This window comes from Eupeodes corollae, chromosome 1, assembly GCF_945859685.1.
Source record: "Eupeodes corollae chromosome 1, idEupCoro1.1, whole genome shotgun sequence".
Classification (NCBI taxonomy): domain Eukaryota; kingdom Metazoa; phylum Arthropoda; class Insecta; order Diptera; family Syrphidae; genus Eupeodes; species Eupeodes corollae.
Window position 1 is genome coordinate 207,931,536 of NC_079147.1, and position 135,165 is coordinate 208,066,700.

At 30.8% G+C, this 135,165-nt stretch overlaps 1 protein-coding gene across 7 annotated transcripts; it reads left to right on the forward strand.

The window, feature by feature from the left end:
- Window positions 1–4,969: 4,969 nt before the first annotated feature.
- Window positions 4,970–109,412, forward strand: LOC129939379 (myb-like protein I). Of its 7 annotated transcripts, none has more exons than XM_056047370.1 (12): window positions 4,970–5,065; window positions 58,664–58,740; window positions 88,782–88,875; window positions 88,934–89,350; window positions 98,571–99,894; window positions 101,012–101,605; window positions 101,667–102,017; window positions 102,092–102,514; window positions 102,571–102,794; window positions 102,861–103,045; window positions 103,223–103,335; window positions 105,984–109,412. In XM_056047370.1, the coding sequence occupies exons 4-12, from the start codon at window positions 89,178–89,180 to the stop codon at window positions 106,044–106,046; spliced, it is 3,450 nt and encodes a 1,149-aa protein (XP_055903345.1). In that variant the 5' UTR covers window positions 4,970–5,065; window positions 58,664–58,740; window positions 88,782–88,875; window positions 88,934–89,177; the 3' UTR covers window positions 106,047–109,412. The 7 variants fall into 7 exon arrangements, with proteins under 7 accessions (XP_055903345.1, XP_055903348.1, XP_055903349.1 ...); XM_056047373.1 differs by lacking the exon at window positions 4,970–5,065 and adding an exon at window positions 5,828–6,471 and having other exon boundaries at window positions 102,583–102,794; XM_056047374.1 differs by lacking the exon at window positions 4,970–5,065 and adding an exon at window positions 5,829–6,471 and having other exon boundaries at window positions 101,682–102,017.
- The last annotated feature ends 25,753 nt before the right edge of the window (window positions 109,413–135,165 follow it).

The following is a 135,165-nucleotide window of genomic DNA, read 5'->3' on the forward strand; positions in this document are numbered from 1 at the left end:
AACGTAACAGTAATGGTTAGCGTTACCTTGAGATGATATCCAACTTTTTTTGCCCAAAATACAAGAGCTTGACTTGCATGGCATGTGGTTTAACCGAGACGGCGCCACATGCCAGACAGTAAGTGCAACAAAGGACTTATTGAGAGGAGAGTTCGGTGTTTTCTGTTCGGTTATTTCACGTTTGGGCCGGTCAATTGGCCGCTTAGATCGTGCGATTTAACGCCTTTAGACTATTTTTTGTAGGGCTATGTTAAACCTCATATCTATACAGACAAGCCCGCTTCAATTGACGCATTGGAAGAAAACAGTGAAGCATTTCTTCGTGAGATGATCTTCATGATCATGAAATAATCTTAAAACATTAAACTATCGTAATATCGATGCAAATAAAGATTTCATGAATTTTATGTGTTTTTTTAAAGTTTCCTATATCCTTTACAAAACACCCTTTATTTATTAAAATAAAAGTCTGAGCTACTAATATGAACATGTATTGAGTACCAAATATATTGATATGGTCTGAGAGACATTTGTGTGATCTTTCATTTACGAGTACTACCAATATCATTGAAATAGAGGTCTTGGAAATTAAACCAAGGTCTGAACGTATTTAAGTTGCAAGGGGGTTCATATCAGGGAGAGGTTTTGAAATTTTGAAATTTCATGGGAGGTATTAAAATGTCAAGGACGATCTTAAGGAATCAAGAAGGGTCTCGAAATTTCAAAGGAGGTTTTAAGGGAGGTCTTTTAACATCAAGGTGGCCTTTGATGTTCAAGGGAGTTCTAGCGATTTCAAGGCAGGTTTTGAAGCTTCAAGGGTGGTTGCAATTTAATAATGGGATTTTTTAAAGACGTGTGGTTTTCAATACTGGCAAAACTTTCAATTTTGAAACGAACATTTTGGTGAGTGTGTTATATCACGCCGTGGGACTGCGCGTATCCTCCAAGATGGTGCGACATATTTTTATGGTCTTATTTGAATTTGTCTGAGACGATTGACACCTTGAACGAGAATATTCGGATCGTTGTTGCTGACATACGCCTCAGTTGCTATAAAAGGGGTCAAAAATTGGGCTCTTGGCTAAAATCTATTCGAGCCAGCCGCGGAGGCCATTTAACTGAAATCGTTTAAAAAACATAATGGTAAGCTAATAGGCTTTTCACACCAAGTCTCAAACTCGGTTTTCGTGAAATTATCGGTTTTCCCCGAAAACCTACATCGAAAACTCAAGTTTTGCCATACGTTTTTGTAAGCCACAAATTTTCTTAAACCACAAGTTTTATATCAAACCTCTCGAAAACGAGTAGCAATTCAAAGGTGAACTAAACAATCAAACCTTTCGAAACATTTAACGCTCAAATTAATGTAAATAAACAGCTGATGGTTGCTGTCAAAGCTAATATTTCGTTTTGAAATAAATTTGGTCGTGGTAAGTAATATTATAGTACGCGTGGCGCACGAATCGTGCTACAAAAATAAAACGTAACAACTTTTTTTCTGTGTGAGAAATCGACTTATTTTTTTTATTTTGTAGGTTACTATTTAGATTTATAAAAATGGATGCTTGGGATACGGAGAAAAGAATTTGGATAGTGCAACGGTACCATGCTTTGCAGTCCGTCATTTCCGTCCAAAGGGAATTTAGGCGGGAGTTTGGCGGTAATCCCCCGAGTAGATGGACCATTATGAGGTTTGTAAACATGTTTGCCGAATCTGGAAGCATCGCACGAAGGCCGTACCATCGAGATGCCAATGTTCGGGTTCAGGATACAATCGCAGCAGTAGCATCTGCAATACGGGCCAATCCGAGCGTTTCGACCTGAAACTTATCGGGGCAAATTGGAGTTAGTAGACGGTCATAAAAACGGATACGATTTAAACTTGTTTCCGTACAAAGTCCAAATTACTAGCAAGTTAAACCCTCAGGATTTGCCTGTTCGCCTGGAATTTTGCCAAAAAATGATATCAATGGCCGAAGAAGACAACACATTGATCAATTGTTTGTTCATGTCTGATGAGGCCAATTTTGATCTTAACGGCAATGTAAACAAGCAAAATTGCCGTATATGGAATGAGTCTAATCCAGAAATGCTCCATGAGACTGAACTGCACCCAGAACGAGTCACTGTGTGGTGCGCAGTTTCATCAAGGTGTACTTATTTGAAGAAAACGGTGTAACGGTGCCGCATATGCGTGGGAGAGCGTGGAGGTCATTTGCGGTCTTTAATCTTTAAAAACAACTAACCATTTAAAATAAAATTTAATTTTCTAACCAATAAAAAAAAATTGAATACATCGATTAAAAAAAAAGTTATTTGAATTTCTTATTGTAGCACAATTGGTGCACCCACCCTGTATTACCCGTGGCATGATGGTTAGTGCGATGGACAGGTCTTGAGTTCGATCCCTGCCTATGCCACCTAAAGTTTTTTTCACGGATAGGTACTGCCTCTTGCTAGGAATTGACAAATTCTCCAAGAGTAATTTTTGTCATGAAAATTGCTTTCTCAAATTTGCCGTTCGGATTCGGCTTAGAACTGTAGGTCCCTTCCATTCCTGACAACAGTACTCACACACAGGAATGGATGATTTTATTTATTTACGTAACAATATCTATACAATTTCCTTACAAAATAAGAACTATTTCTTTTTGTTTTATTTATAGAATATGGAAGAGGAACAAAATAAAAAAAGGAAACTCTGCCATCGTCGACAATAAAAGCCCCGGTGGCTGTTCGCGGCACAGGCGGTTCTTTTATGATCCTCCAGAGTTTCAAACGGTCTTTGTTAAGCGAGGAACCGGAATTCACTATGGCTACGACTAAGACTTGCTCACAGTTCGTAATAACGTTTCCAAGGAATGCGTCTTTGAACTCGTCGCCACATATTTGTTTGACGCTTTCGTTTACTACCTGAAGAAAGACTTTTCGGTAACTCCGTTCAATCACAAGTATTTGGGAGATATGAGATAGGCGATAAGTTCATTTGTGGAGGAGAATAAGTATGAAAGTAAATTTCTAGTGGAGGCTAAGTCGCAGCGGGCTAGGAAAATTTGAGCGAAAACATTCCTCAATTTGGGAATCATTGTTCCAGTCAATAAAACCACAACAACTTGATGAACAGCTCTGCCAAAATCAAGAAGATCCTCAGTGCATTGAACAAACCAGGCGAGTTGTCAAAGGAAGAAGCCACAGAGATAGTCATGGGGAAATTGCAGCCCATCGTAACAGCATCAGTGATCGCTTTGGATGAGTGTGATTTTAGTACGAATCTGGAACTAGAAATTGATCTTTTCTGCTCCGGCCATAAGGACCTATACGAAATCGTTCAGAATCTTCTCAACCCCGCCTATAAGTTGCTCGGACGGCCACAATATATGGCGATTCTGAAGGCACATTTGGCCAGCAGAAGCAATAGTCATAAGCTCAGTATTTTATTTTGGATTGAATTTGTTGTGAAAGAAGAACAGTTTATTGTAACAGTTTTGGATTCTATGATATATTTTCTACACAATTAGCTTCTCCTTAGTGAATTGTTTGGTACGTGAGCTTGTAGTTCTTGTAGTTTAATGTCGTGAGCCCATTCCATCCGTCCCCAGAATTTCAGTTAAAACTCTTTTTCTAGAGAAGCTAGTGTTACGTTGAAATCAATTTTAATTGGTTAAAATTCATTTTATTTTCACAAATAATTTGAGAAGAACAAAGCTTTTTACTCACAAATGTTTTCATCAGTACAAAATTTGACAGCCGGTGTTAAACAAATTTAAATGTCAAATGAAAACGTGTAAATGTTAGGTGCGAACGATTTTCGGGTTTTCGAAAACATTTTGCCGAAACCCCGGTTTTGGGTTTGGTGTGAAAAGGCTATAAGGCAAACTTTAAAATAAATCCAAGTTCTAGGCCTTAAATTGAATTATATGCGAAACACCCTTTACATATATGTATGTACTTTCTTTTCTACAGGGACAGATTTTAGATCAAGGGCCTTAAAAAATAAATAAATGCATTTAATGATATAACTTAGTTCTAATACTAATGAATATGGGAAGTAAATATTGGAACGTTTATCGTTTTCTTTTTTAGGGATAATACACAGCTCGAGCTTAAGTTGAGTTCATGTTTTTTTTTTTAAATCTTAGTTAAAACCCGAGTTAAATTTTCAATGAAGGAAGTTTTGTGAAAAATGTAATAGATCACGTATAAACTATCCTCTTAGTTCCAAATTGAGGGATGTTGCCCCACTAGTATCACCAAACTCTTTTCACGAGGACATCAGAACTCATTTGTTTTCGTTTTTTTCGGCTCTAAAATGCTTTCAAGAAATAAATCCTCAATATCCATTTTGTATAAAGCTTATCAGAAAATACCCTGTCACAAATACTATTTCTCTAACTCAAAAGAACGAATCAGAGGGGGTTGTTTTAAAACTATTACAAAAAAAAAAAAAAAAACAATTTAAAATATATTTTTCAATTGCTTTTAGCAATACATATAGTTGTATTTCTTCACTGCGTTAAATTTTATCTATTGAAACAAGTTTTGTTAAAATATTCAACATCGCCATACCCCTTTTTTTAGTTACGATCTTCCAAAATCTGTCAAAATTTAGCTCGAAATAAATGCTTAGAGCAACTTATCAGCCCGATTAATTTTGACAGCTCAATAGTGCAAGCTATGAAACAATATTATTAAGTTTTAGCTACAGCTGCGAACTATTCGGTTAAGATTCTTTGCTAAATTTTAACTTAACTAAGTTTTTGATAGAATTTTGTGTTTAAAAAGATTCATATACTTACAATAATTTAACTATAATAATATTTATTCATTTTGTAGCCAGTTTAATGAACTGTGGAGTCACCTTAAAGCAGCCATACTTATTACAGACAAGAACCATTTCAATTCACAATGATTTTTCAATTTGACACATTCAATGACCACTGTGAACTTATCGTATTCGTAAATTTTCTTCGTTCAATAAATTGTTCAAGCAGCCAGCGAGTGTATGGAACAAAAGTCCACTCAAAACGAAAATCAGAAGTTTAGAAGGCGCAGGTGACCAAGCAAGGTAAATTTTAGCTTGTGTAACTAATTTTTTCAAAAATATTTTCTTCATTTGTTTAAATTAACTTTTCCTAAATGTGTAATCAATTTAAAAGTGAACCTAAAGATTACCTACCTCCTCCAGAAATGAAAACATTCACAATCAAAAAAGTTGTTTTCCCTATAAATGGGTGTTTTTTTTTAGTGAAACGAAAAGCCTTTATTTATGCTCCCCTTTGATAGAAAGAAAAATATAAGTGTAGCTTTGTGTGGTGTGTATTTTGTTTCGTTTTTCGTTTTCTCGCCTTTAAATTACATTTTCTCTTTTGGTGTCTTTCTATGCACAGAAATAAAAACAATCGGAAAAAAGTATTATCTCACTTTTTGAGTGAAACAAAAAATAATTATCGGCGGTGATGAGACGAGATTGTGTAATGTAGGTGTGTGTGTGTTGAGTATGAGAGCGAGTTTCTAAAGTGAGTGGATATGAATGAAAGGGAAAACATAAAAAAATAACAAGTGTATGCGGTTGAGTGTTTCTTGTATTTTGTTTTGTTATTGAGTGATTGAATTATCTTTTGTTGTGTCTTCCTGTTCACGCTCAATTTTTGTAAGGTGTAAAGTGGGAGTGTGTGTGTGAATTGAGTGGGGTATATTTCCAATAGTTTTATACATTCGCTCTCATATGATTTTGAGTGGACTGTCTCTCTTCTTATATTGCCACTCGGATCAATATTGTTTTAAGTGAATTTTTCACAGTTGGACCGAGCGACAATAATTGTTTCACTGCTCGGCTCGATTCGATTCCAATTCCACATACTTTTCTGTCTCGTTGACGGGGCGAGACCGTCGTAGTTCATTCGTCCAGAAATTCTTCTTCGTGAATAAAATTTATAATTTGCCCCCCTGAGTGCTTTTTCTCTTCTTCAATTTTTGTGAATTTAATAAGTTTTATTTTATGTTATTCGTTTATTTGAACATTTTGTCTTTCTAACTGTGTTTTTTCGTTCGCTTGTGTGTATCGTGTATGAAAAATTATAATTTCTAGACCAGAAAATCTGGTATACCTTCGTCGAAGGCGAATATAAAAAAAAACCTATTGTCTTCTTTTCTTATATTTTTCATCACAACAAAAGAATTTCCAACAAAAATAAAACAAGCTCAAAAGTGAGAGTAGAATAAAAGTTTAAAATAAAACCCCGCAGCGCAGTGTGTAATGCAATAAAAAGATAAAAGAATTGGAAAAAAGTGAAATATTAGATAGAGATTTATAGTGGTGCGGTAGAGAATCTTAAGGATTCGTTCGGGTTCAATTTGTCCCTTCCCTTCCTTTGGCTGATGGATCTTTTTTACTCAAACTCGAACATCATCTCTCCAAGCAAATGAAAAAGAGAATAGATACGAAATTGTGGAAGACCGAGTGCTAACAAGGTGGGAGGAATTATTATTTAATTTGAAAAATGTAATTATTTTTGTATGATTTTGTGTTTTTTTTAATCTTTATGTCCTGTTCGGTTTTGAGTTCTAAGTTCTGAGTGAAAGAAAGGTTTTCTTCCTTTTCCTTACACTTCCATCCATCTGAGGAAAAAGAAAAGGATAGATATAGGAAAAGGGTTGACAATTTGAGTTTTTTTTATCGTTGTGTAGGGTGTAAACTAAGCAAAAGGAGCGGCGGAAGTTGTCAATTTTGCACTCATTTTTTCCCTTTTTTAAATTTTTATTCTGTCATCTTCACATTCACAATATGGAGTGGTTTTTTTGCTGATTGTTGGGTTTGTTTGTATATTTATTTTTCTCCTGTGTTAGGTATGAGCTGAGAGGGGTATTACCAGAAATGAATACCTCTTCAATTCAACCTTTGCATCCATATTCTATAGTCATACACTATAAATTTTATATTATGTGTCCAGCTGTGACCGATGTCCAGCTCTTAAATCAATTTTTTTTATAATAGCAATAAGATTTTGGGTTGAGACATTTTTTGAAGGCATACGTACCTACATTAATGCTGACAGGGAAAATGTGTAAAAATGACAGGTTTTCATTCGGAGTTTTATTTTAACATAACCAAAGATGTACGAGGTACTTGTTTAGATGGCGTTAGAATGTACTTTACGTCATTTTGCATTCATACCAATTTTGTCCCTGGATTTTGATAGAAAGTAGCGTCAAACTGTTAAAAAAGTTCAAGTTCTCAAACAGGCCTTTTTAAATGTCAATTATAATAGACATTATGTCAAAAAGTTACTAAAAAAAGAAATGATTGCCCTCGATTTTCTTTTCACAATAATTAAAATGAGAAATTGTATTTTAAAAACACATTCTCCTCACTATGAAAGTGCAGTTACCTTTACAAAGGATTGGAAATAGATCCCAAAATGAAGTAGTTATAAGGAAACTCATACATTTTGAGTTTATTTCATAATTAAAAAGTGGTAAAAATTCATAATTTTGACAAATTTAGGTAAACCAGTTAGGTACATGCATATAAATTTTGAATATTGAGAAGAATTTATCTACTAGCCAAGTTTTTAAAGTTAATGTCATATTCTGACACTTTCTGTGATTTTAAGTGCAAATAATTAGATCTAAGAAATACAAACTGTCCAATTTGTCTCTAAATTCCTTTGGCAAAATTAAGTGAAGTGCAAATAAGTTGGTATTTCTTACCTAATCCTTAAAACTGTGTATTATTTGACATATTGTAATTTCTGTTTGTCAACTTTAAACTTAATTGGTTTATCTTTAAAATAAAACCAAGCTTTTTTCATAATGATTTGGCCATTTTATGTTTTCTAAGATTTATTTTAATAATCTCAGTCGGATTGACAGAACAGAAATATGAACACAATTCACTATTCATTCTTACTTAGCAATCAAATTAATTTTGCATGTCTGCAAACTGCACGATAGAGAATTATTGAGAAATGAAATCATAAAAATTCAGTTCTTAGAGTTCTGACACAATAGTAAGACATTTGTATCAGAAATTGTATTCAAATATCTGAGAATACGAAAATCTTTGGGATCTTAGAAGTATAAACTGGCCAATTATCTCTAGATTCTCTTACAGAGATGCATAATTAGAAAAACTTTTCATTCCCATTTACTTAAAAATCTTCGAAAGTAAATTAAATTTTCAACTGGCAACTCCTATTTCCTACGCGATTTGTAAATTTTACATACCGACAATCATCATCTGTGCTGTGCTCACAAGAATTCATCTTCATCAACAACAATAACAAAAAAGCAGCAAATAATTTAAATATTTAATCAAAGCCCCCTTATCATTAAAAATGCGCTTCATTTTCTTCATAGTCGTACACTACACAGTACAGATAAAAATAAAATACATACAATTCAAGCAAGAGTCGTTTGGAAGTGGAATTGGAAGGTAGATGAATTTCTATTCCATAAAGTCCACTGTCGCTCACAAATTGCAATTAGAGAGTTATAATATATGCAGGCAGCAGAAGCAGCCAGCCCCAGCAGTAACACTAAACCATATACCCCACCAAGCCAACGCCAACCAGAACCAGACAATGAGACAAGCGCTATAAAAGTATGTAGGTAGGTTTACCTATAAAAGTATTAAACAAAAAAACGCTTGCTGATTTTGGTTGTGAAGCTTGTATCAATTTTTTTTTTATTTTAATGACTGAGCATGTGCCCAGCTTGCCAGCTTACCAGAGATACCAGTGTACCAGTAGAGTAAAAAGACTAGAGGTAGATTTTAACTCTTTTTATTTTTTTTGATTTTGTGTTTCTATTCATTTTGTATGCAAATGGGAATCAAAGGAAAGAAAAAAGAAAAACATAAATAAACTTGCTTGTTAAGTGCCATGCAATGAATATGCATGATGAAAATGAAAACCAACTCAATTTTGCTGTCATTTTGTAATTTACTTTTGAGTGGTTTACTCTCATTCTCTTGTATTTCTTGTGTAGATATTCTTTGCTGGCGGTTCATCCTATTTGATTTTGTTTCATGTTGGAAAAAGTTAAGTATTGCGGTTTTGTTGTGCGTTTAAGTGTTACCACTAATAGGCATTCTCTGTTAATTATACTTTTAAGGAGTTACTCTTAAATTCGTATAATACAACACTTTGGTTAAAATTTGGTTAAACACAGAAAAAGCCCTTGCATAACTCCATTAGCTATAAAATTTCAAATGTAATTCAGCTCGATTTATCGACAATACACTTTTAATATTTTTGCTATTTAGGAGATTTAAACATAAAGACTTCTTTGACAATTTAATTTAATACAAAAAATTAGACGTTCATTGGACCATACATCTTTTGCTGAAAAACGGTAAAACTAGAATTGTAAAAGCTAAACCTAAGGCTTAAAAGGTTTTTACCGGCCTTAACGATATCATGTGTCATAAAGTGCGACCTATGTAAGAATTAGAAAACGGAGTGTAGTTACAAAACTCGGAACACTATTAATCAATTTATTTATTTTTATTCACAAATATAACAATCTAGGGGAAAACAGTGCTGCTACACACAGATTCTGAAATTAAGAAACAAAATTCCAATGACAATACAGTTGTTAGCTGTCAAAGCATCACGTAAAAAGAAAATAGACCTATTTGGGCCTTCCGGTTAGGCTTACTATATTAACGATCTAAAGAGGAGGCAAATCCTGATTCAAAACTTCACATTGCCTCAAAAGAGTCCATTGTTGCTATTCGATTTGTCACAGTCGGCGCGACCGAACGCGATCATTTAAATATACTTTTCAAAACCTGAAAGCAGAACACGTTAAGACGTTACTAAACTGTTATACCTTCAAACAAATTTCATCACTTTGACTTCAAAATTGTTGAAAATCGCATCATTTTCCATTTTGTTATACATACAATATTCATTATATTCATACAGCCATTAAAGATTTTTTTGCCAATATAAACTTAAAAAAATTAAGCTTGGCAATACTAAACCTCCTTAGTTGTTTTGTCTATAATTCTATATAACCGGGATGTCAATGTGTACAAGAATTGCGTTTGCTTTTGCTTCATCGTTGCGTGTAGTGAATGTACACAGAAAAAGGGGGATGAAATGAGTAATTGTTTGCGTTCATTTTCCACTCGAAATCCTCTCATAAAAGAAAATAAGGGTATGAGATAGGACAACAAAAACAAAGGCCTGGTTGACTGTAGCTGTATTATTATTATTTTCTATACCAAATAACAAGTGAACAGGAAGGAAAGGCAAAAAGCAACAAAAAGAAAAAAATTACCTCCAAGAAGAAGAAGAGCTGAACAATAATAAATAAATAATAAACAAAAATTGTAATTGCTCATTCGATTGTATGTGTTTTTTCAGTGCGAGTGTGCTTTTGTGTGTGTGTGTTTGAAAAACGTCAGGCGATAGAATGGAAATGGAAAATAGATGGGTTGATTGTGCTGGCTGCGTGTATCTGCTTCTCCATCTGCTTTTGCATAGCTCTATAATACCGACACTGAGTTAAAATAAAAAAGTAGATGGCCCCAAACATTTTATAATATTTTTATATACATATACATACATACATATGTACATGTATATACTTTTGTAGTCGTCCTCTAACTTTTTATGTTTCTTTCTTCTTCTACTATCTACATGCGTATTTATCTACCTACGTTACCTATCTAGCTAGGTAAGTTTGTTTTTGCTTTTACTCCTATTGCTGCAGCTGATTGCATTTTCAACAAAACCGATTTCAATCCAGTTTAGTTGCTTATCAATATTTTTTCTCTCCCCCGCTTTAGGGGAATTCAATTTTTGTTTTGTGTAAAGGTATTGGTGAGATTATAAATTTGATTAGAAAAATTATTATAATAATTTTATATATTCATGCTTATCTACTATGGAACGGAGGTAGCTATACGTTTCGAAATGAACATTGTTCGGCTTAGTGCGTAAAATATGTACCTAAAGTGAATTTATGTATGCTTTTAAATATCTACCTATGGGCGTATTTTCAAATTTTTTTGATTGAACATTTATTTTTCTCAGGGGTACAAGTAGGTACCTACCAAGATATGTTCATATTGGTTTACGATTGAGATAAGTTCTTATCATGAATTGAACTTATTTTGAATTAATGTCAAATATTTTTGACAGTTGGCATCCACTTACATAGTTGGTAAAGCTGTCATAATCATAGGTGTTATAGTGGTCTTCGTTTGAGCCATAAACAATTGCAAATCGAACTTACCTTCAAATCTCCATTTTGTGTAAAATACAATTTTTCAATTTGGCATATGGATGAATAATATTAAAATCCAAACACATATTTATATGGTAGTCATATGCTATTGACACTAAGCTTCCACTTACACAGCTGGTAAGAACCTATACCTAGCAACTTACCCATTTTTACCGTTATACCTTTATAACGTTTCCAATTCCTAATCGAACTTACCTACAAATCTCCATTTCGTATTGAATACAATCATTCAATTTACATATGGATGAACAATATTAAGGTCCAAACACATCTTTACATAATAGACAAGCTAATGTCAGAACTGAACGAAAATATTATGCAATTGAGTGACAAAATAAGTGAATTGTCTACTTACCGACAGTTTTGAAATAAAGCTGCTAAACATCAATAAACGCATATAACTGTCAAATTCACGTAATAAAATCTTGACTTATTAAGCATCATGAGTGAAAAAATGATGTACCTATACGAAATAAATTTTACTACAAAATTCATGAGTTATTAACAGAAATGTAATGAAAATAAATAGCGTTATTTTTAATTAAATATTCAATGTTCTAATTGAACAATTTTTATTTGATTAACGTTTGACCTTTTACAATTTTTAACTATGTAATTAAAATTATTTTATTTTTAAAAGTTTATTACTAGTTATTATGTACATACGTTTTTTTTTTATCGATGATTCAATATTTTTTCAAACTTTGAAACCCAGTTAACTTTGAATTATAAAATTAGAGTTGTTAGAGATTATTCACGATCAAAACATATTGTTCAGGAAGTTTTTAATACAACAAAAAATCATGAACAAATCTTATTTAATGATGATGTTACTCAAGATCTATTATCAACAAATAAATAAAATGTCATTAAAGTAAACTCAACAATCTCCATTAAGATATGGTAAAAAGTGATTTGTAAATAGTAAAAATTTAAAATCTAAATAATATATGCATCTACATATAAGCAACAAAACTACTTTAATAGTTGAAGCTATACTAGTAACGATTTGATCAGCAAAATGTTGAAAGCCTTAATTAAGAAAAAAATTTAAAGTGATTGTTTTTTGTACATACATATGTATGTGTATAAAATATTTAAAAGTTGACTACTTAGATGATGTGTTTTTTATGACTCATCTTTTGACATAATAGTTTTAGTTTAAATTAAATATTTGTTTTAAATTTACATTTGACGTGGTTGAGACATTTTCAATAGTTACACCCTGATTACATTTTTATGTTGATGACACTGAATTTGACTTTACAGAAGTGAATGGTGAATTTTACTAAAACATTTGACTTAAAATTAGAATGTCAAATTTTCCATATTTTTACTTACTTTTCTTTCTTCTTCTTTACTATATAAGAATATTGGCTTTTGTTTTATGAACATCAAACATGGTTCACAAAATGCTTGCTGTCACTTTTCGTTAATAGATTCATAAAATGATCTGTTAAAGTTTTAATATGAGTTCATTTGTATTAACCTTTAACCACCCACGTTCAGGTAGAAAATCAACAAAAATACAAAACAGCAAAATCCAATGAAAACTGTAGAGTAGAGTTTATTATAATATTTATTAAAAATTAAATTAATTTATACAAAATTTATATAAAATTTTAAATTATTTTGACTCCATACTAGTTTTTTTTTTAACTTCCCGATATTGTAATCGGTGTGATTTGTCGAATTAAACATGTTGACATTCATTGACGTTTCAAGGTTTTAAGAGAGATACCGACAATTCTACTAAAAGTTGGTAAAAATAGATTTTCGACTGAAATATCTTGGCTCCAAACTAATATCTTCTTGGAGAGAACTAGCGTAAAGTTGTATGCAACCTATAATAATATAATAAACCTTTTATTTTTAAGCTTTCTTTTCGTTTTGCTAACTTAAAAAAAACTAATTCCCTTTTATTACAAACCGGGCATTCGAACAGGTCCAAAACAGTGACAGTTAGTGGAAATCATAAGATTAACTGACAGATGTCATTTTGGCTTAGCAAATTGCTTCGTTAAAGTAACCATTTTATGACTTTTTTTTAATTTGGTTAAATTATTAGAAAAAATTCGATTGGCAGTTACTTTTTCAAAAACATAACAAAATACTACTAAAAATTGGTAAACATTGATTTTGAAATAAAATATCTCTTGAATAAAGAAAGATTTTGACTTAAACTCATTTTCTATATCTTACACAAAATGATATTAATATTTTGTAAGTTATCAGTTTCGGTCGCACCCCAGCGTCTTTGTCTGAATCAAATTGACTTTAACTGTTGTTTATCGGCTGTCATATTCAAATTGGTTGGGTTATATGTATTTTTAGTTCCAATCCTTTAGTTTCAAAAACAATAATTTCCAAAATAAGACATTTGTACCTCCCTACACAAAATGCATTCTCATAAATAAATGGAGGAAGAAAGGTCTTAAAAAGTCGTGCCAACTTTTAATACAAATTAATGAATGGTTAGACATTGTTGAATTAAGCCATGTATGAAGGTACTATATATGAACCTATATTCATTTGTATGAATCCTTTGTTCCTTTAACACATTTTATGCAAAGCAACTCATATTTTGTGTGTGTGAGAAGGTGGTTTTAGTTTTGGTGTAGTATCCAACTAAGTATGTATATATGAGGTTTGTATTTTCTGCTTCCATAACAATTACGAAAAACAAGAAAACCATAAGCTTGGAAGGCTTATAGAGCTTGATTAATGTGACAATAGTGTATCCAACCAACAGTGTCACAACCCAAAAGTATCCCATATGAACCCCTTAGCCTCATTCCACACAATACGTAGGTATAGCTACAGTTTCGTCTTGAGTCTTTGCGTTTGAAAAACACCCCGTTTTAACATCTTCATAAAATTAGATACCTAAACGTATGAATTGAATATGTACGAGTAGAGATACTTCCAAACATAAATATATCTATACCATTGAATACAGTGCATTTAATTTAGAAATAAATATACCAAGTGTACCTACTTCCCGATCCTATCTATCCATCCCTGGTTCGTCGGTTAGCATTTTTTTTCTATATCCTTATATTTGAAAAAGAAGCTGTTCCAACTTTCTATATTCACATCGATTTACTCGTATCCTTACTGACGAAGACGACGCGAAGCAACTCGACGTCAAGTGTGTAAAGTGAGACACTGCTAAAGGAAGCTCAAAATTAAGCCAATTTTATCGAAAAGGATAAGTAGAAGTGAGATGGCAAATCAGAAAATGGTTACAATTACATTATACTTTATATGTTCCATGGGGAGAATATCATAGGATAGTCCTTTTGGATTATCAAAGGAGTAGAATAGGTTTACTCCGTACCGTATACATCCCCACACAATCTGCCCACAGTTCCAGATACAGATGATGCCTTCCTACACTTTTGTTAAATTTAAACTCAACAACCCAACGGCCCTCAAAATGAAATTGAGAGATTGAGCAGAAATAGAAATACAAAAACTGATGAAAGAAAAAAGAAATGGAGGAATAGTAGGAGTATAGCAAAAGAGAAAACATCGAAGAAGAGAAAAGGGAAATATCTAGGTACCTATACTCATAACACGAAGAAGAATGTGTAAAGACAAAATTCCATGCATAAGCATTTGTTATTATGCCGAGTGTTTTGTTCGTTTTGTTTATATTATGCTTTCTTCATGGCACAGTATGTATCTATATTTTCGCATCTTCTATATCATTTCTTATAGGTACCGTTTCACTCTACGCCCCCAATATTTATTTATTTAGCTTTTACCGAAACTAATATTCGGGGCTATCCGGTTATCCATAGATCCATATATCCAAAGATCTCAACTTTGTCAAATATTACTATTAACCTGGTAACACTGTTGTCCAACCAATTATATTCTATGTAACTTACGTTTGACTTGAACATTTTAAGAACTGAACGCACTCATTTTCTTTAATTGCTGAACGCATCACTGACACTGTTTTTTGATAATCCTAAAGAATAAAAAGTAAAATAGAGCTTTAGATCCGAACGAACAGATATTTTCGATTCCTAAGTTGTGTAGGTTTGTATCAGTGAAATAAGATTCGATTTCGCAACTGAAAATTCAAGAGAAAGTGTCATTTTCGAAAATGTCATAAGTTAAACCAATAAAAAGTGCCAATGATTATTTACACATACAGTTATTCTGAAAATACTTTAACAATAAAATGTGTTTGCTACATTTTTTTCAACTACTTCTACTTTGAATTTTATATCATTTAAATAAAAGAAATTAACTATAAAAACAATAAAAAAAATATGTAACAATTAAAAATGTACATGTCACAAAATTAAGCGTACACTTGAAGATCAAAACAAGAAGAAATTTTAAAGTGTGGTAAAATTTGGAAGATTAATGTTTTGACCCGTCAACTTTACCGTTACCCAGCCTGCAATCGCTGCAGCATCGATTCGATTAAGTTTTTTGTGAAAGACGGTGGCATATTTTCCCAAATATCAAGGATCTTCGTTGAGCTTTCGCTTCGTCTGGAGGCTGGGATTCTGTCTTGATCTGGTTTCTGGCTCTCTAAAGCAACCATTTTTTAGTATCCTTATTTTGTTGGAAGTAAAATGTTACTGATAATCATAAAAGTAACCAGTTTTTTATATTCATATGAGTTAACACTGTACACTCAATTTTGGGGTAACTGTACATTAATAGAATTTGTTTAAAAACGTCATGTCAATTATTAAATTAATTAAATTAAATTAAATTAAGTGCAATAAATAACTTTAGTTATTTATTTAAAAATTAAATTAAGTGCAATAAATAAAACGAGTTTATTACAAATTTGAGTCTTTCCGTCAGAACCCCAAAGTATGTCAACTCGCTTTTGTTATTGACAAATTTTATATTAGTATATTTTTCTGTTTGATGCAATATCAAATTGGATAAGATGAATAGTTTTTCGTTATGTTGAAACGGAACCAAATTGATTTACAATTGAGGGGTTTTATATAGGGAAAATAAATCAATTTATTTTTTGATCAGATGTGTCAAAACAGAAATTTCCCATATACATTATGTAGTTGCATTACATGGGGCAAAATAAATTGGTCTGGATTTTTCTTTCGACTAGTATTTATACAATTATACAAATTTTGACAGCTCTACTGCACTCGTAAACACGTTGCAAGTGTTAACAAAGTTGTACTTATAGAATGACAAAAAATAAACACTTCTAAGCATGTTCCTTGCACCAAGAAAAAAATCAAGATTTGACGATAATTTGAATTTTTACCCAAGGAAAATCCTATTAATGTCAAACAAACTAGTTGACAGCTCATTTTATGTCATTTTTAGTTGAAACTCATTGGTTCTAAACTTTTCGGCTCGTTTCATTTTGACAGATACCTATTTGGACAACAATAAGAACTGTTACAATATGTTTTCATTTAAATTCTATTCTACGCGTACCTACCGTAAGATTTCAAATCCGCTCTTGACATAATCCTTCCCTTTAAACCAATGCAACTTCAATGAAATGTCAGTGTAAACATTAAGGGCTTTTAGAGCCAACGCAACGCAATGGCATCCATAAGTACCTATCTAGTTCACGTACCATATGCCGTATGGAACGTACGAACATCAAACAAACACCTAAGAATTGTACATATAGACAGGTATGAAAAGTCTTCATTTACTCCTTTTTTTTCTTGTTCTCTTTCCTTGGGGGGGATTGCCATGCCAATCATCATCCCTCTTGTGTGTACGATGTACCATAAGCATAGCGATAGTAAAGCAATGCCCCCTGTTGTTATTGTTTGTTCGTTGTTTTTTTTTTGTTTTTTTTCTTCTGTTGGTTTTTCATTTCCCACTCGTTCATCGGGTTTTGTTTTTATATCGACTTTGGTTTTTCCTTTTCGTCACGACTTATTTTCTTATTCAAGGTATTTTTAAAACTCCAATGGAGTCTTCTTCGTTTCTCCTTTTTCTTGGATGGTTGTTTTGTTACATATCGGCCATATGTTTTTGTTTTAGTCAACATAAGAGGCAATGAACGAAGGAAGGATGGCGACTACGAACTGTGTATGTTCCAATCTTTTTGATTTTCAACTCAAACTCAACTCGAAATACACACACATTTAAATACGTACATGCAATACACAGACTCAAAATACGATACACATTATTTTTGTAGTGTGACGAGATGTGTTGACGTTGATTGGGTTTTCTGTATACTCTGCAATTTTTGTTTGTTTTTACTTTTTAGCTCTGGGATAGGTATGGCAGAAGAAAACATTGAATTTGTCAAAAAGTGAAGGGTAGTTGGGTAAGGTTCCTACCTTATATTGATGAAGTAGAAGTAAATTAACATGAAAAACCTTCTACGTACATTTACTCCCCAGGGCATACACCGCATCTATACATCTCTCTGGCACCATTTTGAGTAATTCGAGCAGAAAGTTAAATCAGCAATTCAGCTCAATTTGAATGGAAATTGAGGTTCGTCAGCGTATAGCATATTGATGGGTCTTGTGAATGAGCCAAGCAACAAACAAACGCAAGCAATACCTTTTTCTCTGCAGAATATCGCCTAACATGAAAGTTCATTGAGCTATACAGCATAGGTATTTTTTGAAGAAATAGTAAATTTCAATTGGGTATACTTACTTTCACACCAATTCAGCTATTCAGCTTATGCACTCATTTGTAAAGGTTCCTACAAAATACAGAAAAATATAGTAAACTAGAATAGTGATGAGTTGTTTCAAATTGGATTATAGTCGAAATTTTGAGATATCTCGTCCCTATTCGACAAAGATGAAACTTTACAGCAATAACTTCATTCAGCTATTCAGCATTGTTCAATTCAATTATAGCGAAAGTTAATTCAGCCGAATTACTTCCACTAGAAGGAAGTTTGTGAATAAAATAAGATTTTCATATATTTATAGTTCAAAATTAGCGCAGTCTTAAAATGTAAATCATTTACAAGGACGATTCGTTCTCTTAATCAAATCTAAAAATTCCATCTTGTTTTCGTAAAGCAGAATCAATAAAGTTTGTTCAATATTCAATCAATCAAAAGCTGATTGCAGGATTGACGGAGCTTATCGATTATAGCTTATGAATAGTTTCCCATTTCAAAGTTTAAAAGTAAAAAACAAAGAAAAAATAAACTTCAACCAATTGCAACTTTGTCACGAATCTTGTTCGCTGCTGTTGAGACTTTCCTGTCATAACACTTATGGAGCTCCTTCTGCTTCTGCTTCTGCTTCATCATCATCATACCATCATCACAAACCATATTGAAAACGATTACATAAAGTGTGTATAGGTTTGTGTGTGCTTGTGTGTTAAAAAGGAACTAACTTCGCGATGTGCGCAGTTGGAAAATATTAAGAAATAAAAAAAAATCTAGAACTTCTGGGAAAAAGAACCATAAACGCTCATTCCATGTCCCTTAAGAATCTTTACCCAGCGATTTGGTTAACTACTCTTATCGTTGAACTGAACTGAACTCGTTGGTAATTTTCCTTCTCCTGTGCTCTGGTTCTTGTATCGTCGGTGCTCGTCGATAGGAACAAGTACCTTCCTACCACCACCTCAAGTTTGTTACTTAAGATATGAATGTTGCCTTGAGCTCTCGGAAGGAGTACATATATCTCCCTATAGGTAGGTAGGTATTCCCGTTCTAAGGAAGAAGCAGTGAAGAAATGCATTATATTGTTGTCGTCATCATCATCATTATGATCATCGTCTTCGTCGTTCGTCGTCGTCGGAGATGAGCAAAGCAATATGGCTTTTGGATTGTTGTGCGTCTTGTGTTTCCTTATGATAAACTCGTATGGCAAAAGCAATGATGATGATAATGAAGGCGACAACTACAACGACTGAGTTGCTGATTAAGAGACCTTTATGTCCGTTGCCATCAGCACCAGTCTCCGGAGGGTTTGCTTCTTCAAAAATGTCTTTCTTTCAGCAAAAACAAAACAAAACAAAAAACAAAGATAAAAACTACATGAACTCGTAAAATTAATGAAAACTTCATAAAATGTGTATACCATACATTAAATATGTTGCAAGCTTCATCTTCTGGCCCTCTATGCCACACTGCCAATTCCTCCCTCATCATTTTATCAAAACTCCCAGATGATAATGTTACATACACAAACGAGGTCGAACTGCATTTTAAGATAATGGCTCTTTAAAAAAAAAAGGAAACGCAAAATAAATTAAAAAAGAAAAATCCTTAAAAAGATTGCTTAAGGGTGCTTCTTAAAATATTATGTGTATACCTAGTTCGCTGCGCGTTGTTAATAATTCATAAAGCAACAAACACAAAATTGTGTATACTGAAAGTTTTAAAGGATTTAGGTTTCATAATAAGTGAAAGAATAAACAAAAATTAACGTTGTTGTTGAAAAAGTATCGAAATATCAGGGCTGTCGTTTCTCTGATAAAGCAAACATAAAAAAAACAGGGTTTCGTTAAATTTCATATGACAAAAATTGGTGGAATTGTGGTTGCAATGGCTGAAGTCAAGAATCAAAATTAAATGTCATTCAATGTTTTAAAAACAAAGGATACATCAAAAACAATTGTCATTTGTTCAGTTTTTAACTTATAAAAGTACTTTGTCAATTTTGTATTAATTATAATACATAATAAACTTTTAATGTTCATTAAAATATTTGTTAAGCTTATGACAGACGTCATTGGATCAGAAAAAAACTTGCGATGGCATTTTGGCATTTTAAATGCATGAATTTTTCTGGCACTAATGTATGTTTGTAAAATCGATCCCTTTTAAAATATAATATAAAGTTACTAAAATAAAACAGTCGACGCCACTGGTCCTTAAATGAAAAAAAGGTATTACAGGAAATTTTGTGTATTTTTATCAACAGTGCAGTCGTTAATTAAGTTTTTTCTTCTCTTATTATAATGGTCAACCGGATGTGATGTATTTTTCTCTTATACAGTGTTGCAAATTTATTGTATACTTTTAAAAATCATCTTTTTTAAACTTCGTTGTGTGAAAAATTAAATTTAAATAAGGGTTTTTTTGGGGACTTTTATGCACTTCCGTTATATAATAATAGTTTTAGTTTTTTTGTATACATGGGATTTTTCGTAAAAGTAAACCAAAAACTCGTTTGTAACGGGCGATTTTTCTAGACGCGTGGTTTTTAATCGGGAGTACTTTTTTGGAGTTGGTCTTTTTGACAGCTGTCACTTTTATAATCTAAACAAATATTGTAAATTGTGCAATTTTGTGGAGTTGGAGAGAATATATTCGGTGTTTCATGCTGACATTAAGTGTTTGAAAATTGAAAAAGTGTTTAAAGCATAAAGTCAAACCCTTCAATTTAAAATAAGGCTTAATTCTTACCTATAAAATCAAATTAAATGCGGTATATTTCTTCTTGCAAATCACACGTCTGAAAGAACACCCTTTATATATATATATAAATCTAAGTTACTAAAGTCAAGTTAATAATTGTCCTCAGTTGATTTAAATATAATTATGCATGTAACTTTACTGCTATGATCTACTCGTAAATCCACACATATTCTTCCTTATTCTTCGGATGAATTTCGAATGAAAAAGCTTGCTTATAAAGAAGTCGTAATTTCGAGTTCTACACACTTTGAGTACCTCACTCACTCGATCTAATACAGTATTTCAATACGTTATCACGTGTATGTTACGTATCATTTTTCTTCACAAACAAAAATATATAAAAACCAAGCATTTATTGTATAAACGTCTTCTGATGACGACAGCAACAAGACATTATAAATGTATTAGCTACAGCAACTAAAAGGTTATTAAACTGTTCAAAGGAAAAGAATTCTGAATTATTTGCGATGAAGTATAAGCACCTACCTAGTTCTTATTAAAAAATGATGATTCAACATGTTTTTCTTAAGAAAATTACTTCTAAATGTCAAAAGTAGGGGACTTTTAATAAAAAGACAACTTCCATGTAAAAGCTTTGCGTCATGGAGAAAAATCAGTATGTTACCTAAATAAAAATATTACTTTATATTTTTCCTAACTGAATGACGTCAAATGTATTTAAGGCCACCCTTGAAATATCTGTTAATCGTGTGTTATATTGAATTTTAATACGTTGCTTACCTTAACATCTAACGTTAAATTATATAAGACGGTATTGACATTGATGGGATCTTAATGCTATTTATTTTGACGTTTCTTAATAGTTATCTCACTTCACATTTCATAGTTAAAAAGAGACTGTAAAATTAGGCACACATTTTTAAATTGTTAAAGAGCTTTAATGTTAAAAACTGTAAAAACTCAGATAAGTTAGAAAAGGTGATAAACCTTTCAATTTTAATAAAAGACCTTAATGTTTTAAAGTGTATCCGTATTTTAGCTATAGACATCATATCGTTTAAAGAAACATTTCAAAGCGTAAAATGCTTCCCCAAAGAAAAATATTCATTCAAAATGGCAGCCATATGCAACACATATTTACGAAACGGTTTAAAGTATTATTAAATTTTCTACAATACCCTCTTCCGGTAAAATGTGTCGTCTTCGATTTTCTTTCTATGCCAGGGTTGAATATCATAAGTTCTTGAAGCCAACGGAAACCAACTAATTACGTACTGTAATTTGATGAGCATAAAATTATAATTAGTTGAAATACTCTTTGGAAATATTTATGTAAAATGTGCGTAAGACCTTAGGATGTTTTCTTTTGTAAAAATCTATGAATAGAAGAACGGCAAACTTATAATTAAAATGTTTCTTTATCATATTATATACATATTTACTTATTAATGTACCCACTTAAGCCATAAACAAAGAGAATTTAATAATATGGTACTCGAATTATTGTTTTGAGGGTTTAAACACATGCCTTCGTTTTTTCGTTCATTTCAGCAAAATATTTTTTTTTGTACAAAGACCAACTTTCATGCCATCAGTTTTAAGTTTTCCCTTTTATTTTGTCTTCATATTTTTTCACAACTAATTGGTATATTGATTTACTTGGCTAATATACTAAGCTTTGAGAATGTCTTATTTTCTTCTCAAATTGATTTATTCTGACCTAGTTTTCTTAAATAGCAAAGCAAATAAACGAAAACCAAAACAAAAATACTTGACATAATCTACTAAAGGCATACTGTCATCTTTTGATTATTAGTTATTTCTTTTCTTGTAGGTATAGACTGCAATTTTATTTCATTGATGGAGATCTGTCAGAGTTTGTTCATTTCTTTCTTTCTCTCTCGCTCAGTCGCTTTAATTTATCTAGTGTTTCATTTGTCAAAAAACATGTGCCCAAGGAATTAAATAATGAATACATATGCATCTATTAATGTCATTTTTATTCATTATTTACCATATTCTATAAACTTTACTAAATTATTTAATTTCTTATCATAGATGAATATTTCACAAAAGATTCAATTTTTTAAAAATAAACAAAAATATGTAACTTCAACAAAGTAACGACTTCAGTGCTTTTTTTCTTTCTTAAGCTGACAGTTCACAAAGCAAATATGGCGTCAAATAATTTCATCCTTCTTTAAAACAATTGTTCTATGGAAATTATAAATTGCCCTTTGAATATTAATGTTATTTTTAGTCTGTGGTAAAATCCTATTTCGTAAAAAAGATGGATGGAAATGTAGTGCGTTAATTGAGATATGGCAACAAATGTCAACTGCAATAAATAAAACTAGAAACTAGCAACGTTCTTTTAAATTATGGAAAATATCCTAAAGAAAAGATGTGATCAAATGTACTTTTAACAAAAAATTTAAATACAATTTTCTGTATATTTTAATGTTATTAAATTGAGTTCTATCTTTTAAGTTAAAGTTGGAAATTTAGTTCGTTCGTTGAGATATTGCGACAAACGTCAATTTAAATTAATCAAAGCCGGAAAATAGCAATGTTCTTTAAGATCGTCGAAAACTTCTTTAACAAAAGTTGTGTTCACCGACGTTTTGTCTAGATCAGAACAGCACAGGACAACACAGTTTCGTCAGATCAAGTTAGAACAGTCAGTTAAACGTCAGTTGTCAACAAAAAAACACACAAAATTACAAATTGTGTAAATTTTTCGTTTCTCGCAAATTTTTTTTATTTTTTGTGTTTTTACTGTGAAAAATATTATTAAAAATTATTGAAATGGAAAGTCAAGTGATTGCTAAGATAATACTTAATGAAAATGTTAGTTGTTCAAACACCGAAAGTGATTTTTCGTCGGATTCCTCTTCAGATGATGCATTTTTTTTTCAATTTATTTTATAATTATTTCATTAAACAAATTGGCAAAATAACTTTATTTTAATTTGTTTAAATCACGAAAAAAAAACACAAAGCACAACCAAATCAAAACGTAAACAAAAAAATGACAACTTCGATTTTGACATTTCTCACGAGTCTGTTCTAACCTGATCTGACTTAAAAGTAAGAACAGAAAATTCTTATCTAAACTGATCTAGGTTTGTCAATGAACTGGAAAGTAGAACAGTTCAGCACAGAAAAAACCTCAATGAACAGCAAAGAGCTGTACTTTTCTGTCTGGAACAGTCCAGCACAGCGTCACTGAACACAGCTAAAGGATGTGTTCAAATATACTGCAAACAAAAATTAACATTAACTGTTTTGTATATTTTAATGTTGTTAAATTTAGCTCTGTTTTTGTTTTCAGATCTGCATTTCATTTCGAAAAGCTCTAATCTTTTATTAATATCGAAGTGATAAAACTGAATAAAATTTTCATTTTAAAAAAGATTATTTCGCCATAATTTATTTACTTTCGATATGAACTGTCTTTTGGGTTTTCTTATGATGAAAATATGTACATTATTGACACTCCCAGTTTTGTTACGTGATGTGTGGGACGTTTTAGTATACCTAATCACTATATTATGTACAAATATGTGCATGTGTATTGTGTACACATATACATATATCTGGTAAAAGAGAATTTATATCTGTCTATATACAAGACGTGTTTAAATAAAACGTTATGTTAAATTGGTATTTAGTTGAAATATCATGTTACACTAAGCCTAAACATCAACCAAAAACTGAAACAAAATACTTTTAATGCAATAAGTTAGGCATTTTGTGAATATCAGGTTAAAATTTTGTTAAACATGTTGTTCAACACGCTTTTATTATGAACATTAACAATATAATTTAACATTGAAAATTTTATAATTGAAAAGGTCACACCAGTTACTAAATAAGTTAATTTAATTATATGTTGCACAATGTTCATTGTTATGCTCTGTTCACAACAAGAATGTCTACTTTATTTTTTTTGTTTTCAATATTTTTTAATAAACTAAGGCTTAGTTAAAGCTTATTTCACCGGACACACAGGCAGGCGCGGATTCATTGGGAAAAATAATACAATGTAAGCCACACTCAAGCCGGTTATACTTGCGAATTATTAGATTAAAAATTCATCCTTATTTGCCTATTTCAAAACAAGATTGAAAATTTAAGTTCATAATAAACTTTTGCTTTTACTGGAATAATGTAGTAGATGTGGTTGTAATAGAACTCAACCAACTAAACGCAAACTCGAAGCGATATAGTTGTCATCTTTCACAAAATGAACCTATGAATCAAATGAATGATTCATACAAAATGACCACTTGGATGAACAATAATGTCTAATGATAGTTGTTTTTTTGTTGGCATTGTTCTTTGTTGGTGGGCAAAAACTTTAATTCATGGTGCCATTTATGTCTCTTTCACTCGTATTAATATGCATTCAGTGTTCTAAAGCATTTGTCAACTGTAAAATTAAAACTTTGATGACAAATCCAGGTGCTTAACTCATTTTAAACAATTTAGCTTCTCAGTTTTGATGAGACACGTATGCACTGGCTGGTGGTGTGGATGGCGTGGTCATGCATCAATATGTTGCTCAACACGCGACTAAATCACTTTCTTTGAAACTTATAACAATTTCGCATGAATTTCCAATTTGCCAAATTCATTGAATGGAAATGTAAGTACAGCCATTAAAACTTCTGTAGTTGCTTTCGTGCCTTAAATATTTATTATTTACATTTTGTGAAAGATGTCAACTCTGCATTAGTTGATAAATGTCATCTATGTCAATGTTGAATAATTCTGTTCGTTTGTACAGATCAAGAAAAAGCCGCTGTATTGAATAATAATGTTGTGTGGATTTTGACTTGTTTGTAAACCTGTCAACTTCTGGAATTTTCTTAAGTCACTAGGTTTTACATTTTACTGAGATTCATTAGTTCATAGAATAATTTTAAAATTATTTTACATTTTATTTAAATATAAAAACTCGTTAAATCGACACTTTTTAAAATTAAAATCAACATTTGTTATGTAATTTCTCTATTGAGGATAAATATATGGAAAAATATCAATATCCAAAAAAAAAAAACATTTACACGATGGAATTTTTCTTTTCCTTTAATTATACATTTTTATTTATTTATTTGTATATCCAACAAAAAATACAAAATCTCACTTTTCTTCACTTAGTTATGTGCATACAAATTTCTCTTCTTCTGCATGAGCTAACCTAACCGGCCCACGATTACAATACAATACCGAATGCCCATACCAATGACTATACGACGACGCACAACAACGTCGACGAAGACGATGACGATGACGACTTTACGATAACACTGAAAGAGAACTTATGAATTATTCAACAACGAAGGAAATTAAAAATTCCCTTTTTCAACTCTCGGTCTCTTTATAAATGTTTTATATACAAATTTAAAGAAAAAAGTCTGGCCGTCTATGCAAGCTATGCTATGTGCGCGTGACTTTTTGATTGACTGTCACATCTTCCGGTTGCTCCAAATGACCCGCTCTAAGCGATAATACTTTTTTTTATATAATGAAAGTTTCACAACAACAAACGAAAAATACATTTTTACATCATAGGTAGGTCTATTTTTTCCTATGAACAACATTTTAATTCACAACGCGAACGCACCACGTTTAAATGTCATCATTGAAGTGTTACAGGGTAACCAGAGTGTCAGATATTTCTTTGTCTGAAGCAATTTGTTGCCAACAAACTTTTTGACATATAGACGATTGTTGGGAAATTTCGTTGGAAAAAAGTTAGATGGGGTATCGTAGATACGACGAATTGATACACATAACAAACACCACATTTGCACACTTGACACCCACACACGATGTTTGGGGGCGTTATTTTTTGTGAGTGAATTTGTGTCGTGTGGAGTAATGTGACAAGTGACAGGTGAATAAATATCTTTAGACAATTGCACACACAGCACAGATAAGAAGCAGCAAAAATATATGAAATGTGAAAACAATGCCAAATGGGAAACGTCTCGTGTAAAAAGCAAATGAATGATGTATAAAAGTTTTTGTTGCCTGGCCATAGCCATAGAGGCGGTCTTAATGAAAAACTCTATATATGCCCTTAAAGGTGCCATTATAGTTCGTTCTTTGGCCGTTGGCTGGTCGCGCCCGCAGGAATTTACTCACGAACAACTAAAGGGTGAACTTATCCCTTTGTGGCTCATTAAACGTCACAAAAAAAGCAGCAGAATAACAAAAACATCTAAAACCCTTTTAAAATAGTCAGCGGCTCCACTACATGTATGTATGTATGTATATATAAAGTTACATCTATGCTGCCCATACATAGTATATACAGGGTGTGGTTGGTACTGCCAAAATACTTTTCAAACTCCATACACTTCAAGAGATGAGAATTGGACGAAAATGAGCAAAAACAGAACCCAGATCGAAAATATACTCCGATAGCGCTTAGGGGGATTATGGTCGGTAACCATCATCATTTAGATGGCTTCGAGCGTCTGCTGCCATCCTATTCCATATCATCCCATCCACCATCCTTACCATCATTTCATCTCCATTCAGTCATCCATTTGACACCCCCTATAATAATGGCTCTCTTTACGAACAAACGTTCCATCGTGCATTTGAACAGACGACAACGCCAACGCCAACCGACGACTAGGTCTAGGACTACCACGAACCCTTGCATTAAAGTTGAGCTAAAATCGGTATAATCACCATGAAAGACCAAAATGAATAAATTTTCATCCCCTCTCCCCCATGTATTTCCTTTTATTGCTGGAACTTCTCATCCCCATCAGCGGGCGGTTGGCGTACTCACATGCGAATGACTCGTGCCAAAAAATGTTTCCCAATAATAAAACAACATTGGGTTTGAGTTTGGGCTCGGATTGGGGTTGAGAAGGAAAGAAAAAAATAACAATTTTTTTTTCCAATGGTTTCCTGATAATGAAAGTTTATTTTATATTTTTATTTTCTTTTTCTTCTTGATTTTCACTCGGTCCTTTATGTGTGTATGGTGAGCTTGAGCCAGTTCATAGTCTTGACTGTAAAGCTGTAGGTGTGCTTTCCTGATTCGATATCAGAAACTTTGTTGTTGTCGTTTTATTTTATTTTTAATGTAAGTTGGCAACGAATCACGCAAAAGGAAATGTGTTATGTTGGAAAATGAAAGGAAAAAAGGAACTGGAAAATTTACTGTTTTTATAACCCACACCTTCTCTTAATTTGTTTGGCATTTGGGCAGTGTTCCCAATTAAATGCAAATGGCACAATTTCTTAACAACCTGCTCCATATAACACTATTCGGTCGACTTAGGTATATTTTTTTGGTGTGCTAAGTTTTAGGGCATAAATTGCTTATCTCTTTGGTGTTTTGTGCCAAATTGGAAATATACAGTTTTGGCTTTGGGAAAAATAAAAAAGATTTTCAAATTTTATCGGATCCAATTGAACGCCAAAATTTATATTGTGTTTGAGACCTTAGGATAAACATGACAGGAATTTTGGATAAGGTGATTTATTGTTTTGTTCCCTGCGACGTCACAATTACGAAATCAAATTTATATGAAAAATTACAACATTTAGTGTTTCTTAAAAAACTATGCCAAAAAGTCTTATTTTGAATTGACAGTTGACGTTAGTTTTTTTGTTTATCGATTGCGCTTACTATTTTAAGTGTTGCCATTTGTGAATATGTGTTTTGTTTGTCATTTTATTTTCATTACTTTTGAATTGAAAGTTCTTGTATTCAATATTTCCGTAACGCCATCGTCAGAGGTTAGACTTGTGTATGTGACTTGCACCTAAAAAGTCAGTTTTTGTGGGATTCGGACGAAATTTTGTTCGTGATGTACGAAATCAAATTCAGCTGTCGAATTGGTTGTTCTCTCAGAATAAATGTAATTTTTTTATTTGATTACATAATATATTTTAAGTAGTATCTTTGTATTGTTGGCTAGCTACCATAAAATGACGTTTGAGTTACTATTGCTAAGATTAATTATAATTTATTCATTAGTTGGGCAATAAATACAAAGTTATCAACAGTCGCTCACATTGTGACATGAATAAAGAAATGGGTACATTAAAAAGTAAAGTAATGGCATAATGACATTTGACAGCTGTCAAATTGTAGGCTTATACTTTTCATTGGAAATATAGTGATATGATATTGCATATTGAACTATATACTAAGCATAATAGCAGTTCATTGAATTTTCGTGAGTTATGTTTGGAAATTTAAAAATTATTATAAAAACAAATTTAAATGAATTGGATAAAGCTCTTAAGTTTTACCAGAGCTTTAAGAAAATCAAATCAAGTAAATCAGTAATTATCGAAACGTAAAATATGGTGGCTTTTGACAGCTGTCAAACTGTACAGTTTGTATTGTTCATTATAAATACATTGATCTGAAAATTATAACTTTGTATCGCAAGCATAATTTGTTGGTTTATTTGAATTTTCGAAATTTACATATACAAATTCTTTCAAATAATTCAAATTGAAATTATTTGGATAAGTTTTACCACGGCTATAAGATTATCAAATCATCGTAATCATTTCTTATCGCAACATAAAATGATACTCGAGTTTTAATTGACATAAGCTTAAAACTATTTGTCTCTAATTCTTGTTTTGACAGTAACCAAAAGAACTGTTCGATTTAATTTCAAGAACTGTTTGAAATGTCAGAAAACTTCAATATGTACAAAATTTGACATAGGAAGCATTGTTCAAATGTTTTCAAACAATTTTTGAAAGGATTAAGATTATTTTGGATGATATAGGAAGTTGGTCGAAATAAGGACTATTTTTAGAAGATTTGTTGGAATGTGTGTTTTTCTCAAAAATGAAATATATTTTAACTGGATTTAATTTTGAATTGGAAAAATATTTGTATTTATCCAGGCGATTAATTAATTAATTTTAATGTTTTTTTTTAATCTACTTCCTTTAACCTGTTCAAACAACCTCATTTAAATATCATACATAGTATTTTAAAACATCCATTAAACTTACAATAATAATTAATGTCGAAATATAAAGTTATTTCAACAAAAAAAAAAAACAATATAAACAAATTTTAATCTCATTTGTCATTATAATCAACGTGACAGCCCTTGTTAAATATTTATCAAAACCCATAAATACCATCAGTGTTATGTTTTACTCAGTTCATGTTTTTTTTTTATTTTGTATTATTAAAATATTACACCAAGCGTGGCAAGTACTTATTCAATTTTAAATATAAATTTTATTATAATTCACAACTTGTATTTAAATATGAATATTTATGTCCTGTGGGAAGGAGCGAGAAAGAGATAGAGATACGGAGTGAGAAAGATAGAGAAGTAATATAAATATGGTGTGAGATCCTTTTTCATAACATCCATCTGGTCCCTTAGCCTTAAATGACAAACTAGTCAGTGGCAATGGAAAGCTTTGGTGGCGTGTGGTGGCGATGGTGGTGGTTCTGGTTCAGATACTGGCATAGTAATATGGTGGCAGCCATAAATTATGAAAACGCTTAACATGATTTTAAAAATTCTCAACTCGTAGCACTATATTATCATGCAATTTCCCGCATCGTTACGTTGGTTTATGTTTTATATTTTTTTGTATAAAAATATATATATGTATATGTATTTACTAAGTATCTACAGAGGTTTTTGTTTATTTCATACAAAATATAGGTAGGTATGTATTAAAACACAACACACGTAGAGCCCGCAACTATACTTTCCTCTTTTTGAAAAGAGCCTTTTTCACTGTTTTCTTCCTTTCAAGGTTTTTCACATTGAAATTTCATAAGCATACCTTACCTACTACATACTTCGAAAAGAGGGACTGTTTTTTGAAGTTTTATATATTTTTTTTTGTTTTTGTATTTTTGATACCGAATTAAGAAAGTCTCATTGCGTTGCTGGTGTAGAGATGTAGTATTATGAATTTGAATGAGTTTTACATGTTTACACAACGGTTAAGTTATGCAACTCTGCATTTGATTGTTTAACGGTTTGAGTGTCTCTTGAGAATATTCATATAACTGTCAGAATTTATCCAAGGAAACCAGCTGTCAATGTGTAAGTAGGTGTATAGTATTATCTTTTGATATCTGAAACTTTGACATTTAAAATATTTTTCCTAAAGCACGTTCGTTGTATGAATGAATATCAAAACGTCAAATAATAGCAAAATGACAGTTAAAGAAAAATGGCTTTGAAATATAAATACATACTTATTTATATGTATAATCTGACCATATTTTAATGGAGGACAAACAAGAAGAAGAAGATATAAAAATTATAAGAATCTTTTCTTGTTAAAGGTAAATACAAAGGTATAAAGTAACTCCAGGAAGTGCCTACATTAAGTATACGTAAACGTAAACCTACCATGCTTACGAACAATATGGCTAACGTGATTTAAATCCCACGCACGTAATGTAACTGTGTGTCAAGTAGAATATTCAATTAAATATGATATTCGTATACTATACCTATCCTACTTAAACCGACAAAAGTCGTAAGGGTAATTGATAAAATAAGCCAGCAATTGGATTTCAAAATAAAAGTTTACAGAATATGCGTCGTCGTCGCGTTCGTCGTCGTCGGCGCTCGTCTGTTAGTGGGTCCTGGCTGATGATGGGTGCGGGTATTAGTATAAATTGAAAAATTAAGTGGATTTTTAAAGATTTATTTCAAATTGAATAAATTCTTTTAGGGAAAAAAGCGAATTTTGGGAGTTGTTTTTCAGGTCCTTTTGAATGATGTTTCGACTTAAGTAGAATACAGCCAAAATTATTTATTTAAGGCTTGAATTTTTTGTTTTCATGGTAGTAAATTAGGAACAAATTGTGAATTGAGAAGAAAATCGAAGATACTCATTAGGTTATCGTTCTATGATTTTGCAGAACTTAATATTCCATAATCATTCATCATAACGATGTATTGTTCATTTTATTGATAAAGAAATTGGATGAACAAAAAATTTGCCTTATGAACGGTTCTTCAGTATAATGAATCTCGTTTCATCAACTTTTTAACCATCAATTTCATAAAAATGTCTGAGGAAGAAATATCGTCATGTTTCCAAATATTTTTCATCATAATGATCAATGCAATAATAAAATCGATGAATGATATCTTCACATTTATGAAATTGAAGGGAAATCAACTTGTAAATCATATTTCATATGAATGATTTATTCAATATATTAACCATCGAATTCATCATATATGTACATAATTGTTTTATTAACAATAACTTCATCATATGGATGAACATATTCATCATATTTATGAAAAACTTATTTACATTTAGATCATCATATTGATTAACATATTCATCATTATTTATGCCCGATTTCATAACATTTATTCCATTAAATAATAGAATTCTCATCACTAATCATACTTATGACACGTTCTTCATATTAATGAAAGTAATCTTCATATGTATAAATTATTTAATCATTTTTGTTGACGATCACATTCATCAAATAACATATATGAATGATTTCTTAACAATTAGTTCACCATATGATGAAAACCTGCTTTACATTACATTAAGATTATCATATTGACGAATTTATCAATTGTATTAATGAATGATTTCATAAAAAGTAGTTCAACATTTTGGCGAATTCGTTCAACAAATTTATATCACATTTAATCAAATTTGTAACATCAGGTTTATAAATGATTTCTCACCTTTATCATATTGAAGAAAGTAATCAATACATTTATGATTTATTGGCGAACGCCAATCATGCATATGAATAATGTTTCTACAATTTGTTCATAATATTGATGAATACATTCATCATATTCATGAAATCTTCTTCAGGTTACGATCATCATATTGACGGTTGGTACAACAAGTCTGTAAATTAACGTTAAGTTAAGCAAGTAAAAAAAGATGGCAATTAAATTCACCCTAATGACACATGTGTCACATTGACTGTCTCTTTCTTCTCTGAAGACACTTTTTGAAAAAACGAGTTTAATAGGATTTTATAAAGAAACAAAAAATAAAATTTGTCAAGCTTAGATTCCAAGTTTTTGACTTGATTATTTAAGAGTTCTAACTGATTGACATTTTATTTTCGTTAAATTTTGGCATAACTTTCGATAAGTTTCCTCCAATTGTTTATCACGGTGTGATATGACGTGCAATAAATGATGTGTTAATTTGATTTAAATTGTTTTCTCACCATCCAAACTGTCATATCCAGATGTTATATATTCGGTTAAAAAACTGAATAACAATAAATATTTTTCTATTTTCCATTAAAATTACCTCTCATTGTTTTGTGTCTACATGCATGACTTAATTATTGTTTAAAAACCGACACAAAAATGTACCTGCATACTTATGGTTATGCCTCATTCATGTTTTCAACCAACTCAACTCAACCAACAGATTTTTCAAATTGAATAAAAATCAATCAAATCGACTGTCAATGACATAACCACTGACATTTTCAAATTAATTCCATCATCAATTCATAAATCTTATTATTCACTGTTAAATCGATGTGAAACTTGTGTTTATTTATTTTTTTTGTTAGTAAAGTAAAAAAAAATAAAGAAATTCAAAACAAAAACCTGACACGTGTTCGTGTTTTCCACATATTAAATTTATTTTTTAATATCTGAAAAATATTTGTTTGTAGGAGTAAGGTAGGTACATAATATTCAACATGCTAACCTAACCGCACATCAAATTCCAATATTGCTTTTCTTTTCCACAAAAAAACGAACGTTTTTAAGTCACAATAAATTTGTGTTTTGCATGATATAAATGTAGTTTATTCCTCTTTTTATTTTGTTGTTGTTTTTGACAGAAAAATCCAATTCATTAAAATTTATTTTAACATATTTTTTTTTCTTGGTTTTTGTTATCATTACTTAGTTTTTCATTTATAAATAAAAACACGAAAATTTAAGTAAAATATTGTTCTTAAATTAGAATTTGCTGGTGATGTTGTTTTGGAGACATGCGAATTTGTTATTTGTGGATATTTGCAAAAATGTTTTAACAATAATAGATGAGAAAAAAGAAATTATGTTTGAACTAAATATTATTATTAATACTTTTAATTAGTGAATTGTAAACAAAACATCGCGCTATATAAATCTATTAGTCGTGAAATACGAGTTTGAGTAAGTAATTTTTGTTTACTTAGTTTAATTTTGAAGAGGACGGAAAAACGAATAATCATAATATTTTGAAAAATATTTGAAGGTCATTTTAAAATATTTTTTTTTTCGCGAAATTCCTTTCTGATTAATAGAGATGCTTTTATTTTATTTGCTTTTGTCATATTATTCAGGTTAAAAAAAACTATTTATTTCGTGAGAACTTGCGTGAAATAATGTGACAATTACTACCCACTTAATTGCTGTCCACTTTGAATGACAGCAATTGCTGTCTACTTTAAATGAAAACAATTACCGTAATAATGTCAATCAGTTCAAATTGTCAGCGATGTTAGTTCATACTTTCGAAATAATTTTACAAAATATACATTCTGCTGAACTTTATTATAGATAAATGTATAGTTTCGTTAAGTTTTACACCAATAAGGTAATTTTGACAGTTTTTTTTCGTTAAGCTAGTTGTCACTTCAAAAGGATTCATTTTTCTTACTAATGTAATAGAATATTTAAATATTTTACATCAATATTCAAAAGCAACTCGGTTAATTTAAAGGCAGAGTTTTAAAAGTATGTATGTGTACACTTCAGTTTCGTTATATCATGCATAAAAGTGTCGGTTTACTGCAGTTTGATACAAAAAACTGATTAAAACATCTAGTTTCGTCAAGTTTCTGTATATTTTCGAGTTTGTATATTTTTAACTTATATCTTAAATGTCAATTAAATTAAAAGTCAATACAATTTGCATTGCTCTGGTCGAAACATACTAACTTGTATTACTAATGTTAAACGATTGAAATAGTTTATATCAATATTCACATGAAATTCAGTTTCGTTAAGTTTAAAGGAGTAGTTTTGTAAGCATATATAAACGTCAGTTTCGTTATGTTTTGCATAGTCTCGGTTTACTGCAGTTTGATGTGAGTAACTTATACAAAATTTTAATAAGATTCTGAATTACACATATGTACATTCAATTTCGTTAAGTTTCTGAGTTTTCCACTATTGCATTTCGATTGTCAATGAAATTAAAAAAAATATTACTCTCGTTTAACATTCGCTTTAGAAAAAATCAACTGCATTGCTCTGGCCTAAAAACGTCTGCATCTATATCATTTTAAATTATACAAAAATTGCTTTGAACTCACATATATAATATAGAGACGTATCATTCTAAACTTTGTCGGCTACATTTCTACTCGTATTATTGTTGCGTACGTCCTCCTAATGAAAGCAAACCCATCCTTTATTTTCTATGTACGCATGTTTTTCCTATCAATATACTTTTGTATTGGATATGACATCATAACGCATCATATATTTCTTTTTTACGCTTCGTTAAAATTTCCTTTAGCAAAATAAGACGCAAAAAAAGTAACAAAGAAATATCCGAGGAAAAGAGTTGTTATACTGTGAACATCTGGTTTTTCATATTCATAAGCGAAATATGAAAATATGAAGAAAATTGTATGCAAATTGTTTACACTCCTAAACAATAGAATAGGTACATATATATGGCTTTGAGGTACGTTCCTTGCTTTTAAGGGGGTCATCACATGTGACAGCCTGTAAACAGTACAACCTTATTAAGTTTGTTATCATTTATTAACATAGTTCGACAGTATAACAAAAATTTGAATTACAAATATTGTAAAGAACACGAGTTACACCGGTGTGAACAACTCCACCTTGAAAAAATCTGTTCGCACTTACTCCACAATTCCGGCTGATTGGCTTATTTAAAACAAAAAAAGGAAACGGCGTTTTAATCTGTAAGCCTTAATGCATGAAATGAACTATCAGCAAATGAATATACCAAAAATTAGACTTTTTGTTCTGTTTTTTGCTGGAATTTTTGCTTGTCGATAGTGCATTCTATGTAATTACATGTGCTGAATCTAAACCCACAAATTTCAAGTCATTCGGTGAAGCTGTTTGTGGGATAGGTTGAAGGAAGGTTGAAAAACACAGTTTTGAGAAAAACTCGTTTAAAGTTTCAAGTCCTCTTAACTATGAAAATATCAACTTACCTTGCAATTGGCGATGCCTGGTCCATAGAATATTCCATCCTCTTCTTCTTGAAACTCTTTCAAAGCATATTGTTCAGGCTTTGAATCAATTCTGGCTTTTTTAACGGCTCTACTTACGCGCCGCTCAGAACGTGAGATTCGCTTTTCATCACGGCTTCGCGGCCTATATTGCATCTCATAACCGACATTACTTTTAAATTAACTTCAAAACCATCACTAAAAATTTCCTGAATAACTTTATCAGTAAGTTTACCTGGTCCTTTTCCACCGATTCTTTAATTTTTTTTATAATAATAAATATACATTCACCAAGAAACAGGCCTTTTTAAATTTGAATCTAGAACTAAAAAAATGAATGCTAGTTCTAGCGCTGTGGATATCAAAGTTTTGTATGTTTCCTGTGTCATTATTATCAGTTTTCTTCTTTTCATGTAGAAGTATAAACTTACCCTGAGCTCAAAACTACACTTTTTTAAATTCATTCAGATGTGTTTGGTGTACCCATTTATCTGACAAGGACTGTACCATTGTTAACCCCCACAATTTCCAATTCATTTTCTTCTTTGTGTTTCAGTTCGGTCTCCCCTCATCAGTATTGTTTCAACTTTCCAATCAGTTTCTTTCTTATGGATTTCATTTTCTTTTTCCTCCCCACTGATGTATACCTATAATAAATTTATCTGTCATTTTGACATCTGTTGACGCTGCAATACAAAGTAGCGAAGCAGCAAAAAGAAAATAGCCGCATTCACAATAGCAAGGGCATGGTCGGTGGTCGTTGGTGGTGGTCGGAGCGGCGGTCCGCTCCCCTCACACCCCAGTCCATTAGCAGACAGTAGGTATGTATGTTGGTCTGATGATGGTTTTTGGTTAATAACCCCCCAAGTCGGAAATGTAGAAAATGCATTAATTTTTATTTTTAAACCATTGATGCATTGCAGAAATAAATTCACGATAAATTTATTGTATTTGTTTTTGTTTTTTCGACGGTATTTTCTTTTGGTATTCTTCTTCAATGTTGCAACAGAGGGAAGATGATTGTCTTTTTTTCGGCACTTTTTTTTTTGAAACATTTTCTTTTGTTTATTTTCAGAAGGGGTGTGGCGGGGTGGATGCCACGAGGTTGTGATAATGAAATTTAAATTAAATCAATATGAGATTTTTCTTTTTTATGTTGCTAAGACGAAATCAGTTGGGGGTAAATTAAATTTTCTAATTAAATATTTCAGACCAAAGGAATGGAAACCGTTGTTTGTTTTGTCATCATAGAAATGAGTTAACCCTACTTTTTCTGTCCAAAAACAGGTTTATAATGTTGAGATTAGGAAAAAAGCTTGAATTAAAAAAGATTTGGAATGTACATATATTTTTAAAGAGGAGTTTTGAAATTTAGAAGGGTGTGAGGTTTTTTATTTAACTGTCATATTGTTTGAATAATATCCTTGGGGGCATTTTTTCAATTAAATCAATATTTCAAAATTAGATACCTATCAAATATTTCAAAATTTAATGCTTTGAATTTGAATCGATACTAAAAAAATCTATGATTTGTCCTTTTGAACATTTTTGACAGCAGAAGAATATGGCCGGCAGTTAAAATGTTTCCCAAGCAAATGACAGATTTAATGTAACATGATTATCGAAAAATAGGCTTTTGACACAATTTTTCTCTTTCAGAATTTAATGTAAGAAAGAGAACACAATGAAATCTTAAATAAGGCCGTGTGCTTTTGTAATTTTTTAAAACGTATTTTATCTGTCAGAATATTTTAAAACAAAATTGTAAACAAATAAAGAGAAATTCACACTTTTTTATCTTAATAAAATAAACAATTTAAATTAAGACAATATTAAGAATAATTTTTTTTATGTTTTCCATTTTGTAAATTGAAGCCGAATAAAATAAGGAGTGAAGAAAAGGGGTTCGTTCGTAGATTATAGTCTACGTATGTGTAGATCTTCGTTTACAACAGATGGCGCTATATTTGTTGGCACTGACTGACTGACGAAATACCGAACAAAAATTACAGTTTCTGTCTATTTTCATAAAATCAAACAACTTAGTTGACTCGCAGATAGTTAATAGGTCGGTTCTATGCTTAGCAACGTTAAAAATCACATTGAGAAGTAAGATTTCTGAAAGATAATCGCACTACAGTTGATACGGAGTCCCACCAAATTTGGTCGTGAACTCATTGAAAAAAAACGCAAGTAGATAAATAAGCAAACATTAGTTGCAATCAATTGAAAAGAAATTCTGTCGAAATATCAGAATTTATCTAGAGTTTGAAAATGACATTTTAGTGTTTGTTATATTGGACACTACTCCGCGAACATATCCATTGAGCCTCAAGGAGGTAGATACATACATTTAAAAATGAAAAACTCGAAAATTGATTTCGATACTCGAATAAAAGTCAAATCAGTGATTCTACATTTAGAACTTTAAATTTGTTATTTTTAAAGTTTCTAAAAAAAACACTCCTAATGTTAAATATGCCTACTAATATGAGACTAAGTTAAAAAAAAGTCCCATCTACTTTGAGATAGAATAAAAAATCTTTTGTGTTTGCTTAAAATGATGAAAGTTCAGATGTCAAATCGAAGGTTATTTCTTGTTCAATACGTCCTTGTCAGAGCAAAAATTCCCAAGGGGTTTAAGTGTGATATTTCACGCATTATTACCTTAATATAACAACAGCAGTAGCAATAACATAGCTACAAAAAAATCGAAGAGATCACAAAAAAAAAGCTACAGACATCACCCTCGTCTTTGACAGGCACACTGTGCCATAAATAAATACAAGTATCCCTCTAAAAAGACATTTGTCACTTAAGCTCAACATTATGACCCTCGAAATCCTTGAATATAAGAAAAGGATATCCCAGCAGCGCGAAAAATGATTCTCCATTTATTTTCCACCCATTTTTCTTTTTTTTTGTGTGTTAGTGTGTTCGTGTGAGTGTATTGGTACATTTAAAAATGTATCAGTCAAGCTTAAAGAAAATCCTGCCGAAAACATATAAAAAAAAACCTTTAAAAAATTGTCTAATCCTATTTTTCTCACTTCTGCACGGTTTTTTTTTTTGTATATCCTTCAAAGAGAAAGAACGGAACATTATAAAGGACACAAAAACTCCTCTCGACTATCACATTTTAAACACCCTGATGGATGAAAACATTTAAAATACAAAAAAGGAAAAGAAAAAGAAAAGCCGACTAAAACATACAAAAATGCAAATGGCAATCAAAACTTTGTATTCTGCACCATTTTGTGTTGACTTTTTTAGTCGGATTTTCACATAAATAATATTCCCATTCGTTCATCCATCAAGTTGTGTCTTACTTTAAATTTTGTTTTTGTTTTGGTTTTGGTTCAAAAAATAAAAGTTTATCATTAGTTTTCCATCCATTTCATTTTTCAGTCACGCATAACGATTTCAACTTCAAGAAAAAAGGAAGCCCAAACATATACCTACGAGATTTTGTTTATTCAAATGGCAAGCCAAAAACATAAAAAGTATTTGTATGAAAATCCACCAGAGGCCTCTCTTTGTAGTTTTTTTTTCTTTTTTGACGTTCAGAGCCACACAAATGTTTGTCCCCTTTTCTTAAATTCTCCCTTCATCCGACTCATAGGCCACCCAAAATAACGTATCAAAACAAAATGTGTGCTATTCTTTTATATAAATACAGTTGTTGTGTTGAATTGCCGTACCGCGAATGGGTGCAAGGAAAAAAGAAAATACACACAGACAAGACACAACAAAAGCAAAAAGCGGAAACATAATACGGTACAGGCAAAGAGAGCACTGAAGAATATTTATTCTATGATTACCCACTTTACTTTGTGCCTATCTCTTGTTAAAGGCAAACCGTATGTTGAGGCTAAGTTTCCAGCATTGCCAAATATAAGTTTCTTTTTAAAACTTTTGTTTTTAGTACAAAATGTCTACACAACACTGGTATCGACTGACACAACGTTAAATTCTTTAATAGACGTGATTCTTTTTTATAGCTCAGAAAAGAGCTTTGAACACAGCCAGAGCATATCGAGCGTGGTCCGAACATCCTCTGAACAGAGAACACACCTTAACTTATCTGTTTTTAATTTACTTGTCAAATGCTTATTTTCAGCTTTTAACTCATAGAGTTCATTCAACAAGCCCAGAACAATTTCAGAGGCAATAAAGAAACACAAAGTTTTGTTTGACAGCGAGGCTCTGCTTGAACTAAAAAAGAAAAACTCCCAATTTGTTTAAAAAGTGTATCAATAACCCGCACCATAACAATAATAACCTATTTTGGTTTTTTAAAATACCGTAAAATCACACAAGACATCAGTTGTCTACTCTGATAACATAAACGATATTAAAAGTAGGAAATTGGAAGAAATGTTCATCACTTTTCATGCACTTGTCAAATCAACATAATTCTAAATATCGATTTGCTTAAAAAAATATATTGTTTTTATCATAACAACTCAACACATTGGTAAAAATAAGTTAAAAAAAAGGATACATTTTAAATGGTGAAAATTTAGAATAAGGTTGTCAGCTGTCAAAAGAACAAGTTTAGTATTAACTTTATTTGCAGAAAATGGCATCACTGTTCTTTATACAAAAAGTCATATTAATACTTTTTTCCAGTTGGCTTCAGCCCCCTCCCTCATGACCATACCCATAAGAGTTCAAAACAAATATCGTTAAACTCAACTCTTCAAATATCAGAAGAATATTTTAGATGAATTCCTTTTTTTTGTTCGAATTCGAATTCAAAGTGCTATGGAACGCATCTACACACAATTAAATGAAAATCGAAGCCGAAAGTTTTTTTTATATTGATCGAGCCTCACCAACCGTGCCGCCACAACAAACATTAATACCAATTCTCAAATAGGTTATAGGCGAATCCGAGAATGGGGTCTCTCCAAATAAAAGCTAACCGCCCAAATCCCAAACTTGAAACTCAATGGTCGTTCATCACTTTTATTTCTGTATTTGCTTCTCTTTTTATCTATCTATCTGGATTCTGGACTGGAGTTGAAAAGTGTTTGGAGAGCCACCCTCGTATCTATATCATGATGTGATTGTTTTCAATATATCTATGGCTATGACGTCCGTCGTCGTCGTGTTGTTCATAATGTTCCCTTAGTTTTGTGTACCGCAAAATTGTTGCCAGTTGTCTTTTTTTATAATGTTATTTTTAAGATTTCGTATTGACAACAAAAAAGATGGCGTCTAATATCCGTCCAGCTTTAACACTTTTAAAATGATATAATTATGATGACTTAGATGAGTAAAAGTATTCAAGCTGTCAAATTTTGTTCTTGTTTTTTGTTTTGTATGCTTAAGTCATACATTTAAATTCTCGTTTTTAAAAATTGGAGATTAAATCCTTAGATATTTAGAAACTAAATGCAGTTTTTATTTTACTTTTATGAATGTGTTTGGATCATAGGTTCTATGTCAATATGCATAGTCCATCTATTAGTTATACCTTTTTAACAAATCCTGAGTTTTGAATTCTGTCTATTTTTCGCTAAAATTCATAACATGTTTATATATTCTCAACAAGCTTAGGCTCTTAGTGCTATAATAAGAAAAACATCAAACAAACCATTTCATTACAAATGTCAAAAATTTGAAATTTCTGAAAAGTAGGTAATACCCATAAAATTTCCCACCAACTTAAGGATTCTAATGTGAAATAGTACAGAAAAGTAGCTATAAAATCAAGGATTTATAATTTGAAATGCTTAGAGAAAAGATTATAGGGGCCAGTTTTAGGTTTCATTGGTGTTCATCGTTCAAACCAATCATTGGACTCTTTTTTTTTTGACACATCGGTTAAATATATCATTGAAAAATACTGGCAATGTTAAATTTCCTGATTTAAATCCACCGGGACATTTTTTTCTGACAGAAATCTGTCAGTGGAATTGTGTTGAATTGAAACACAAATCAGTGGAATGATTTGTTTCATTTTTTTTTGACATACGAGTATAAGAATCTTTTGTTCAGGAAAATTATTTTCCATTTAAATATTTGTTCGTATTTATTTCAGTGATAGGTACATTTTTCGCCTATATTAGCTATGAAATCTTTTGGCTCCTTGCAATTGAGCCCCATAGCCGTAAAAACTTTCAGTCCGCATAAGTTGTGGTTTAATATTTAACAAAGTTGTGTAAATATTAACAGAGGTAAGGGCCACCCTTACACTTTTCAAAAGGTAAGTGGCCTGCGCTGGAACCTCTGTTCAAATAAGACACCATGAGTAAATATTTATGAAATTAATATATTTATCCTTTTAAATGATAAGCTGAAATAACTGTTATATTTTCAAAAGTCATTGGACTTTCCAACTTAAAATCACACTTTTACAATTAATTGGGGCGTTTTTAAATTGAAATACCTACATGTGAATACTGCTGTGCATTTCTTTGAGTTAATTCCTAAAAATTCTGTGTATAGGTATAATCAACTTCGAAAAATGAATCACTTATAAAATGTCATCTTAATCGTATTCTCGAAACTGCAATTTTTTCAAAGAATAATAAATCTCAACCATATTTGCATTGCAACATATTTAAGTGCATACTCAACCTTATCAATTTTGTGATTTATATACGACAGCGACACCAATCAAATGTGAGTTTATTGCCCTTTCACATGCAACATTTACATGTACTGTTTGTTGATTAACATTGTTTTGTATAAACAAACCCCATATATATATTTATGCACCTAAACTTAATCACTCATCGCAAAGGCAATAACAATAATTACAAGTATTTGTACTGAATTGGGTGTTTGATTGATAACTACAGAAAGTATACAAACCTTCATCATAAACCCAAATACGGGCGGGTATAACTAAATACATATAGATTTAATAATGTTTGCTCTCAAAAGTAAATTTAATGTTCCGAAAATTTTATGGCTATCAAAGGTCTCACATACGTCACCATATGTGTGTTTGTACTCATATTTATGAGTATTATCTATTTGTGCTTTATCCTTAAACTCATACCGACCGACTATGTATACGTAAGTCGTGCAGAGTGCGGACACAAAACAATAATCCTTGTCCAAATATAAAGATAATAATTTCAAAAGTCTTATCGAACGACTGCACCGATAAATATTATTCTCATTCCAGAATATATGTAAAGATATTAATAATAATCATTGAATAAATATTGGAATTTTCTGTGTATGCATTCTTATTAGATGTACAGTAAGATCTCTCTAAAATGGTGGTGGTGCTGAAACTAAAACTTTCATTAAAAAATAGTGTTTTAATGATTTTAAATTTAATTTCTTGTTGGATTTTGATAATTTCAATATTTTCTTAAAGACTTGATTTGATTCAAATTTTAAATAACTTTTAAGAAGAAGTTACAAACAACGGATAAACCATTAAAGAAAATGTCGCCATTTAGGGGAAAAAGTTTACAGTGAAAAGAAAATTAGAAACAGCGGTGGAATAGGCTAAGGTGATAGTTGATTATCAATTTTTTGATAGTCAAATTGATTATCATTTTCATTTCGTCTGTGTAAGATGATTCAACTCAATTCAATTCGATTGAACAATTTCAGATTCAATTTGTCAAAATTCGTTGGTGAAATTTTAAATTGATTTTTATAAAATATTTAAATAAAAGTATCAAATTGGCTGGTTTTGAATAAAATTCTTACTTTTTAAATGTCGTAAGCTTTGTCGGTCACATTAATGTGTTTTTTTCTTAAAAAAACAAAGTGAACTAAGAAAATTTTCAGGTAGTTTGTGTAAGCGTCTGGTAGCTCTATTCGGAATAAACATATTTGTTTGAAATTGACTATCACATTTTTTTTGTGACAGCTTTTTAGGTATCGATTTGACTATCTATCAACTTACGTTGATCAAATTCGATCATTTTGATTGCCATTTATCAACAAACACCTTAGCTTATTCCAACCCAAGTTTTTTTCAACCACCTATGGTTTTTAAACAAAGAAACATAGTTTTAATTTGCTTTTGTAATATGCTCTTAAACATACAGGGTTGTGATTTTGATCGGTTCTCCCATCGTTTGCGGTCCATTGCAAGCCCCTTCAGTTGGCGAGACCAAGCGCTCTTGCCTCATCAACCGCCTAGTCTTTGTTACGCAGTTTCGGGTTTTCGTTCGTTTGGTTCGCTAGTCTCGTCCGTCGAACTGAGATTTGTTCCGAGGTAGGTGAACTCCTTGACTACCTCGAAAATATTGCTACCACCAGTGACGTTTTGTCCTGTGCGGTAAACAGATGAGGCTTTTCATCCAGAGTGGTCGATGACAATTCTTGTGAATTATCTGTATTTTTCAACGTAATGCAACATCGCTGGATTAGTTTTTTCGGGCTCACGAGTTCAGGCATAGCCAATCAAAGCTCTTGTTGACTTATGCTATCATATGCGGTTTAAAGTTGAAAAAATGATAACTAAAAAAACCCATGTTATAGGAAAAAACTGTATCAATGCAATGAGAGATTCTACTGTACTGTGAACATTATTTTATCAATATAATATCTTTCCCCCTACCCATCTTACACAGAACCTGTCTACTTCACACACACATATGTAGGTTCATTTTTATTGTTTGCATTATGCGCATGATTGTGTAATTATTATTTCAATTTCATATATAGCCAGAGCCCATCTAAAATTGGAACGCTAACCCAAAGATAAGAAACTAACTTATTGCTTTTCCACGATAGAATTTATCAGAAAGTGCCTCCTCCTCCCTTGCGATAGCCCCAATCTGCCATATAACCTCACATAATATATTCATATAAAATGAGGTCAAACAAAAACAGAAAAAAAAAAAGAAAATATAAGGAAAAACCCTCCTGCAGAGAAAAAACATACCGTAAAAGCGGAAAACTGAACCCGTAATAATAATCAAAATGGGGAAAATGCATTCGCAAAGGCATCGCACCTCTTCCTGTGTGTCCTGTCCTGCTACTTTGATGGCTATACGCTACAGCTCTGCTATGGCTGGCTGGCTGGCTGGCTGGCTGCGCTCCTGCTGCTTTAGTTACAATATATGAATTGGCTGGGTTCTCTTCTTATCATATGCATATGTTATGAGGACCTTCATCGAACTTCGGCTCGAACTGAACCCTAACAGCCAAGCCAACACAACACACATCACGTCACCTCCTTTTACTTTGCTTCGTGTAAAATTGTAATTTATGGTCGGGAAAAATGGACGCAAATTACACACACAACTTGGTTCTATTAAGGCTTGGTTTAAGAAGAGGAGAGAAACTCTGTGAATATAGGTTTAGGTAACAACATACTACATAGCATGTGTGATTTTTCCCCAAAGAATTGAACAAAACACTTCAGGATGGCATTAAGGATAAAGTTTGGTCGCATAAACTTGTTGCGATATCCAACCAAAGAGATTTCGTTTAAGGACTTAACAAATTGCCCAATCGATGAACGTATGACGCTTCAAAAAATCTATCGGCTTTAATTCACTTGAACAGTGTAAACCAAGATTATACAAAATATGCCATAGTGTGATCTGATCTATGCCAAATTCTTGAGAATATACTGATTTTGCACTAAAATTGTTCTATTTGGGCGAGTATCACGACCGAAAATTGGTGGTAACGTCTTAAAGTTGCAATCTCCAAATTTCGATAAGAAATTTTTGAAGTTGTTGCTCGTTCCATGATACAAAATTTAAGTTTTCTGGATGGCTGTTCAAATATTAGAGAAAGGGCCCGTTCACAAATTAAATTCAAAGCTGTCAATTCCCTATTATTTTTATATTTGACACTTATAGTTCTGTTTACAAATGTCAAAATTTGGTTTGAGATGATCTCTATTTAAAATGTTGTTAATATCGTAAATCTGTTTATACCGTATTGTATTTTCTTAAATTTTAAATCAACAACATTTATACTTTCTATATGGATCCATAATTCGCCCTTTAAATATTTCATTTCTTCAAGTGTTTTCTATTAGAGTGATGGCATGGTCGGTCGGTCTCCATCTCTTGTCGAGAACTCGTAGGTCGATGAGAACAAAAAAGAAAAAAAAAATGTTGAAGGGATATAAATTGCCAAGCAAAGACGAAACAAAGACTAATTTTTATAGATATTTTTTTTTCCTTTCAAATAAGAAAAACGAACATTGTAGTGGAGTAGGTACCTGTAACATTACACCAAACATCTGTCTCTAAAATGAATGAACACTTTCAAACTAAAATGTGTGTAGATACCGAAAAATAATGGTTCCTCTAGATGGAGCTCATCATTTAGAAAATTTTGAAAGGACAACAAAAAGAAAAAAAAGTAAAAATAAATTTCCCAAAGGAAAAATATCGATTAGAAAAACAAAATTGGTGTGTTCCAAGGATATTAAATACAAAAAAAAACTTACTTTAGTTTTGTTTATTTAACTTTTGCTAGGTATTTTCTTTTTCGTTTAAAATACGTTTTATTTTGGTTTGGTTTGGAGATCAGAGGACAACTCAAAATGAACCATTTTTATATTGACATTCCTTTCGGGGTAGAAGAACAAAAATAGCAACGACTAAGTTTTTGAAAGTGAATCAATCAAAAATCCTTTTAAATTTTCAAAGTTCACTATCAAAATTCCTTACCCTTTGAGAGCCATGAATAAAGTTGCTTTTCATTTAAGAAAGAAAACAAGTACTTCGATTTTTTTTCTAGGGAAACTTATTTTGAAGTTAAAACTATAAAAAACACTTTGAAAAGTGGAAAGAAGTTTATCATTGTTTTTATTATGTTGTGTTGAAAACTCATACACATACATATATATGAACGTAGATGTCAGAAACATTTCTATAATTTATGCAGGAGCCGATTTGATAGAAATTTGGTACAGAATAATTGCGGGTGGTTCACTGTAATGAAACTTCAAATTTGTATGTCAGTTTCTCAAAAATAAAATACTTCTATAAAAAGGAACTTTTGAGTTTTTGCTTTGATCCACTGATTTTCAGCTTTTTAAATAAATGGTTCGATCAGTGTGTACTTTATGCACTATTAAAGAGAAGAACTGTGAATTTTGGGGCTAGACAACCCCAGCTAACAAAATACCTAAACCTTTGATCAACATTTCCGGTAGCCTATTAATGTGATTACATTTTCCCAAGCATGTATGTCTAAAATATTTGAAACAAAATTTCGATTACAAAATTCTAAGAATTTTAATCGCATTCGTTGTTAAACTTAATATTATTAAATTCACCGTTTCCTAAAGGTTAGGTTGGAGTGGCTGTCCAGATGTCATTGACGCACGTAGACCTCAAGGGTCCATTGTGATACCACAAATGAGGTTACTCATGGGAGAGTAATGAACTTAAACAAACCATTTCGTACTTTTAATAAAGTTAGAGAAACGTTTTGTGTCAATCGTTGCCAGTTCACTGGTGTTATTGAAGAAGGGATTACCCAGAAATTTATTCCTTTTATGGAGAGCACTGGACAAGTACATAGAAGGTGTTGGACTGTTTCCTTTTCCTCCTCGTCCATGCAGCTTCTACAGAAGTCATTTGTGTAGACCCCTAGCCTCAGAGCATGTCTTCCTATGAGGCAGTGTCCCGTTATTACTCCAATTGTAGAGCTTATATTTTGTCTGCTCAGTGATATCAAGCCTTTTGACCGTTTTAAGTCAATACTTGGCCATATTTGCTTGATTGCTAGGCAGGTGGTACTCTGTGACCATCTAGCATTTATTATTTCTAGAGCATATTGCTTAAGAAAATATTTGCATGTAGCAAGTGGTATTCCTATGTTATGTTTTTGTCTAACATGAGGCAGAAGTGTTCCGTTTTTGGCGAGCTCATCGGCTTTGCAATTTCCCGGAATGTCTCTGTGGCCCGGCACCCAAGGTGAATGTTAAACTGTTCCATCATCTCATTCAGATATGATCGACAATCGTGGACTGTTTGAGAGTTTGTGGAGACAGACGCGAGAGATTTAAGAGCGGCTTGGCTGTCTGAGAATCGCCATTACTTCTGCCTGGAATACACTGCATTGATTGGGAAGTCTATAGGATAGTGTTTATAGTGACCCACTGTCTCCTTCTCAACCTTTGGTACTTTCCAGTCGTGTGTAACCATCCTGCATCGGCTGTGTCTGGGAGAGGCCCCGGATTTTCCTCGATGACAGATACAAATCTGAAACCGAGGTGAGCCTTGACGTCTGCCCAATGATCATGAGAGATGTTACCATCCACATGACTCCTGTCAATGACCGCGGCAATGATCTTGCCCTTGAGCGCGTCGCTGAAAGAAAGATCTTTGTTGAAGGCTGTTGTGCTGTTGGAAAGCACCTTCTGCCTTTTTGGTTCAGGCTTTTCGCCCTCGAAAGTCCTATTGCACTTTGACGTTGAGTCGCCGCAGGTCGGTTTAGCTTTTTTGCTAAGAAAGCCACTAGCCCACTCGGGTTTACGCGTTTGCTCTGGGGTTCTTTCCACCGCCGGTATGACACCGACTGCGGCTAGAATCCTCTCAGCATTGCGTTGGTCTCGATTGGCCTGTGACTACTTGGACTTCTTTTTGGCCGGCCCAGAGCTATATCCGTGTGACACAGATGTGGGTCTACCTCCAGATTTAGTCGCTACCCTTCGAGTCAATTCCACATGTCGCAGATTTTGTCTCTCCGGATGGGGTGTCCCTCTTGAGCGGGGAAGAGGTGGGGTGTGGAATTGCCGCCCTTGGGACAGCCGAGCATCACAGCTGTTCCACTGACGGGTAATTCCTTCAAGTAAAGGTTGCGGCTAGTAGAGGGAGAAGGACTCTCGCTACTAGTGGCAACCACAGGGTTGACCCACGTTCACACACCTGAGTTGGCTCGACAGCCTTTTCAAGAGATGTGACCGCATTGGCAGCCATGGAGCGATTTTTTTGTTTGACTATTGTTTTGTTTGATTTTTTTTTATTTGAGTTTTTCATTTTATTTCCACGAGTAATGCGGAAAAACGGTCAGCCCGGCGGAGCTGCTTGCCGGGGTAAGGCAGAAATATGACGGACCTTGCCACAGCATCCGAAAGAGCTCGTTAGTGGGTGGTTTATCCCCCAGCCTTCCATTCTTCGTCACGGTTTTCGTACAAGTACGCTCACACCACCACTGAAATTAGGAACCTCTAAACTATGATTAAATTGGGTTTCCGGAGTTTGCACTATTGAGGAGTTACAACAATTCAGCGATCCAACTCAACCTTAGCTAATCACCATCCTGCCAAAAACGCACAGGACTACTGTGGTGATCATTGCCCGCCTGGCACCCACTTCGAGGGTTTGAATGAGGTTTTGCCGGGCACCATTTCCTAAAACTACCTTATCTTTTCTGAACATGCTTAATGACGCTGTCAGTTTTTGACATACCCAAAGCATCTACGACAGCCTATATTCTGTGTAGGTACATGTTTCTGTCAAGAAGTGCCAACTATAAATCGTATTCAAATGTTTTACACTTCAATGATGTTTTAAAAACTACTATCAAAGTTTGAATCGCTAACAATTTATTATCGAATTTTCATGGTGGTTCCACTGAATGTGTATTTGTATTACTTACATTTCTTAACTTTCCATTGTTTATTTTTGTTTTCTTTTCCTGAAAATTCACTTCAGATTCGTATCAAAATCATCGCAAATGACATATAATAAAAATGGAGTGCGAAAAAGTAGCTATTTCAATAATACCAGATAATTGAAGGAATGTCGGTAGTGCAGGGCATGTTACCGACATTCGTTGAATTTTCTTTTGTCGAATTTAATTGAAACTGTCGCCTTAGCTCATTCGCAGAATTCTGTAATGTGAAAATGTTCGCCATTGGTTCATTTCAAAAGATTTAACTATTTCCACACTTACTTTCTTTTTTCTTTAAATACAAAAATTGCCACGTCTGATCTTCTTGTTTACATAGCTTAGCCACAACACAAGTAGAGTAAGTGCTTTACAAATTAAAGAAACAAAAACAAAACATTTCACCCATTTTCTTTTCTTTAAATTGTGTGTGTGTGGTTATAATTATGTGGAATTTAAAGAATACAAAAAACAAAAGCAAAAAGGATACACACTTAAACTTATACATAATATTTCTCTACAACAACAAGAGAAAAAACAAACAATAAAATACAAACAATACAAAAACTCTTGTCATTGATGGAAGTGTAAATCTCAGATAAGCACTCGACACAGACGAGGTCATTTAAAAAAAATATACAAATATACATAAGAAATAAAAGAAAAGATGGATATAACAAAAAATCCAAGGAATTGTGTTTAATATCAAGGAACCCATCAGATACTGAAACAAAACAAAAAATAAGATTGAAAAAGAGAAGATATGTACAGTTGTACACTGTACTGTACAGTATATGTAACAAACACACATATTTTTTATCTGTAATGAAAAATATAAATAACATTATTTTAATGACATTTTTTTCACAACTAACTTTTGATGATATTTGGGACACTTAAAGGAGCCTTATTGAAAGGCTTTATTGAAAAAATATGTAAATCAGTTAATAAAACTTCTACGTCACTTAAATGTACATAATACCAAATTGGCTTGTATCGAGTTCTAAATATAGGGTAATTCGTTTTGTTGTGTAAAGTTGGCCTTTAATATCTGTCATTTAAAGAATCTTAGTAGGTGTGTTTTTTTGGAAAAGCCATCCGTAGTACAGTAGAAAGTTATAAGAATAATAAATACCACATCCGAAAATGTGCAGTGAAATCCTGCTGCGGATAAAGCTTTGACTTTTATTCGAATATCGGAATCAAATCAATTGGGTTTTTCAATTTAGACGTTGCGTTGATACATTCGATACTGGGTTATCCACTTTGTGGTTTCAAAAGTAAACGTGAATAAAACATTTATAAAATATTTGTTTTCATGGTGTTTCCTTTTTATTATAAAGTTTGTTTTTTTTATGCGTTTTTTTTACACTTCAGAATTTCAGAAAGTAGTAAGCTTATAGCAAGCGTCAAACTACGATCAGAGGCTCATCATAAGTGCAAGTGTTAGTTGTTTGTAAAAAATCATACAAATATAGCCTAACACACGCTGATTTTAATCCCACCTTATTTAAATTTAAATCTATCGATGAACAGTTTAAGTTATATAAAATGCTCATTCGACTGAAAGCTTCATTCTTGCCATAGTTAGTTCTATGGAAGTCAATATGTATAAAATCAAATGTACGCAGGTGATGAGTTCCGCCCCGGTAATTCAAATGTACACAAGATAGCAAATAAGGTGCATCAATTTCACCATTAATGAGTTGATGAAAAAATACTAAGTCATTATTAACACGCCTTTGATGGAGAGATTGCATTTAAAGAAGTAGAATACGATGTTCATAGGGAGGCAGATCATAGGGATCTTCCCAAGGAAGACCTTTTAGGGCAAAGCGAATGAAATTATGTTGAATAGATTCAACTATCAATAGATAGTTTTCTATGAATTTCGTAATAGGGAGTCCATACCTGCGAAGCATATTCAAGATGAGGAACATGGCAATTATACAAAGAAAGGGTAACATAGGGATCATTGAACTCCTTTGCCCAGCGTTTTATAAAACCAAGCATAGAACTTGCCTTATTAACAATAAAATTAATGTGATTTGTAAACTCTAAGTTTGAACAGAAATGTACACCTAAATCTTTAAATATGGAGACACGACAGAGTTTTTGCTGCGATATACAGTAGTCAAATACGTTACTGATTATTTTTTTAGTGAAAGTTATAGTCTGGCATTTTAAAGGGTTGAGTAAAATGCTATTTTCCCCACACCAAAATGTGAAACTATCAATGTCGGCTTGTAAAAGAATACGATCATGGTTGGACTTTATTATTTTGAAAATCTTCATATCGTCAGCAAAAATGAGAAGTTCACTTGAGCGTAGACATGACGATACATCGTTAAAAGACAGGATGAACAGAAAAGGGCCAAGATGGCTTCCCTGGGGAACACCAGATTGAGCAACAAAAGGTTCAGAATGAGAATTTCTAAATTTTACCTCGTAGGATCTGTTTTCAAGGTATGACTTCATCCAAGCTAAGAAAAATGGTGGAAAACCAAGAGCCTTAAGTTTAAATAAAATAATTCCGTGGCTAAGTTGGCCAAAAGCTTTAGAAAAGTCAGTGTATACACAGTCAACTTCATAACCTTGTTCTAAAGCGTTTGAACATATGTTTGAGAATGTGAGGAGATTAGTAGCGGTTGATCTTTTTTTCAAAAAACCATGTTGCTGTTCGCAAATGATATTTTTACTAGAATATGCTACGCTTTCACAAACGACTTGTACAAATACTTTAGGAATGCAAGAAAGCTTTGCAATGGGCCTGTAGTTGCATATATCCGACTTGTTACCTTTCTTGAAAATTGGTGTTAGAAATGACTTCTTCCATATACTGGGAAATTTGCCTGTTTTTAGAGAAATTTTGAATAAAAACGTAAGGGTATTCAACTCAAGCATTACTACACTTTTTTAGTACTATCGGGGGAATAGCATCAGGACCGTCTGAGCAGTCATCATTCAACACAGATAAAAGATCAAGGACCGTACTCTGTAGCACAGGTGTTAAGCACTACATCCTTTAAATGACCACCAAGCGAATTGTTCCAACATCAATTCTTTTGAGGTAATTTTCGACCACTTCTTGACACATATTGCGTGGTATCTCAACCATAACTTGACAACTGTTATTTTTTAAGTGTTCAAAAGTTAAAAGGTTTATCTGCATAAACACGGTCTTTCGCATAGTAGTACAAACAAAACACCAGCGGCGTCAAATCGCATGATCTTGATGGCCAGTTGCTATCACCACGACGAGGAATTAACCGGCCAGGAAATGTCTTGCAATAAAGCCATATTCTTTCGAGTTGTGTGGCAGGTGACACTGCCTTGTTGAAACCACATATTTTCCAAGTCGTGTTCTTCAATAGCAGGCGAAAAATGTGGATTATCATATAAACATAACGCTCCTAATTGACTGATGTGACAGTCGTTTTCGAAGAAGTAAGTTCCAGTCACATCTCAAACAGTGACTTTTTGTGGATGTAATGACCTCTCTTCAATTACTTTAGGGTTCTCAGAACACCAAATACGAAAATTTTGTTTATTATCATACCCATCGAGTTAAAGGTGTGCTTCGTCGCTGAAGAATTTTTTTTTCGAAAAATCGCCTTCCACCGCCTGTTATTCAAGCAACCATTCGACGCATCTGAGACCTTGTGAATGGTCAGCTGACTTCAGTTGTTGTGTGAGCAGTACTTTTAACAATTTGTATGCGCTGTTCAATAGTTAAGCGATCCAATTTCGTAAATGTCAGACTTTAAACTGAAAAAAAAAAATTGTTTAACAACACAGTTTGACAGATTACGAATTTCAACCCTATACTTTTGAAACCTCAAAATGGACAACTCGTTACCTTTTTGAGGCTCGATGGATGCGTTCGTAGAGTAGTGTCCTTTACAAAAAAAAAACACTATGACGTCTTTTAAAAACTCAAGAAAGAGTCTTATATTTCGACAAAATGTCTTTTCATTTTACTCCAACTAATGTTTGCTAATTTAATTACATATTTATGTTTTTCCAATGAGCTGACGACTCAACTTTTATCAAACCTTTTTTGTAAATGTAAGTTTTCAATTTCTTTATAGTCAAAATAACTAAAAAAATATTTAGCGACTTCGTACATACTGTAGTTCGACTATCTCTCAGAATAAAGCCAAAAACTGTATTAGCAAGTTAGTAAAAAATAAAAGGTAAACATTTTTAACGTTGCTTAGCATAAATCGATCTTGCGATAGTAACTTTTGATATAATTAATTGTAAAATTAATTGTACGAAAAGATTTGTTAGTTATTTTGCAAAAAGCAAGTTTCAACAAATAAAGCGACATCTGTTGCACGCAGAGATGTGCACATGGACCATGCTCTACGAACGATCCCCTTTCGATATTTTAACTTAATCACTAGACTTCCACTTGAATACTTAACAATCGAAAAAATTTTAAAAAAAATGTATAAACTGACGACGCAGTAGTGATGCTTTATTTGTGTTTTCATTTTAAATTCAATATTTTCATAAATATTTAACCATAAATGTTCGTTTTAAAAAAAGGTTTTTCTGTTCCAAGAATATGAAAAACCATTCTTCCAGTCGTTCAATTAAACAGAGAAAAATAATTCAAAACAGTCACACCTTCTTTGTATAGAGCGAAAGAGCTTATAACATCTGACAACAATACAAAACCACCAATTCAGCAGAAAATGTATCCATCCGCTTGTAGATATTTTTGTGTGTGTTCTTTTTGAACAAAGAATCCTTTGAAATTCTTCTTTTATTTCGTTACTTTTTGTAGATATAAAAATATAGAGGCTGATTGATTTGGCTCCAGGGAATTTCAAGGAGAAGTGTTTCTTCTTTCTTCTTCTCTACTCTGCTCTGCTCCATGCCGTGCCTAACCTATAAATTAAGTTACATTTTTTCGTTCTCCCACTATAATGTAAACGAGTACTAGTAAGTACGAGTTAGAGTGCCTTCATACCTTCTATCCATTATCCTCCTTGAGGCATATTAAATGCATGATGAAGGCTTCTAGCAATGTATGTATATAAAGACTATTATGCTTTGGCCATAGTAATGAGAGCTATACACTATACAATACATAGCTAGATCCGTCATTCATCTTTCTTATTGTTCAAAAGAAATTCAATATCTTTTCTAGTGTATGTAGGATCGTAGGGTAGGTTTGAGAGTGAGTAAAGCCGCCCTCATATCACTCATTCAATTGTCCATCGATATAATGTTAGTTTATTTTTATACTTAAATTTTGTGCTTCCTCTTTTTTTTCTCTTCTTTATCGCTATGCATACTACATTTATAGAGAAAAGATAGTTTATTTACAGTTGTGGTCATATAATTAAGGCACTTAATTTAAAGGTATCATTTTTAGTTAAAAATGAAGTATTTACACCATATTACAGAAGTCGGGGAATGAGGGACTGTTTCAAATATTATATAAACTTTTGATACTACGAAATCCGTTGAACAACCGTCGGTAACATACCTCTTACCACCGATATTTTAGACAACTTATCTAATATTAGGTCTGGGTAAATCATTAATTATTCGATCTTTTTGATTCGAACGTCAAGACTTTTCGCTAATCAAAATCATAAGATATCCTTTGAATCGATTTGGTTGAAATTATTTCGATTCAATTCTTTTTTATCGATAGACGTCGATAAGCAAGTTCAGAAATGATAATGAAGTCTTAGGAGTCGTCAATTTAGTTTATACGAAAAATTTCATAATGGCGTTTTACAACCAATGCTAAATGTTAGCTAATTCTTAGAATTCTGTAAACGACATGAATGAGTTGAAAATTATTATTGGTACCTAATTCATATATTTTCAAACATATTTTTAAATTGAAATGTAGTTTCTACACAAAATTATTCAGACTTTATAAACTAAAGTAGGCACGTTACTGAAAGTACATCAAAAAGTACTTCTTTGGAAATCTTTTTCGTGGTCTGCACATCTTCTTGAAATTGTGTGGAAAAGTGTATCAAATTAAGAAAAAGTAATTTGTATGTACTCCTGTTGAGATATTCAATAGACTTAGGGCTTTTGTTTATCGGTTTCCAAGGTGCAACTGGCCCTCTTAAGAGTTCCCTATAATTTGTGTATAGGATTGTACATCAGGACTTTGAGCAAGCCATTCCAAACTTTAATAAGATTTGAATCGAATCTAATATTTGATGACCCTAAAATAATGCATGGGATCGTTATTTTGTGAAAATATCAGAGCTAGCGGTAAATTATTTAGGGTCTAAATAGTTGGCCTGTATAATAGGACCAGCCTCAGAGCACTTGAAACATACTTAAAACCATCACTGATAACCAAATTAGCTAAACTACCCAAGTTTTTTTTACCTTCCCTTCTGTTAATGTCGAAACGGGATGAGCTTTTCTTAAACTAGTTATTTGTATGTCTACTCAGGATGACGCTAAACCATTTTTGATAAAACGGTTTTCAAAAAATAAATTCAAAAAGCTTTGAAAGTAAGTTTTGTTCTTATAACGAATCTGTAGTCTTAATAATTATATTATATTAAGTTTTTGAAATATATACTGATACGAAATCAGAACTAGAAATTAAGTCCAAAACGTATTTTTCAAAATATATAAAAGATAAAACTTAATATTTTTGCTCGTTCTGCGGCTTAGCTATATGTCCACAACTGTATATCTAGTGTTGCAGTTTATTGGCCTTTATTTGATATTATGCACCTAAGATAGTCTCCATCTTTGTTATGTTTAGGATTAAATTAAATAGGAAGAACTACAAAATCCTTATACATACATATATGTATGTATCTCTACAGTTCAATAGTTTTAAATGGGTATACCTTCTCACTTATACATATCTAATCCTTTGTCCTTTTGTTGCACGCCGAGGAACTGATATAATATAACCTTCAAAGGGGATCTTTTCTATGCTGAATCTTTCTCCTTTTTTTTTAATAAATCTGTATATCAACTTCTTGCCTTTGTTTTCAGCGAATATTTAGCGAAAAAAGATATCAAAAAAGAACCCGAATATAAATTTCCCTTTCTACTAAATGAAAAAAAAGTTTGATTTCTTTTCACAGGAAAAACGTAAAAAAGAACCAAGATTACAGGTTTCAGATCTTTTTTTTTTTAATTTGCGGTTCAAATAGGTAGCATGTTAAAATTCAGAAAAAAAAGAGAGGAAATGACTGCCCCCAAGACCGCGGATGAACGTATTTTTATTTTCATGGATAACTGAGTTTTAAAAAGTATTGTTAGAGTTGTTTTTTTTATTAATTTTTTTGTTAAAAAAAAAAAACGAGACGGAGGATTTATCTTGAGGCTTTAATTGTGATTCACGTCTTATGATTTTTTTTCTTTTCCGTTGCAAAAAAAAGAAGAAAGGAAGTCTTTTGTTTGTTTCACTAAAGTTTTTGGTCAATAACCCTTCATTTGGTGAAGAGAGGTTGGTAATTGGAGTAGGTAGGTTTTGTCAAAAAATATATACCTCAAGCATCTTCTTTGTTCTCTCCTTAGAGGTAACTTTTGCACCTTTAGATACTCATATAAATACAGTAATACACGTGTTTGAAATTATAAATTTAAAAATATATACAGGGTGTTAATATTTAAACTTAGGTTGAAAGTTTAAACACATATTTTTCTTTTATAAATAAATAAATTCATGTGTGCGAGTACTGTAGTCAGGGTATGAGGGGACCTACAGTTTTAAGCCGAATACGAACGGCTAATTTGAGAAAGCACTTTTCATGACAAGAATTACTCGTCAATTCCTCGCAAGAGGCAGTTCCCGTGAAAAAAAAAAAAAACTTTGGATAGCATAGGCAGAGATCGAAACCAAGACCTCTGACATGGCAATTCAACGCACTAACCATCATACCACGGGTACTACAGTTTTCTTTTAGTTCGCATCAAATAACCATATTTAGGTAATAATTTTACTTACCTAGCATTAACCTTAAATTGTTTACAGTATGGTATATAAGTACCCTCCAATAAGTAAAGTAACTTCAAGTGAATACTTATAGATATTTCTTCTCACCTCACGAATGTGTAACTTTTTGTCAAAATCTATTTTCACTTAAGATTCAGCTTTAAATGTGAATTAATATCTTCCTACAAGTACATGTACAATGTATTTATGTATGCCCAATCATATGTATGTATGTATTTATTCAATTTTTTGAATTTATTAAACATAAATAAAAAGTGTCCTATATTATAAAATTCATTGTCAAATTCACACAATGTTGCACCTGAAACTTTAAGAAACTTCCTAATTTTAGTTAATATAATTTTGTTCGAATTAAATGCTAAAAATTTAAGCTTGGCAACCTCTCAATTATTCAATTGTTAAAGATTTACTACTCGTTTAAAAAAAAAAATAGTGGTACCAAAACCTAACCCTGTGGTACTTCTTTAAAAATAAAATAAAAAATCATTATCAAAAACACCCTGCATCAACATACAATAAACAATAAGGAGTCAACGTTTTATAAAATATATTATACTCTCGACTCAAACATTGTTTCTCTTAATTTTCCATATTATAAAAAATAATTTGAGGTAATTTACCTCATTTGTAACACTTGATATAACACAAAAAAATTATAACAATATCTTGAGGTAAAGATTTCTGAGGTCATTAGGGTTCAGTGGTAATTTTATTCTTAAGAAAAATATACATATGTACAATGTATATCAATAAATTGTCAGATTCTTTGTATTTTATTTTTCTTAGCAGATGTTCTGTAATTAGAACTTTTGATTGAAACAAATTATTATATTAGAGAATAAACAGGTTAATTGGTGTGAAATGTGAATACCCTTGTAGGAATTATGAATATCTTAAAGTTTGCAATTTATTGATAATTTATGTTTTTCGCTTTGTTGCTTGAAATAAAATATTAGAACCTGCAGTTGAATTGATAAAATAACTTACGTGTGAGGCAATGGACAGAAGCTTGAATTTAAATTACTTGAACAAGACACTTTGACAGATAATAATAATTAGTATCTACACTTTACTTCACGGTTATTTGATTTATACAAAGGTTTTTTTTATTTTTTAGTTGAACTTGTTTTTATATTGTTAAAATACTCATCTAATAAATAATTTTTATAACATTGCCAGAGATAAAAAGATTTACTGGTATAGATAAGGTTCAAGCTGTTTTTTTTCCGAAATTGTTTCATATGTTCATTGAATTTTATTTAAAAAAAATCATATATTTTAATTTATATTTTTGTTTTTATTTTTATTTCAGTATGTCATCTATATCAAGCCTTTTAGGGATAACACAATTATCAAATTTAATCAAAATCTGATGAGCCGTTCAATGCAGTAAGTCGTATTTAAAGACATTTTTTAACGTTGAGGAGCCTTATTACTTTGAGAGGTTTTCGTATTATTTTTTAAATTTAAGGTTCAGATTAAGAATTTATATTTTGCGTGTGTTACTGATGCTTAAAATCTTTGAAAAATAGTCGAAATCTTAGCATTCTACTATAAAGATGTGTCAGGAAAGAAAAAGAAATACATTTAAGTATTATTCGTTCAAATAAATCAAAATGTAAACACAAAAATCAAACAAAAAGTTATAAAAAACAATGCAATATTTTAATTTCTTTAAATTTTAGATACACTCTCTAGGGAACATGAATTGTAACTTATCAATGAACAAACTTTAAAAACGAAACTTTTATCCTCGTGTCGTGGCTCAAAAATGGTAACAGTTTAAAAAACTTGGACATTTTTTTTTTAAACATAACTGCCAGACGTTTTATTCTTTGTCAAATGTCTTCGAAGCAATGTTTGTTCGTTTTCATTTTGTTTAATCTTGTTTTAAGATTAAAATAAGAAAATACGGAAATTAAACCAATTAATCAGATTCTTTAAGCTTGGGAACTAAAAGAAGGGTATTTTTATACCTGATTTTCGATATGACACTGCCGCAAAATTTGCCTTTTTAAAACTATGGGTCAGTGTTGAGAAATGAATTTGACAATTGATAAATGTTTGCAATAAAAAGATAGCGGGTGTTTTTTGTTTAAATTTATACAATTTTAAGTTGACAACACTTTTTTTTAACTGACGGCCATTTTGTCAGCTGTCAAGTTCAATTCAATTTGATTTGACATTTGAACATGCAATAGACTGACGCATGAACAATGCTTCTAAATTGTGAACATTTATTTAAAAAATTTTGGTGACTTCTTTTAAAATCGATGCTTGCCAGAAGGTTCAATTCAATGGTAGTCTTTTGAGAGCCATGATTGCTGACTTTTTCGTTCAGCAATTGAACAACCATGAAACGTGGGGAGTTTTACTTCACGGACCCGTGGATAAATGTCTAAAATTTTGTGATTCAACTCCTCTTGACTATTTTGTGTATTGATATGTGAAGCCGATAGGCTACGTTAATAAAACCGAAACGATTGACCACTTGTGGGACAAAATTCACCACGTTTTTGCCGATATCCGGTCATAAATTTTTTAAAAAATCATCGAAAATTGGGCCTCCAAATTAGACCACGTCCGTACCAGCCATGGTGGTTGAGATTATATTTATTTATATTATCAGGAAAATTAAATTTCACGCCAATTTAAAAGAATCATTCATTTAAAAGTTCTATACCCAACGAAAAATACACCCTTTATTCTCAAAATTGGAATTCTCTCAATAATTTAAAACACAGTAGTGAATGCTTGACATTTGATGGCTTAAAAATCCTGTCATAAATCAAACAAATGTAATTTAAAAAAATGTAAGTTCACTTTAAAAAATCAGCTTTTGTTTGTCTTATTATATTAATGGAATTCTAAAATAATGGAACCCTTAAAACAAAGCAATCCCACACCTCCTTAGAATCCATGTCCAGTCCATTAAAAAGCCTTAAAAAAACAAATCATTGCAAAAACCATGCAATTTTTCATTTCCAATCTGTCATCCTCAATCAGTGACCAAACCAGACCGAACCAAACTATCCGTATCCGAACAAAATTTACCAATTCAGCAAAAACACTCTCAAAAACCCAACAGATTAATTTCAAATGGTTTTTCTTTTTTTTCCATTTTTTTTTTTTGCATAATTTGTTTTTCAGTTGGTGGTTTGGTATGTTGCCATCACTAATGCAACTGTTGACTTTTTGGTCTCATGGCCTTATGATGTCATAATGATGGACCGAAATGTCTAACTAACAAAACCCCGAGACAAGCACTATCGCTATCATCGCATCGCATCGCAAGCAAACAAAACCGAAATGAAAACGAAAAAACAATGGTTTCGCTCCATCATTTTAATTACGAAAAAAGAGGAAATCGCTGCTATAGCGACAGACCTAGGCGAGGCAGGGCTAGCGACGACGACGAGGGACGAAAGACGAGCAACGCCCAACGGCTGCAAACTGGAATCATATTCCTTCAATATACCAACACAAAATTTTGCAATCCTTTAGTTTTCCGTTTTCCTCGTGTCGCGGAAGCATATTGAAAATGTAATTTTTTTAGTTGACATAAAAAACAGACATTATGGGGTTTTTCATTCGGTTTGGGAAAAGTCTAAAAACAAATAAATTTAAAAACTGAAAATCAACCAAACGATCGTAATGAAATGAAATAACAAAACAAAAAGAAAGCTATTACTAATTTTCGTCTTAATTGAAATTTGCAGGCAAAAGTATAATTTTGTTTGTCGCTCACTCTCTGGGCCGCCGCGTTTTGCAAAACCGAATTTATGTTAAATGTTTGTCATGTTCGGTGATGATGATTTTAAACACGCCACGCAATTCCACTTCTGAACTCGAAGATGATGTGAATTATATTTTTTTCTTGTTCTCCTAATTTCATCATGACATGAACTGAACTCCTTTTAGTCGTATGCTTATCGGATACAACAATTGGAACGGAATAAAAGGGCTCAAAGGTTTATTATCTTTCAAATCAAAAGCAAAACGAATGAGTGAAGTCGGGAAATAATAAAAATTAACTTTACCTACAAAAAATAAAAGTTTTATATTTCTAGTGATTTTACACTTCCCCTGATAAACAATATCAGTCTTATTTAATAGAATTCGCTAAACAGATGAATAGTTATACAGTGAATAAGGATTTATGTAGGCTCTATGTAACGTTGCAAAAATTCCTATTTATAAAAAAATCTGCTATAAATTTTAGTTATACAATGCTTATATCAAAAAAAGTACCAAAAGTACTATAAAATCTGCTAGTTGTCATAACAACTAAAATATAACAAAATAATTCCAATTATTTGTATGATATTCTCTTTCGAAAATCTATATTTTTTTTAGATTCTTCGTTTCTTCGGCTCACGAGCTAAACTCGAGAGGCATTATTGTTTTTATTTTAATTTCAAAAAGAGAGGAGAGAAATCAAAATGACATTTACGAAATAATAATAACAATAATTTCCTTATGTAGGCTCTATTCAACCTCAAAACGCGTTTAGCTTATTATGGGACTATGCAACCTTGTATAAGTTTTATAAATAGCATTTTTGCGTTTAGAGGCATTATAGAGATAACATAACTTTATGTAGGCTCTATACAGCGTTTTTAAATAAGACTGTATTTGTTTAAATTAAAGTGTAAGATATTAGGCAATACAGAATTAGAGGTGAATGGGAACTTTGACATTTGAACTCAATTTTGTTCTTGTTTCGTGGTGTATATATAGTGGACATTTTAAGTAACTTTATGTGACTGGAATAGTTGACATAATTAAGCGGATGACTTACATAACTTTTTTCAATTGTCAATAAAACCAAAGTGCATTGAATTCACACACAATTACTGTAAAATGTACTAAAACAAGTGACAGTCCGTTTAGAAAGGATCCAAAACGGACCGACAGTGATTGAGTCAGTGAATTACTTTTGATTTATGTACAATAAATATGGCGATTGGTATGTAAATTCAGTAAATTCTACATCTAGTTAACAGGTTTTTGGGGCTTTATTTTGAAAAACGTTGGAAGGTTTCGAAAGGCTTATAATTTTTTATTGTAAAAAAAGTTACAAATTTAATTTTCCTCTTTTAGCAATGTGCTAAACTTTCTCACCAATAATCTGAAATGAAGAAATTAAACCTATAAGTTTTTGTGTTGCATTACCTTGTCTTCAATCGAAGGATTTAAAAAATATCAATTTTGGAAAAAAAGTCAATTGAAAAATCATAGACTGACTTTTGATATGTAAAATTTCAGGTAAATCTGTTTGGTTTTATATACCGTGGTCTCCAATTTTGTAAAAAAAAGTTGTTTTGAGAAAAACATGTGTAGTTAAAGTCCGTTCGCGTGGATCACTGAGTGTAAATCGTAAAAATAAACGCAACTTGCTTAGTTTTTAAACTGATCAACATGAGTACCTACATTTCTTGAGAAGTTTTTAAAAGTCATACTTAAAAAATCCGTCGAAAACCGATTTTTGAATGGTTGTAACTTCTTAGAGATTGTTAAGCTTTAGAAGTTCTAATTCAAATATTTAATAGGTTCTGTTTTTCGATGTTGTGGCTATTTCGATCTTTAATTTGTCGGATTTCCATGATAAATATTTGTAAGAACAACCTTTCATTTTGAACGGTTCTTAAAATACTTTTGTTGAACTGTGTTTTAGGGACTCCCGCGAATGATTCAAAACCAAAGTTACTATTTTACATGATGAATATTATTTGAAAAAAAAAATACTGGAAATCATTCAAACACAAAAATCCAAAACAATTTATAAATAGTCCGCAATCAAAATCCAAATTAAATTTATACCTTTGAGTGATAAAGCTCATGTCATTGATATATGTTATGTATGCATGTACGTAAACACATCATAAATATGTATTAGAAGGTGAATCTGCCTCAAGGGCATATTTAAAATTAAATTGCTCGTAAATACCTATAACTTTGGTGATGTGTGTTTTAGTAACAAAGTTAATGAAATTAAAAGATTTAATTTTACACAGAAAAATCAAAGCCTTTATGTATATCAAAACAAACTTGCCCTCGAGTGGCATTTATAAGATGCTAATCTAAGTCCATTGATCTCAAATGGTTTTTTATTGGAAAGAAAAAATACTTCAGTTGAAATGTTTTATAATATAAACTGTCAACTTTCAAAAATATTATAATAGCGGATCTTAAGGCAATTCTGGCAACACCTACCATATAGTAAAGATATTTACACCACTCTATCAATTTAATCAAAAAATTTTATTTCAAAAACCATGAATCCATCATTTAAAAAAAAAAATAATACTTGGATTTTTAAAAGACTATGTAAAATATTAGTTTTATAGCACAACATTTTAAACGATTTAGTAAAATGTCGAGGTCATTTTTAGTAAATAACTAAGCTAAAAAAGATGATTTAGCTTATTTTGAAAGATTCTAACATCTTACTAGCTCCTAACGTTTTGCTATAGTTCAAATCACATAATGACAACTTCAACTTTTGGCAATTATCTCGATTCATATGTCATCTGTCATTACCCTTAACAAAATTACTTGCTAATTTTATGTAAAAGGGTTGATTTGTGTCTTTTTAATTACTTGTCAGCTAAAATAAATTCTTATGTTTAAAGAAAACATTTTCGAAGAACGAATATTTCGAAATATTTTAAGCCTCCGAGGTATGCATAATAATGCTATGTTTTAAATGCAAAGTAAAGCCCTTTGATGAGCAGGATGAGCTTGGTTGGAAACCTAAACACTTAAAAACGAATTACAAATCATAGGCTTAATTTCACCGAAATTACAAGAAGTTTTATCACTATCGATCATGTTCCGAATTTTAATCGATAGTAAATTGTAATCATTTTTTAATTTCACGTGAAATAAAATTGCGTGTTCTTCAATTCGATCGATTTCGAAAACTTCGAAATCTTGCTTCGAACTGTCAAAACTGATGGACCATCCATTTCTATTTTGTTTCTGAAGTAAAATGTTTGCTGTTTTGAAGATGGATGGATGGATCAAGAAGGAAGCTATCAAAGATCAATTCACATAAATAAAAAATGTGATTTGAGTGCGTTCAAAAAATGGAACAAACCGAAATACAGAACATCCATTTGCATGTTCGAAAATCGAATTCACCATAACGAATTGTGGAACACCCAAATTCATTTTCACAAAGTGTATTTACTATTTACAATAAGTGAAATGCAAAACATGGGCATATATTTTTTATTTTTGTGGTGAAATATTATATACCATATATATAACTTACTAATGGACTTACTTATAAGAGTAGTGTATGAAAAGGTGTGGTCTACAGTTGGGAATTATAATTATTAGGCCCGTTTAAGTTTGTTTGTCTTGTTTATTTTCAAAAACTTTCATTGTTTAGTCAGGAATTAGCAAAACGAAAAGAAAAGTTTAAAATTTTCAAATCCATTAAATCACTGAATATTTAGAAAATTGCTACTTAGTAAAATGTTTAACCCATAACATTGAAAAGATTAAACTTCTGCGCTAGTATTTATTTTAATACTTTAACTTCAATCATGCTTAAAGTTAATTTTTATCATATAGTAAATACAATTAATAACTTAAACAATATTTCACAGCTATTTGAGGTATTTTTGTACACATACAGATGTACATGTACTTGTACAGACACTTTTTCATTGCCATTTGGATGAAATTTAATTAAAAATTAATATAATTTTGCATCTTTATTGTTATATGGAATCTGTAGATAAAATCTTTTTAAACTGCCTTTCGTTTTATTAATTCAATTTGTCAATAATAATGTACTTACTCACATATAAATTAAATTGAAATTATTAACACATATTAAGCTTCAGTGTGATAAATTTCCAATATTAAGTTTTTTTAAAGGAGGTGTTGTGGGTACAAATTTATCTGCTGAGATTTTTTATTGCTTTTATGTTAAAATAAACTAAGTTAAAAAAAGTATGTTTTTGCTTTAAAATCATCAGGTTATATAAAATGGGTTTGGCAACTTTGGATTTTTATTTGTGAACGCATTCTTCTACTAGTCATCCAACTGATATTATCAATTTATTCAGTAAACCCATCGTTTTCAATATGGTTAATGCTATTTCTGAAATTCGGAGTCGGTGACCGCAACTTAAAGAGCGTCTACTTCAATTTTCATCATCGTAGTTGTATAATGGTGTACAGATATTCTTAAAGTTTTTTCCACGTTTTGACAATTCCATTGTTGATTAAAGTGAAATTTTGCCATTTAATGAGAAAAGAAACCATGGTTTTGATTGAGTCCTTGTTTCATCTGTCATACATTTTTATTGACAGCCGATTATATAAGTGTGTGTTGATTATTACTTCCCATAAGAAGTTATTGCAATGGGTCCGATTTGTCATATTGAAAATTCTGACATTTCTCGAAGTTTTATGGGCCGTAAAGACGAAATTAAATATTTTTAGAAAGATGTTCGCGACTTTTTGTTATGCAGATAACAATCCAGAAAGGGCTCTCAAGAAGATTTCGTGGGTGTTTTTTTTTCATAGCAGTTTAAAAAAAGGTGAACATTTTGGTTAACCCTAAATATCTTGCGAACCTAAAACGCTAAAGACTTAAACGAAATTTTATATAAATTATTGTAACGTGATACCCAACAAGTAGTTTTTTTTTTTTGAAAAAAATACAAGTAACGTTTTTTAGAAATACAAAAAACAATAATTTGTCACCTCGAAAATTTTACGATTAAGAAATGATTTTATCTCCCAAATAATTAAATGCAACAAAAAACGTTTTTAACATCTGGTAAAATTTTGAGATAAATCGAATTGACAGATTCAAACATTACTCAAAGTTGGTAAAATTTGAATTTCGTTTTAAATACCTTTTCAATAATTTGAGACTATGGCCTTAAATTTATTTTATCTTATAAGAAAACTTGTTTTCAACAATCGGTAAAATTTCGAAAAAAATAGAATTGACAGAAACTTAAAGGAAATTTAACAAAAGTTGGTAAAAATTCATGTTCACCACAAATATTTTTTCAAACATTTAAGGTTATGGCTTCCAACTATTTTTAATTTATAAGAAACAACATCCCGCCAAATTTTGAGAAAAATCGTTTTTTTTTCCTAAAAATAAAAACCAGAACAAACAAATTAATAAAACTTGGTAAAAATTTACTTTCGACTCGAATAGCTTTTCCAAAATTAAAAATATTGTCTTCAAACTTTTTTTATTGCACAAAAAATATTGTTTTCGATATTTAGTGTTTTTTTTTTATAAAAATCCAATAGTCCGTTTTTTCATAAAAAATAAAATCTACAAGAAATAGTACGCAAATTTGGTAAAACTTGATGTTTCTCAAATTAATTTCATTCATCCAATTTGTAAAAATTTAAGAAATGCTACTAAAATTGGTAAATATTTGTTTTCGTCTAAAAATCTATTTAACAAACTTGATTTACAAATAAACTATTTCTTTATATGAAAAATATTGTTGGTAGTTTTAAAATTTTAAAGAATAATTCAACTTACAAGTTTTTTGAAACCAACACGAAAACCTACAAACTTTTAAGCAACACAAAGTTATCAGTGTCCCATCTCTCTTCTTCAATATAAATTCAGCTTGAATCTTTAGGGTGTAAGTAAGTATTTTCAGTTTACCAGTTTTCAAAGAGATACCGTAATTTGGTGTATTTCTTGGCAAGCGAAAAAGTTTCTTTGAAATCCCTCCACTTCTTCTAATTAATTCGGGCAGCATAGCAAAACGATCATCTTAAGATACTTTCAAAAATTATGTATTTGATTGATAGTGTGACATTTTCATTGCTTAAATTCTTTAACACCGTCAATTCTGCTATGTATCTGTGATAAGAACTCCACCATTCATGAAGAGTATATGGTATTGCAACCTTTGCTTTTTGGCTGATATCGTTTTCCATATTTTTCAAAAATATAAATATTCCCATAAAGCACTGTTATTTTATTAAATACCAATAGAAACTTCTAATTGGAAAAGTCTTCATTTATATAGAGTTAACCACTGAATAGCCTTCAATATTCCAACAAAAATCTTTTTAATATCTGCAAACTCGTTATGATCGGAATATGTAAATATATTTCTTAATCAACTTTCTTTTGGAATTTTTCTTGTCAATAGTTGGGTATAACCCTGTTGTTCAACAAAAACTAGAAACTCAGGAAATCCAAAAGCTCTATTGACTGACTGACCTGCCAAGAAATTAAAAGTGCCTTAAGACTGAAATTTGCCAATTAACATTGTTGAATATCATAAGTATAAATTTTTTAATAAAGTCAATCAGGGTTCCCTTCAATCTTGCCGAATTAGAAAAATTGTGACATAATTTTATAAACTCGATGTTGCGAAAAAGTCATAACCATAGCTGAATCCAATCAAAACGTCAAATATCAACTTTCCAATGAATGCGTTCAGGCATAAAAATAACCACACAAGTGTTAAGAATATTATTGTTTGTTAGTTTTGAAATTTTTTTCTAAAACTCTAACTTATTCAAGAATATATGTATTATTTTTATTTGCCTACCGTGAAAATGAAAAAAAATCAAATCAAATTAATTGTTTTCTTTTTTATTTCATTCACCACACAAAAGAGTAGATAAAAAAAAACAAACTTCAAATCACAATTAAACCAGACAATGTACTCATTTCCTATGAAGCTTGAAACTTATCAGTGCGACCTTGGCACGGTCAGCGAATTCGTGCTATTTAAGCTTTTTTATTGTGTTGTATATTTTCATCAACCATATAGGTAGACTATTGTTGTTAATATTACAATCAATGCCGTCACATAACATTAACCATTATATTGTCAACGTATGCGCATAAGTTTACATTACAATTTTGTGTGTTTTGTTTAATATTTTTTATTTGTATAATAAATTGTAAAAAAATATTCTGCCCAACAGCGAACAAAGTGAGGAAAAAAATATGAAAGCAAAGAAAAAAATAAACAACAGCAACAATAAATAAACAAAAACAAAGAGAGGAATTTTCATTACGAAAAGAGGATGTCAAGATTTAAGAAAAAATATAAAAAAAAGATGAAAAATTTAGATATACGGATTAGACATAGGAGATAAATAAAGATATGCAGGGATAGGAGATAAAGATACATTCATATGAGGTACAACACAACAAACCACACAAAGGTTTAAGGAAAAGTCTGTTTAGATTTATGGGACTTTTTATGACTTAACTAGTTTACTTGATTTTTTTTTTATAAAAATATTGTTGTAATAGAGGTGGAAGTTATGATAAGGTTTTCATTTTTTTTTAAACTAGAAAATTAAATTTATCTAGCGGAACTTCATATATATATGTATGTGAAGAAAAATACAAAATGATAAAAATGCTTAGGTTAAGAGAAGTAAGGAAATATACATATATTGTAGAATTTAGTCAGATGATTTTTTTAATATTTGTATTTATTTCTTTTATGAATTTTTAATATAAAAATAGTTTTAAGTACTAAATTAGGTAAAATCGCTTAAACCCTATGAATTCAATCGAATTAAAGTCCAAAAACATTCAATCGGATAGGATTTTTCAATAGAAAACTTTGAGCGGCTATAATATTATATTAATTAATATTTCCTAAAAATATAAGTATGTATTTACATATGTATTTGAAATGATCTCTAAACTCTTTTTCAATTTTTAATAATCGTTTTTGATATAAAAAGTACGAAGTTCAATCAAATTCTTTGGTTTTTGGTACTCAAATGGATATGAATTGAATACCCTTATAATGATTCTACACAGTGCGAGTAATTAGGAAGGGAGAATAGGATTTAAAAGGAGATACAAATGCACCTTGGTTTTGATTGCCTGCATATTGTAAAAAATGCGAAATATTGAGTCTGGTAAAGCATTCCACATTCGTGTAGTGCGACTAAAAAAAGAATCTCTGTACTTTACAGTAAGGCCGAAATTGGGCTCAAGGGTAAACTGATAGGCATTCCTAAAAGAACGAGTATTCCGCTTGAATTGTTTGAGCGAAAGAATGTAACTGGCTATTTCATTAGAGCATTGCTTATGAAAGTACCGATAAAATAATGAGAGACATGAAACCTTACGACGGTGCTCGAGAAATGCAAAAGTTTCAGTTAGACAACGATCACCTATCATTTTTAGAGCTATCTTTTGAATCCTGTCCAAGAGACTCAAGTGGGTTATAAGAGCAACTGCCCAAATATGGAAATTGTACTCAAGTTTTGGACGAATAAAGACGAATAAAGGAATATAGACTGCCCAGGCTTATATATTTTTTTCTTAAATTTTGTCGGGTAATAGCAAAATTTTAATTTGAAATCATCAAACGCAAACTTAAAATAAAGACTGACTGGACTTGCGGGATGCTACTCAAACTGATGACTTCACATTCGTGTCCGTGCGTCGATATTTTTAAAAGGCTTAGATCATATTAATAACGACATTTTCTGCGACATAACAATATTTACAGTCGTCAGTATCTTTCTTTGTTTTCAAGATGCTTGAGTGTTGAACAATAATTTTTTATCATTTGTACTTATTTTTTTTAGGATTGCGTTTTTTGTAAAAAAAAATGCCAATTACATTTTTCTAAAAAATAATTAAATTTTAACAAAAATATTTGGTATATTATAAAAAAAAGTTTAATTTCAACATCTTTTCTTGTTCCGTAGATACTTGAGTTTTTATTTCTAAAAAAAGGCCAATTTTATTTTTCTAATAAAATTTCAAAAATATTGTTTATAGAATGAAATAATTTTAAAGTAAATATCATTTTTATTTATTCTCGTGTCATTCAAGTCGAAAATAAGTTTTACGAATTGTGTATAATATTTTTTCGTACATTTATCTTTTTTATAGAAAAAAATTTCAATTTTCCGAAATGTTTTTTATGACTGCCAAGATATTTGTGTCCGACTTTTATTTGTAGTTGTTCGAGGTTTTTATATTTTGTAAAAAAAACTGTAACCTCGACATTTCTAAAAAAAATTACCGAATTTAAAAATCTTATTCTTTTATCCATAAAATTATTTTAACATTTTTGTTCGAAAATATTCGAGATGACAAATTATTGTTTCCAGTTTTTTGATCGATAAAAATACTGTTAGTTTAAATTTTGATATCGAGAGATATTTGAAGTGAACCAAATTTTTTTACTTTTTTAGATTTCAAAAACACACATTAATGCTTTTGGAAGTCCTTTTTGCATCTTTTGAGGATATTATCAGTAAAACAGAATTCATTCAAATATGTTTACCGGTTCTTATGATATGGCCAACGAAAAAAAAGTGGCAAATGCTTATCATTATAATAGCGGTTAACTTTTGGTTATAACATTCAACATAATGGGCGTTTTATTAACTTCCCATAGGAAGTTATTGTAATGGGTCTGATGTATCAAATTGAAAATTTTCACATTTCTCGACGTTTCAAGGTCCCTAGAGTCGAAATAAAAGATTTTTAGAAAGATGTCTGTGCTTGCATGTGTACGTACGTTCGTACTTCCGTAAGTTCGTACGTCCGTAAGTTCGTACGTCCGTAAGTTCGTACGTCCGTACGTTCGCGAAGTTTTTTTCAAAGAAATTGCGTGTTTGTTTTTTTTTACCATAGCAGTTTAAAAAAAAGGTGAACATTTTGGTTAACCCTAAACATCTTAGGAACCAAAAACGCTAGAGACTTGAATTAAATTTTATATAATAAACTGTAACGTGATACCAAACAAATATATTTTTTGGAAAAATTCCATTTAACGGTTTTTTTATAAATCAAAAAAGCTGAAAAAAAATTGTCACCGCCAAAATTTTAAGACATTTAATTATGATTTCATCTCCAAAACAATTTTGTGCAATGAAGAATAATGTTTTTGACATCTGATAAAATTTTGAAAAAAATCGAATTGACAGTTTTTTTATAAAAAATAAAAATCCAAAAAAACATTACTCAAAATTGGTAAAAATTGAATATCGATTCAAATATCTTTTCAAAAAATTGAAATTTGGGCTTCGATCTTATTTTATCTTATAAGAAATATTGTTTTTAACATTCTGAAAAATGTTGAGAAAAATCGAATATACAGTTTTTGTACAAAAAATAAAAACCTATAAATAAATAATAAAAGTTGGTAAAAATTGATTTTCGACTCAAATATCTTTTCAAAACTTTGAGATATTTGGCTTTAATTTACTTTTATCTTTCAAAAAATATAGTAACATTTTGAAAAAATTCGAATCAACAGTTTTTTTACAAAAAATTAAAAACCGAGAAAAAATTAACAAAAGTTGGTAAAAAATGATTTTCGACTCAAATATCTTTTCAAAAATTCGAAATAATAGTTTCTTATTAATTTTCACTTATAAGAAATATTGTTTTCAACACTAGGACAAAGTTTGAGAAAAATCAAATTGACAGTTTTTTTTTACCAAAAAATAAAAACCTAAAAAAATGTATAAAAGTTGGTAAAAATTGATTTTCGACTCAAATATCTTTTCAAAAATTGTAGGTATTGGCTTCAAACTAATTTTATCTTATAAGAAATATTGTTTTTGAATATTCAGTAAAATTTTGAAAAAAAAAACGAATTGACAGTTTTTGTACAAAAAATTAAAAACCTAAAAAAAAATTAACAAAAGTTGGTAAAAATTGATTTTTGACTCAAATAGCTTTTAAAAAATTAAAAATATTGGCTTCAAACTTCTTTTATTTCACAGAAAATATTGTTTTCGATATTCAGTAATTTTTGTATAAAAATACAACAACCCGTTTTTTCATAAAAAAATAAAATCTACAAAAAATAGTACGCAAATTTGGTAAACATTGATACGGGTACACATAGACAAACTTTTAAGCAAGAAAAATCGATAGACGGGATGGGAAGTTATCAGTGTGGGTCGCATCCCAGCCTCATTTTTTCTTTAAATCAACCCTTTAGAAGGTAACTTATTCTTCATACTAAATTAAAAACATTGTTCTTACATATTAAATTGGATTAAAGTTATTCTATGAATCTTGAAATCTGAAAAGCTTGTAACTGTCATTAAAGTAAATAAACTTTAAACAAAAGCGTTACTGGTTAAGGCTATAGATCTAAATAAAGTGGAAGTACGGCCTTAAAAACTCTTTGGCAGAAGAATTTGTATTTGCACTGGCCAGACTTTTTTAAAGAACAATTATTCTTATAAACCAATTCAATATTGCGCATCTACTGCAACCGCAGCCAGCCCCATCGAGAGTGGGGGAACACCACCGGGCCCGGGATTTTATAGGGGCCGTAAAATTTAAAGCAATGATATATATTATATATATATTCATCATCAACATACCTATTTCCATTATTTTTTAGGGACCCCAAAATTTAAAATTATTCATGCTTTCGCAATAGGCACCCTGTTTGCATGTTATCTACCAATCTATCATTTACAAGCTTGCCGATCTGGGCCCCTGATTATTATTGGCGCACATTTTTGGTAATATTTAGTGAAAAATTGGGCAACTCTGAACTATTGAAAGAAAGTTATAATAAATGGTTTCGCTTTTCTCATTTAGATTAACGTAAATTTCACATTTATTTTATTTTTCTTTTGAACTTGAAAAAAAAAAAACAGAAATATTTATTTCGGTTTCTGTTTTTATAGTGTTTCTTTTCTTCAATTTCTGTTTCTGAAATTACAACGAAAAATGGTAATTTTTATCGTCTCGGGCCCGGAATTCCTCACGACGGCCCTGACTGCAGTCTATGCAATTGTCACTGATTGTCTAATGTCCTGATGTGGTTGAAATAGCGTAGTAATATGTGCAAAATCTTCAAAATATTAATTTTTGAATTCAATTCAATTCTAAAGAAACAAATAATTGAAGTTGAAGTGATATTGGTCTAAAAAATATATGAAAGCAAAACATTTTAAAAAGTTTAAATATCATTAATTTCGCATTTAACTATAAAATCTTTCAAAGTAAAAACTAAAAAATGTATATTACTCCAAAATGTATTTGTTCGTAACGAACGACTCGTCTTTCGTGTATTTTTTTTTCAAGATCATTTCCCTATACTATACCCATATCTAACTCGATACCTATTACCAGCTATCATACTTACTTAACGTATCTAGGGTTAAACCATTAACCTTCCCATTTTCAATGTTTAATATCAAGTTGCCTTTACACCACACGATTACCTTTTGCTATAAGCCTATAATATACCCGCATTCATTTCTATTACCTATAGTGTTATTTTCTTATAACTTTTGTTGTTGTTTTTTTGTATTGTTAAATTATTTTATAAACCAGTTTTGAAGTCGAGCAAAAAAAAATATAATATAGGTAATAAATAACTGTCCCTGGAGTTCAATGAATCGACATTCTACAAGCGCTAAAAATAACCATTAAAAAATACATAGACATACATTCACTTTATTTGCTGAAAATTTATAAACATTTACTTGACGCGCCCCTATTGTCATAATAACAATAGTTATGCATTTTTCGCTTGTTAAATCATTGTCGACCTTTTATGTGAATACGGATTTATTTTTTAGTTTTGTTTTATTGCTAAAAAAATTACATACAAAAATCAATGAATCAGATTCATTGCTGTCTCTACCCTGATGATTACTATAATATTGCAGTTTTCTTTTGTTTGTTTTGAAATTTATTAAAAAAACTATACCTACCGACCGAAACATTTTGTCACTCAGAAAAAATATCCTTGACTTTCAAAAACACAAAGAAACAGTCGTTTTGTAGAGTGAGTCGTGTCGGTCGTCGTCGTCGGGTTAAAGTAAACCAAAAAGTACACTCAAACTTATAGCCATGCTTCTCTCCCCTTGACTCAATCTCTAAATAAGCACAAAGAACAAAATTTTGTTTGTAAAAATTTACAATATCAAAAGCAATGAAGGTCTTTGGAGACTCAAGAGTTTAAAAAAAAAATAATCCAAAAAAGAGAACTAAGAAAAACTACTCACAGGGTGATTTGAAACAAAAAAACTGTGTTGCCATAGGCAATTTTAAAATGTCCCTTTTTTCTTTTACAAAATAAAAAAAATCGTGCTTAAAGCAGCTCCCAGAATAGTCAAGGACCTTATTCGTTCTTAAAACATTCTTTTTTATTTTTCTATTCACTTTTACGTCAGTTTACTTAAGTGGGGTTCGTTTTCGATTTCTATAGCTTTCAAAAGTCAAACTGAATGAAAGGATGCGTTCCGAAATTATGGTCAAAACTAAATGTATATTTTCTTGAATTATCATCTTGAAAATTGATAATAAATTTGGTGTAACAAGTGTTTTTTTCACTTGTGGTTTTCAATCTCGCAATCTTAGTTTAGTTTGCCATTTTATGTAGAATAGGTTTAAATATTTCCGAACGATGTTTGAAAATCGTTGCATATATGCAACAAAACGTCAGCTTATTAATTTGTGTTGTGCGCCTGTGGTGTGGCTTCCAAGATTGTGTGATTTAACACCGCTGGACTATTTTGTGGGTAATGTGAAGTTGCTTGTCTATGCAGACGATTAATGCCTTCGGAGCATCATTGCTGAACAAGGACATATTTATGAACCTAATTTCTACAACAAGTGTTCAAACATTAGGTCTCTCGGGCTTGAAAACCATAGGTCTAAAAAAACACCGTTTTCTCAGGGAATCGAGAAGAATCCCATTTTCACAGAAAAAGAGTTGAAAAGACTCTTCGAAAGAAAAAAACATCGAAACGAAACAAATTTTTTTGAAAACAAAATAATAGGTGTATGTGGATGATTTGTATACCATTTTTGTAAGACACATTTTTGTCAATAGGAACACTAGGGTTTTAATTTTCTTAAGTATATAAGTAATAGTTTTCAGCATTCAGAAATTTCGCTTCTTCAGTATTTCTATTTAAAGTTAGCACACGTAATTTATATTTGTCACAATTACTTATTGCCGTTGATATTCTTTTGATTTTAGAATCACCCTGTGTGAACTTCTCACAAACTCGTGTGTGTAAAAAACATAAAAAGCCAAAATTAACTCATATCCAATCCATAGGTACCTAGAAAAAAAACAACAATAAATCTACTCAAGAACAACGTGACTCTTTGAGTTACAAAAGTTTCAAACTTTCAGTATTTGGTTTTATAAAAACAGTGAGTCAGTTCTTTTTTTGCTTGTTGATTATTTTTGTTTATCAAATGCAATTTACCTTCTCAATTGAATTGAATTTTATGAAAATTTCAAAAAAAAAAAGAAATATTAAAAAATAAAATGACAACTTTAAAGTAAAGGAGTTTGGGAAGTTAGGTAGGTAGGTACTTTGCACATTATAATTAAGTACCTATTTTTACTTTTACATATACAAAACACAATACAAAAAAGTAGGTAAAAAAAGAACTGGAGAAGACGTAGTAGGACGTGACAGACGAGGGTCGTTCGGTGCTCCGATTTTCGTCATCTTCGAATTACAAAATAAAAGTACTACATCCATCTTATCGATGGTTGTTTTGTTTTCATTTATTTTCTGTCAACATTTAACTGTGGCAAGCGAATGAATTAAATTGTGACAAAAATCAGAATAATAACAATGGTCGAAAAAAAATTACTTGCTTACTTCCTGATTTCGATTATCTTCTTTAAATTTGGGTACCACATCAGGTTTTTAAAATATACCATTGGGTTTTTAAAGCTTAGTTAAAACACAAAATATGAATTCTATGATGATTTTGCAAAGTACAAATCGTTAACTTTTACACACGATTTAAATTGTTTAAGTATCTCATTTAGTTTTTGCAAATTCTCGTTAGTTATTAAAGTACTTATGGGGTCTTCATTTGACTCTACCTGAAGTTTTGAAAAACCTATAATGCTGTTCCTTTATGTTCTTGACTAACTCGTTTTGGAGTTAATTTTAAGTGTTGATTTTGAATCAAAACTAAAATTTTAGCTATATGTATATATGTTACACTCAAAAATACTAATATCCAATATTATTTGTACATTTCTTTTTGAAATATACCACAAATGCTTTATAATATAACCTTGAGACTACGAATTCGTTATAAAATCAAAAATTTCGTTTTCTGTTAAGAAACGTTCTAGCATAAATGCTTTACTCAATGTATGTCAAGTAAAGACTAACAGTTAATGATGCATTTTTTGAGATAAAAAAGCAAGATACTGAACATTTTAAGCAAGTGTAAGTTTTTTTGTTCAATCATAATAGGTTGCACTCAAAATCTTGACGTAATAGAATAATTTTTAAGTCAGATTCGAACTAAGAAATCAAAAAACCTTAGACCATCCCTGATAACAGTCTTCGCACACAGGAATGGTTGAGACTTTTAAGTCACTAGGCCCTAGTTCTCAACGGACTGTTGGGCTAATTTTCTAATTTTTCTTTTAAGTCAAATTGGTATTTAAATTGCAGGGACTTTTAAAAGTTCTTCATTTATAATAAAACATGGTAAAAAAAACTAAGGTTTTAAAGTCTCCTGTCACATATCAATTTTTTTGCAACTAAGGGGCCGGTTATAGCTATCAGTAAAATTTGAAACAGGAGGAATCTGAAATGTTTTACTGATGAGCGTTTATAGCCATCAGCAAATTTACGTCATTAAATTGTTGTTTTCTTTCGATCCTAACATCGAGCTTCGTGCCTCAGACAATTTTTTGGTATTGCTTTCATCAGTAAAATGTTGAATGATGTGATCGAAACAGTAAAATATTGGAACACCAACAGTAACTGCTTTTGGCAGTCAGCTGTTCAGTAAAATAAAATTTCATCATTAAAAAAACTAAAATAGATTTATAAATTCAATTAAACTATAAATGCATTGTTTCTTTTTGAAAAAAAAAATATATACTTGAATACATACCTATTATATCAATCTTTTGCTAGAAATAAATCTGTGACATGTTTAAAAACTAAAAACAAGAATTTTACTGATGGATTTTACTGATAACTAGTACCGGTCCCTAAAAATAGTGTTTCTAATATTATTATAAAGTCTTCTAAAAATACCCTACAACATTTTTTTTGTGTTGAGATTTTAAACATACACTATTTTACAAATCTAAACTTTCTTGCAAAAAAAAACATCAAGAAATTTAAATTTTACCAAATAAAAGTTCACTACATTCCACTGTTAGTTGCCGAAACATCAGATCAAAAAACAAAAACCTATCGACTTCCAGCAGCAGGCAGCAGCCTACCGAACAAGGGAAAGTTGTTTAACAAAAAAAAAATATAGTAAAATTCAGAAAATAAGAAAAACAAACCAAAAAAAAAATTAAACGTGGAGGATTGTGATGTTTTCTTGAACTCTACACCTTAGCTCAGACTCAGAGCTGGAACCAACTTCATACCGGTCGTTTCGTTTCGCCATCATAGGTTTTTATTCGTATCTCAGTTTGGTTCTGTTTTTGTTCAATTTGAATTCCCAAACCGGATGGTTTAGGCTCTGGTTTCTTCTTGATTAAAAAAAGCAAAAATCAAAAAAAACTTTCGATCAGAATAACACATACGGGCGGCGGCGGCGCGGCGGAAACTCAAGATAAATATTCACGTACACAAAAGATACAAGATATTCCCCGATGAAAGTGAAACATATAAATTCGTAGTTACGGCAACATGTTGCTGACATACTTACCATAATGCCTTAAAAGAAAGAAGACATCTCAAATTATTTTTGTCCATTAATCATTTTTGGTTTAACAACAACAAAAACGGAACTTTTTTGAACTTCAATCTTACTCTCGGTGACAAAAACTATACAAAAACAACGACAACAAAGATTGAAAGTGTTCTATAAAAATGTGGTGCTCTGTGTAGGTACAATAATAATTTATTACATCATGAAATACAAATAACAAAACAAATAAATAAACAAAACAACAACAACAACATCAAAAAACAACTAATGCTAAAAATATACAAAAACCATAACTAAAATTTGTAGTATAGAATCTTTATTGTAATTCTGGTTGTGATGTGATAAATGAAGTCATTAGCATCTTATGGCTTGGAGAATTGGTATTATGCAAAAAATTTCAAAAGACTGAAAAATAAAATATAATTAACTAGGAAAATTGGATATATTGTGTTTTGTGTATAGGAAACAAAACAGAAGAACGTAAGTTACGAGAATCGAATGTAATTAGATTTACATTTTTATCCAAAGAGATTTACATTTATCACAATCTGCATTGAAATAGTCAGCAATTATTTATTCAAATGTGTCTGGATTGGAAATCAAAAAATATACATAGATTGAGTTTGAGAATTTATAGAATTTAATTCTTTGGTATATTGTTTTATTTTATTTTCGATTCCTTTTTGTAAATTGTGACGAAATTTCTCATTTACTGTGTGCTCTGCTTTAGAAAAAATATAAACAAAGAACTTTACAAAATATACGAGTATGTATAAGAAATAAAGTCATGATGTTCAGGGTTTTCTAGACCACAAGAGTGACGAACATGTGATGCTTCAGAGTCTTCACACTTAAAGTTTCTGATGGTTTTTAAAAGTGAATGTGTGGAGAACCGTTCGAAAAAAGAAACTTCTGTTTTGCCATATCATTTCAATGTTAATAAATTATATGTATTTCAAAAAATTGTCCTCATGATGTGCAGTCTTGCACAAAAATAACATTTGGAAACAAAGTAACCTAAACAAATATTTTTTAGTTAAAAAAAAACATTAACTTATTCAAAAAACTTGCTTTGAGAAAAAGCATACAATTTATTTAAAAATGTTGCAAAGAATACTGAGAAATCTATGCAAACAAAGAACATAAACGAGAATTAAAGATGGTTTCAAAAAAAAAAGAATTTTACTCCCGGTGAGTCACCGGCCTTTCGAATTCGTTGTATAACGTTGTTATGAATTTCGCCGGATGAACTACATTGTCGGTTCCTAGGACGACTTTATCATTTATAAACTTGCCTACCGACGACGCTGTCAGTTTCAGAACGACATCCCAGATGCTCTGTTAGCCAATGTTTCTGTTCTCTGCTCTTTGCCTCTATTGTCGACATTAAGATAAATTTCAAGGAATTGTAAGTTGATACCTCTAAATAAAAAACGTATGTTCCTTACGTTGGAATTAAGATCTTTTAACGAAAAAGTGCTAAAATGCTTTATTTGAGATGATTTACAAATCCTTTTTCGATTAATTTTTTCCGTCATTGTTTATTTTGTTTTGGTTTCGTTTAACTAAAAATTCACTTTAGCTATTAATCGAAGCCGAATGACAGATTAAAGAAATTAGAATGAGTGTGAAAGGGTTGCGATTCCAGAGAAGTTAAACAAAATGTCGGTAGTGCAGAGCATGTTACCAGCATTCGATGTACTCTCCACCATTGTGTTAAGGTAATGTTGTCCTACCAATGGCAACACTATGTAAAGGGCCACTCACATGACATACACCATTTCTCTTTAGGATTTTAAAATTTTTGACAGTCCTTTTTATTTCAGATATTATTTTGTTCTTGTTCATAAAAATATTCATCAACTAATTTTCAATTTCCCCTTAAAATGTGTGAGTAGTGAATACAGTTATTAATTTCAATAAGAGTGACCATAAAACTTGTTTATCCAACATGTGTCATGTAAAGTTAATTAACAAAAATAATTTTCAAAAACACTTTAACTGAGACTTCTCGGAAAACAAAAATAAATGTATTTAAGTAATCAATATAATGTTTCATTAAATCATCAAAATAATAATAGTATGTAAATTATGAGTCATAAAAAAGTACATGTAAGATAAAAAAGTTTTGTAACCTTAAGTTATAATTTATTTTTTTTCCAATAAATTAAATAATTAAACTTTGCACCTACCCATTGTGCAAATTGAAATAGTAATGAAATGTTTTGTATCTATAGGGTTGTCTGTCAAAATTAATTAATGATTACAGGACTGATGTTTATCAGAAAGTGATGCCACTTTGTCTTTTCAGTCGGAAGCTCAGTATATTTTTTTTACTTGTGACATATGGCAAGTTTTGCATTCGAACTCGAGATTTTAATTAAACATGATGGTAGAGAAGTCAAAAAAAGTAGGTTCCGTAATTCAGTCTGCTTGTATGTCCTCACCCTTACATAACAAAGTTCAAAGTTAAAAGATAAGGTTTTAAGCACAATCGCGATTTTTCTTTTTTTTTAAATCAATTTTAACAATATAATTTGTTTTGTTCAAAAATTGAAAATTCGGATTTACTCGAATATTAACCGATAGATTTTTTAAATCTTTTTGTACTGCTCTTACAGATACCCCCCATAGAACCATTATTTTGAATTTTCTCAGGAACTCATGAACCGAATTTAATAATTTTGTTTGCTAAAGCTTGATGATTGAAACAACATTTCTGATTTTGTTATCTTAAAAACGGGTCAACATTTTCTTAAAAATATTATTATTTACAAATATTTGCATATATAATAATAAATGGATACAAAAAATGTGTGTATGCAAAAATAGAAAAATGATATAGATAAGGAACTCATTAAAAAAAAACACCAAAGGTTTTCAAAAACAATGTAAAATTAAGGTTTTTTGAGAAATCAAAAAGCATTTACATTTACATTTTTTTTGTAGGTATAATTTTGAATCTTAAATTATAGGTACTTATATGTCCTTCAGACACTTCAAAATCTTCTTTCAACCAACAATTGTTTACAGGGTTGCCACTTATTAGAATTAAAATGAATTTAAAAACAAATTTTTTTAAATTAAACCATTGCTTACCTTAACCTTAAAAGTATCTTCACAGAGCTTTTACCAATCTTAGCTTGCTTAAATTCCACAGTTTTGTATCTACTATATAAACAAAATATATTTAACCTTAGTTTTTTTCTTTATGAATGGTGAATGTTTGTTTACATCACGGTATGTTTGTTTGGTGTGTTTTGTTTGTCTTCCTTAATATTATAAAATGTAAATTTATGTGTGATTGTAAACTTTATTTTAACGCTCTATCATTTTAAATTAGTTTAAAAAAACTGCATTTTTGATTGTGTTTGTTCTTATTGAGTAATTTTAGTTTAATAATTGAAAAATTTCACATACCTTACAAAATTATATTTAAAAATATTTTTAATATACTAACCAAAATATTATTCACATACATAAATAATTTCTCTGCACATTTTTATTAAACTATTAATCAATTCGAAAAAAATAAAATAATAATTTGCCATTTCTTCATTTTTGCTACAATATAAATACATTTAAATAAAATTAATATATATTTTTCATAATTATAATGTATTTTTATTTTCTGGTTTTTTAATTTTAGATAATGTATGGTGGTTTGGTATATTATTTGTGATAAAATAAAAAAAAGCAAAATACTTTATTTATAAACCTTAAATGCTCTCTCATTGTGACCGACATTGCAATTGTATATTTTAATAATTCAACAAAAAATATGTTTTTTAAACCAAATAAAAAATATCTAGTCTCTTGTATTGCTTTTGTTTAAACAAATAAATTAATCTGTTAAAAAAAAACCTAATAATAATTCTTAATGTTGCTATTCACATTTTTCTTTTCCTGTTTTTGTTAATTTTTCACTTAAAATTTGTCAAAGAATTTTATTATTACAACAAAAAATAAACTGTAATTGAATGACTTTATATAAATGTAGTTGGGCAATAAAATTTGCAACTTTTTTTTAGAAACTAATTCAAAACCAACGAAAATAGTTGTTGATTTTCTTATTTCTAAATATAAATATTTGCATTTAAAATTACTGTATGTAACATTGTATATGTAAAAAACTAAAATTATTATTGTAATTTTTATTTAACTATCCCCCTTAAACAACAACAACAACAAAAGGATTTGTTTAAAAAAAAACACATAATCTTGTATATGTTTGGCTTATTGTGTACATTTTCATAATGCATTTTATATATTTATTTCTATAGACATTAAAATTAAATTAATATCTATATATTTAAAACAAAATATTTCAAATACATTTTTCGTAGTATTTAAAGCAACAAAAACTCAAGTGTGCTATTTTGTGGTAAGCGTTTTCTTTCAATGTAATTATTTATTTATTTATTTTTTTGTATACCTTAATAATTAAAAAAAAACACACACATTTAGACTAATTAATTGTTTAAAAAACACATTTGATTTAACCTCTCTATAAATCGCCACCAATTCAGCGACAGTAAACTATATAAATACATATACTTTAGTTCTCATTTCTATATTACAAAAATTATAACTCTATTTTGCATGGCTTTAAAATTTAAACTAGCTAAAATATAATAATTTAACAAAATTAAATATATTATAGTTTTAATTGATTTTCCTGTAAAAAAAAATAAAAATATATTTATATACATAAATTAATATAAATTACTATTTCCATTGAATTCATTTTGTAACCTGCATTTGTTTTTCTAAGTGTTTCACTTTATATTTACTTATAGTCGAATAAAATTTTAAACAAAAAAATTATTCATAAATAAAATAAAAATATTGTATGTAATTTGTTTTATGTAGAATATGTTAAAGTTAAAAACAAAATATTGAAAACAATAAAAAACCAAAACAATTTATTTGAGAGCAAACAAAAAATGCTGTTGTGCTGTGTTTCACTTATTTAAGGCTGTGTGCTGCGTATTTTTTTTTTAAAATATTGTTTAATTAATTTTTTTTTTTGGGCTAACTATTTAAACAAGAATATTTAGATGCATTACTTTTTTTTAATGGGAATTGGATATGTTTTTTGCGCTGTTTTAAATCGAAAAAAAAATCGATTTTAATGTTTTGTTCTTTTAATTTGTAGACATTTGTTAACTTTTTCTGTTATGTTTAAAGAAAAATACAAATTTTAGTGCACATAACTTTTTTTCCAGCTGAAAAGGCTTAAATGTTTGGAATTCACGAAATTTCAATAAGGGAAAGCATGAGTTAATAAAAAAAACTTAGAATTATAAAAGGTACCTACCTATTTTTGATGCATAGGTATTTAAAGTAAGGAGGTATGAACTTTTTTGAAAAACTAATTTAATTAACATGCACGTCAAATTGTACTGTGTAGTTTTATTTATAATATGTAGTTTAATACAGGTCTAGTTTAATGGCCGCTTTTTGTAGTAGATCTTACAAAAAAAATCATCGTCATCAAAATAGGTTTGAAATTATGGTATGGTGGCTTTTGCATGTAAATACACAAAATCACTCCAGGAATAAAACAAAAATGTAGAATGTAATTAGGTCCATTTTCAAAGCTTATGTATGTACTACTTTTTTGGGGCCGAGATGTCTTTTCCTCCAATGGAAAACCAGAAACCAACAGAACAATGTATGTAAAATTTAAAGGATGTTCCTTAAGTTACGCAAACATGCCAATGTGACAACTGACAGTTCGGGATTAGTTGAAAGCGCTGCACGAAAGGACAACCAATTTTTATTGTTAAGCAATATCTTTATGTGAATGTTGATAAAACTAATTTTCATCTTAATGAATTCGTTTTTCGTCTTATTTAAGGCTGAAAACCCACGAGCAATTTTAACAAGTTAACCATTTTTAGTGTCTAAATTAAAAGCCAGAGAAATGTTTTAATTTCTGCCAAAGTCATTAAATAATCGTATATTCGAGTGTTTCTGTCATAAAAATCGGTCATCCAAATCAACATAACTGAAATGGATTTTCGTTACCATGAAAGGTGAAATTGAAATATACAAATTGGAGGGATTGCTAATGCAATTTGTCCTTGACGGTCAATTTGGAATGCCTAAAACTTCAAATCCTAACATTAATATCTTCAGATGTATATACCAATTAGCTCTCATTGAGTAAGAAAGAAGTCCCTAAATAGACTTATAGTTCCCTGAACCAATTATTGCAACCAACTTAATTCATCAAATTTTGCTATTTTATGCTGGTAAAACTTTTAAATTTCAACAAAAAGCTTTACTTTCTTTGTTCATAAATTAAAAAAAATGTATTGTTAAATGTAAAAAAGATCGACGGCTGAAATATAAAATCAATTCTGAAAATAAATTACAAGGAAATTTAAAAGATGGCTTAAAATAAATGCCCATATATTTTTTCTCAACATGATTATTTTTTTGATTATTTATATATTTTAATAATAATTTTTAAAAGGTATTGATCTTTGAGTTGGCAACAGTATCAGCCCTATTCTGCTATTCACGTGAATCGTATATTCGATTCACCCGTTCGATTCCTTTCACACTGCCTTTGCAGCCTGCTATCCATCGGGTGAACTACATTATTCTAAACTAATTTGACATTCACGTAAACAGCTGTTCATTAGACAATTTAGAGAATGATGGATAAATTGTTTTGATTCATACAAAAATTAAGTTTAATCAATCCAATTGTTTTATTTGTGTAATTTTTGGAAATGGACATTATTGGACTTGGTATTCCAATTGTAAACAGAAGGATAAGAAAATCCTCAAACAGAGAGCTTCGAAGAAATATTAGAAAGTAACAAAAAAAAACTCCTCGGTGGTCCTAGGAGGTTGAGTCTGTCTCTTGGGCTATTTCAAAATTCTCGGAGTTCTCGGGTTGTCGTTTTGCATTATTTTTTGTAATATCTGTATTTTATTTCATTACAGAAATAATTGTTGCAAATTATTACTTGTGCGTAGTTCTTCCCCTAAAAACGTTATTAATCTTTTATTTATTAAAAATATTCTAAATAAAGCAATAAATTAGTTTTTACTTACATTTTGCTAACAATAATTGACAAACCAGACATCAAATGGAAACTCCGCTACATTTCTTATGCGGATCTGAAGGCTCCCGGAAATTACGCCAGAATTTTTATTTGAAAAAAAACGCCAGAAAATGTTTTCTGTTTCAAATTGGAAAAAGAAGCAGAATTTTTTGTGGAAAATAAGACAGAAAGAAATTGTGCCAGACAGAAACCAAAATGGAAATTAGGACAGAAAACCAATTGATATATTCTGGCCTAATTTCCTTACATCAAATTGGGAAAAAAGCCGGAAGAAGAAAAGAAATTTTATTTCTGGCTTTTTTTCCAAATATTTTTTTTTTGCTTTTTTTCCATTTCTGTAAATGGAAAAAACGCCAGAAAATTTTTAGGAAAAAATGCCTGTAATTCCGAAATTTTGCCAAAAAAATTTGGGATTTTTTCCTAGGAAAAAAAGCCAGAATTTTGTATAAGGAATTTTCTGGCGTTTTTTCCAAAAAAAATTCTGGCGTAATTTCTTCTGGTGTAATTTCCGGGAGCCGATCTGAATTGTATAGAATAAATGCGTTCACGTGAATAGAAGAATACAGCGCAGTATTACCGATGTTACCGACATACACAGATTCATTTCGAATGAATAGCAGAATAGTGATTTGACATTTCAACATGAAAAGACTTACGCAAGAACAATGCTTCTAAATTTGAACTGGTACACTGCCCGATAAGTGTGAAAGAAGTTGTTTTCCTGACAAGGATTTCGAGCCGTTATTGCCAATATATGTGTGCCCACAAATGCCGTTAAAATTTTTTGAAAATTGAAGCTCCAGATTAGACTACGTCAGAGCCAACATAGGCGGATATATTCTGTCAAGAAAAGTAAATTTCAAGTCAATTTTTAAAAAATAAACTTTGTCATATTCATTTCAAAGTTCTATGTCTGCGAAAAAAATAAAATTTATTTGTTAAATCAAATAATTTGGTAGTACTCTTAATATACCAAGCTACTCAATCCTTACATCGTTAAAATGCCACCTTAAAAGTGTTTAATTTAAACCAACTTTCTCAAAAAGTAAACTTTGTTCGTTTACGAGTTATAACTTCCAACCGACGATATGTTACGCATAAAGTAGTTTTATGGTTGGGTACAAATACAAGTCAAAAATGATGACACAGATAGTTCTTTATAATAATAAATTTGTTAAAAGTTAATTTCCATATCTGTTCTATATTTCTTTTCTTTTTATAAGACATTGTTTTTTAGTTACCTGTAAAATATTTGTTTCATATTTATAAAATCATACTCCGTGATGTTTTTAAGATATTATCTAAACCTATGTATGTGGTCAATTAGATTGTTAGGTCATATGGAAATAATTATACCTAAAAATAATGTTAACCTCATGTTAAGTGTATACGAAAAAGTAATCATACAAACATTTTAATAATGATGATAAATTAGGGCAATTAAAATAAAGGAACATTATTAAGTATGGGAAGTAATAAGGTATTAAGTTTCTAATCAAGAAAAAGTATTCACATTCGAGTATGTGTAAATAAACGATAGGAACATAAAAGATTTATACCAGGAGGGTTGCCATTAATAATAAAGGTTTAAGGTTAAACTTGAAAGGATTTTACTTTTTCGAAGACATTTAAAAACAGTTTTTTTCGAAAATTTTTGAGATTTGGGATGATTCTTTAAGTAGACTTCTGGACACTTTAGCTAAATTGAGCTAAAGTAATAGTTCAAAAATTATTTGTTAAACAAAAATGCAATCGGAAAATAATAAAAAAAATCCAAAATTATTGATATTTAATATCAATAATTTTGTAAATTTTTTTTATGAAGCCCGAACAAAAATAAAGGGTCCGCCAAATAAATTTTTCATTTTTTTTGAAAATGCTATAAAAACATCGTAGCGCCAACATCCTCCTCTTTAATTTTTGTGAACAAATATTCGTTCAACAGGACCGATAACGATCACTGTTACGGCCACTCCTTGCTCATTTTCGAAGAAAAATGGCCCAATTATGCCTCTGGACTATAATCCGTACCAAATAGTGACTCGTTTTGGGTGTATCGGCTTTTCAATGTATGCGTGCGGGTTTTTCTGTGACCCAAATGCGACAATTTTGCTTGTTTCTATACCCGCCAAGATGAAAATGAGCTTAATTTTTTGGCAAAATCGGCATTTTCTCTAAGCGTTGCTCCCAGCATTGTTCAAGCGTATACGAAACCATATTCGTTCAGCGAAAGGATAAAACTAATTATCTGCCAAATCAGATATAAGCTAAGTATTAAAATTCACGAAATAAGCACAAGTTGAAAAAAAAACGTTAAATGGTGGACCCTTTAGTAAGTAAATGTGTTCATATTTTTGTTCGCTTCACTGCTTGAGTGGGAATATATAAAAGAAGTGAAAAGTTCCCAACTTTCTTTGTAGGACCGTGAAAAAAAATGTAAGCTATGGGCTAAATCGAACCGTTTACGTTTCTGTTACTTCTAGATTCTTTTATTTTAAGGGTACATCGAGGACGTTCTGTAAGTCGGGTATTTGTTCTTTAATAAATATAATATACATTTATTTCAGAACTTCTAGGTCATTTCGTTTGCTCAACTATAACTTATCATAAATATAAAATACAAAAATACTACTTCGAGTGATCTCAAAATACATATCCTCAAAATGATAGTGAAAATAGCTGCGATATGTATTTCGTTCTGAAAGAAAAAAAATGCTAAATGAAAAAGTATTAATTTCTATTTCTCCGTTTCCAATATTTTATAGTATCAAAAATCAAGAACGGTACGAAAAGCACCATCGAATAGGATTAATTTTCACAACGAAATACATTGTAAAGCTCTTTAAATTATTCACACATCAAAAAGGCTCAAGAGAAGAAGAAGCTTCAACATATTTTTTAATAATATAAAATACTTTGCTTTAATTTAAAATACAAATTTTTTAATTAAAATATAGATACGGTGTTTTTTTTGACGTGTGGTTTTTAATCTGGCAATACTTTTTGTGTTTGTGTTTTTGACAGCTATCACTTGATAAATGCTCCATTTAGTTTGTCATTTTATATAAAATAGATTTACTCCTGACCAAAGTTTGTAAATCGTGAAAGTTTATTACCAAAATAGTGGTTCGGTTCGCGTTGCAGCCAATGATCCATATTAATTTAAAAACACTATAGAACTACATATGATAAATGACTATTTCGTTCCTGAATTGGAGGATTTTGATGTTCACTTTCTTACTTGAAAACCACACGGCTAAAAACAAACATCCTATTGTTCAACTATTCAACTTTTATAAACATACTACTCCCTAAAAATGTCTTTTTATCATCAGACCCCATAAAATTGCCATTTACCTGTGATAAAAAGATTACTATCAATATTTTTAAAATTAATTTTTTATATCTGTGACCTAGCAGACATATCTACGGTAGCTGCTCGAGTTTGTACATATTTACATATATTGGGTCCAAATTCTATATGAATATGGTTTAATTTTAAAAATAAAAATTCTAATCTAAGTTTGGTAAATAAAAACACATTCAAACGAAATGACCTCGAAGTTTTGCTATCAACCAACAAAACAAACCTCACAATGAGTTATTAAAATTAAAATTCTATAAAAATTCCAACCCTCAAAAATGTGATTATTTACTTATGAACCATAATATTTTGTTTTTATTATTTCCAGTTGTTTAACTCAACAATAAAAATAAATACAGAATCCACTTTGCGCTAGAGAAGCAACTTCCATTATTATTCCTCAGGATTATTGACTACATAAAGTAAGATTCGAACTTTATCTATATCTACTTTAAGCATACTTATTCTTTGAACTTTTAGATTTAACCTACGGTTATCATCAAAATTTCGTCTTCTTTGTTTGAAGTCGAAAGACCTAACCTAAAAATAATCTAATTACTTATTCAAAAATTATTATTATCAGCACCATCATAATTATTATACCAAAACGAAAAAAAAAACAACCTTTTCTTGGCCAAATACCATAAAGAATAACAACAACAACAACAACGTCACCCTCACACAACAAACCACTATTGTCGTCATCATCAAAAACAGCAGCAAAATGCTTAATCCAAATCATCCCGGCTCGTCGAGACGTCCATTCTCGAGAAACGCTCAAGCCCGAAATCATCGCGGACGTATGCTCTTCTCTCCCCATCCACATCATTCTCAAAGGAATAATAATCACAATCATGGTCAGTGGTATAAGGATATGGATCCTTGGAATTCACTTGGGTAAGAGTTTTGTTTATCGATTTAAAATTCTCATTGTTATTTTCTATATGAAAAAGAAAATATTTATTCGCATCCTTAAAAATATATATATATCTACATACACACACCAAAAAATCAAAAAATAAAAATGTTGTTATTAAATATTTAAATTTGATATATGAACCTTTCAACAACAACAAAAAAAATATGTTTCCCTTATTCCATCACTCTCTACCACCATTTTACCACCGTCCACCTCCCTTCTATAAAAATCAATACCCCACACCCCAAAACCCCCACCAACCACCGACCGACCAACTCAGAAAATAACCGACAAAAAGTTGTAGAACATCTTCCACAAACTGCTTTCCATCCTTTGAACTCCTTCTAACCGAATTAAAAAAACGATAAATATTTCAAAAAATCTTTAAAAAAAAAACATTTGCTTTAGGTTAAAGGGTGAATTTTGTAATTAATAAACAAAAAAATAATATAATAAATCGATTAATAATAATTTTATTGTACGTTGCTCCCTAATTTGTTTCGTACTTATTTTCCATTACATATTTTTGTTTCTCATTTCCTTAATTTAATTTTGTTAATGTTAATTTTGTTGGTTTATATTTTACATAATAATTATAATTTAATTGGCACCAATATCGTAATTCTATACATTTTGTATACGTTTTTTCGTAATTCTACTGCTTCAAAAGTACTCGTACTCGTATTATATAAAAACAAAAATTTAATTAATCCTTAATTCATTTAAAATTAACCCATTTTTCATATATAATTTCTTTTATATAAAAAAATCGTTAGCAAGAAGCGGGTTTTATTTCTCATTAAAATTTGGTTTAATTTTCTTCCCTACTCATAGTGCACTTAATTTTTATTTGTTTGTTTTGTTAAATAAAATTTGTATTTTTTTTTGTTCATTTAATAATAATTTATTATTCCCTGACTTTGGTTTTAGAAAATTAAAATCTTAAAGAAAAAAACATTTAGACAAAACGGTGTTTTTCTTATTATTTTCCTTTCGTGTTCGTTTTTAAATAATATAATTTCTACATTTTTATGTTTATCCATTAAATTTTTTTAAACTTAACTTAGAGGAGCCTAAATGTTGAACTCTCAAGAATGTATTTGTTTATCTGTCACAATTTGTTGAGAATTTGCAATAATTTTTAGTATTATACCTACTTTCTTTAAAAATATGTTTCATTTTTAATTTAAAAAATAAAGTACATAATTTATACATTAAAACTAACCACTAATAAAATTTAAAGAAACAAAAATGGAGATTTTAGTTGTAGTAGGTTTGCTGCTGTTTTATGTATGTGTTTCTCTCATGAATATTGTTTTTATATTTTTTTTTTAATAATTTTAGTTTTAATTTTAATGCTTTTTTGAAGAATTAATGCACTTAAAAACAAATAAATAGAAAATGTAAAAAGTTAAAAAGAAAAATACTTTTATTAAATATTGAATATGTGTGTTGCTTCAATTTTATGCTATTTTTTAAGAAGGGTGTTCCAAAAAAAAATTATTTATATGCACGTTTTTAAAATAAAATGGTTATATTGGGTTAACATTTTATTTAATTCTTTAAAGTGAAATTAAATGCTTAAACAAGTTATTAATAGCATTAGGTGTGTTATGTGGGAATAAGTGTTCATTATTTTGTTTCATTTCCCATTACTTTTAGACCATAGATGTTTAATTTTTTAGTGTATTTCTAATATAATTTAAGAATAATTTTATATGAACTGCCGTATTAACCATTTTAGGGGACCTTCTCTTTTATTTGGACCAAAAAATGTCAAAACTGCCAACTGTCAACAATTGTTGCTCAAAGGCTGTTTCACACTACACAAATTTGGTAGTTTTGGGGTAAAGAGAGCGGCCAAAAGCGAGTAAAATAACTGCCCCTTATGATAAATTCTGTCCAAGAAATTTCCTTGGGCAGAAATTGTTGGTCTGTCAAATGCCATATTGTGGTAAATTGACTGTTTTTCGTTTCGTTCGGTTTTTTTCGCAATAATGACATACAATTTTTGCCAAGAAACTGTTGAATACATTTTGACAGTTTTCTTCTCACTGACAAAATTTCAGCCCAAATCTTAAAAATTTGACAGACCAACAAATTCTGCCTGAAAATCTTGGGAATAAATTTAATATGTGTGTGAATATCCCAACACTATGCATATTTTTTTAATACGAGCGTGTCCAATAAACATGCATCACACTGTGAGAAATTAAGGAAGGAATTGTGTGTGGCCCAGGAATAAGCGACTTAGTCCCTGATGTACATAAGCACAATGCATTATATTCAACAAGAAATTGAGGTGCAGTGTTCGCAAAAACCTGAAAGTTTGAATTCTGTTTCGAGTTTAAGAGAAAAAAGTTTGTTTTTGTCATTTGTTAACTTTGATGGAAAATTAATAACACTTTCGCGTTCAACATTGGCGAAAACCTATATACAGACATTTTGATCAAAATCAGCCATTTTGAATTTTGACTATTCGACTTTAGATTCGTGCGTTTCGACGTAATTCCAACATAGACTTTGCAAAAACCTTAAACGTATTTATCTCAAAGTCATGTTTTCCAATATAAATTCAAGCCAAGGATTTTATCTATCGATCCGATTGTCTGTGTTTAAAGTATTCTTGACTTTACTTTTTTTCTAGGACTTATACCTAAAATGAACATCAACATTAAATTGTTCATAGTTTATAAACAATACAAAAAAGTACGCTCACATTTAATTTTTCATTTGAAATGTCAATTATGCAAAACATTTTTTAGTTGTATTAATTTTATGATAAAACTATTAAAACCAGAAGTTCCTAACTCCTGCATTATCCCACCAAAAATTAAAAAGCTTTACCTCATTTTCATCCAAACCAAAGAGAAAGTCCTTGTAAAAGAACGAATTTGACTCGTTGAAACAGAAGACACTTTTCTGTTCAAAGCAGTTGTTAAAATTTAAACAATGCTTAAAATTTCCAACGTTCAATAGTTCTTAAGATTTTCGAGTTACGTACACCAAAATCTTTATTTGCTACATGAACTAGCCAACCCATTAATTTTGGGCAAATTGGGTGCTTTTCATAGCATTCTAATAGCAAACAATTGGAAAAGGTGTGCATACTAAACATTTACTTTTGGCCAACATTAAAAAGCTTTTTTGAGACAGTTGTGGACCAAGGTCTGCAAGGCAAGGCAAATTGAGATGATCTACGGGTAGCTTGAAAGGACATCATTAATTTAGAATAACTTCACACGCACAAGGCCTAATTTATTTATATAATTTTTTTATTTTTCCTGTTTTTATTTTCTTTTTGTTCAAAATTTACGAGTGTGTTCAATGAGTAGATCCTCGTGAATAATATTTGTAGCTTCTTGGATTAAGAAGACTTTTGAGTTTTTACTGATTAACAAAGAATCTCTATTTTCTTGATACCTTTTCCTTTTCAAAAACTTAGTGTTAGTTACTAAATGACGGAGTAGTCCCAAAACATGATCCACTGATGTGTGACTGCTTCCTTCTGCCAATTGTAATGGTCGTAAGAGTTGTTTGATTGTGACCTTTTTAACAAAGCTATTTCAATTTTATTCTCATTTTTGAATATTTTCTTAGATAAAATAACAAAATTTGAATATTTATCTTGTAACGGAATATTCTAAACAAAAATTTGAGTTCTTTCTTGCATGGAAAATGTTTAAGTTCTTTTAGGTTTGACACATTTGCAGGGATTTTAATTCCATGAACAATAGTAACAACAAATATATTGAAATAAAAGTAATTCTTAACTAAATCAAATAACCTTAAGAAAATTGAGCAATAAATTGTAAGATCTGGTCTACTTAGTGTCCAGAAACGAGACTCATTAAAATAGTTAGTAACTTAAGAACTAGTATTTTTTTCTTTGATATTATTTTAAAAATAAAAAAAATATCTGAAAAAAGTCTTAAAAGTTAAACAGAGAGAAAATAGTTTAATTTTGTTATTCCTTTCCAAGAACTTTTAAACGTAACTCATATCTAGGCAAGAGCAGACCAAAATGCCGATACTCCTTCGAAATCGAATTCTTATTTTATTTTTGAATACAATTTTTTTATTTTTAGTTAGACATTTTATGTTCTTCTGTTGTGCATACCCTAATTTCAAAACCAATTGCATGAATTTAAAAAACTTGATTAGCAATTTCATTTAGCTACCTCATTTTCACAGAAATTAAAATTGCTTGTAAAAGCTTTAATAACTGTTAGGCTTGAAAAAATTATAAATATATGAACCACGAATGGAACACCCTTTCAGTTTTTTTTTTTTCACAAAATAATTGTAAGTGCATTTTTTTAACAAAATCAACAAAAAAGTATTAAATTAAAACGAAAAAAAAACATTAAAATAACACATTTGAAATGGAATTTATATTTTTAAGGTAATTTTGCATCATACAATTTCTTTCAAAAATTACAATTAAACAAGGGTTAGTGTTAAAAGCAAGCATTATTTTTTAAACCATTTACCTAATAAAAATCTATTATATATCTACTACTTAGAAAAATACACATTTTTACCTTTGCTTTTAATGTTTTACTATATAAATATAAATAAATACATATATATATAATTATATATATACCTATTCGTACATATACTTCCATATACATTTTTATATACTATTATATAAATATTGCAATGTATTCTGTTAAATATATATTTCTTTGGCTGTGATTAAAACATATTAAAAAAAAACACAATTCAAATTGCATCAGCTAACCAAATTTACAATTAAAAAAAAAGATATTTTCGAAACAGTTTTTTCGTTCTAGCTTTTTGAGTTTTGGTTTTACAGAAAAAAAAACAATTAATCTTTTGGGTCTCACGTTTATTTTTGTGTATAGTATTTTTAGCCTACAACAAAAAGCTTGATTTGTGTAAGTAATATCTTAGAGCCATGGTTACATTTTATTCATTTGGAAAAAAATAAAGAAAGAAAAAACTTAAAAACATTTGCCAATGAATTAAAAAAGAATAAAAACAAAAATTTAATACAAGTAGAAAATATTGTCGCAAAAAAGCCAAAAAAAAATTAAGTTTAATAAATCAGCAAGCAAACAAATTCTAAGCAAATTTCGCTAAAACATTTCTCCAATCAAGATCAAATTTCAAAGAAATATTCGAAAGCTTGAAACAGTTTTATATTCGTAAATAATAATAGCTATTGATTTCACTATTTTCCTAAATGGAATAAGTACTCAAATTATAACGCAGTGCAAATCTTATTTTTAAGATTAGTTGTAGAACACATTTTAAACACTTGTTGAACGAGATTTGTGTTCAGACTTCGGATTTAAATACAAAATTGAACCATATCTTTAAAATGTATTGGTTCTTGAATAATTGACATAAACTTTAAAGTGTCAACATTGTTAAATTCCTATCAAAACTTCTACAAACATAGTTTCCAAAACACAATAATCCATTAGAGCAACAAATGTCAAATCTTCTAAATCTTTGAAAAAATTGCAGAAAATGTTGTCCTGACTAAAATGACAATTTTTACATTCACAGCTTTGGACAAAATAATAGCAACACTTCCTAATTATAAGCAATCCATTCGCTTAGGTATAGAGCCCACCAACTCCTAGGACTTTTCTTGTGGAATCGAATTCCACATTTCTTGGTCAATACTCCATAAATCTGCTTTGATGGAAGATTTTTACTTACTAATATACATTTAGAATTTAGATGTGGTGAATGAAACCAGAGAAACCAGAGCTTTGTTGACTTTACCGTGCGGAAACGCCATTTAAGTTGCATATTTCCGCCAGTCCACAGAAACTTGACATTTACCACCATGTCAACATATGACTTCTTTGTCACTATGCCATTTATAACGAATATTGGAATATATGCTGTCACCTCCATCTTTCCAGTTAGTTTTGTATACCGCGGATTGTAGGCCTGACATCTGGCGATGAATACACTGAGAGTGTGTACTTTTTTTTTTAGTAAGGGCACCTCCTGATTCTTATTGCTAGCTGCTGGTCTTTTGAGGACATAAACGGATTCATTTCAGCTTTTCTCACCAAGTGCAACGTAGCTTTATGCATTGCAGTCACGGACACAGACGCTCTCCGTTTTCTTTAAAAGTGTTGCACATTCTTGCAGGGAGTAAAGTTCCTTTTGCGATCTCTCTTATATAAGTGCGCCACTTTTATGTAGAGCTTAAATCTCTTCGTGGCTTATTAAAAAATCTTTTTCAAGTTAATAGCAATTTGTTTAAACTTTTATTAAAATCTCAATTTTTTGACCAGAAAATTTTGTAGTTTCAATCTACTGTGAGCATAACATTCCAAATATCTTTAAATAACCGTTATATTAACATAACAATTTGTTCACATGTTCGCCTGGTTAAAGTGAAAAATGTAGTATTACTTAAGATAAAGAAGCGTTGCAATTACCTTGGCCATAGCTGTAATTTGCTATCTAAAAATTTTTAGTGACAGTTCTTTATTAATTGTCAGTCCCTAAATCGTTAAAGATTATAATAAATTGGTTTATCGAATGACATCGGTAATAAACAAAACCGACCACTGAACATGAACTTTTAAGTTCAGAAAATCCACCATTTATTTCTATATGTAAAACAAAACCGCTGATAAAAATGTATTAATAAATTAATAATTGAATCTTAAGTTAGGACAAAAAACATACAAAAACACAGAAGCCAGTCACGACTTGTGACTTGAAACAGATATTCAAAACCTTTATACTTTTACAAAGAGATAAACAAATAAATTCATTGAGGATAAATAATAATTAATTTAAGACTTCTCGGCAGGCAAAATTGTATTTTTGTTTTTATTTCGTTAATGTATTTGTATTTCAATTTTGAAAATAAAAGTTTTTTTTATAGCTAACATGGAAAATAAAGTTTACAAAATTTCCTCTTTATCCATAGATTGTAATGTTTAAAAAAAGAAGAAAAATTACTTGACTCTTGATTCTTCAAATGATTTAAAACAAAAAAAAAACATTCTTTAAAATTAAATGTTTCAAAAAAAAGTAATAATGTTTCCATTGAGTCAATTTATTTTTCTTCAGTAATGAATTTTAATGCATTTTGCACACTGCGGCTTAGATTTTAAATATATAATAAATATGCGTTACATTAATAAATTTTCTTTTTAATTTATTGTTATTTTTAATATTTATAATTTTTTCAAAAGTAAATCTTTTTTTGAAAAAGAGCATTTTCTTTCATATTAAAAGTATTGTGTCTGTGCTTACGGTACATATAAATATATATGCCACAAAACAAAGTAATTTTATTGAAATCAACAACAACAACAAATAGTGTCCTTAAATATGTGTATTTATATATTTGTTTTCAAATTTTAATTTTTTTCGCAATGGAATCCTTTTATCTCAATGTGTGAGTGCGGCTGATGTTTTAAATTAAAATTTTGAAAAAAGAACAAAGTAAATACCTTAATAAATTTAGTGTGGTTTAACTATAGATTTCAATTTTAATTTCATATCTTATTTTTTAAACTATGTGGTGAGCAAAAAATTAAAATAAAACTCAATGTTAAGCATGATTTTTCTTAAATATTTATATTTTTGTTTGTTTTCAATTAAAATTTAATTTGTAAATTGCACATGATTAAAGATAATTTATTGTACAAAAATTACTGAGAATAAAATTAAATAAATATTATTTTTGCCTTCACATTGAACCATAAACATAAATATTAGAAGCTAGTTTTAGCTTTATGTTTTTTTTTCTCTTGATAAGAGATGTAAGAAGTTGGGTGTTTTAAATTGATAACTACTTCCCCATCCGCATGTATTTAATTTGTATTTTGGAATTTTTAAGAATTTAAGAGCTTTCAATGTTGGTTTTCTTAAACTGCATAGGTTTTGCTACACAAATGAATTTTAAAACAAAAAATATAAAATTATTCAAATCAAAGGAGCTTTTGAAAAATCAGCTAAATCACTTTTTTACTTAGAACCTTGATTTTAAAATGATAATAACATTTTGAAAAACAAAAAACCCATTTTATGACTTTCGATGATTTGAATATATGATATTCATTCATTCACACACGGCAATCTTTCCCATCGTCAAATATAAAATTTCTTCTTAAACTTTAATGTTCTTAAAAGTGCCTACCGATTAAAATTTAATTAAAAGACCATAACGCCGGAATCCTGTAAAAAAGGCCTTATACCCTTAATTTTTAGTAAGTTCAAATTCTTGTTTTTTCTCATTATAAATTCCCAAAAGTTCCAAACAAAATTAACGCTGAAGTTGATTAATAATATCCAAAAATTCATTTCAAGCTAAAAAAAAGAAAATAACAAGCTCCAAAATAGATTTCAAAATCAATGAGGAACACCCACTAGATTCGCGCATTTCTTGAGCTTTTCCGATTTTTTCCACATAATATTTTTTTAAATTCGAAACAAACCAAAAACCGCTACCACTATATTTTTAAACTCTTCCAAGCACAAATTCTTTTCAAAAATAGATCGACGCTATTGTACAAAAAGATATAAATAGAAAATAAAAACTGCAAAAAGAATGCAGCCATATTAAAATCAAAATTAGACAAAATCATAATTAAAAAAAACTAGTTTGAATTTCCCTTGAAAGTTTCCATCTTTGTAGAATTGTTTTTTAATGTCACTGTTGTTTAACCATGTTTTTTTCTTTTAATATATAAATTACTTTTCAGCTGCTTCCTGTAAGAGTGAGATTGGGTTTTGTATTTATGGGGAAATGCTTCAAGGGAAATTCAAAATTTAGAAAAGCAAAATTTTAAGCAGAAAACAGCATAGTTTTTATATTAAAAAATTAAATCTCAATCCGTAGTGTGCATTATATTTTGAGCAAACAATATTTTGAAAATTAAAAAAAAAAAGTATAATGAAATGTAATAATATTGTTCTTAGTGTGCGTGTGTAAATATTTTTAATACCTTCTATATTTATATATATATATACATAAATTAATTAATATTTTTATACATATAAATATTGCATTTTGGCATTTATTCTTGATTTTTTCTTTTTTCGTTTTTTCTTTCTTCTTCATTATGGGTTTGTTTAACCACTGCATATTTGATTAAACAATATAATAAACAATTTACCAAAAAAAAATGAATTGTTACATATTATATACTCTATTTATTATATATAAAATTATACCCTGTAAAGCAGCGATGTACAAACAAACAGTAATAATAATTTAAACAATAACAGTAATAATAATGGAAGTTGTCCCAATAGCAAAGAAAATCTATTCCACACCAATCACACCAACCACAATCACAACAACCATCATTTCCACCATCAAAATCCCCTTTCACCCCACAATTATCATCACAATACTTTACAATATCCCAATCATAATCCAAATCCACCGCCTTTATCATCGTCATCTACATCGCCATCATCATTGTTGTCTTTGTCGTTGTCTTCCTCACCAAATTCCTCGCCAAATTCCCCACCTGCCAATTATCATCATCATTTAAATCACCATCATCATCACAATCATTATCATCCTGCACATTCACCAACATCTAGTACAACCATTATATCCCCGCTAACAAATCTTTCAACAACATCTACTACTACTACTTCTGCTACTACTACCGCTTCCAAACTGCCAACAATAAAAAATTCAACAACAACAACAACATTTAAAAAAATCCTTACCAATCCACAACCAACACAAAATTCCCCGCTGTTAACAAGTAGTGGTAGTGGCTTTATTGGTAACACTACTGATGTTGTGAATGTAAATTCTTGTACTGACATAATTCCAATCAATAATCATCATGCGCCTTCAACACAATTTCTCCAACATCACCAACAACAACAACACCATCAACAACAACAACAACAATGCCGACATGAATTGCATCAACAATTTCAACAACAATTTCATCAACAACTGCAACAACATCAACAACAACAACAACAACAAAATCATCAACAACAACCGCTCTCACCTCATATAAATATTAATATAAATCTAAACAATACAATAAATGTTATAACGAATAATGTTGTTGTAAATTCAACAACTGCCACTTCATCAACGATGTTCAACAACAATACGAACAATAACAACAACATATTAAATTTAAATAATAATAATACAAATTCACTTGTACCTGTTAGTAATAGTAATAATCAAAGATCTCAACAAATGATACTGAATAGAGCGGCAGGACCAAGCCATTCAAATAGTATCAATAACAACAACAACAATGGTTTAAACCATTCAAACAACAATATGGGTGGTGGTGATCATCAGCAGCTTAACCGTCGTGGTCATAATATGATGCCATCAATGATGATGCAAGTCGATCATCGCCGTCACAATGGCGGCAGTGGCAGCAGTGGTGGTAGAAATAATTTTATGAATATCGGTCTCGGAAACACCAACAATAATAACAACAACAACACCAACAACAATGCTAGCAATAATAGCGGTAACGCAACCAGCTCAGGGTTATTTGATAGACACAATATGGTGAGTAAAAAACTTATCGTTAAATTTCTTCATAGAAGTGCAAACTTTAAACTTTTTTTGCGAAGCATAACTGTCACACCAATTTGTATAACAATTTTTCTCTGTTATCCTGTTTTAATAGAAGAATCTTCGTCGTATTTAAACCTAATTTGAGAAAGTGGTTGGATACCACCCTTTTAAAGTGTTATATCCTCCAAATTTTCATTTTTGTCTTTCTATACAGATTAATCCTTACTACTCTGTTAAATTTCATCAATATGCAAGCATCAAAAGCGTCCCTTGGAAGTGATAACGTGTAAATCCAAAGTGGGTGGGCTCCACGCCCCTTAAAGGAATATTCTCAGATTTGTATTTCCGCCTTTTAATACACATCAATCACTCCGCGGCGATGTTCTCGGTAGTTCTTGCGTTCCTTGAACGTACGGGTGTTGGCTAATTGATTATTGAACCGGTCATCTCAAAGTTGGCCACTAAACGTTGAAGAGTCGACTGTGAAGGGCCACCACGACTTTTGTACAATGGGCGCAATGATCGCAACGCTTGCGTTAACCAACACTCATGTTGATAATAAAATTTTATCATTTGAACGTGCTGTTTAATCGTGATGATTTGACATAAGCAACTAAATAATAAACAAAAGATTTGAAGAAAAAAATATAGAGCACTATATTTTTTAAATTTAGCTCATGTGGATACAACACCCTGATTGCATAATTCTTGTGTTTTCATATGCACACCTACCACTCTAAATCGTAAGTTGCCTACCAAAATTCTACGATGTCGGGAAGTGCTTCATAATTTTTTTTTAATCCGTCCGTCAGTCAGTTAAGTTTTTTTCTATTTTTGAAATGCTTTATCTCAGAAACTATTTTGGCGTCAAAAGTGTAACAAATTTGAAGTTCTTGGCTTGATTGGTTCTTCAGAGGCTAAGATTGTTCATGTAAAATGTAGTGCAGAAACTTGGGACTACCGTATCCTATGATACGCTTCAATAGAAACTTATCTAATTTTTCCCACGAAAATGTTCCTATTGTTGGCCGTAAATTTATTACTTGACTTTACTTGACCTTATTATTGACATTTTATTAACATTTAAATAAAATTCATTGCATTCTAGCATTTTGAGAACCATGGAAGCTCCAGAAACTCCGAACTGCACATTGATACCAGATCAACTGAAATGTTAGACAGGATCAGCAATAACAACGCCAGCAGAATCATCAGTCCACAGCATCAGCAACAAAATTACCATCATAACAATAATAACAACAACAACAGCAACAATAATCAAAATGTTAATAGCAATAATAGTAGTAATAATAATTTGAATAGCAATAGTAACAACACTCAAACATCAAGTCCATTGTACTGCCCAGTTAATAACAGTAACAATAACAACAACAACAACAATAGCAGCACTAATAGCAACAGCGGCAATAACAACAACAACAACAACAACAACAGCAACGTCAACAACAATAGCAACAACCATAATAACAACAATATGGCTAGCAATGACCATCCTCATTCAAGTGGTGCGGCAGGGACTTCAAGTGGCAATAGCAGTGGCAACAATAATAGTAACAACAATGGCATCAAGTCCGATAGTCCATCCAGGAAGCGTAGACGCATCTCAGCACGCATGCCAAGCCAATCGCCACCTGCAATGTGGGAGCAACGACGTTCTCCACGCGTCACGCATTCGCAACAGGTGAGTTATTTAGAATTAAACATAATTTTGTGTCCAGGAACATTCGTCAATTGATTTTAAGTTTTACCATTCGCAGTCCCAAATGCAACAGCAGGGCAGTCCACCAATACGTCGTCCACGTCTCCGTGAAAATCAGGTGCATCCCCATTCACATGCAGCCTTGCATCACCATCCACAACACCACCACCAGCAATCGCAGCAGCAACAACGCTCCCCGTGGGAGCTATTGCAGCAAACGCCTCCACCGGCACAGCCACACCAGGCACCACCCCCACCACCACCACTTATTGTGGACATTAATCAAGTTCCTGTTAGTTTGCCACTAAGGCACGAACCCATTTGGGCTTATTCGTCCGGTCAGCATGCATCAATTTGTGCCTATCCAGCGCCACCGCGTCTGGCACCTTGTCAGGTAGAAAACTAAACTGTAACACTGTTCTTCTTGTATAATTTTTCTTAACACATGATTTACTTCCGTTTAAAAAGGTTCACAGTGTATACTCGCAGCCGTTTGCTCAAACTTGCAATTTAGGTAACCATCAGTTTGGTACGTTCCCCTCAAGTGCTCCACCGATTGCAGTGCCACAACCGCAACCACCACCGCCACCAACACAACCTCATCAGCCCAACTTCCACCCGGCTCATATCCCTCAACAGAGGCCTGATAGCATTTCCCTAGATTCACTTGATCACCATGGGCCACATGGACCTCATGGGCCACACGGTCCACACGGACCTCACCCACACGCCCATGCTCATCCACATCAACATCCACATGCCCATCCTGCTGGGGCCGCATCCTCAATTCACATCACACCGATTACAGCGGCTGCCGCACACCACATGCATTCCACAGCACAGGTGACTCAATTGTCAGCAGCTCCTCAGCAGATTTTCATCTCTACCGAGGTAAGTTCTAAAGACAACAAAAAAAGCAAACCAATATTGAATACCTCACTTATTAGCGTTACCTGCAGAGCCACCCCAACCAAATTGAACTGTTCCGTCAGGCCCGGCGTACATTCCCAGCACAGCGTCGTTTCGCTAGATTCCACTGGCCACCAGGTACCCATCCACATCATCCACATCGTCATCATGCTCTGCCTCATCAGGCTCTCGGTGGTCAACATCCAACACCAGTCCAGATTCAAGCTGGCATCATTAATCCTGGATTTTTACTCAATTTCCTGTAAGTTTCCATAAATACAATAACTAAATCAAAAGTTTTAACCTTTTTTGTTAACTTAATTTTTAGTGCCATGTTCCCACTTTCACCATATGGACAGCACGAGCTAAGCTCACCAGATTCCAACGAAACAGAAAATTATGAGGCCTTGCTGAGCTTAGCCGAACGTTTGGGTGATGCCAAGCCACGTGGGTTGGCACGAACTGAAATTGATCAATTGCCAAGCTATAAATTTAATCCAGAAACTCACACAGGTATTTTAAACACTCGTAGTAGGTTTGAGTTTTCTATAGAAAAAAAGTTCAAATTAAATCCAAGTTTTATACTTTTTTAGTATAAAACACAAAATGATAATAATTTGAGCTTAGTTTTTGGGAAATACAATGTTTTGTTTTTGAATGTTCGTTATAATAGTTATGAATTCTTTTTAGGTGATCAAACATCATGTGTAGTTTGCATGTGCGACTTTGAAGTGAGACAAGTTCTACGCGTTTTGCCCTGTTCGCATGAATTCCACGCTAAGTGCGTCGATAAGTGGCTAAGGGTATGTTTTTATTCTCTATATTTTTTTTTTGTTGTCACATTTCACATCAACATTACACACAAAAAATATTCTAGATCACATAATTTTGATAACTAAATCTTAGCTTTTTAGCTCAACCAAAAGCTGGTTTGATAAATTAGGTATTAGATCTTTTAGATTTATTTATAAAAAGTTCAGACGATATAAAAAGGACTTTAAGGTAACGCAAGTTTCTAGTATGACCAGCTGCCGAAAATTGCCTTCCAATTAAGGCAAGCAACTTTATTGGAAATTTGACTGGATAGGCAACAAAAATCTCCCATAACATCCAAGTCAAGTCTTCTTACGTCAAAATGTCAGCTCGTCAGCCTATAATTAATGACATCTTTGTATTTAAAATCTATAGTGTTATCATGGACGCCTAAAGATGGCGTTGGAAATTTGTTATACAAAAGTAAAGAAAAAAAAACTGCAATAGCTAATGTCGCCATAGCCACTTGGTGGATAAAAACCCACAACGATAGTACTATGGGTTTTATATACAAAGATGACATCTGAAAAATTAACTAAATGCCTTGGTCTTATTTTGCGTTCAAAACGTTATTCAAGAGTTAAGAGCAAGTCTATTTATTATGAAATGGCTAATTAAACCGAGCATAAATCAAGTGAAAGCTTTAGATTGCAAACCACGCGTATTAAAAGAACACCCATTATCATACTTCAACCTCACTAACTCAAACAGGTACACTAAGTGCCATACGTTCTGTTTTATGAAACTATTTTAAATTTCGGCCAATATGCTAAATATTAATAAATCAAAATTTTCCCTGAAATCATTTAATATATTGTTTTTTGATAATCATTGAAAACACTGGTCAACAAGGTTGTGCAGCTGACAACTTTTTGTAGGTTTTAATGGGTTTAGTTTGAATCCGACTTCAAAATTAACTATCACAACCATTTATAATCCTGTCGGAAATATTCCAATATTGTTAAAAGGTATTAAATGTATGTAAGTCGTTTTCAAAAAAAAACTTTCTTTGAATACAACTGTGTTACACTTTAAAAAACCTTACAACGAATTCACTTTACATATTTTAAGATTAACGTGTTTCAAAATAGGAACCTTTGTGTCAAACATGAAACCAAGGTCTTTTATTTCACTTAACACTGAAAGACTTTTATAACCAAGAACTTTAGACAGTTTGCGAATTGTAAACAAACATTGATGAATAGGTAAAAGTGAATAGGCCCCAAATGCCTACTCTGATGTAGGCCTAACAATACGTCAATCAAAATTAATTGATTATATTTAACTTTAACAGTCAGTTTAGGATTCCATAAATATGTTTCCGACCATTAAGGAGAACCAAGTTTAAATCACATTGTCATAAACTTTATATAAAAAATATTGTGCAAAAAAAAAAACAAATTATTTGTAATGGAGTGACCGTGCTGTCTTGGAATTATAATATTGAAAACGAACTTTTCAAAAAGTTTTGGAATCGCCGAAACTATTGAAACTGATCTATAGTTGTTAATTAAGTGCTTTGGATCACTTTTATAAATAGGACTTATCGAAAATATCTGTTACTCTTTTAAAAAGATTCCAATGATAAGCTATCTATTAAAAATTATTTTTAACACCTAACCAAGCGACATCGCATATTTAATTAGCAAAAAAAGGAAGAATTGAATCTACTACAGCTTTCAAATTTAGGTCAAGATGAGTTAAACCATCAAACCCATATTGACCTGTCAAAGAAAAAACACCGGTATCGACTTGAGAATTAAAACCCTTACAGATATAAATTATCACTGTTGGATACAACGTCTAAAAATAAATAAATAAGGTGGCACTAAGACCTAGTAACTTACAACTCTCAACCATTCATGTGTGCGAGTACTGTTGTCAGGGGTGAAGGCTAATTTAAGTAAGCTCTTTTCATGACAAGAATTACTTTTGGAGGATTCGCCAATTTCTCGCAAGTGGCAGTACCAGTGAAAAAACGTTAGATAGCACAGGCAGGGATCGCACTCAAATCCTCTGGCATGACAGTCAAACGCACTAACCATCATGCCACAGGTACTACAACAATACAATGCGAAAGAATTGCACGTTGCTTCGGTATCCCAAGAGAATTTTCCGTCAAGCTCCACCGAAATAAAGAATGCAGAGTTTCTGAGTTTTAAATTAGAAAAAAAGATGTTAAATTCTCAGCTGTAGAAAACAAATTCTTTAGATCTCTTTAAAGCCTTATTTTTAACATTATCAACATTCTTAACCTTTTATTGAGCCTATGACATTTAAAAGACGTTCTCCTATGAACCACATGGTCAAACCGCTGAACACCCTTAAACAAGAATAATTTGAAGATAGTGCTAGTACATAGAATCCAAAGATCTATCTACTATAACAAGCTTAAGTTTCCAATTTGAGGAATTTTAATAATTTTTAAAAGAATTCAAGTCAACCTCTCTGAAATTAAAAGTCAAATGAGTTCTTATAACTATGTTGAATATTAAATTTATGATATCATTACACTCACATTTTTAAATCACACAAACCAACTCCTGGTCAATTTATGTATTACAAATGAACCCATAAATGAACTACATTTTTTTTTAATTATTTTATTTAATTATTCTATTTAAATTTTTCATTTTAGTCGAATCGCACATGTCCCATCTGCCGTGGCAATGCATCTGATTACTTCGAAACTCATGATTAGCACTAAACATCAAAACAACGACCCCAAAACTAAAATTAAAATTCAATTTATTAATTTACTCCCTTGCTATAGCTCACTGTTTTAGTAAAAAAAGAAAACAAAACAACAAAAAAAAAAACATATTTATATAAAAACGAAATTTCAAAAAATGACTATACCCTATAAAATTTAGGGTTTGTAACTTAACTTAAGCCCTCCTCCGTGTGATGCCATGCTTAAAGAAAACTTCACCAAAAATATAATAAAAACAAAAAATGATAAATCTATCACAAAAAAAACAAAATAAGTAAACAAAATTAAGAATGAACTCACCACATAAATGTGTATGATGTATTTTAACACTGATAGGTATATTATATATATATATATATTATTATATTCGTAATGTTTTATTAACTTTTAATATATATTTAAAAACAAAAATACATATAACAACGCCTCTACATAGTTTTTATTTTCGAACCAGAAAAAATATATATTTTAAATTCTACGCTACATAAAATTAATAAACAAAAAGAAACACAACAACAAGGTTAAAATTAAAATTTAAAGAAAAAAACTTAGCACTATTTTAACAATTTTACTAGAAGTTATAACAAAAAGAAAAATAAACAACATAAAAAAAGAAAACTATATAAAAAATATAAATGTATATTTAAATAAAAAGCAATCTTTAAAAAAAACAACAAGAAAAAAAAACTTTGAAAATATATATACACGTATTAAATAAATTTCGTGACAAAATTTAATTTACAACAAAATGCCAATTTACTATAAAATTATTAAAGCAAAAATTAAATTAAAAAATAATATCGTTGTTGTGTGGTGTCGTGTGAAATAATACATTGAGAAAAAAAATATTAATAAGTAAATTTATAAAAATTTTGTATAGGTGTACAATAATATAACAATAAAACAATACATAGAAATATATCTAGCCCGAGAGAATATGCAATAACAATAATAATGTATGTAAATTAGTTTAAACTAAATCCGTATATAAGTAAAATGAAGTCTCGCCCCTCCTCTTCCTGCCCTCCGCGCACATTAAATTAATACACAATTTTCAAAAAATTAAAAAAAAAATATAAAACTTTAGAGAACTTTCAAAAATTTGTTCACTCAAATTTAGCATCAACAACAACAAAAACGTATATGAATTTAATAACTTATATCAAACAATTTATTGTCTTATAGATTTCTTGAAGATCTATAAGAAATAAAAAAGAAAAGTATACAATTTTTAAAGTAACATGAAAATATTAATAGAAAGTAACAAAAAATAATAGAAAACTCAAACAAAAATAAAGAAACATTCAACATTAAAAAATATAATAACATAGTACTGTGTGAACGTTTTTGTGTAGTCCTTTTCTATATGAGCTGTTTTTTAAAGTATTTTTTTAAAATATGTTATTTTTTGTACTAAAGAAGAAACAAAAAAAAAACAAAAAAAGAAATATGCTTTCTCTGTTTCTATGATATATAAAATGTATGATGCTCTTTTATGTATATTTTTGAAAATCTGCTTTTATATTGCCAAAAATGATAACTTCAATATACTTCAAAATAGCTCTTCATCGCAACTTTCAATTTTAATTTGAGTCAAAACAAAGTTTTTTTTGAAGAGGGAATGATTTATGATTTTTGTATCACAACACTCAATTGTCCATTAGTTAAGATTTTCTTTCAAAACTGAATTTTAATATCGAAAAAATAACAGTTTATTATTCTTTTAAGGATTTTGAACAACATATCACAATCATAGAATAAAAGTAACCTAACTAAAAAATAACTTTGACACAATAGGATACTAAGTTGAATTGTGCGATCTGGCTTATCCATATTTCGGTATCTTTTTCACCACAGGTCCTTAGATAGCCCATTTTAAGGTCTCTTTATTTCAAAATCAGAAGTTACGGAAAGTTTGAGTTTGGTCACTTTCATTCTCAAGGTGCGATATAACAGTTTTCCATTGATAGGATTAGAAGATTTCTGTCCTACTACAATCGTCGGGAAATCAGATATTTAGTAATTATACTATATCTTTATGACAATTAAAATGTATTCAAATCTAAGATATTTGTGCATATTTCAAATTAAATAAATGAAATAAATTTAATGAGGATACAGCTTGTGAAGAATCAGGGCCTAGTGACTTACAGGGATAGAGGAGGCCTACATTTTGTATGTCTAATCCATAAGGCTATTTTGAAAAAGCACTTTTCATGACAACTAAATAAAACAATAAAATAACTAAACTACAGGGTACAATATTGGTATTAAACTTCAGGAAGGATTTTTAAATATCATTACAAAAGTGGAAACGAATCTTGCGGCACTAGAAAAAAAGGAAGAATGCACAAATTTGAAAGTACTACAACGACACCATTATAGAAGACTAGGTTGCCAAACAGCGCGTATTTGTAATAGAGTACCTTTTCGTCCAAAATTGAATCTATCACTGGCCTGAGAAGAGCGGGATTCAAGCAAAGACTTGCTCATTCACCGAGGGTAACCTTTTGGATGAGAAAAGAATCGTGGTGCAGCATCGTTTCTAATTTTGTTCGACAGAACGGCTTACGACTTAAGCTACAGAGAGCAGTTAAACGAGTTGATGATGGGTTGAAGCAGGAAACAAGAATTTCGCAGCAAGAAGATGCAATATGTCATACCGCCGCAATCCTTAAAATATTGATTATTTCCGCAAGACGTTTGGCAACCAATTAATTTCGCGTAACTAATTTATCTGTGTTTCACTTTTTCTCGGACTGTTTGAAATCCAAAGTGTATGCATTTTAACAGCAGTCTTGAAATAGATGAAAGCTTCAATTCGACAACATTCAGCCAAGTTTTCAACGGGTACGTTAAGAAAAGTCTACGAACATTTGTGCCACCATCTGAATGACTATAACTTTTACAACTCACAAGCTGTCGATTCGACATCACTCTGCCAACATTTCAACGACTACGTTAAAAAAAAGTCTACGAAAATTAGTGCCGCCATTTGAATGACCTTATTTTTGTGCTTTCGAAATAAACGTATGAATGTATCAAAAAAACTATCCTTCACATCTCTTTTCAAGACCGCAAGATTCGTTTTCAGCTTGATATCTTTAAATGTTTTCTATTTCTTTGCCGGACAGTGTATACTCGTATGTTTAACGAAGTTGAATGTCAGATAGATGGCATTCTTTATGATGTAACGCCTGGACTTTTTTTTTAACTTTATTCAAAATATAATTCACAAAATAAGCCCTCATTGATGGATTATTTTTTTTTTCAATATTTATCTTCCGAAGCGATTTTGGAAAACAATGTCTTTCGTAAGTAAATTGAATAGAAAGGTCTTTTTTGTTACAAAAACATTGTAATACGTTTCAGAGGCAAGCATTTTCAAATTTTTGTCATAGATGAAAACTATGGTTTTATAACCACAGTCATTTTTTTAAGTTCCATTGGTTGAATATATTAATAAATATTTAATTATAAACATTATGCTGATTAAATTTCTAACTTCGAGATATAACTGCATCTCTTTTGGGCAATTGAGTGTTTTGTTCTTTTCACTTATAACAATATTATAATTTACTTTACTGTCCATAGTTTCAAAAAATTTTATAAATACTAAAAGTATTTTAATTTTTTTGTTTCATTATTCGTTTAACAACATTCATTTGTTTAAATTCATATTTCATTAAAATTTCTTAGTTTTAAATATTTTCAATATTATCTTGTGCCTAATTTTTCCTCTTTGTATTTTAGTTATGTTTCTATTATTATTTTATCTATATCGATAAATACTTAGTTAATTATTTTATAATAATGAAATACAACATTTTGTATAATTTACACTATACGCTTTGATTCCAAAATATTTAGACTAATTATTGATTTTATTTTATAAACATATTCTTTTTTGTTAATAACATTCTTATAGTAAAAAATATAAGCATACACAATTGAATGAATAAAATATGTGTGATTAATTTTTTTTTTTGGAACTTAGTTCAACATAACAAATAATAAAATTTGTGTGGCTCATTCTTATTCAAATTGGACATCTTGAAATGGTGCGATAAATCATTACGATTTATGTTGTCTTTTTCTACCACACCTACCTGCTCTTCAGGCTTGCAAAAAAATGCAATCTTTTGGGAATGCAATCATTATAAATAATTTGTTCAATTCATATTTAAGATTGCAATGGTACTTTAAATTTGGCAGTCACAAATTATTTGACCTAAAAAAGACTGCAATCATTTTCCTCCAATCAAAGGACTTAAAAAAATGCAAAGACTTCAAGTGAATACAAAGAATGCATGAAGTCTCAAGTGATTGAGACTTGAGATCAATTGACTGTAGTCAAAAATGATTGGAGAACAAATGAATGCCGTCTTTTAAGGTCAAATGATTGGATATTGCACAATTAAGCCCCAATCTTAAGGAATGAATGCAATCTTTATATTGAAATCATAAAAGAATGCATTCTTTTACAAGCCTGTTACGCTTTCACTCAAAAATGTAAAATAATAATTGTGTTCGGTTGCTGTGTATTATTTTCTCCATATACATAAATATAAAATATTTAATAATAGGGTGGTGTTTTTTTTTTGTTTTTTTTTAAATAAACATATTACATACTTGTTTCGCTTCCAATGTGCACAACAGCGTATCAGTGTTCTATTTTTAATGGAATAAATAATAATAAAAAACAATTTTAAATAAAATTAAATAAAATTAAAGTAAGATTAAAACCAAATAAAAAAGAATTACATACATTTTAATTAAATGTCGTGTGTGTGTGTGCAATCGCGAGAATATATAAATAAAAATAGTTTTTGACTTTGCAATTTTACGAAATAAAACAAAAATCTTATCAGCAATACTAAAATATCTATCAGTTACATAATTTGCTATTTAATTTGTTATTTTGTTTCTTTCTTTTTTATATAAATTAGAATTTTACAAGAACAAAAAAAATATAGACTTAACCATTTTTTTGTGAACAAACAGAAAACAACAAAACAAAAAATAACTTTGCACCCGTGATTTTATGAATGCAGTATGTAATAAAATTTATATTTAACAAACAACATAATTAAAATAACATAAACAAAAATAGAGCAAAACCAGTCGAGAATAGTTTATATAATAATTAAAATTAAAACAAAAAAAAACATAATAAATATATATACAATTTTGCTGTGATGTATGTTATATATAAATTAACAATTAAAAAACAAAAAAAAGAACATTAATATTAGAAATTTTTCATAGAATTTTCTTACTAACTTTTTTTTTGTATTTCTATTCATGTTTATGTTTTTGTTATTCTCTTTTTTCTTGTCTTCTTGTGGTCTCAGTATACATTTAAGTATATGGTTTCTTTAAAGTTATAATTTTAAATGAGGTGTTTGCATTTTATTTCACCCCAGTGTTTTTTCATATAGGGTGCCTAGTGCAATTACAGAAAGATGAAGCAAGGCCCACATACAAGCTATTTGCCCTTATTTAAAGAGAGTAAATCGCCCTATTAAGAATGATCACCTTTAAATTAAGACTTTTTGAGTTCGAATCCTTACAATAAATGCAATTTTGAAGACCAGGTTTCTGACATTCAATACAATAAGAAATGTGTTTTATTCCATTCCAATTAATCTTCGCTAAGATTTCAAGCTGATGGATACAAATATTTTGTTTTAACTAGACTTTGAAGTTATTTGGTATTCCATATTTCATGCAAATTCTTACCGCGGTTGCGCATCAAATGGTCAATGGGCTAAATCTAATTTGGAATATTCTTTGTTAAATTTCAAACGGTATTCACGAATAAATGCTTTAATGTTGGATTCCAGTTCCTCAAGCGAAGCGAGCTTGTTGCTATTGAGAACAGCCTCAGTATAACCCTACAAAACTAGTCTAAGAGTCGTCAAATCTCACGATCTAGGAGGCGGTCTCAAAAATAAAATTAAGTGTTCATCGAACTCGAATTCATTGTTACTCGTGCTGTGAAACCACATATTTAGCTTTTTCATTCACAGTAACGTTGCATCATCTTTAAAAGAAATACGGCCCAATAATACTCGTTATCCGCACCAAACAGTGATGTTTTCTAAATGCATTGATAGCTTTTATTGTTTTGCTTAACTATTCATCTAACCAGAAATGAGATTCGTCGTTTTTAAATGCAGTTACACTAAAAATTCGGCCTGCACTTGCACCCGCTGTGTTCATAAAGGTTTCACACCTAAATTTGTCCGTCTTGTCTTGTCTTGTCTTGTATTTTAAAAATAGTCGTTGGGTTTAACTGATTTAGCTGAAAAATGTGTGTCTTGCTAAAAAAGTTGGTTGCCAAAGTCATTTGCAGGGTCTTTGAGTATTGTATGGGTTTATGCTTGTCCAATTCTTTCCGGTTCTTCGGGATGAATTTTCGTGTACAATATTGAACATTTTTATTTTCTACATGTTTAGGGTTTTGAAAGACAAGTTTAACAAATTTCTTCTTTAAGATATTCCTTTTTTAAGGTTAGTTTAAAACAGAGCAACATTACTGAAAAACCGGCCCTTAATAAATTTTGAAAAAACTGTGTTCTTGACGTTGTAAAATGTGCTTAGGCTTTCATTTGACTTAAATCTGTTTTCACTGAGTGTTTCTTACGGTGTTGGTTTACACTTTTTGCATGCAAATATTAAACAAATAAAATAAAACTATATTTTTTGATTTTTTTATTTGAAAATAAAAAACAAAAAAACATACTTTCCTTTTTTTAGTTCCTCTACATAAAAATATAAAATATACGAACTTTCTATCTCACTCGATCTTTTTATACTTAGAACCAAATAAAAACTTAAAAACAAAAAAAAAACATAAATGTCTCTTCCATTCCAAAAGCAAAAATACACATAAATAAATTTTAAAAAAACATACAAACAAAATTGAAACAAAATGTAGAAAAATAAATTCTGTACTACTAAAAATATTAAAAAAAAGGACTGTATCAACAAAAAAAATTGTGAAGTCATAGGTATGATTTTTTTTTCTAAAATTAAATTGATATCCTCTTGTGGTTTTTGCTTTTAAGCTGTTTTCATTAATTTAGAAAATAAAAAATCAATTGTTTTTGTTTTTAATTCTTATGTTAAAAAATTATTGTTTTCTTTTCTTGTATTCTTAGCTTCGATAATACATTATTGTTGTTTGTATGTTATATGGGTTTAAAAATAATGTGTTTTTTTATATATAATCAATTCTACAAACATTTTGTAATTAGCTATCTTTTTTAAAAAAATTATTATCTTGAGTGACAGTTTTTCATTGGAAACGCGTTAAATGAAAAATAAAGAAGTCAAAAGAAATAAACATACAATACATTAAAAAAAATAAGAAGATAAACAAAAGTTTATTAAAAAGATTTAAACAAAAAATTAAATAAATACATTTTAGGCTTCTGCATGGAGTGAATTATTATACATATATAAAAATAAAGAATCGACAAAAAATATTTTGTAATAAAAATAATTAACAATAAAGCTCTTATGAAAAAAAGAAGATTTTTCGTCTGTTATTGTTTAATATGCATTGCCTCGAATTTGTTGGTGAATTTAGGGACGTGATTTGGGCCTGCACTTATAAAAAAATTCGACTGACCCAATACATTAAAAGTAACGGCGTCGTTCGTCTGCTAATTGGATCTTGAAGCAGTTGATTTCAATTTTGTTCGAAATATAATTTTTTTGCGTTTTTGCGATTAGTCTATTTTTGGATAAATGGGTACATGATTTGGGAGTTCACCTATCCATGCGAGATTAACGAAGTTACTGTTGGGTGCGGATGGCTTGAGGCGTTATTGGTCCGTGCTTCTTCGAAAATAATGCTGTCGAGGCCATCACTGTCAACGAATATTGAAGTAGGTCGTTTTTATGACATTAACACCAAAGACTTATGGTTTGAACAGAACGGCACTAGTTTATTTTTTTTAGTTTTATTTACTTCATAAATATATAGTTATGTTTTACTTTATTGAACTTAACACTTACAACATTAATAGTCGACTGACACGAAAGACTTACTTACTAGCTTACAAAATTGGACTTACGATCTAGACTTACGATAAAGTTTGATTTTTCCAGCGTTATCTTCTTTATGAGATAATGCGGGAAAGAGTAACTAAAACAATGATCATGTACTTATAGGGTTGAGTAAGAATGTAGCATATTTGATTATTTATTTATTTATTTATTTAATTATCATCAATTAGAGATTATAATAACTCTTACAGACTATAGAAATACAAAATTTGTCTTAACATAAATTTTAGTCAATTAACCAGAAAGAATAAGCTGATCATATTTTTAAATGCATCTCTACTCAAATGAAAATTAAAATAAATAAAATCAGATATTTATTTAATTTCTCTGACACAGCGAGATATTGGCTCGTTAACAGCATAATTTACCCTATGATATACCTCATGGAATAAACAACGATTTCTAAGCACTCGAGTTGGAGCATGTAAATTTATAAGAGACAATAAAAACGGACAGTCAATATGATAGGATAAAATATTTTTAATGAACATTATAGAATATATTTTGCGGGGATTTTCTAAGGTCTGAATGCCAAGAAGTTGACACCGAGTATTATAGGGTGGCATAACATCAGCGTTCCATCTAAGTTTATAAATAACTATTCTTGTAAATTTTCTTTGAATTTTTTCAATTCTAATAGAATGAGTTTTGTAAAACGGATTCCATACCACACAGCAGTACTCCAGAATTGATCTAACATAAGCAATGTAAAGCGTTTTTAAGGTATAGGGATCAGTTAGACCTTTAGAGTTGCGGATAACAAATCCAAGCATAGAGTTGGCCTTGTTAACTATGAATTCTAAATGATTACTGAAGCTGAATTTAGAGTCAAAAATCACTCCCAGATCTTTTTTGGTTGAGACTCTATCGAGAACTTTGTTCTCAATGTGATAATCATATACAAAAGGAGAAGATCGGCGGGAAAATGAAAAACATTGACATTTAGAGATGTTGAGGTTCAATTTGTTGATTTTACACCTAGTTGATAAGCTTTGAAGATCTTTTTGAAGAAGCACACAGTCTACCGGATCATTAATGCATCTCAGAAATTTGAGATCATCGGCAAACATTAAAGAAAAGGAATGTAAGAGAAAATCAGGAAGATCATTTATGAGTATAAGAAACAAAAGTGGTCCAAGATGGCTACCTTGGGGAACACCCGAGGAAACATCTATTGGACTTGAGACGATCGAATCAATACGGACATATTGAATGCGTCCTGTAAGGTATGAACTCAACCAATTTAACAAGTTAGAATGTATACCTAGTTTTTCCAGTTTATGAATCAAAATTTTATGGTGAAATCTGTCAAATGCTTTGGCAAAATCCGTATATATGACATCGACTTGAAATTATTTAAAACCAAGTTGGAGAAAATTGTAAGATTTGTAGAAGTTGATCTACCGGATACAAATCCGTGTTGAAATGGGGATATAGTCTCTTTTAATAAAAACGAAAGCTTATCGCAAACAACTTTTTCAAAAAGTTTTGGTATTACGGATAACTTGCAAATCGGGCGGTAGTTGGATATGTCCTGTTTTGGACCACTTTTATGGATAGGAGTTATAAAAGATGTTTTCCATTCGGAAAGAAATACACCTTTCTCAAGTGATCTGTTAAAAATAAAACAAAGTATTCGAGACAGGGAAGGCGCACAACTCTTTAAAATAATGGGAGGAATTTCGTCTGGACCAGCATTCTTATCGTCATTCAAGCTCAATAAAACTTTCTCAACTTCAGTTATGTTAAAACTTAACTGACCAATGTTAACCGTATTATTAGATGGTGCCAAAGAGAAAGCATTATTGTTATTTGAAACTAAATAATTAGATTTGAAAAATTTGGCAAAATTATTGCAAATGTTAGATAGGTCAGTGTACATGACAATATAAAAATTTACATTTCAGTGTTTTGATATAACTAAGTCTTTTATGGTTTGGCCGAAGGTTATCTACCAGAGTGACATTTTAATTTAATTTTTACATTTTGAAAAATAAAAAGCTTAAAACATTAAATTTATTATTATTGTGTGTGGTTTAACCTCTTTAAACTTTTTCTTGTGGGACTTCCTAAAGTTGTGGGTCTATGCGAATAAGCCCTAAACCACCGAGGCCTTCAAAGGGATCATAACCGATGCTAAAATTTATACCCCAAAGTCATCGAAAACTGGAAATGAAATTTAAGTTCAAAATCGAGTAAAATTGTTTTCATGGTTCTATTATTCGATCCATTTCATAACTTCGAATGCTTTTCGAAATCACTTTAAGTAAATTAAGGTAGGTAGGTAAAAATGGCGATCTCAAGGCAACCTAGCCTGAGATCCAATTAGCGCTGTAGTGCACCGTTTTGATACAAAAAACTCGTTTGACCTGTGATTGAAAGGGACAGATTTATAGAGAAGCTTCATAGCGATTAAGTTAGAGCCATTTTTCGCATTGAGAAAAAAGATTAGGTCTCTAATCTTTGTTCCAGATAGCTCATCAAGTTCGTGAAAGAATGCTTTACCAAAGTATTTCATTCTAGTGTTTGCATTACATTTGCAGAGGAAATGGATTATCGTTTCACTTTGTCTTTGGTCACTACAACTACGGCAAAAGGTGTTGTAGGAGATACCCAACTTCTACGCATGAACTCCTATAGGCCACTGTCCGGTACAAACCGCAACAATCCTGGCTATGTCTTGCCTTGGCCTGCACAGAAGATCGTTTGTACAGGTTTTATTATAGGTTAGCCATATCTTCCTAGATATAATGCAGTTGAGTAAATTGCTCCAACTTCGGTTTGATTCAGTTTGGTAGATAGACAAAATTTTACCCTTCATAGCGCCAAGAGGAATGTTAAAGTAGCTAACATAATATGTATATCAAATCAGTCAATAAACGACATTATTATTTGTTCTGTGTTTTTCAAAAAAAATAAATACAAAATAAGTATTTTTTTATTTGCATTGTTTTGATGCAGATGCAGGTTTTCGGTTCTATGCGATAAACAGGGGCCTGATTATGAGATTTGCGGCGAATCGTTTTTCTAGCGAGTTTTCTATTTTTCGCCTTCTTCGTTTTGAATTCGACCAATTAATGAATTCGAAGGCGAATTTGAAATGTCATAATGTTTGTTGGCGAGTTGAAATCCGACAGCTTTTTATTGGCGGATTCACAGGCGGAAGAGTGTTTCACTGTTCCATTTCTATTCTATTTTTTTTTCTTATAATTTATCCACAGTAAAAAATAAAATTTTAAAATTCATTCAAGGAACGATAGAAACAAGCAAACAAATCGACATTAATTTGAAGCTCTCGTCGCGTTTATGAAGAAAAATAAGGGCATTGCAACGGAAGCACGCATCAGTCCTGAATATCGGGCTAAGACAAGTGAACTGTGGGATAATATTTCAAAAGTATTAAATAGCCTTTACCCCCTCAAAAAAATGTTAAAAGCTGGAAAAAAGTATGATTTTTTAAGGTTTGGAAAGATTCCAAATACAACGTCACAAGACCAAATGCATCCGTGGAACAGGTGGTCGGCCAAATACTCAATACGCGATTTCTTCCCTAGAAGAAGACATAATAGAGCTTCTTGATTTTAAGTCATGTTAGACTGGCATGAATGTATCTTCATATGGGTCCCAGGAGTTAAATCGTCCCGAACAAATGGACACGAGTGCATATCACTCCAATGAGAATTCAAGTCCTAATCGAAGCAGTTGCTAAAGGTGATGAACAACCACAATATTCAGAACCTCAGAAATTACGGAATCTTGAAACATACGTGCCATCGACACCAATTTCACAACCAAAAACATTGTAACAACAGTCAAGAAATTGCTGGAAAAACAAGTGTCACAGCAGGAATAATATTAAGCCAAAATGCTGGAACTACAACTGAACCAAAATGAACACTTGCAAAATCAAACTAAAAAGCTCAATAAATTAACCGATGAGCTTAGAAAAGAAAGGAAAATGGATATATTAAAGGAAGAGACTGTTGAAAACAATAAAATACTACTTAAAGAATTGGAAAATAATAAAAAAAAAAGAACTTGAGAGGCTGCAAAATGATCTGAGCCAATAATTCTACTATGTTCCTTTTTAAATCAAAAAATCAAAGCCTGAATATCTACATATGTACATATGTACATATTTATTCATATTATTTTCATAACAATTTGTTGTTAAATGGAAATTATTTTTTAGTAATTGAATTGCGTTTTGAGTTCTTCTTCATCCTTTAAAATGTAAAATGTGATTTTTTGTTTGTATTAATAAACAAATAATTTCAATTTACAGGCTATTTTTTATTCGGTTTCTTATCATATTTTATCTTATGTCCCAAATTCAATCCAAACAAAACAAAATTTGTGGAAAGCTGTCAAACCAAAAGTGTCAAATCACTGAAATATAGGAAAAATTATTTTCACTTCCCTGCGAATTCGTTAATAAGGAAATACGAATCGAGTCGAATTTGAAAGGTCAAATTGATAACAATCCGCCGCGAAGCTCATAATCAAGCCCCGGTTTCCAAATATCGGTTGAGATAGATTTTGTTGACAAATTAAAAAAAAGTTTTACTCGAAATGTTATAGAAACTTCCTTTTTTCTCAAATACAAGTAGAAACTGCAACTTGTCACGGATCAAGGTAATTATTTACAAAAGTTAAGGTTTATTTCCTAAGTGAAACTTTTATTGTTTTAAAACATTTTTTCTCTGTCGAATTAGATCAACTTAATCTGCTCGGAATCAATTTTAAAAATATCTAAATTTTTAGTTCCAATTTATATTTTAATCGATTTCATTTCTAGTTAAAGTGGAATAAAGATAGGGCCTATCAAATAATGTCATTATGGCACTCAAATAAAGACTTTATTGAGAAATCATAAAACTTATTTTATTAACTTCATAATTGTAATCGGTCCGATTTGTCAAATTGAAAATGTTGCCATGTTTCCACGGTTCTAGGTCCCTAGAATCTAAATCGTAGATTTATAGATAGATGTCTGTTTGTGCCTGTGTTCGTACGTTCAGAATGCCATTTTTTGTAGTCTAAATCTCATGAACCAGTAAAGATAAAGACTTCAAATGAATTTTGTTTTACAGATTGAGTGGGTGTATTTTTTACTATAAATAAATAAATTAGGTGGCGCAACAGTCCATAGAGAACCAGAGCCTAGTGACTTACAACTCTCAACCATTCCTGTGTGCGAGTCGTTGCAGGGATCGAGAACTGAGAGCCATTATTAGATAGGTTCTATCTACATTTCGCTTGAACTTGAAATGAACGCACTTCCTATGGTAAGAGCTATTTTTTTAAATTATTTTGTTTTATGTGTATGTATGTATATACAAATTTTCCTGTACAATTTTGTAGTGCGCATAAATATAAGTTTTTTATCGGAATATCGAATTGAAAAAAAAATATTTTTTTTATATCCATACAAATAATGACATTTTTGAACATCAATTATTAATAACACAGAAAAATTATTAAAATCCTTTCATAAGTTCTTGAGAAAACTTAAAAACAAACAAAATGATTATATGGACGGTACACTTTGGAGCAATACATCAGTATTTTTATATAACCGAAATAAGCCAGGGTAAGAAATAAAATTTAATAAAAATCTATCGGTTTGTTTTTGAGAAAATTTTAATTTTCCAATTTTGACCAACAAATTTTTATGAGGACTACTTTTAATTTAAGTCTTAAGAAAATGAAAAAAAAAGCCTGCCTGACTTGAATTTACTTAAAATCTTAGTTTTCAAGTTTGAACTCATATAGACTCAATGGTTTGGGGCTTAGGGGCGAGAATAGACGGACGGAATAGCGGGACCCACTTTTTTCGACTTCTATCTACCATCGTCATGCCATGTTTCATAAAATCGAGTTCGACACATACAAGTACATATGTCGCATGTAAAAAAAATGAACATTTTGGTTGATTCCAAATATCTTTCAAATCAATATCGCTAACGACTTCAATGACATTTTAAACTACACATTGTGACGTCATACAAAATTATTATAATTAAAACAATAAATTAAGGGTTTTTTGATGAATCAAAAAAAATTAAAACTAAGATGTTTATCACACCGAATATTTTACAAAAAAAAATGATATTACCTTCACATAATTTTATGAAAACATTTTGAGAAATATCGAAGTCAGTTTTTTCTTACAAAAATTAAAAATAGATTCTCGAGCTTGAATATCTTCGCAAAAATTATAAAAATCAAACTAATTTTATCTTAGAAAAAATATTGTTAATAAAATTTATTAACATTTTTATAAAAAATCCAACAAGCCAGTTTTTTTTTATAAAAAATAAGAATCCACAAAAAATATTTCGCAAGATTTATGAAAACAGATTTTCAATTTTTTTAGAGAATAAATTAAGATATTGATTTTAAACTCATATCATTCTATGCACAATTTTGTTGTTAACGTAAAATAATGTTTTTGAACAAAAATTAAAGCGTTATTTTTATTTATAAGAAATAAAAAATGCTAGTAAGAGTATTCAAAATTAGATTTCGAATTAAATGATTTTATTGAAGTTTCATGTTACAGGCCTGTAAATTGGACATCAAGATCGTACGACTTAAGGCAGTTTTACTATTGGCAGTGGAATGTTGTAAAGTTGCTATGTCTGCGGCGGCATAAACCCGAAACGATTGACTACTAAGAGGACAACATTCACTGCTTTACTGCTTTTCTATAGCAAACATTTTGGAAAAAATAATCGAAAACCGTGGTGGTTTTATGACAGAAATCATATTTATAGTGTAGTCTCCAAGACTATATTTTTAGCAAAGTAAATTTCATCTCAATGTAAGAAAATTATATTTGTTGTATTGCATTTCAAAGTTCTAAGTTCCTTCGTAACAAGTTTAAAATAAATCTTATCTAAGAACTGATGACCTATTGGAAGGCGATTTGTGAGATGATAAGACTTGTGTTATCAAAACCAGCTGATTTTAGTTTTCATAATTTCGTATTAGGAACAAACCAAAGCTTTTTCAAGTTATCTGGTTAACATATAGTATGTACATGCGGTACGTATAATGTCCTCCCATAAAATGTTAGCTTTCAAACAGAAAAAATATCACTCAATTTGTATTCAAATATGGACTGCAAATAATATAAATCAATAAAAAACAACAAAGAACAACATTTCCAAAAACTATACAATTCATTTCATATTACTCAAATGTATAATATGAAATGAAATAATTGGCAAAATGTTAAAATTCCATTCCATCAACCGCATTTACACACAAACCTCATTGACTTTGGCGATAATTACTGTCAAGTTGGGAGAAACGTTCTTTTTTTTAATTTCGAGGTAAACCAATAACCAAACCGAACTGAGTTCAAATTTTACAACTTAATGTGTGTCCAGCCAAAAAAAATGTATGGAGGCAATATTCTATGAGTTTTGGGTTTATTTGTTGAATTTATTTAAATTTGGTAAATAAAATTAATTCAACTAGCTGTGTAGGCACGGAAAACATCATCAATTCAAAATTTCAACATTCAACAGAAAATTAAATGGTGGCATATGTAGTAAAATTATTTAATTTGTTTCAATATTCCAAACGTTAACGGGGAGTGTACTTGATGTCACTTTTATTTTGTATCTACTACATCGTTTTTTAAGCTATTAAATGTACCTTAAAATGATAGAAGTTGTGAAAAGTTTTTGCATTTTTGAGGGAGTTGTCATGTCGTACAGTATTTAGTATTTTAAATACTCTTATATGGAATTAAAAATATAGTTTTTGTAGGAGCTTGGATTTTTACTAAAATAACTTTGTGAGTTATGTCCTCAGGTTTTTATTCGATTTTCTACGAAACGGAGGTATTTTACTTCAAGGTAGTCCTCCGAACAGCGGATCAATAATTCTGTACCACAGAATTTGTTGTTGTTTTTGTAAAGAACAACATTTTCTTCAAAGTCCCAAAAAAGATTAAGTTACAGAAAATTTGCTCTTTACAGAAAACGTAAGCCGAAATGATTCGAAAAACTAATTTGGTGGAATAAATATTTGTTTGTTTTCAGAACCTTATCTACTATGAACGAACCAATTTACAACCTTACCACAAACAGAACTTCATGATATAAGCTTCTTATAATCAAAGTATATACTATTGGAAGATCTTGTTTTCAATATTGGCAGATTTTTTGCAAACAAAATTATCAATTGTCTATGGACCCTGTAAACACCGACTTCTTGTCATGGCTTGAACTCTAGACGAAACAGCCAATTTTTTTTTCAAATAAATAATTGGATATTGGATAATTTTCATGCGATCATTTTCAGCCAAAAAGCGTTTAGACAGAAAACAACAACAAAATTTTTCAAAATTTTGAAAGAATTTAAAAACTACGAAAATTGTCTGCCAAAATAACGAAAAAGAAGTCACACAAAAACAAAGTTAAAAAGAGTCGATTTGTCTTGCTTAAAAGTTAGTAGGTTCCGTGTTGGGTTAAAAAAGTTGTTAGTTGAATTATTCTTAAAAATTTAAAAATTACTAACAATATTTTGCATATAAAGAAATAGTTAAGTTTGAAAATCTGTTTTGTTAAAAAGATTTTTAGTGGAAAACAATTTTTTACAAATTTTAGTTGCATTTCTTAAATTTTTACAAATTTTATAATTGAAATTAATATGATAGATATCAAGAACTGAACATCAATTTTTACCAAATTTGCGTACCTACTATTTTTTGTAGATTTTTTTTTTATTAAAAAACGGACTGTTGGATTTTTATAAAAAAAAACTACTGAATTTCTGTGAAATAAAGGGTGTCCCAAAATTAATGCAAGATTTGAATTTGCCGCCATTTGTGCAGTGAAGTGTTGGCAACCCTGAAAAAAAAGCAATTTGACAGCTAACAGCATAGGGTTATTAAACATTTAGTGTTACACGATAGAACAACGTGTCTTCATAATTAAAGAATATTTCAAAAATAGTGAAAGCTTGGCGGCTGCAGTTCGAAAATTTCATACAAAATATGGTCGGAATAGTGTTTTAACTTCGTCAACTGTGAAGAGATTAGTTGAAAAATTCATGGAGACTGGATCCGTTGGAGACGCCAAACACACTGGTCGTCCAAAAACAAGCCGTTCAAATGTGAATGTCGAAGCAGTGCGTGAGAGTGTTGCTGACAATCCAGGAACCTCCATTCGACGTCGTGGACAAGAATTGCAAATTTCAAGAACCTCTCTACAGCGTATACTCACCAAAAATCTGTGTCTTTATGATTACAAAATTCACAAAATTTACACAACAATTGAAGCCTAATGACCATGGACAGAGAAGAGAGTTCGTTTAATGGATTATTGAACATCAACAAATGGACCCTGATTTTTCGAGCAAAATCATCCTAAGCGATGAAGCACATTTTCATCTTGATGGCTTTGTAAATCGCCCAAAATTGCCGCATTTGGGGTTCGGAGAACCCACATGTGATTGTCGAAAAACAAATGCATCCAGAACGCGTGACTGTATGGTGTGGATTTTGGGCTATAGGCATAATTGGGCCATATTTTTTTGAAAATGATGCTGGTCAAGCAGTGACTGTTACTGGTGCTCGATAAATTGGATGATATTGATGTGTCCAATATGTGGTTTCAACAAGACGGTGCCACATGTCATACAGCCCGTGAAACAATTCAATTACTGCATGAGACATTTCCAGATCGTGTACTCTCTCGGTTTGGTGATCAAAATTGGTCTCCTAGATCGTGTGATTTAACACCATTAAACTTCTTTTTATGGGGTTATTTGAAATCACAAGTCTATGTCAACAAGCCCACAACCACCCGTGCATTAAAGAAGGAGATTCAACGCTGCATCAACGAAATTCAGCCACATTTATGCAGAATGGTCATGGAAAATTTCAACAAAAGAGTGCGCATGTGCATGCAAAGCCGTGGAGTCCATTTGTCCGATGTGTTATTCCATACATAACCCTATCATATGTACTTTACGAGTCAATAAAAATATAACTATCAAAAGACTAAAAACGGCGTTTTCTATTTAATTCAAATCTTGCGTTAATTTTGGGACACCCTTTAAAAGGAGTTTGAAGACAATATTTTTAATTTCTCAAAAGCTATTTGAGTCGAAAGTAAATTTTTACCAAGTTTTAGCATTGCTTTTTTTTAGGTTTTTATTGTTTGTAAGAAACTGTCAATTAGATTTTTCTCAAAATTTTACTAATTAATGACAACAATATTTGAAAAAATAAAATTAAAGTAGTTTAAAGCCAATATCTCAAAGTTTGGAACAGATATTTGAGTCAAGAATCAATTTTTACCAGGTTTTTTTATTTTTTTAAGTTTTTATTATTTGTAAAAAAAACTGTCAATTCGATTTTTCTCAAATTTTTTCCGAATGTTGAAAACAATATAATACAAAAAAATAATAAAAAAAGAAAAATAAGTTTGAAGCCGTAATATCAAGTTTTTGAAAAAATATTTAAGTCGAAATTAAATTTTTACCAACTTAGAGTAATGTTTTTCTTAAGTTTTTATTTTTATAAACAAACTGTCCATTTGATTTTTCTCAAAATTTTACCAGATGTTAGAAACGTTATTTTTTGTTGCACAAAATTGTTTTGGAGATGAAATCATTTTTTATTCGTAAAATTTTCGAGGAGATAAATTTTGTTTTCAGTTGTTTTCTCTAGCATCATTGGCTTGCGAAATATTTAGGGTTAACCAAAACGTTCACCTTTTTTTAAACTGCTACGGTAAAAAAAACCACTCACGCAATTTGAAAGCCCTTTCTGCATCTTTCTGCCTTTTTATCTATATAACAACATTCATTTAAAGTCGATATCTCTTCTGGTTCTTGAACTATGGACTACGAAAAATACGTGGCGAACGTACGGAAGTACAAAAGTACATACGCATGCACGCACATCTTTGTAAAAATCTTTTATTTCGACTCTAGGGACCTTGAAACGTCGAGAAGTGTAAAAATCTTCAATTTGACAAATCGGACCCATTACAATAACTTCCTATGGTAAGTTAAAAAGGATTGGTCGCATCAACAAACTTTATAAACTTTATAATTTATCTAGTAGACAAAATCCAGTCGATGTTTATGGGATGCAGGTTGATATGAGTACACAATTCTTGAGGACACCGTCAAAATTCCACACAATCTTCACCTCAATCTTGACAAACATGTTCATATTTTCTGTCATCTGTTAAGAAAATTATTTTCTGAGTTCTTTCAAAGACCAAAAACTGTCGGCAAAAAATTGGCTAAAGTTTGAATAAAATTAACTAAACGTACAAACTGATAATTTTACCTTGATACAAAACTGGAAGCTGTCACCCAACTGAAGATTTGTGACGACTCGGCCAATGTTAGAAGATCTTCCAATCTTTTATACTAAGTTTTAGGATACTTGTCTGTTTAATGAAGAATGTTTAAAATCTGTTAAGTAAATTATCAAACGTATAAACTTATATTTGGGCTAAGAGGAAATTTAACATAGAAAGTTTGGTAGCATTTATATTGGATGGTCACTTCTACTTTTTCTACCACTACCACCCGACTAACACCTCAAATTGTTTGTATGTATCATTATATACAAAGTTTATATAAGTTCAATATTAAATTGTTAGATAAAGACAGAAACTCAATTAATATGAATTGTTAGGCTACAAATTCGTCGTCGTCCTATGAATCCAATGAATTTTTAAAAATATCCTGTAAAAATGTATTTTTGTAATAATCTTGAACTTCATGATCTCAGTCTTCAACTGGCAACCAACCTTAATCTCGTAGTCTTAAGGTTATAACATTAATTTTTAGAACATATTATTAGAAATCTAAAATTAATGTAAAAACGGATATATCTGAGCTTGAGCACATGTAGCAAATTTAAAAAAAAACCTTATGCATGTAGAAAAATTTTAAAGCCAGATTTGAATTTGTGGACCAAATTTTGTCGACCAGTGTTTTAATCAGTGAGTGCATGAATAGAATTTTAAGTTATTTGCAAAAGTTTTTTTTGTCATGAAGAATAATCATCACTCCACTAGGGTACTTCGGAGTTCGGACTTATAAGTATAAGCTCACAAAACGCGGCTATACATGATTTTCGATGCTATGCAAAAACAAAACTCATAATGACTTTGTTAAGGAAACTGAACTTAACTTTTTTCAGTAAACTTAAATTTTCTACATAACTTAGACCGTAGGTAATAATATTTATAGTTACCATCAGGTGAAAGTTCTAGTTCAACTTAACATCCTTACGTCATCATGTTCCTTCCTCCTTAACATATCCAATCCATAGATAACCGTAGTTAACTTCAATATCGTGTTAAGACTCCATATTGTCCATCCAACTATAGGAATCTACACAACATATTTGAGTTTCTTGTGATGTTATACTCTTTCGGTAATTGGCATAGACATACCTAGCGACATCCTACATTGTACATTGTACATATCATAGACTCCTCGAGGAGCAGGTATAGGGAGTTCTTATACGGGATGGCTTGAGCCTAACGCCCAACATAAACCATTAAATATATTAATGAAAGTATATTACCTACTATTTTTCCTCCTCTGTGATCAAAACCAAAGAATAACGCCTGAGGTGCCTGCGTGGCATGCTACCTATCCTATCCTCCTCTACTCTATATCCTGCACAAAATTTCAATTAAACTTTGATGGAAACTTGTTTTAACGACACGACTCCATCACTTACATCCTTGGAGTGCGTGTTCAAGAGGTGGTAGGTTTATACTCTATTCGTTTGGCCAGCATAATAAACATCAGACGATATACACGCCTCCATCTTCTGAACGTTTAAACCTTATACCTACATATTGATTTCCAAAAAGCAAACCAAATTCAACCACAACGGCGACAACTTAACAAATATTACCTACGCAAAGGTATATGTGTGTTCGTCTATGTATGTAGAGATGTTGGTTGAGAGGTCCTGCCGCAAGGAAGTATCAATTTATTTCATGTTATCAAAGAGCCTAATGAGTTTTGCTCAAATGTTCGTTCGAATCAGTTGGACGAGTACAATCGGAACTCTCTTTGGCAAAAGTTTTCGGAATTATGATTTGGACATTGTATGTACATTTCTTAGATTTCTGAGAAATTTCTCATTAGGATTGACAAAGCAGAAAAATGAAATCTAAACAGAATTCACTATTCACATTCTTACATAGCCGTCTAATCAGCTTCGTATAGCTTTTTGAATTGTGTCATAGAGAATTCTTGAGTAATCGAATCGTCAAAATTCAGTTCTCAGATTTCTGACAGCAAAAAAAAAATAAAAGTAAACAATTTTTTTGAGGAATTTTGTTTAAATGTTTTTCTGAGAATACTGATATCTCAGAAATCTTAAAATTATAAACTGGATGATACTTCTGGCAAAATTTTATCTAAACATATTTCTAAAATCACCCTCCATTATTGTACACACTTACCATAAGATCAATGTTTACACCCAAGCTTCTAAGAATTTTAATTAATACCTTATAACAGCAGCTGAAGAAAATTGAACTTTTATTTGAAATGAATAATTTGTATCCATCTTAATTCTAAAGACCAAATAGTGACAGTTCTTGATTTTTTTACGATAAATCTTTTCCGTCAAAACATGGTATGAATAAATAGTTCGATAACTTTCTACTTTAGAAAGCATTCCTACAGTTTTAAGTTATATATCAGTTTTTTAAGGGAAACTCGTCTTGAAAAATCTACTTTATATCCTACATTCACGTAGAGTAAATGTATTCAAGTTACAATGTCAACAACATTCAAAATCTCTCTGCAAGAAAAACGATTTTAAAAGTACAAACGTTCCATTTAGACCTGCGAGTATAGTCCACATCTGGACGTCTTCTATCCGGAGAATATTTTGAAAATATCCAGTGTCTAAAGATAAATACAAATAATTTTTGAAAAGTTTACACTAGTATGGTCCCAAGTTTGATATTTAATATATTTTTGAAATAATCCACTTTCAAAAAGCCCTAAACTTTTAATGTTTGCTAAGAAACTTAAATTAAGCTGAAGATGAGTTTCCGAAATTTCAATGATGTGAAAGCGTTTTTCAAAAGCAACTTGGGTTCGTGTATAGCAAATTCAAACATATTAAATAGTCAATTTTATTTACGATTTTTCGAGTTCTCGAACCAACCTCTGCTTCAAGTTATAAAAAAATATGTTAGATCACATCGAGGCGGTCATATTGAATATAGGGATATAATTCTCTTATTCTAAACTTGTGGGAACACCCAGCTTAAGCTTTCAAAACTTATCAAACCGTTTGCATCTTTCATATTTGTTTTATTTTTGTAAGATTTATATGGGCATGTTTTACACAAGAGTAAAATTAATTGATTTATGGAAAAACCATAATATTGGCACGTTAATCGCTTTTAAAGCCTGAAAATGTCAAAAATAGGAAGTAGTTGACAAAAGATAAACTTAAGAGCAACAATTGAAAATGCTTACTCTAATTTTATAAAAGACTAGTAAAACTAATACTGACTACAGAAGCTCTGAGACATATGGTTTATTTCATTTTGAACTTGACAAAAAAATTTGGTCATGGGAGTTACCGCACGTTTACGCTAGTATTTCTTTATTTCAAAAATCTATGGTTCTCCCATAAAATTATACTTTAAGCTGTAACCTTGATGTCTATATAATAGATTAGTAGGCGCAACAGCAGTTCGTTGAGAGCTATATCCTTGTGGCTTACAACTCTCAACCATTCCAGTTTGCGAGTGCTGTTGTCAAGAATGGAGGGAGCCTACAGTTTTCAGCCTTTTAAACTGAATCCAAACGAATAGTTTGCGAAAGCATTTTTCATGACCAGAATTACTTTTGTGGATTTGTTAATTCCCTGAAAAACAAACTCTTGATGGCACAGGCGGGTATTAAACCCAAGACCTCTAACATGACATTCCAACGTATTAACTGTGTTCACTAAAATTTTGTGTATGTAACTATGCACTAGAGAGCTTTGACTGTGTTATCGCCATATAGAATCTTTGCTTATATTTACTATTTCTATAGACTACCTAGGTATATGAATTTATGTGTGTCCTTTATTTATTGGTTCTCATATCCTGTTTAATGTTCTATTGCCGCTAGAATTTGGTCAATAAATTCTGCGTTTACACTGTGAACAAACATTTGGGTTCAGCCTTAGACATGTCCGTCCGGGCCATTGAGGTGGGTTCCTATAGTGCACATTGTTCTAACCTCCTGCCGTTTCTTAACATTTTCTTTATATTGTAAATGTGGGTCAATGTGGGGTTGGTCTTTGGTCATTATTATCTTGACATTGAAGACGTTGATGCTGGTGATGGTGCTGGGTGCTGGCAAAACGGTACAAGCATAGTTTATCAAAGAAATTTAAGGGCAAAATTAGGACAGAAAGAGGTTTGGATATGGTCGATGTTGAAGTGAGCGTGTAACAGGGTAATTTGATGGTTGTGTTTCGCTATTTACAAACATGAAAATGAGAAGATGGACCAACGTCCGTCGTCGTCGTCGACTTTTGGGATATCAGTAAATTGTAGTGTTTATTTTTTTGTTTTCGTTTATATATTTGTATTTATTTCAAGTGAATTTCCACAACACTAAAATAGGGATGGGAAGATGGGGATGCTTGGATTTTCCTCTTTTCCGAAAGATGAAGTGATGAGTTCTTAAATGGTCCGGAATTATTTGTGTAAATTGTTAGCGAAAGCGGTCGGCGACAAGTTGTTTTGTTTGGTAAATATGGCATTTAATATACCATGAACTTGTTTATATTGTTTTGTGAAAAAAGAATTATGATACTTCTGGGTTGGTTTAGGTATATAAAGGCACTACCAAGAAGCTAGACGTTAATTGTATACCTTTTGGGATTATAAAACATAAACAACCATCACTTAATTAGTTTGGATTAAGGTAAGAATAAGGAATTCAAGAAAGTAATTGCATACAATTTATTGCTCCAACTACGGTAATAAAATACGCAGAAGAAGGAAAAATGTATGCAAAGACTTTATGGATTTAATTTGACAGGGATCGAGTTATAGATGTTAAGGTTTGAGTTTTCCAACATATTGCAGGAAGTACTTTAACGTTATAAGTGGAATTTTGTATCATATATAAAGTTTCAGGTACGTTATTTTTTCACGATAAATCATCACAGTGAAACTGGAATTCAAGTACTACTCAGTTATGGGCCAATTATAGCTATCATTGGTTTTCATCATTGAAGCAAGTCTTTGAATCAAGCTATCATTGAAAATTTCTGTCATTGATAATGTTTGACTGCTTGAAATCCAGGCTTTAATGGCTGAATCACAAACACGCTTCAGCGTCGGCTTCACCTGACGTTTACGAGTTCAGCCATACGAATTCAATTCATGCTATCACAATGGAGCTTCTACCTGACGTTTCGTTTGACAATCGTAAGGAAAAGAACGTAATGTAACGTAATGTGACTCCAAACGGAAGCTCTAGTTCAATTATCTGAACATTTGCTTTGTCTGACAGCTCAAAAGCTGAACAAAAATGTCAACAAACAAAATATTTGCTCTATAGCTATAATAGAAATGTCATTCAAAGCAACCTCGAAGCAGGCCCACCGTAACGCAGACGAAGCCGAAGCTGGAGCGTGTTTGTGATTCAGCCATAATCTTCTTGGAAGAAATGATTGAGTAATTTGAAATCGATTAGTTCTTAATTCGTGTTTCCAAAAAAAGAAAAAAACTAGGATTGATTTCAATGATAGCTATATTACTAGCCCCCTAGATCTAGTAAATATATTATATACACCATAGTATACGAATAAACTTACATATCTTTTCGCGTAGGTATTCTACAGTTATACCAGATGAGCATTATCATATAAGCTAAGTATTCATGCTTGAGGTTTGTGTCTCAAACGCGTAGCGGAAACAGACCAATTTCGTCTTCTAAAGTATATATGTAAATAATAGTTTTGTATAATATTGATGTTCATTATGGTTTTTTGATTATGAAAAATCGGGCGATTTAGTTAAATTTAAATTGACAATTTGAATTATTTCCCATAATTTTTCTATAACAAATTCCGACAGAAGAATGATGAACGAATGTCGGTTACATGCCCTACACTACAGACATTTTGTTCAACTTTTCGAATATCATTGAAATCGCAGCCCTTTCACACTCTACACAATTTCTATGATCTAAAATTTGCTCTAATTTCAAGACAAATCTTAAGTGAATTTTAAGTAAAACGAAAACAAAAGAAATGAAGGTTAAAAGTTATCATATGTCAGAAACTGTCAGTGGATAGGAAAGTTGAGAAATGATAAGGTAGTTTGAGAAATCGACAATGTAGTTCATCCGTTGAATTCCATAATTAAGTTTTACAACGAATACGAAGGCCAGTGGACCGAGTAGTCTCACCGGGAGTAAAATTCATAGGATTTCTAAGCCAACATATTTATTTAGTTTATTTAGGTTTTTAGGAGGATGCAAGAACAAAAGGTTACTTTAACATCAAATGAACTTTTATCACTCAATAAAGTTTGTTGAACTCCGCAGCATTTTAATTCAATTTTATGGATAGCCTTCCATTTGATAAGGAATTATAGATGTATCAATATTTGTCTGGTTTTCACTGTGAGACAACTCCATTTGTCATTACTGAGGTAACAAAAACTTCAACTGGGTACAAAGTTTCTTCCCCCCAAAAAATATCCAATTAAAACTTCTAAATCTCGCACATTGGAAACAATCAAAATCATCCTGTCCATACCGCCGTCGTGCCACGGCCGCGGCTGCGGCCTCCGTCCTGCTATCACCGCCACAGTCTGCTGAGTGTTGCGTGAAGTTCGCGCTCGGCTCGTTTCATACATAAGTGAACTGAAAATTTTTAATTTGTCCAAACGGCCGAATTCCAATTCTATATCAAAACTACCCACCATCAGCTATACAGCTCCAACTCATACCACCTGCGACCCACCACCACTGCTTTATCGCATTCGCATCCCCTGAAGCTCCAATCACCGCAGACTGTGTGATGGCTGGCAGTAAGGATACAATAGAATAATCCAATTCTGCAAATCAAAGCGCTGGAAGTAATATCCGATTGGATATAGCCAGGGCGCCATTTTTTGTTTGTTTTGCGTTTTTGTGTTCTTTATATTCCTCGAAATATCTACCTACCTACTTGTCAGACGTCAGTAACACTCTCCCGCATTTATATTGCAAATGCTATATTCTGTCTGTCGGTTTCCGATTCAAAATTGGTCTCTAGCATAACTATACTTACCACCTCACTTGCCGGAGCAATATTCCCTCCAAATTCAAACTTCTATAAATGTTTGTATAAACATAGATATAGGTATATCGAAACTTTAGGAACCTCAAGAGGGGGCCCAGATTTACAAATATTTCCAAGCTATGTGACGCGCCTAACACGAAGAACCATACATCTCCCTCTTTACCATTCCCACCCCATCTAAAATTCAAAATTGCTGCTCGCAAATGCGGACATATTGTATATAGATGCGCTTTCCACGCGTCTGCATCTGCATCGAAATGCGGGTGAAAAATTTAGTTTATTGCCCACGGGAAGGGAGTCACAGTTTACATCCAGGATAGGATTGTTGTTTGCTTTCAAAAGCTTTAGGATTCACTTTACTCACTCCATTTGGCTATAAGCGCCTCGACCGCCCGCTCCCGCCTGCCCGTGCCTCGTAAAGGGAGAGTTACTTGCTGCCTCACGGTCTCGACTGCGACTCCACTCAACTTGCCCAAACGATATAGAAAATTCTGCATCGCTTCGCAGAATTCACGAGAATAATTTCAAATTTTCGCTATTTGATTTGGAAAATGGTTCGGGGATATTCTCTTTCCTGTCACAATCCCGTTTGCCTGCCATTGACATTACAAAAATTGAATTTCCAACGAACCTAACTCCATAGAATTCTGAGGACTCTTCTTCGTATTTAAAAGGGAAGATGAACCTACATACATATGTATGTAAATAGGTACCTATAACTATTATTATCTTTTGGGCAATCTTGAGATGCACACTTGAAATATTTTCCATATAAATCTTAAAGTTAATTAATGCACTAAAGTCGCATAAGAATGCAGGTGCGGGCCTTTTAAAAGGGGTCGAAATTCACTTGAAAAAGTTTAAAATTTTCTTAAATTCTCTTTGAAAGTTTTTTTTTCAGATTTACCTCAAAACTTCTAGATGGGAGCGGTTTCAAAAACTTCTTGGTTCTAAAACTTCATTGGAATGCTATGAAAATAACAGAAATTAGCATCACACATACGAAATTCAAAACCCCATTAACCTCCAGCTTGATACCAACCTGTTTTCTCAAGTACACCTTCACTCAACGGTCAGATGAACAGAAGTCTTAAGAGCAAGTCTAAGTAATGATGATGACGATAATAATTGGATTATTCATTCATTTGCATATAACTTAACGTTTTGTGTTCATTTGTGCTGGACTTCTTTTGACACAGAGAAAAGGTTTTCAGTTCTATGATTTAAATAATTCATCAAATTGGAGCTCTTATAAGGTAGGTAGGTTGGTAAGCTAAGAAAGTCTTATGGTTTCTGTAACAAGAACATCTTTGTTAAATGATAATATTAATTGAATGCGGAACACAGAAGGGAAATATTATACTCAAGAAAATGTTGGTTTATTAGATTTAAGAGGTTTCTCAGTTTCTCAGGATGAACTTCAGAAATTAATTTGAAGAAAGGGCTCTTTTTGGAATTTAATAAGTAAGGTAAGTTTAACACTCAGTGGATAAGCAACATGTTGAAATTTAGATTCATATAAGTGCAGTATTCTATAAAACTAAATCAATTAAACATTAAAACTAATATCTGTGTGTTTAATTTGAAAAAAAAAAATGGAGATTATGAATTGGTAAAAAGTGTCACGAGTGACAAAAACTGAAGAAACGACTTTGCTCAATAAATTAGTGATTTCAAATGTGCTTCATAAAACCCCTAGCAACTAACCCTAATATTAGTTGGAATGTAATACAAGAGAATACCAGAACAAAATTAAACAGTGAAGAGAAATAAATAATTTATTTGTATGCGTGAGAATTTAACTCAAAAAAATATTGCGCTGTCGGATACATGATCCAAATACACTCATAATTTTTTTGCTGAAGATCATTTATCGCCTTGTTTTCTTTAAGCTATCGTTCTTATTTTTCGCTTTATAAGAGTAGTGAGAAAAAGGTAAGACAAAAGTTACCGATCACTTCAAATAGAGGAGATTACTCCAAAATGGTCTGTGTTGCACCAGGCGATCAGGTTTTTTAGTCAGCTACCTTTTTTGCTTAGGTAAATAATTTGAAAACAAAAAGTGCAGAAAACGAAATACGAAGATCACTAACACATATAACCTTTTTTTCTATTCTATGTATTGTACCGTTTCGTGGATTGAAAGTAGTGATGAGCAATTACATCCAAATATAAATGTAACGAATTGATGTTGATGGTGAGAGCAACGAATAGAAGTTACGGTTGAAGCATAGTTTTCAAAGAACAGAATATTCACATTAAAGTAATCCATACCTATTCTAAACTTTCTTTGCAGCATGGGCACCTGGCAGTTGATTAAAAATAATGCACCATTATTTGTAAGGAAGTCACAATCAATCAAATTATTTTTATACGGTGACTACATTACACGATCAGGCTATGATACTTATATTTTTTTTCTTTGTATTTCTCACAAAGGATAAGTACTTTTATTGACGTTAGAGGCTGTATTGTCAGATAACATCTTGTTTTTTGGTGTGAGTTTTCATCGTATTTAAACCAAAATAATTACGACAGATTTGTCTATATCCATTCTATCACTTGGGCAAAAATTATGGACGTGTGGTTATTGATAATGTCACTGTTTTTTACCATCTGAGATTAAAAAACTGTTTATGCATGTTCAAATTATGATTAGTATAATATAAATAGAAATGGAGTTGTAAGTAGAAGCTAGTA

What these genes read in the sequence shown, in the direction of transcription:
- LOC129939379 (XM_056047370.1), top strand. Translation starts at nt 89,178, where the DNA reads ATGCTTAATCCAAATCATCCCGGCTCGTCGAGACGTCCATTCTCGAGA. An exon ending in TATTTGATAGACACAATATG is followed by an intron (nt 99,895 to 101,011) that starts GTGAGTAAAAAA and finishes ATTGCATTCTAG; the next exon opens with CATTTTGAGAACCATGGAAG. An exon ending in CGCGTCTGGCACCTTGTCAG is followed by an intron (nt 102,018 to 102,091) that starts GTAGAAAACTAA and finishes CCGTTTAAAAAG; the next exon opens with GTTCACAGTGTATACTCGCA.